Genomic DNA, 142,586 nt, shown 5'->3' with positions numbered 1-142,586 from the left:
TTTGAAGAGCTTCTGCTAGGTGAACATGAGAAGATTCAGGGTAAGTGGCTCACTCAGAGGGCAGGGAAGCTTCATACTTCTCCCATATCATGCCCTATGCACCTCTCCCATCTGGCTGTTCCTAAGTTATATATCCTTTTATAACAAACCGGTAATCAAGTAAATGAAATGTTTCCCCTGAGTTCTGTGAGTCACTCTAGCAGAACGATTGAACCCAAGGAAAGGATCATGGGAACTTCTGGTCTATAGCCGATAAGTCAGAAGCACAGGTGACAACCTGGATTGGGTTCTGAAGTGGGGGTGGAGGGTAGGAGCAGCAGGCTGAGCCTTTAACCTTTGGGATCTGATGCTATCTCCAGACAAGCAGCGTCAGACCTGAGGTAGATCTGTGGGACACCTGCAGTGCCCCTGGAGAACTGAGTTGTTTAGAGGCGTGGAAATCTATTGTAATGGTAAGCACTCTAGCAGTCGGTCTATGCAAGCTGCAGGGTGAGGGGAAGCTCAGCACCAGGCTAAGTGGACCAGGAGAACCAGATTAGCTCTACTTGTTTCATTTTGTTCTCAGCCTCTACCCACAGCCCTCCTAGCCATCCAGAAACTTGAGGCCAGAGATTCCAGAAAGTGCTACAGAGACAGCTGTGACTCCAGGTAAATAACTTACCCACTCAGAGCCTGTTTTGTCATCTTTAAAATAACATCCGTCTCACAGGGTTGAGGGAAGATTTGATGTGAGCACATATGCAGCATGTCTGGTATAGTGCCTGGCACCACATAAGACGGCAATCAATCGAAGGCACTCTTAGCTCACCTAAATTGTGTGAAGCAAGTGGTAAAGCCAGACGGAGGGAATCTAGTTGGAGTAGGTGATATAGGAAAGATGTTGGGGTCCAGACTCAACAGCCAAGAAAGAATTCTTGAGATGTCTTTGGTGCAAAAAGGTGGTTTTATTAAAGCACAGGGACAGGATCCATGGGCAGAAAGAGCTGTACCAGGGTCATGAGGAGTGGCCCATTACATACTTTAAAGTTGGAAAGGAGTGATCCCTAGGTAGCTCAGTGGTGGAGCATCTGCCTTCGGCTCAGGGCGTGATCCTGGAGTCCTGGGATCGAGTCCCACGTCGGGCTCCCTGCATGGAGCCTGCTTCTCCCTCTGCCTTTGTCTCTACCTCTCTCTCTCTCTCTCTCTCTCATGAATAAATAAATAAAATCTTTTAAAAAAATAAAATAATAGTTGGGAAGGAGGTGGGGATAGCGTGAGTCTCTAAGGAATTTTGGAAGCAATGTTTCTAGGACCTTGAGGGAGGTAACTATTGTTAGGAAAGGGTCATTTATTACTGTCTAATAAAACCTGAGTCACAAGACCCTTTAGATGTATATCAGTAGGTCATATCAGTAGGTCACATACATACCAACATGTATCTTGAGGGATAAAGGAAGTCTCCAAAGGAATTTTTATATGTTAAAGTAGACTTACAGGATCCTGGGGGTCGGGCTAAGATTCCCTTTTGCCCTTAGCAAATTATTAACATAGGGGCAGCTGAGTCCCTAGAGTAATGTCACTCTGCCTGTTTCAAGGACTTGTCAGTGGGCTGTGAATAGTAGGGAAATTTTTTTTTAAGATTTTGTTTATTTACTCATGAGAGACACACACAGAGAGAGAGGCAGAGACATAGTTAGAGGGAGAAGCAGGCTCCATGCAGAAAGCCCAATGTGGGATTCGATCCTAGGACTCCAGGATCATGCCCTGAGTCAAAGGCGTCTGCTCAACTGCTGAGCCACCCAGGTGTCCCTAGTAGTAAGGAAATTTAATTTCTTGCCTTTGTTTCCCACATCTTAGGTAGTTGAAAGAGCTCAGGGTTAAAGTGTAGCTCTGCCCTTCACTTGTATAAACCTGGCCAAGGGCCTACCCAGCACATGATGTAACTGTGAGGGACAGGTGGAGTAATGTGACATGCAGAGCAAAATGCTGCTTATTCGCATTACTGGACTTGCAGGATTTTGTTCATTAGTGTCACTACCATACCGATGGACCCCTTCTTGCCTGTGTCTTTTGAATTATTTCCTTGGGACAAATTCAAAATCCTGTCTCCAACCCTTTCTGCAGTTGTCAGATCCCAAAAAAGCAGGTAGCAGTAAATCCCGAGGCCCAGGACCAAGCCATGGCAGCTCTCCTGCTCAGAGCTGCCTGCATCGGGTCACCCACAGCTGCTCCTTCCCGCTGGTGCCCAAGAGCCAGGGATTACGTCATCAGGAAGGACAGGTTCTTGGCAGTGGGGGCGGGAGGGGTGGGGTAGCAGGACGTTTTTAGTCTCTTGGGACTGCTACCTCATCCTGAGTTGGAGGAAAACTGGTAGAAATGCAGAAGGCAGGCTTGACTAGTAGTCCTTTGAGAACAGTCCAGAAAATTCTCATGGGAATATAGGTATCACATCTCAGAGCGGAGTTAGAGGCAGCCAAGTGAGGCTGGGGCCTCAGCCTTGGAATCTGCTTCATGAGAAAAAGTGCATGAATGGGGTACCCTGGGTGGCTCAGTCATTGAGCATCCGACTCTTGGTTTCAGTTCAGGTCATGATCTAATGGGTCCCAAGATCAAGCTCCCAGCCTGGCTCCACACTCTGTACACCCCCACACACAACTGGTGCTCACAGGCCAGCTCTTTTCTCTCTCTCTCTCTCTCTTTCCAATAATTTTAAGTGAATGAGCACAAAGGAAAAAAATAAAGGCCAGAAAGTGGCAGGGTCCAGAGGGGGCTCTCCACTGGATGGGTTTCAGGGCATCCTGTATCTCCAGGATTGTATGCAATATTTTGTGTGCATGATCCAGGTGTATCCATCAAAGATGCCCAATCCTTTGAGATTGAATAAAGTCAATGCCTACCCTGTTCCACATGGACTCCTCCCAGCCCCTCCAGGGATACTGGGATGTTGCTTATGACTTTCCCAGTTAAGACTTCACCATCTTCCAAATTCATTCAGTTCGTGGGTCATCTCATCACCCTGCTGGTACTGTCCTTGTTCTACTCTGGACTGACCCAGAGGTAGAAATCAACCTCCTTCCGTGACTTCAATACACATAATCATTCATACACAGCGTGTTATATGGGTAAAGGTTCGAGGACCAGCAAGGTAGGGACACCTGAGTTGCTCAGTGGTTAAGTATCTGCCTTTGGCTCAGGGCGTGATCCTGGAGACCTGGGATCGAGGCCTGCATCAGGCTCCTTGCATGGATCCTGCTTCTCCTGCCTATGTCTCTGCCTCTGTGTCTGTGTCTCTCATGAATAAGCAAATAAAATCTTAAAAAAAAAAAAAAAAAGACCAGCAAGGTAGATTAGATACTTGTTTTGATGTTGCTATATTTGTGTATGTGTGTAAGTGTGTGTTTTATCTGCCCAGTGTCCCTCTGCCATCCAGTAAAAACAAAGAATTGCTGGGACACTTGGCTGCCTCAGTTGGTAGATCTCTTGATCTCAAGGTTGTGGGGTTTGAGCCCCACGTTGGGTATAGAGATTACTTTTAAAAATGAAATCTTAAAGGGATCCCTGGGTGGCGCAGCGGTTTGGCACCTGCTTTGGCCCAGGGCGCAATCCTGGAGACCCGGGATCGAATCTCACATCGGGCTCCTGGTGCATGGAGCCTGCTCCTCCCTCTGCCTGTGTCTCTGCCTCTTTCTCTCTCTCTCTCTCTGTGTGACTATCATAAATACAAAATAAAGAAAGAAAGAAAAAGAAATCTTAAAAAAACAAAAACAGAAAACTACTTTTCCCCAATTTTAAATTTCTGAAAGTGTTGCTAAATACAATATCCCAGCCCACCAGCCAGGGGTAAGCACCTGACCCAGGCCCGGCCCAATCCAATCAAAGTAACCCATCCCCAGATACTGAGGTGACTTAGTAGGCCTGGTATGCCTGGGGATATTAGGACCAACTTCCCAACTGTATGGAAGGGGTGTTTCTACAGGAAAAAGAATAAACCCAATACCAAGAGAAGCCACACCAAGAAAGACAGGGAGATGAGAAGAGATGTGTCCTGGATCCTCTTGAGCCAGTGTGAGAGCAGCCACATTAATGGTGTTCCCCTGAGTTTTGTAACTCAGTGGGACATTGGCTCCACTGGCGACTTCCCAGTTAAGTAAGCCAATATATTTCATTTTTCCTGAGTTTTTTTTTCCCCTAAGAAATTTGAGTCGATGTTTCATCACTTGCTACCAAAAGACAGTACAGAAAGGGTTTCCATCTACTCTACTTTGCTGGTCCTCAAACCTTTAGCCAAGTCTGTAACACATTTTTCAGTATTGAAGTCATGGGGAAGGGCTGATTCCATGTCTAGGCCAACCAGAGCAGAAAGAGGGAGGCACCTGCCGGATGGTGAGAGGCTTACGGACTGAGCCATTCTGACTGAGCCATTCTCTCATGCAGAGCAAATCAGTTGTCCCTTTGTTCTGCTCCCACCTCTCATATCCTGACCTGGGGCCCACAGCCCCATCAGGTAATCTCAGATGAAGGCATTTTCTTTCTCAAAGGGAATCTGGATGCTAACATAATTATATTTTCATAGCATGTATGTATTTTTTTCTATGTGTATTTTTCCAGAGGGAGCATTGGTAGCTTTCATTCAATTCTCAGAGTCTCATGACTCAGAAACCAAGATAGAAAAAAAGGTGATGGGAGTGGGGAGGGAGAGAGTCCATCACACACTGGTGCAGGAGGAGGGAGCACATGGCCAGGCCAAGAAAGCCGGGCTCGGGGCCCTAATGGGCACATCACATCCTGTTCCAACTAAAAGAGGCCTGAGAGGCATTCAAACATTTTCAGGCTGAGCACTCTTAATCTTTCTTAATCTTAAGAAAACCCAATCTGGAGTGCTGGATGGCTGAGTCAGTTAAGCTTCCAACTCTTGGTTTAGGCTCAGGTCATGATCTCTGGGTCATGAGATTGAGCCTGGTGTCAGGCTCTGCACTCAGCAGGGAGTCTGCTTGAGATTCTCTCTCCCTCCCCCTCTGCCTCCCCACTTCTCTCACATGTACTCTTTCTCTCTCTCTCTCTCTCTCAAATAAATAAATAAATAAAATATAGAAAGGAAAGAAAGAAGAGAAGAAAGAAAAGAAGAAAGAAAGAAAGAAAGAAAGAAAGAAAGAAAGAAAGAAAGAAAGAAAGAAAGAAAGAAAGAGAAGGATAGAAGGATGCCTGGGTGGCTCAGCGGCAGGGTGCCTGCCTTTGGCTCGGGTCGTGATCCCAGGATCTGGGATCGAGTTCTGCATCGGGCTCCCTGTGAGGACCCTGCTTCTCCCTCTGCCTGTGTCTCTGCTTCTCTCTCTGTGTCTCTCATGAGAAAATAAATAAATCTTTAAAAAAGAGAAAGGAAGGAAGGAAAGAAGGGAGGAAGGAAGGAAGGAAGGAAGGAAGGAAGGAAGGAAGGAAGAAAGAAAGAAAGAAAGAAAGAAAGAAAGAAAGAAAGAAAGAAAGAAAGAAAGAAAACCCAATCTTCAAAACAGACAAAAGTAGGCAGGGAAGCATCAAGGCATCACCTCGAAGACCCCAGAGACGTTTTGTGAAATCCTTAGGATTTCTCAATCTACACTTTGGAAAATCCTGATCTAGCCTAATCGGCTCATTTTACAGATGGGGAAACTGAGGCCCACAAAGATATGAGTTGTTCAAGTGGTCCAGTGAGTTGTGACATCACTGGTACTAGAATGTATGACTCCCAGGCTCCAGTGGCCAGGCCTGTGCTCTTTCGTCTCTCTGCCTAGGAAAATGTAAAAGCCACACTTGCTGCCCCTAAAACTCAGGGTGCTCAATCCCCCTACAGCCCACACATGGAAGCCTACCTCCAGTTCTGGCCCCCACTCCAGCCCCATGGCCACCCCTCCCCAGCCCCCAGCCTCTTTGGCCAGTTGGGGATCTCTTTCATCCAGGAGAGAGTTGTGGAGGAGGGGCCGGAAGGCACCTCCCTGCTCATCCGGCAATGGGAGGCCCGCTGCTGTCCTCAGGGGTCCGGGGGTCCAGGAGGAGCCAGGGTGAACCTGGGGCCCCGGGAGCAAGATCTGCTGGGGCAGAGTCCCAAGACATCTCACTTTACAAGGATGGAATTTCACGACCTGTGTATTTTAATTAAATTTTTATTTTTATGCAATTTTAGCTAAAGTTCCCCTACTCCTACAGCTCACTCATTGTTATTAAAAACCATGACAAGATGAGAAAAAAAAAAAAAAAACAAGAAAAGAAAAATGCTGTCCGAGCAACGAAAATGAGACTACTTTTTAGAAGAGGTCTGACGGCCTTGCACACTTGAAACCCACTCCCAGCCTTCGGATGCTGATTCTGCCCCCGTGACTTCACAGATCAGATTTTAAGTCTGTGGCTTATTGCTTTCTGAGCCTCCTGGGGCTTATAGGATTATTTGGGATTTAATCCTTTAATAATTTTTCCTCCCTCCTGTCTGAAGGCTGATTTTCCAGCTGAAATCAGCCTGGGTAAAACCGCTTGCTCCCAGCCCTTCTCAGACTGCTGTCCTCTATCACAATACGAAAATTAAGGAGGGTATCTGTGGAAAACCAACCACTTCGGGGACTTACAAAGAGAAAGCTTAGGGACCCTATTCTGAAGAAAGGGAAAGGCAACCATGCCAACACCTGTGCCTGAAGCCTGGTATACGTTATCCTCTTTATTCCTTACCACAGCCTTGGAAGTCGGGGCTGTTATCTCCATTTACAGAAGAAAGAGATTCAGGGACAAGTAACATGCTCCAGGTGACAGAGGTGGTAAGAAGCAGAACCAGGCTTTCAACCCTCTCCCACTGGACTCAGGATCCCTGCTCTCTGGCCACACCAGCTGCTGCACGCTAGCCACTTCCTCCCCCCCTCCCCCCACCTGTTATCTATTCCTTTCAGCTGAGCAGGTGGCTAGACAGTGACACCTATGGAATGGAGACCCCCTGATCAGCTACATGGCCCTGGCAGTGAAAGGGTGAATGATGCCCCAAGGTGATCCCCCTCACCAACATATTCTCCTCCAAGAGAAGCAGATATGGGCCGATTCAGAGTGCCCTGAGTGCCCACTCTAAACCAGAGGTAGAGGCATCAGAAAGACCTCCCACCTGGGGCAAGAACCAAACCCATCTGAACCAACACAACAGGCCACTATGTTGCTGCTGTGTGGGAGCCCAGGGGAGACAATGAGCCTCTGACCTGCATACAGGTGGTCAACTGGGCCTCGGCCTTGAGTGGATGGGTTGGGTGTCCACCAGCAAAGAAGAAACAAGGGGAGCACTGAGCAGGATGACAGCATGAGCAAAGGTGTGGTGGTCCAAAAGAAAGGGTGCATTAAAGGGGCGCCTGGGTGGCTCAGTCAGTTGGGCATCCACCTTCGGTTTAGGTCATGATCCTGGGGTCCTGGGATTGAGCCCCATATTGGGTTCCCTGCTTGGTCGGGAGATCTGCTTCTCCCTCTGATTCTTTTTTTTTTTTTTTTTTTGATTTTTTTTATTTATTTATGGTAGTCACAGAGAGAGAGAGAGAGAGGCAGAGACACAGGCAGAGGGAGAAGCAGGCTCCATGCACCGGGAGCCCGATGTGGGATTCGATCCCGGGTCTCCAGGATCGCGCCCTGGGCCAAAGGCAAGCGCCAAACCACTGCGCCACCCAGGGATCCCCTCTCCCTCTGATTCTTCCTCCTGCTTGTGCTCTCACTGGTGCTCTCTCTCTCTCTCTCTCTCAAATGAATAATTTTTTTTATCTTAAAGATAGATAGATGATAGATAGATAGATGATAGATAGATAGATAGTTGGATAAGTAAGTAAGTAAATAAATAAATAAATAAAAAGGGTGCATTCAAGAAACTGTGGAAAACACAGTTCTAAGTGCAGAAGGGAAAGGGCCAGTCCTCGTAGTTTGGGGCAAGGGTTGAGATCTCACCGGCTCTGTGACAGGAGTATAAAGCAACAGGAAAGGCAGCTGGGGGACACCTGGGTGGCTCAGTGGTTGAGTGTCTGCCTTTGGCTCAAGTCCTGGGATGGACTCCTGCATTGGGCTTCCTGCATGGAGCCTGCTTCTCCCTCTGCCTGTGTCTCTGCCTCTCTCTCTCTCTCTCTCTCTCTCTCATGAATAAATGAATAAAAATCTTTAAAATAAATAAATTTTTTTAAAAAAAGGAAAGGCGGCTAGGATTCTGATCTAGCTTAAGGGAAGGGACAGGGTCCCCAGCATCCTTTTGCCATCTGGCATTCCCAGAGGGAGAAAATGAAATGGAAATGCTGATTCCCCATCCCTCCTTCTGGCATCTCTGGCTGGCAGCTGAATCAGTGGCCCTCCTGTTTAGGGCTTTCTGGGAGAGGGGGTTGCACTCATTCACCTTGACTGGTGATTCCCCAATACCTGGCCCCCTTGAACCCAGCAGTGGCCCTCTGAAAGACAGCAGCCGAGTCCTTAAAAGGGAAGGCTCTGTCTGCTGCCCTCCTTCCCTCAGCTGAGCTCTGCCACTGGTATGTTGTTCTGTGTGCACAGTTCATTCAATCAACAAACCTCTAGTAGGCAATTTCACTCTGCCACAGGCTGTGCTAAGCATTGGAAGGTAGAGGTGAGAAAGACAGCCCTGGCCCTCCTAGTGGAAGGAAAAGACAAATAACAGCTCATGGCAACCCAGCAGAAGGCTTGTCAGTGGAGCTGGTTGCAGGGGCCTATAGCAGCATTGGTATCTCCAGAGATCTTGTTAGAAATGCAAATTTGCAGGTCCTCGCTCCACATCTATTGATTCAGAAACTGGGAGTGGGTTTAGCAATCTGGGGTTTAACAAACCCTCCAGGCAATTCTGATGCAGGCTACCATGTTGGAGAATCTGTGAGCTATATGGGAATACAGAAGAGAGTGGACTTAACCCTGAGTGGAGTGATTTGGAAGGCTTCCTGGAGGAAGAAATCCCTGCAGTGGAACCTTCCAGAACAAGGCAGCAAGTGCAGGGATAAAAAGCTGTCCTGGGTAGAAGAAGCTGTGCGTGCAAATGCATAGAAGGTGAGGAGGCTCTGGGTGTCTTCAAAGAATTATAGGAGTGGTGGGTGGGCAGCCAAGTGGCTGCAAATGAGACTGGAGAGATTGAGAACAGAGAATTTCTGATAGAAGGAAGGTGAGAAAGAGAATTCCAGTGGGCAGGTGGACCCCCTGCAGTAAACAGCCCAGCCTGAGCCTTGCAGAACACGTATCCCCAGGGGCCTGGAAGCCCCCCCAACCCCCGTCTCCCCAAAACTTAACCAAAATGGCATGACCTCATGTGTTATGGCTGCAAAGGCGTGGGGGAAGCCAAATCCGGTGTTTGTATTGAAATTAATTGGGGGCTCCATGGATGATGAAGGCTTTGAGGAATGCACGGCCCCCCTTGTGATCCCACAAACAATGGTGTCGCTTACGACCACCGAGGCCCCCAGAGGCCCACATCTGCACGTCCACAGCCCTTCTCAACGAAATAATAATCGTAGGCAGACATGAATATTTAAAATCCAAAGCAGATACCCACAGAACCTTGGGATGAAGAGGGCTTTGGGCAAGCACCCCAGAGTTATTTTTAGCCTAGGAAATGGAGCCCCCATTTTACCGGGGCAGCCGCTTGTCAATCAGGAAAATCCCTCTGCTCACCCCCAGCCCTGATTTATGGTGATTCAGAGGGGAGATGCTGCCAGGAACAGGGCTGAGGCCAGGAAAATTTCATCTGTCTGGAATCCGACAGGAAAAAAGAGGCCTGGAAATTTCAGAGGAAGCTGGGATCTGTGCCTGTTCCAGCGCCTCTGTTTGTGTTCGCTCAGCTGGCTCCTGTTAGCGAGTTAAGGGTCCGCTGAGGAAAAGCGTCAGGCCAGGTTTTTCCATCACTCCAGAACCTTGAGCTTGATCCCCAGGCAGCGGCTGCTCCTGCGACCTCCGACCCCAAACAACAGGAGCCTTCACCAGGTCCCCCCTGGCCCCCAGCCCTGGGCCATATCTTAAATCAACATCTTTGGGTGTTTTTTTTTTTTTTCCTTTCTCTTAAAAAAAAAAAAGGATAGCAAAGTGATTCTTTTTTGTTGTTTGTTTAATCAGATTTAGTACACTCAAGAAGTAAGGTTCAATATGAACACTAATTAATTCAATTTAGTTTTAATTTCCTCTCCTGGAATGGCCAGCTGTCCCAAAGCAGCCTCCTCATCTGTCCTCCCTGGTGCTGGGGCACCAGGAATCCCCCTAACTTCCAAATCTGATGCTATGAGCTCTAGAAGAAAGCCAGGGATTAGGGCTCTGCTCAAAATCCTGCTGTGTGGCAAATCCTAAAGGGGCGAACAGAATATGTCCTTTCCATGCATGCATTCCTTCATTCCCTAAGAGCCTATCTTGTGCCGGGCCCTGTACTAGGGGTTGCGGGGGGGCAGCGGGAAGAGGGGATACAAAATGGGCAGGACCTGCCCTTGAGGAGCTCACAATTTGGTGGGGGGCATAGCCCTGTAAATAAAGAACTGCACTGTCTTAACTCCCGTACAGAGGAGCAAATGGGGTCATCCTGGGTAAGCGGGAAAGTCACAAAGCACAGAGAAGCCCCTTGGGCTGGCTCGGAAAGTTGATGAAAGGGGACAAGATGAAGGGGACAAGTAGATCCAGGGGGAAGGAACCAAGTGTGCAAGGACAGAGAAGCAGGAAAGACGGGGGCAGACACACACCCACATCCCGAGGAGTCTGGTGTGCCTGATAGGATAGGATAGGACATAGATAGGATCTGAGAGTCGGCCTGGCTCAGGAAGGGGGTTTGTTGAGGCTGTTGGGACTTATGCCAATGGTGCTGGAGAGTTTAGCTGAGGAACATTGAGGCCAGATGGATGCTTTGTCCAGGTGACCCTTATGCTACTATGGAAGCTGGAGTATAAAGGGATGAGGCTGAAGGCAGAGGGACCAGAGGCTGATAAGTCAGGACCTCAGGGATGGAAAGAAGGGCAGGGTTTAAAGGACATTTAGAATCCCAATTAGAGGGAGGCCTGCGTGGCTCAGTCAGTTAAGCATCTGCCTTCAGCTTAGGTCATGATCTTGGGGTCCTGTAATCAAGCCCCACATCGAGCTCCCTGCTCAGCGGGTAGTCAGCTTCTCCCTCTGCCCACCCCTCCACGCATGCTCCCTACCACATGCTGTCTGTCTCTCGCATAAATAAATACAATCTTTAAAAAACAAAAAAGGAATCTAATTGGGATTAGAATACCCATGGTGGTTGGCAGATGGGAGTTCAGCAATCAAACATCAGTGGGCAAGGGGAGACCTAACTTCCTAGAGAATCCAAAGCAAAACCTCATGCCATAATGTCTGAAGGACAGAAAGCACCTAGACCCATGCCTGCTTCGTACAGGCAGCCAGGGACCCAGGGGAAGTGAACCTCAGTGGCCTGGCCCTGACCTGTCCTGGAATCCAGGGTTTCCAATGAGGTGTTTTCCTGGGGCACGGAGTTTAAGGAGATGCTCCAAACTAAGAAATCAAGATAGATCCTATTTTAATGAAGTACTTTTTAAACCAAACTTAATGCAAAAACTTACAATAGAAAAAAATATGAAATTTTTAAATAAAGATCCAACCTCACATCCAGTCTTTTGCCTCATCTACCTCACCCTAATCCCAACTCTGGTTCCAAACAAAATCTTTATTTTAAAAAACAGGCAGCCAGGGTGGCCTAGACGGCTCAGCTGATAGAGCTTCTGATGACACTTGATCTCGGGGTCATGAGTTTGAGCCCCACATTGGGTGTAGGGATTACTTTAAAAAAATCAGTAAAATGTTTTTAATAAAATAAATTTAAAAAAAAAAAAACAGGCAGCCGGACTGATTTTCTTTCTTTTTTTCTTTTTTTTTAAAGATTTTATTTATTTATTCATGAGAGACACAGAGAGAGAGGCAGAGACACAGGCAAAGGGAGAAGCAGGCTCCATGCAGGGAGCCCGACATGGGACTGGATCCGGGGTCTCCAGGATCACGCCCTGGGCTGAAGGCAACGCTAAACCGCTGAGCCACCCAGGCTGCCCTGATTTTCTTAAAATTTTCTGTTAAATTGTATTGCTCTTGATTACTGCGTTTTTTGGTGCCCTACTGCATTTTGAGCCTGTGACAAATGCCTCATTCCCCTCACCCTAGATCTGGGATTGCCAAAGAGAGCCCCTTCCTGGAATACAAGCCCCAGCAAGGAACCCCCAGCCTGCAGAGAATAAAATGCCCGCTTGAATTCTGTTTGAGATCTCTCTGAGCTCATGTGTCCTGAGGGCTCCACGCTGACCAGCAACTCAGAACCAAGAGGCCCTACAGGACATGGCACCCCATTGCTTGGAAAATCTGATGCTACCATGCACCTGGGAAGGGTTATGCAAACTTTCTTTCTTTCTTTTTTTTTAATATTTTATTTTATTTATTTGAGGGAGATAGAAAGTGAGAGAGAGGGGTACCTGGGTGGCTCAGTGGTTGCGCATCTGCCTTTGGCTCAGGTCGTGACCCTGGAGTCCTGGGATAGAGTCCTACATCAAGATCCCCACAGGAAGCCTGCTTCTCCCTCTGCCTATGTCTCTGTGTCTCTCATGAATAAATACATAAAATCTTAAAAAAAAAAGGGGGGGGATGCCTGGGTGGCTCAGCGTTTGAGCACCTGCCTTTGGCTCAGGGTGTGATCCTGGATACCTGGGATCAAGTCCCACGTTAGGCTCCCTGCATGGAGCCTGCTTCTCTCTGCCTATGTGTCTGCCTCTCTCTCTGTGTGTCTCTCATGAATAAATAAATAAAATCTTAAAAAAAAAAAAAAAGAAGAAGAAGAAGAAAGAGAGAGAGAGCGAGCATGAAGGGGGCAAGTGGGGAAAAGGCAGAGGGAGAAGCAGGCTCCCCACTGAGCAGAGAGCTTGATGTGGGGCTCAAGATCCCAGGACCCTGGGATCATGACCTGAACCACCCAGGCGCCCTGGTTGTGCAAACTTTCTAAGCTCAGTTGCCTCCTCTGTAATGGAGAGAGGAATGATTTTTGTTGCTTTTCACTTCAAAGGTATCTAAGTCAGCCCTAGGCCAGGACTCAAACCCAGGAATTTTTGTACAAGCAGTCCACCAACAACAAACCCATGCCATGTGTCAGGCACTGTCCTGGGGAGATGGTGATAAACAGCATGGTGAGAAATGTATTCCCAATCCTCTACCTGCCACTACAGTTTATATGCACAGATTTCGAAGAGCTAGGCCCAGAGACCAAAATCATTCATTCATTTGTTCATTCATTCATTCAATAACAGACATCTGCTGAATAGCTATCTATGCCAGTTGCTGCCAGGCATTGTTTGCATCAGATGCGATCCTTGGCCTTAAGACCCTTACAAACTAGCAGAGTTGGGCAGACATAGAAAAATAACTGTGATGCAGAATGAGGTGTGCTCTTTAGAGGCCAAGGAACAAGGGGATTTAGAGAGTAGGGGGAGGTGTTGCAGAGCAGGACCTTGAATTCCATTCACATAGAATTGTGCCGGACAAGGAACTTGTCTTAGTCCATGCAGACTGCTAGAAGGCAAAGACCATAGCCTGGGGGGCCAGAGATGCCCAGAGAGAAAGGAGCAACCACCAGACAGGGGCCAAACACTGCCAGCTTCTCCAAGGCTTTGTGTCCCTGCCATAAATTCCCCTTTCCTTGGCATGACTCAAGCAAGACGCTGGGCCTCGCAGATACATGAACCAGATCAGAATAGGTCCATCTCGCCCACTCCTGGGAGACCAGTTTCCTCCTTTCAGCATCTTTAAAGTGGTGAGATATTCCAGAGCTCTGAGCTGGAGCGAGAAATACACTTCCCATGTATAATTTGTCCTCCACTTCTGGTGGATTACAGATGAAGTAGCTTTGAGGCTCTAGTTGGGGAACCTAAGTGTTATGTGGGAAAATGAGTGTTGACTTTGAAACAACCAGTTTGATGAAGAGTTGGGGCCTGAGCATGGTGCGCTGTGCAGCCCAGTTGAGATCTCACGTCTCCCTCTGTTGCCTCTTTCCTCTTGATCCTAAAACCTTACATACACCACCTTCTCTCTCCTTCCCCAGAACTTCTTGAAGGAGAGACACTAGAGTAAGGTTTTAGACAGACTCACTTTCTCACTACCTCCGGGAAGACCCTGCCAGTCCCATAGACACCACCCTCTCTCTCCTTCCCCAGAGCTTCCTGAAGGAGCCAGCCACACTCACCACCTCCACTTCCTCAACTCCTGTGGACTTCTCAACCCTCTTCCCTCCATTCCATGCAAACAGATGCCAGTCCATGGGTTGAATGGAGATACAGCCTTTGGCTGATTTTGAGATTTCTCTGGCTAAAGTCACCAATGACCTCCTTGTCTTTAAACTATTGTTTGGTTCCTGTCTTCATGCCCTTACCACTCCAAGCCCTTCCAGCTGCGTGGAACCCTTTCTCCTTTAGTGCCTCCACTCTCCTGGTCCCATGGATATCACTCTTTTCCTGCCAGCCTCTGATGTCCCTCACCCCTTCCTCTGCCGGCCTCTCATTTTCAGCTCTCTTCTCCCTCTATACCCTCTCTCTGGTTCAGTTAGTCTGAGCCCAAATGCCCCTGGCTTGCACTGGAGCACCTCCAGCCTAAACTCTTCACTAAGACTTGAGCCTATCCTGTCTCATCTGGTCATTTCATCTGAATACCTTTCATTCGCTCAGAATCAATGAGTCCTAAACTGAGCCTATCCTCTGCTCCCCAGCCTGCCCCTCCTCTCATATTTCCCTGTTTGCTGTCTGTGACCACTACACACAATCGTCCAGTTTAGAACCCTGGAAATCAATTTCAACTCCTCCCTCTTCCTCATGTTCCATATCTCCTTAGTCATTGAGTTGTTTAGCCTCTTATCAGAAATCTCCCTAACCCCATGCTCGCTTCGGCAGCACATATACTAAAATTGGAATGATACAGAGAAGATTAGCATGGCCCCTGTGCAAGGATGACATGCAAATACGTGAAGAAATCTCCTAACCCCAATCCTTGCTCTCCATCCCTACCATGACTGTCTTGGTTCAGGCCTTTAGCATTTTCCCCTTGGATTATTGCAAAATATCCCAACTACTTTTCTACTTCCAGGTACTTCCAGCTTCCATCTTCCTCTCCATGGCCACCAGCATTCTTCTTTCTAAAAACAGATCAAAAGTGCCATATTCTGCCTAAGAGCTTCCAATAGCTCCCCATTGCCAATAGAATAAAATCCAAATTTTTATTTTAGCATACGGGGCCTTTCATGGGCAATGTTGAGCTGGTCTTATCACTCCCTCTGCCACCACTTGCTCTTTGCATGCTTTGACCAGATTCCATGCTTCTCCCAATCTCTAATCATGCTGCTTCTTTCACATCCTGCCATAGCACATGCAGATCTGCTATTTGTATCCCCCCAAAAAATCCTGTTAAAATTCTAATCCCTGGGAGACCTGGGTGGCTCAGCGGTTGAGTGTCTGCCTTTGGTGCAGGTCGTGATCCCAGGGTTCTGGGATCGAGTCCTAAATCAGGCTCCCCACAGGGAGCCTGCTTCTTCCTCTGCCTATGTCTCTGCCTCTCTCTCTGTGTCTCTCACGAATGAATAAATAAATAATTTTTTAAAAAAAGATAAGAAATAGAAAAAGAGGGCAGCCCGGTGGCTCAGAGGTTTAGTGCCGCCTTTCAGCCCAGGGTGTGATCCTGGAGACCTGGGATCGAGTCTCGCGTCGGGCTCCCTGCATGGAGCCTGCTTCTCCCTCTGCCTGGGTCTCTGCCTTTCTCTCTCTCTCTCTCTTTGTGTGTGTTTCTCATAAATAAATAAATAAATAAATAAATAAATAAATAAATAAATAAATCAAATCTTAAAAAAAAAGAAATAGAAAAAGATAACATCCTAATCCCCAGTTTGATAGTGTGTAGGGGTAGGGCCTTTGGGAGATGAGTAGGTTATGAGGTCAGAGCCCTCATGAATGAGATCGATGTCCTTATAAAATGAGATCCCAGAGAACTCCTTCACCCATTCTGCCATGTAAGAACATGGCAAAAAGACACAGATGGACATTTATGAACAAGGAAGTAGGCTCTTACCAGCAGTCAAAACTGCTGGCTCCTCAATCTTGAACCTCCCAGCCTCCAGAACTGTGAAATTAATTTTTGTTATTTATAAGCCACCCAGCCTATAGTATTTTTGTTCTAATAGCCTGAATGGACTAAGATGGGGTCCTTGTCCAAAACAGTATCCCTTGCTTCCACTACACACATCATGGCTCCCTCCACCCAGAGGTGAGAGGAGTTGCCCCTTTAATGCACCAGGGATCTGGGAATCCCTGCTCTCAGCCCTCTCCTGCCAGCTGACTTGGTGCTGCCCTTCTGGAGGCCCTTCCTTCCAACAAGGGTCAGGCCCTGGGAGACTTGGGGTGGAGGCCTGAGGGTGTGTCCTCGGCCTCTGGCAGGAGGCCCACCCAGCAGGGCACCCTGTCCCCAGCAGGAGGGAGAGGTCACTGAGGTTTCTCTCCATTCTCAGCCCCTCCTCCCTCTGCACCTCCCACCCCATCCAGCCCCTGACCACACACACAGCCTGCGGAGGCCTCTCCCTGAAGTCACTGGCTATCCCTTTAAAAGTAGAAAGAATCCCCAAAGCAAACTCCAAATGTTTTACCTCCCCATCGTCCCACAGCCCCACCAGCCTGTCCCTGTTTGGAGCAAAGACAGACCTAGCAAGCACAGAAAATGACATCATCGGATGTTGGTTAGAGACCTTCACACCAGAAGGGGAGCTGGTCTGTGGAGGGGGCCAAAGAGTAAGACCTTAGCTCACCCATCACCCTGCCTGCATTCCAGCTTCTTTCTCCCCAGCCCTTCGGGCCTCCAAAGCTTTAGCTGCACAGGAAGATCCTGTCTTCCTTCAAGCAGGCGGAATGTTCGCCTCTGCTATTAACAGAACATCCGGTAACATTTTAATTGAAAACTGAACTCTAATTATTCCACCTGCTGACCAGGAATGCAAGCAAAGCCAAGGCCAACTGGGATGCAGTAAACAGATCCACTTATGAAAAGATAGGAGAGAGAGGCAAAGGCTGAGGATCAAGGAACCAGGGAAGCCCAAGCATCGTGTCTCTGCCTCCCCGGAGACCCCACTCTGGTACCCTGAGAGCTCACCTCCTCCAAAAACCCCCCAAACACACATACATCCTCCCCCTTCCATGCTGTTCCCAGTCCTATACTGGCTCAACAATTCCTATTTCTTGCTCAAAGCAGACTTGCAGTCAGCAGATCTGAATAGTGTGAACCCAGAAGATGACCTGAGACTGTCCCCTCTGAGTGGCACTCCGCTTCCCACAGGCATGCGGCACAGTGTAGAAGAGCCTGGGAAGCCACAAGGCGCAAGCATGGTGATAGTCATTTACTGGAATATTTGGCAGGGAGAACCTTTGTTCTCACATCATATCAACGCAGATAGATTATGAGGAAGAAGGCAAGATTTGCATGAATTTTTTTAAAGATTTTATTTATTTTAAAAAATATATTTTATTTATTTATTCATGAGAGACACACAGAGAGAGGGGCAGAGACACAGGCAGAGGGAGAAGCAGGCTCCCCACAGGAAGCTGAATGTGGGACTCAATCCTGGGACTCCAGGATCGCACCCTGGGCCAAAGGTAGGCACTAAACCACTGAGCCACTCAGGGGTCCCATGAATTTTTTTTTTAAGATTTTATTTATTTATTCATGAGAGACACACAGAGAGAGGCAAAAACATAGGCAAAGGGAGAAGCAGAACTCTTCTGCAGGGAACCCGATGGAGGACTCGATCCCAGAACCCTGGGATCACGACCAGAGCCAAAGGCAGCCCCTCAACCACTGAGCCACCTCAGGTGCCTGATTTGCATGAGTTTTTAAAATACTGCCTTCAACATCACGTTGCCGGAAATATAACATGGTGCCCACAATTAGATCTTGGTACAGAGAAAGGACATGAATGGAAACACCAGAGGAAGACAAGTAAACACTGGAGTTTAATTGTTGGTAAGGCACCAGGGTTAACGTCTCAGTTTTGATGAAAGTAACATGGTTCTATAGGATGTTCACATGGGAACTCTGTGCTATTATTGCAACTTTCTTATTAATCTAAAATTATTCCAAAACAGAAAATTTAGTTAAAAAAATTTTTTAAACCTGTGATGGCTTCTGGCTTCCTTCCCCCGCCCCCGACCCCCCAAACTCCAGGCCTCACAAGTTCACTATTGGCTTCATCAGGGAGCCTTGGGTGGTAACCGCTAGGAGCCTCACAAGGATAAGCTAGGACCAGAGGCAGGATGTGTGGTCATGGGCAGATCTGAGCCAGCTTGAACACAAGGGAATCAGTCTGCAGAACCACAGTCAGACCAAAGCCCTGGAATTCCAGATCATTCCAGATCTACAGGTCATTTGTTCACTTAGTAAGTATTTATCATAGCACGCGCCAAGGGTCGTACTAGGCTGCTGTGAGAAGGCGAACGTAGGGGGAAGAGGGCCACGGGTACAAAGATGAGTAAGACCTAGAGAAGTACAGTCTCCTCCCCTGAGGAAGCTGTGAGGGAAACAGATGTGCTCCCCACACGGTGACAATACCTGGCAGTGACTGGCCTATGGGGATGTGCCTACTGGGGTGACCAAGGAAGGCTTCGCAGAGGAGGTGGTATAAGCTCTCACGACTACAGCTGGGTTGCTCCCTGTGACCCACAGCTAGCCACAGCCAACCCTCTGGCTCAAAGCCGCAGGAAGGAGCTGAGAAACAGGAGGGCCATGCTCTCTGCAAATAGCAAGTGCTGTCAGCACCATAAAGTCATCATCACCATCATCATCATCATCACCATCAGACTCTGAGGGCCCAGCAGGAGGCCCAGGCCCGCAAAGGGAGCCCCTGGTGGGGGACAACAGGCGTGGAGGAGCCCGCAGCCCTGGGCCCCAGCTGTTTCCCATACCCGCAGCTAGCGGGGCCACTCTGAGGTGGGCAGGGGCGTGTTGACACAGCTGGGAAGACAGGCCCCGTCTGCCTCATTAATCACTTCTGCACAGGAGCTCGAGGGAGGGGCACCCCAGGGGCTCAGGCTCACCCGGGGCTCCCCGAGGGCGGGGTGGGGGCAGTTGCTGGCCTCCGGCCCAGAGCCAGGGGAAGGCCTGAAGAGGCCAGGATGGCACTGATCGAAGCTGCCAGGCCCTAGGGACCCCCGCAGGCCAGGGGATTTCCCAGCCAGGATGTTTGTCCGAAGAGCCAGCGGCAGTCTTCCTGCCCGGAGGTTAAAAACCGCTTCCAGCCTGCGGCTGGTAACCCCCTAACAGACAGGTCCCAGGAGAAGCATATTTTTTTTTTCTTTCTCATTTGGCCAAGCCAGTGTCAGCTGCTTGCCAGGCGGTTCCTGACCCTCCCTAAACCCCATCCAGGGTGTGTGTGTGTGTGTGTGTGTGCACGCTCACATGTATCAGAGGATACTCTGAAACCATCAATGGTCACCAGGCTTTGCTGAGAATAGAGAGAAGATCCATTCGAACCATAGACTGTTTAACTCGACCAGGGAGAGGATGGGAGGCCGTGGAACTGCTTCTTCGTCCTCTGCTCATCATTCGTTCTGCGAACACTCACAGAGCATCTACCACAGGCCTGGCATGATTTGAGCTGCCTGGGAGACAGCAGAAAGCAGAGAGAAGGTTCTGTTCTCCTGCAACTCACCTTCTAGAGAGAGCGGCAGAGAATAGGAAAGCAGTATGTTCACTGGAGTGGTCAGGAAAGCCAAAGCCCTCGGCCCAGACCCAGTTCCCAGAACTACACACCCTGGGCACCCTCTTCCTCAGTCCCTCAGAGAGGCCCAGGGCTGGACTGGCAGCTGGGGGCACGAAGGCCTGTGTCATCTGGACTCCCCCAAGGCCTGCTCAGAAGGGGGAAGGAAGGACTAGCATCTCCCTCTAGTTTAACCCTAAATGGTCTGGACTAGCAGGTGGCCACGGAGCAGGGGTCTCTGCCCTCCTTCCCCGCCCTGGGAGCTAAAGGTCTGTGCCCTCTGCCTCCCTTCTCCACTCCACACTCCTTTCTCTCCTTTTTCTTGTTCCCTCCTATTCTTCCATTCTTTCTCTGCCTCTCTTCCTTCTCCTCCATCCCCGCTACTCTCTCACCTCCCCCCTCCCCTTCTTCCTGTCTCACATTTTCCTGCCCAGGAATCAGACCCCAGACAGTACCTAGGAAGTCTGCGGCCTTGCCTAATAGAACCGTAATAGTCCTCAGGGAGGCGCGATAATGACATCCTCCTTAAATAAAAGGACTTAATGGAGATTTCCCAAATTTGAAAACCACATTTCCACTAGCAACCAATTCGGCAAGTGACTGCTCTGGAAAGGAAGCTACAGTGAGGAGGGGGCAAGGTAGGAGGAGGGAAGGAGTCTGTGTAAAGAACGTTCTGCTCAGTGACTTGCCCTGGCAGCACAAAACCCCTGGCCCAAGGACACAGATCATAAGGGTGAGCCATCTCAGTCCTCCCTCACCCTACTGGGCCAGCCCAGAAAAAGCTGAAACTCAGAATCTGGAAATCCTGTGTGACCTGGGTGAGTTACCATTCATTCCTCTCTGAGCCTCAGCTTTCTCAGCTTGAGTTGCCTTGTACTCATCATCTCTCAATATCACCTGAAGAAGGTCAGGCCATTAGCATGGAGCAGAAGCCAGATGCACTGCAGGCCAAGCCTTCACACAGACAGACCAGAGTCCTTCTAATCCTGTAAAAGAGCAGGTAAACCAGAGCTAAGCCACCCATTCACCCCCGATTTAAGAAAATACCAAACTATTGCATGGAGAGAGGAGGGGAAAAAAATGGTTTTCTCATTGTTTCTCACTGGATAGGAATTAGCAGTAAGTGAGGTACAAAATATAGAATTAAGATCTCTGAGACTCTGGGTACCTCAGAATACAGGGATGCTAAGACTGAAAACAAGGGCTCTCAAGCCCACATAATTCCCTCCAACCCCAGTCCTGAGATGAGCAATATGATGGGAAAGCGCAGATGACAAATGGATGTTAACCAAATGAATCAAGTCTGAAGTTTTAGAACAGTGATGAACCCAGCTCTGCCACTGACTTGCTCTGTGCTCTTGAAGAAGGATCTTCACCTCTCCCAGCCTCCATTTACCGAGATGTAGACTCACAGGATTAGGTGATCTCGGAGAGCATTCCCATTCTAAAAATAATTTAAATTGGAGGTAAAATTCTTCTGATTTGGGGCTCTCTGCAGCGTGTGGGGTTGTGGTGTGTTTGCCAACACTGCCACCCAGTGGCAGGAACACACAATTCCCTCTTGAGGCCTCCATTCCTCAGCCTGGTCAAAGCCACCAAAGTTCACCGGGTCCCCTCAACCCATCTCCCCACCCACACCCCATAGCAAAGACTCATTCTTCTCAACAGTGGCTCTGTTTTAAGGTACCTGGCTCGCTCAGTCAGTAGAGCATGAGACTCTTGATCATGAGTTCAAGATCCACATTGGGCATAGAGCTCACAAAAAACAAAAACAACAACAACAACAACAAAAAACAGTAGCTCTGTTTTGAAAAATCTCTCTCCTAGAGTCTGTAACATAGGACACTCATTGTTGCAAATATGATTCTGTCTTGGAAAAGGAAGAGGACTACCATTTCCAAGCTCCTACTATGTGCCAGTTACAATGGTGAATATGGTATACACATATTCTCTCTTGATCCTGAAAACAATGCTGTGAGGAAGATATAATTGGCCTTTGTTGTACAGATGAGGAGATTAGGGGTCCAAGAGGTAAAGATTAGAACAAGATTACCCTGAAACTGGGGCACCTGGTGGCTCAGTGAGCTAAGTGGCTGCCTTTGGTTCAGGTCATGATCCCAGAGTCCTGGGATCAAGCCCCACATCTGGCTCTCTGCTCAGGGGGGAGTCTGCTTCTCCCTCTCCCTGCCCCCAGCTGTTGTTCTCTCTCTCTCTCTCTCTCTCTCTCAAATAAATAAATAAAATCTTAAAAAGATATATATATTACCCTGAAACTCAGAGAGGAAGATCACCAGACTCCACTGCCTCACCAGGAATAATAGCTTTTTTTTTTTTTTTCAGGTCTCTCAGAATCCATCTTCACAAGCCTCTTAAGCTGGGGAGTTGAGAGGATCCCCGGGTGGCTCAGCGGTTCAAGTGCCTGCCTTTGCCCTGGGATGTGATCCTGGAGACCCGGGATTGAGTCCCATGTTGGGCTCCCTGCGTGGAGCTTGCTTCTCCTTCTGCCTGTGTCTCTGCCCCTCTCTCTCTCTATGTCTATCATGAATAAATAAATAAATCTTTAAAAAACAAAAAAAAAGCTGGGGAGTTGAGAGGACAAAGGATCAAGGTCTCTGAACACCCTCACCCTGCTCCTGGGATGGGAATCAATGGAATCTCACCGAAGGCTCTCAGCTCACTAGGCTGACTTGGGGCACTTTTCCTAAGAATACGAGAACCATATGACTTTCTTTCTTCATTCTCCCCCATAGGTTGATCACAGCCTCTGGGAGGTGGTAGGAAGGTTGCCACCAGTGGCGACAGAATAAATTCACAAACATGCCACAGACACATGAATTGAATTTCTGGTTCCTCCAAGTCATAGGTTCATGCCTTCTTTATGATGTGGAGGTTTCTTCCTGGCATCTCAGGGAACATTCTGAAAGTGATTCTCTTCCTGACACATTTACTGCAAACAAGACAGGCCCAATTCCAAAGTTTGTATTTTCACAGTTCCTTATCAGTTACCTCCTCGAACCCATCAGAACATCTTGTACAATCGCCACCAGTGTAACCACCCCAACCCCCGTAACAGCCAACACCCCACAAACAACATGGGTGTCATGAGGAGAGATGGATGGAGAGCTGCAGTGATGACCTTTCCCCCCAGGCTGGAGATATTTGTTTGTAATTGTCTCATCCCGTAATCTTATCTTATTCTTCTGGGCTTTCACCCAAAGGCCCTGGAAATGTACCAAACGGACCAAGACGCTGCCAGTATCTCCTCTGGAGCCCACCGACACCAGGATGCCATAAACACGATGGCTCCAGGACTTTACCTCTTCCAAAATAAGCCTGTAGGACTCAAAGATTAAACAGTAGCAATAAGAATAATAACATAAAGGATGCGTGTAGTTCACTGGATGCAGAGCTAACCAGGAAAAGGCTCTGTCTGAAAACAAATGGAAAGGGAAGAGTACAGCCAAGGTCTCACTCCATGCAACCCTCTGCCCCTAAGCCTGTCCCTAGCTAGCTCACCCCAGTTCCACGTGCCCCCCCTTTAAACTTACTCTATCACTTTCACATTTATGCACACTACATGAGCACACCCAAATGTCCTTTATCTGAGACGTTGTCACTGTCTATTGAGTGTGATACAGGGGAATCCCTGGGTGGCTCAGTGGTTTAGAGCCTGCCTTCATGCACAGGGTGTGATCCTGGAGACCAGGGATCGAGTCCCACATGGAGCTCCCTGCATGGAGCCTGCTTCTCCCTCTGCCTGTGTCTCTGCCTCTCTCTCTGTCTCTCTCTCTCTCTGCGTCTTTCATGAATAAATAAATAAATAAATAAATCTTAAAAAAAAAAGTATGATACAATGGTGAAGCTCCTTAACAGCAGCTATCACTCCATGAGATGAGCCCAGGAGCCCACATACAACCCAGTGTATGCAGTTTGGTGCTAGCAGTGTGGACCATTATGGGTCACGGGTAGGCTGTGCAGCATCTCCGGAACCAGGACACCCCGTTCTGAGAGATTCCTCTCCTACCTGTGAGTTCCTACTTTTTTCTGGGTTCAACACAGGGTTTCAGTTTCACGCTGAAACTCTGCCAGCACACCACAATGTCCCTCCTCCCCTGCCCTACTTGATCACAGGAAGCTTGGAGAGCCATGGAAAACCGTGCACAAGCCAGGGGAAGGCTTTACCTCATCACTAAACACTTTCTTGGGGATAGCTTTCTTTTGCTTGTAAACTGGAGAGGCGCGAAGCCCTGCTAATTGGCGGGGTGGTGTCAGCCAGCCCAGCAAGCTCTGATTAACTGGTGAAGTGGTGATGGTGTCGGGGTGAAGTGCTGCCCCCTGACTCCCCATGTCCAGGTCGGAGCAGCTTTTATGATTCAGGGAGCAGAGACCCACCCCTCCAGCTCTTTCCCCTGGAAGGCCAGAGAGGTGTCATCTCTAAGGGCAGCATGCCAGACAGAGCCTCAGAGCAGCATCCTCCCCACCAACTGACACACAGGCCCCCAAAGAGCCAGCAGCACCAAGAGCTCAGCATAGCATGGACTTCTCAAAACTCGCCCTTTGGGGAGACCCAGGGCCAGGCCAACCTGCAGAAGCCCCCGGCTCTGCTGCTGCCTGAATTGGGGCAGAGGCGACTCCAGCCTCCAGAGGGTTAAAAAACCCACTCTCCTCCATGGCTCTGTTCCAAAAGGTCTCCGTTAACACCAGAGGTTTCCTGATATCTCACTCACTTTAATAGATTTTTCCCATTGACGGCTCACTTTATTGACTATCACTTCCTTTTCTGCAGGGGAGCTATCTTCTGGGTCACTGATCCAACCAACTTAAAAGGGGCTGCATTGATTAGGTTTTATTGGTGGTGACTTGCACAGAGATGAGCCAGCTTGCTCCTACCTGCTAACAGCTCCTTTGTTTCCCCTCCCAGCCCCCACTTGTTCTGTTGACTTAGGAGAGGGACAGAGGGACAAAGTTGGAGCACTAGGGTAGTGAGCTTTATGCAGTAACAGGGAATTTCTGGCTGTACTGCCTCAAGATCTCTGAGGCATTAAGATAAGGATCACACACACACGCGCACACACACACAGGAATTAGTGTTAGCAAGGGCTTGAATAAAGATAGAACCAAATCCAGAAAGTCATCAGTTCATTTACTGAGCATTTACTGAGTACCTGCTATGTGTGCTAATCATAAATAATGCCTTCATAACATTTACAGGTTGCAAAACTTTTTTGGATTTATTATCTCACTTGATGCTCACCAATCTGAGCCATAAGTAAGATGATTATTACCCCTACTTCAGGGATAAAGCACCAGAGGCCAAAGAAACCTGCCCTAAATCACACAATTGGCTAGTGGCAAACTCAGAACTAAGCCTTCGGTTGTCTGACTCCAGAGTCTCCATCCTTCTATGCAAAGAGCCCAAGAGGATACCCAAAGGTATAAGGCGAAGTTAATATTTAATGTAAGTATAAGATTATTTATGTATGTGCAGTGCATGTGTCACTAACAGACAAAGTAGGGGGTGGAGCACAAAGGAACAGGACTGAAAAAGCTCCAGCAGGCATCTGGTTCAAACCCCGCAACTGACAGGTAAAGAAGAACAAGTCCCAGGGATATAGGATCATGCCCAATCCACACAATAAAGTCTTTCATTCATTCATTTTCCATGTCAGGCACTAGTGTGTGTTCTCATGAGAGCTTATATGGTGAGCAAGTACCTGAGTGCAAAGGAAGAGCCACTCACCTGTGGTAATCCTCATTCATGTGGGGATCCAGGCAGATAAGAGATGCCTTCTCTCTTCTGGGTCACTGGCCTAACCTTTTCTCCCCCCCGCATAGGCCTTCCCACCCCAGCCTGTGGCCCCATTTGGAGCAGCCCCTCTCCAGCCAGAACCCCAAAGCACCAAATCCCCCAGTTTGATCTTGGTCCCAATCAAAATGCCCCTCCAGTGCCATCTCTCACTCTTAGCTTGTCCTGTCCTGGAATCAGACAGACCTTGTCTGGAAGGACAGCGGCTGCTACCCAGAGTCTTTCTGAAAGTAAAAGGCCAGGATGAGCAGAACAAGAATTGATCAATTAGATCCAACTGCAAAGCCACGAGTCAGGTGGGGGGGAGCACGTATTTGCATGGGTAACCATTTGAGTGACAGCCTCAGCACACAAGGGACCGTGAACGTGTTTGTGTGTCTGTGTTTGAGGCCCATGGAGTTATTCCTGTCCATTCCCCTACTTGTGTGCTCATTCTGTCATTCGGGAAGTTTCTATTCCCCCAGCATCTTCTCTGTGGCAAACATTGTCCTGGGATCCGGTGATTCAGAGATGAACAGGCACTGTCTCTACCCAGGAGACATCCATGGTGGAACGCGGGAGAAAAACACATGTGCTAAGAATTAGAGCCGCAGTGGTGAGCCTCACGGTCAAGATGTTTGCAAGGGAGAGGAGACAGGGAAGTGTCTGGTAAAACACAGCCTCTGAGCAGAGTTCTGGACAAATAAGCATTCACTGAGTGGGCCAAGGGTGAAGGAGGATGTTCCAGGCAGTAGAGAGAAACATGCAGGGGCATGGTTGGTGCTCTTGGAACCAGAACAGTCAGGTTCAAGGGAGGGAGAGAGGTGGGCAGGGTTGGATGGCAGAGGGCAGGGACTGCTACGGATGGCAGGTGGGGACCAGGGAAGCTCTGCCAGCAGGGGGAACAGAAGGGGCACATTGGGTGGAAGGACAAGAATGTTATTCCTCAAATCTGGCCAACAAGATCAGCTCTTTTTACAGAAAGATCCCAAAGACAGGCCGTTATGTCTGTGAAGCTCCTTCTGATGGAGAGAAGTTCTCCTCAGCTTTAGAATCACTGTGTTCAACCCTCTTCATCCCTCTCTCTCCTTCAGACCCCTATCTTGCAGAATCTGGGGTTTATTTTTTTTAATATTTTCAAATATTTTATATATTTATTCATGAGAGACACAGAGAGAGGGGCAGAGACCCAGGCAGAGGGAGAAGCAGGCTCCCTGCGGGGTGACCAACACGGGACTCAATCCTAGGACCCCGGGATCCTGTCCTGAGCCAAAGGCAGACACTCCACTACTGAGCCACCCAGGTGCCCCAGAATCTGTGTTTTACTCTCTGTGATGAAAAAATTAAGTCGTCTGAATTTAATAAATTAAACAGATTTCTGCTCCTAGGCAGGAAGCTTGGCACACTTCAGAAAGAATTCCAGCAAACCCTCCAGAAACAAATAGAGAGCTTGAGATCCACCCAAATGAGCAACAGCTAAAAGGGTCGGTCGGTTACCAGAACTCATTTTGGTCCGCATAAATCTGCAGCAATCAAGGGACGTGCCTTACAAAAACACATAAAGGCTGTTCCCCAGGGGGGCAGCAGTGGGCGCCTGCCAGGCACTCCCGCCGCAGAGATGAGTTCTAGCCCCTCCACGTATGGCACATGCCACACGCGTGTGTTCACACAGGCACCTGCTAAGTCCCAGAGCCACACTCCGAAGAGAGGACGGCTTCTGGGCCTTGTTTTAAGGTGGTGCTCACACACTCACACACACACTTCTCACACACTGACGCTCAAAAATCATGCTCACTCACACATACACACATCTCACATGTCTACCATACGCACATACCGGCAATCACAGCCATGCACAGGTACACACTCACACCACATCTCTTATGCACAATCACATCCAGGTACACACATTCACACACATCTCACACGTAACAACACATACTCAACATACACACTTGCTCATACACAATCACAAACACTTGTACATACACACATCTCACACCACACATGCATGCATTCCCATACACATGCATCTCACACACACGCACCTTCTGCGCATGCATTCACAAACCACGTGACCCCGTGCACATACACACACATCTCACACCACACAGATCCTCATACACACGCTGATAAGCACAATCACACCCACTCACACATATACACAGCCACACATGCCAACACATATACACGTGCGCACATACGCTCACGCATTGTCTGTGTTCCAGGGAAACAACACTAGCACCTCATACGTCAGAGGGAAAGGTGTGTACGAGCCGGTGAACTTCCAGTCTGCTCAGTAGTATCTGTCCTCTGGATAGGGCTTGGGTAATGGGAGCATTGCCTTCCTGCTCCCACAGCTAGACTCACCAAAGCTCGTTCTTTGTCCCAAGATGCCACTGGAGCTATTTTATGTGCAGTTTATTGGAGTAGAACAGCTACACAGAAATATGCACAGATCACAAGTGTAGGTTTGATGCCTTTGCCCTAAGACCAATCTTGGATCAAGAGGCAGAACATAAAAAAAAAAAAAAAAAAGAGAGAGAGAGAGAGGCAGAACATTTCCTGATCCCAGAGGCCCCCATATCCCTTCTTCCACTAGGATAACCGCTCTCTTGACTCCTAACAGCCTAGATTAGCTTTGCCTGGTTTTGAACTTTTTTTTTCCTGGTTTTGAACTTTATATAAATGAAATCAGAAGTTCACTTTGACACTCCATCATGACAACCACATCAAGAGATTCAGGGGGCCCGTGGCTGGCCCAGTTGGTAGAGCATCTGATTCTTAATCTCAGGGTTGTGAGTTCAAGTCTCACGTTGGGCGTTGAGCCTACTTTAAATACATACATACATATGCACATACATAAAAATGTATAAGTAAAGTTTAAATAAAAATTTAAAAATTAGAGATGCCTGGTGGCTCAGCAGTTTAGTGCCTGCCTTCGGCCCAGGGTGTGATCCTGGAGACCCGGGATCGAGCCCCACTTCAGGCTCCCTGCCTGGAGCCTGCTTCTCCCTCTGCCTGTGTCTCTGCCTCTCTCTCTCTCTGTGTGTGTGTCTCTCATGAATAAATAAATAAAATCTGTTTTTAAAAAATTTAAAAATTAAAAAAAAATCATAACATTGATACAATAGGACAAAAGAAGATTAGGAAACAGGTATACAGAGTAGCATTTGTCAAACCACTTAAAAAAGGAATTAGGAAAGGTTTTGAAAAGTAAAAATGCAATCCACTGATGCAAGGGGTTCTTTGACCGATCAGGCAAAACTAGCTGCTCAGAGTAAAGTCAGATCTGCTGTAAGACACGGGCCCTAGAAAAAAAGACACGAGGTACAACCAGATCTATCCCTCCTTGGACATTTTTCAAAATGGGTTGAAACCACTACACAGGAATGCAGACTCAGGAAATCTGGGCCAGAGTCCCAGCTCTGCCCCTAAGTCTCTGGTGACCCTGGGCAAGCCAGTTTGTCTCTCTACACGTCTGTTTTCTCCCCTGTGCAGGAAGGGGTAAGAATAATAATAATTACACTTTCATGAGCACTTGCTGGGTGCCAAGCACTGCCCCAACCTACTTAATCTTCTAGACAAGGGGTCAGCAAACTGTGGCCCGTGGGCCAAATCTGGCCCCTCGGCTAGTGGTATACAGCCAACAAGCTAAGAACTATTCTCACATTTTTAAATGGCTTGAAAAAAAATCAAAAGGATGATATTTAGTGACACTTGAAAACTATGATATTCAAATTTTAGTGTCCATAAATAAAGTGTTATTGACATACAGCCATGCACATTCACTTACATCTATGACTGTTTCCAGAGCAGCTGTAACAAAGACCTCATGACCCACGAAGCTGAAAATATTTACTATCTGTCTCTCTATACGCAAAGCTTGCTGACCCCTACTCCAAACCACCCTCACCTTGGGCACTCTTTTTGATCGTCCCCATGTAACTGATAAGGAACCTGAGATACAGAACAGTTAAGAAAACTACCAGGGGCCCAGCTGAGAGCAGGAGGTCCAAGCTAAGTGTAGGCACCTGGCTCCAATCTACCCACTCCAGGGAGTTACCTGCCATATGCCAGACCCTTGAAGGCAGTGGGCATGATGGCATTGCTTGGCCAACAGCAGAGGAGGGGAACGTGAGATGGCTGCCTCCCTAGCCTCCTGGCAGTCATCAGTGTCTGAATCTACACACATCTCTCAGATGAAAATGCCCCAACATGCTACACATACCACATCCAGCCTAAAGACCTTCTGATTTGCGTTAACCATTCTCTGTTCTTGGCCCATTATCATAATAAGTTTTTGCAGGGCCATGCTCTTGGCCTCATTCATTCATTCATTCATTCATTCTATTTTATCCCCATAGCTCAAGTCCATATGATAGTGTCTATCGTTCTGCTTGCTGCGTTCTTACAGAATGAGTCGTGTTTTTTTATGTGTCTGGTTTTTTTATTTATTTAAATGATATTATGTCATTTCTTCTTGTGTCTTCTTTTTCCCTTGGCAATACACTTTGCTCTCTACTCTCCTGCCCAGGTATAACATGCATAAGGTAAAATGTGTAATGGTCTTAAGTATAAAACTCGATTTTTTTTATCCATGAATATACCTGTATAATCACCATCTACACCAAAATAAGACATTTTTCCAGCTAGAAGTTTCCCTGGTTACCCTTTCCCCCATCTGCTGCCAGAGATAACCACTCTTCCAACCTCTGTCCCCACCCAGTAGTTCAGGTTGTTCTTGAACTTTATCTACATGGAATCCTTTGGTGGGTCTTCTTTCCTGTCCTTTCGCTCCACTTGTCTGGGAGATACCTACCTGTGGTGTGGGTAGCAGTGGTTTGCTCTTTTTAACTGCCGTGTGGCACTTAGTTTTTAAGATCTAGCCACGCAGCTCTGTGTGCGTCCTGTCTGTTGCTTCTCACTGCTGCTCCATGGCATATCCACTTTACCTTCCCATTCTGCCAGCAAGGGACAACACGGGATGCCCCCACGACCCTCCTCTTCCACCTCCCCTTATGGAGCTGTGTGTACGCTTCCCCCAGAGGAATACCCAGGAGCAGAATTACCCAGGCCCAGGATCTGGGCGGGCTGAAACGGACAGGTTCTACCGAAGCAGAAGCTAGGAGAAGGAAGAGTGGCTGTCCTGGTCTTCCCCTGACCCCAGGCTCCCTCCCCCTTCCCTTGTAGAAAACCTTTCAGCTCCTCCTCTGTGTCCTCTTGCAGGACCCAGTTAAGCGCCTTGCTTCCTGAATGTCGCTGCCTGCGTGGCAGCCCGCACCATCCTCCTGCATTATAACAAGACGATAATCAATGAACTGCTAACTCTATTGCAATAAAGGAGCGAGCCCAACCTTATATAATTCTTTTTAATTGTTTTCTCACATTACAAGGGTTTTTTTTTTTTTGCTAAACTTATTCCGCCATAAGTTATGTCGTTTAATTTCTCAAAGTGCTAATAATTTAATTGCTTCCTTCCTGCGCACAAAGTGCCTGTACTGTCTGTCCTCCCTCCCCAGCACTGAGATTATAAAACGGAGTTGGCAGGAATACCTAAGGGGGGAGTCTTTTTGGCGGTACGATTTGATGGGAAGCAGCTTTCTCAGAAGTCAGTGTGTGGGACTGGGAACCTGGCTTCGGACTTCAAAGGGGCATGGGGCCCAGCCAAGCCTGCCTGCTAGCTAGCTCCAGGGGGTTTGTGATAATCACAGGGGAGGGGAGAGGGGAAGAGCCGAGATTAGAGGGGCGGGATGAGGTAAAGGAGCACTGAATACAGAATGTTCCCAGTTCTGAGGGCTGTCAGGGAAGCTGGAATCCATCTCCAGCGAGAGGGATTTAGATCAGACCTGACACATTCCTGACAGTCAGGACCCCAAGAAGCTGACTGGACCAGGGCAGGGTGGGGAGGCGACATCTGCTAAAAAGAACCAGCATTTATTGAACGCTTACTGACAGCCTGACACTGGGTTCCCCTAGGTCATCAAATTTTGTCTTCACACCCAACTCTCTGAAGTTAGTACTATTACTAACCAGTCTTTAACAGATGAGGAAACTGAGGCAAAGAGGCATTCACTTGCTCAGGTCCTCATAGCCTGTTGGTGGCAGAGCAAGAAGAGTCGGCCTCCAAAGTCTACGCTTTCATCTGCCCCGTGGTAATGCCTCCACCGGCTGAGTGGAATGATGACATCATGGCTTATGTGGCAAGATGGGAGAGGTAGAGGCCTCTGAGGACAGGATTAGGGATGAGCTACTCTGGAAGGTTCCAACGCAGTGCTCTCCCTCTGCCCCTCTTGCCCAAGGTCTGATCCTCAGAATCGCTTTAATATCCCCCACATTTCCACACCCCCACTGCCCCGTGATGCCATGTTGTCTATAGGATATGAGGTCCTTGGGGCGCTGGGGTGGCTCAGTCAGTTAGGCATCTGCCTTCAGCTCAGGTCATGATCCCTGGGTCCTGGGATCGAGCCCCGAGTCAGGATCCTTGGTCTGCAGGGAGCTTGCTTCTCCCTCTCCCTCTCCTGCCCGCCACTCCCCCTGCTTGTGCTCTCTGTGTCAAATAAATAAATAAAATCTTTTAAAAAAAAAAGGATACAAGGTCCTTAACAAAGTTTCTGGAATGTTCACACTCCCCAGCCCCATCTTTAATGCCCCAAACTCCATTACCCTGGGACACAAACTTCTTTTCGGGCTTCTACTGCTTTGTCAATGCTGTTTCTTCGACCTTGAACCATTCTCCCTCCTTTCTGGATGCAATTTCACAAGGCCCAGCTCAAGGGCTGCCTCTCCATTCCCCCAGACCTCCTAGGACACTGGGGACACACTTCTCTGGGAAGAACGCCTGACCCTGCTGCTGTATTCTTGGCATGAGCTTACTCCTTTGTCTCCCCTTGCTACTTACTAGCTCTGTGACCTCAGAAACCTGATTTCTCTGAACCCCACATGTGTGATGGGCAACAAGTGAGCAGCACACATGAAATGTCTAGCCTGGCACAGGGTGAGCACCAAAAGAAAGATTGGCTGTATTTTTGGCTGTCATGATCCATGGATTCCCATCTCCTGGCACACTACCTGTCCTGCAGTAGTTGCTTAATAAATAAATAAAATGGGTAAAATATCTAATTAATTAATTACCCCCTTACTCTCTCCCCTCCGTCCAGCCCCAGAAATGCTGCTGTGCATCCAAGTTTGGGACCCCAACGGTGGATCTCTTCACTGTTTCCATTAGCCTGGTATTTCCTCTGGGAGGGGGCAGGGCCTTCAGGGTTCCACATAAATTAACATCAAGTCCCCACTCCTCCTCTACTCCATAAACCAGGCAGCAGAGGGCATCCTGAGCCAGGAGCCACAGGCATGGGCCACTGTCCAGGATGTCCTGCCTCCAGATTTGGAGAACCCAGAGCTTTGCCGCTTTGCCACCAGCCATCCTTTCCTGTTCACTTTCCTTTCTCTGGCTCTGGTTATGATCAGCACTCTGCTTCCTTGCCCTGCTCCTCAGGATGGAGGTGTCTGGTTCAGGCTGCATATTTCCTGTTCTCCGTCTGTTGAGTCCATTCACATAAGGGAAAAAGGGCTAGATAAAATCAGAGAGGTTCTGGCTCCAATTACCATTCCTGGCTGTGTGACATTGGGTAAGTCACTCACCCTCTCTGAATCCCCAGGTTGTGGTATGATACTGATGGGTGAGACTCAGCAATGTAAAGCCACACAGAGATTATTCTGATGGTTCCCCTTCCCTGTGACAGCTGCCTGCCCTGGGAGACTGGGTAGGGCGGGGCCAGAGCTAAATACCTTGGGGTCTCCGGGGTTTGAGATACTGAGGGGACCAGAGAAGAGGGGTGGGATACAGAGCCACCACCATTACCCTGGCCTTGGAGAGGTGGGTGACTTGGAGGGCATGGACAGACACTGTCCTACCAGGGGGACCTATGTGACAAGGCACCGTAAGTGTGGCTCTGGGCTGCCACACTTCCCTGTCCAATGCATTTGCCAGAATTGGGTTTGAACAAAAGGCACAACTTCCTTCTCCGGTACTGTCTGAACAACTCCTAGAGAAGGAACATGGGGGCCCCAACATCTCAAAGCCCCCTCCTTTCTCCCCAGGGAGGACAGACACACAGATCAGTGTGGCTCTAAAGTTACTCCCTCCTCAGCTGAGTGCAGCAAAGACCAAATGGGGCCTGACACCCCAAAATATGGGTGGAGGGTCCCAGTGTGGCCCCTGAAGGACCTCCAGGAAAGGCCACTATTGAGCAGAACAGGGGGCTCAGATCCTCTTCGGGCTAGAATTGGAGATGCCCCCTCTGAGAGTGGCTCCCCACCCTCATGTTGACATATAGTTGCCTGGATTGCCTTTCATGCCTCAAACTTGAGTTATGAAAAATGTTATTATTATAACATTATGCTGCCACTCCCCACCCACCTCCCCGACCAGACAGGAAGCCTCTGGCAGGTAGAGGCCTGTTTTACATCTCCACGGACAAACCCCTTCCCCCAGCACCCACTCACTTCTTCCTTCCTTCGCTCACAAATATTTATTGGCTTCTGAAATCAGACAAGCCTGGGTTAATAGGCCGGCTCTGCCCCTTCCCAGCTGGGCGACCTCAGGCAAGTTCCCTCTCCTCACAGAGCCTGTGTGTTCCCATCTGTAATAAGCGGATAATGACAGACCCTCCTCTTCCCCTACAGAGCTTTCCCGAGGATTAAATTATTCTATACAGCATAGAGTAATGTCTGGCACCTAGTAAGCTCTCACTAAATGTGAGCTGTTTCTATTTTACTTATAACATCCCTCCCCTTAGTGGAGATTGTCGATCTTCCCTGCCAGAGGGTAAACTCAACCCACAGAAGGAACTGCATGAATGTGTGTTGAATGAACATATGAACAAATGGGGAAGGACAGGCTGACAGTACAGGTGAGAGGGTTCCAGAGAGTTGCTGCCAGCACTGCTCAAGGTGATCTGCCGGGGCTGAGCCAAACAGTGACCACTGCGGGTCCCGAGGAAGTGTCACTCAGGCACAGGGTCTTCTGCTCATCTCTCTGACTCTTGGCCTGTTCTTTTATTTTTTAAAAAAGATTTTATTTATTTATTTGACAGAGAGAGCACAGTTGCACAAGCAGGAGGAGCAGGAGAGGGAGAGGGAGAAGCAGGCTCCCTGCTGAGCAGGAAGCTCTAGGCAGGACTGGATCCCAGGACCCTGGGATCAGAACCTGAGCTGAAGGCAGATACTTAACCAACTTTGCCCGTTGGCAGTTCTTGAAGGCCAGTGTTTCAAGTGTCTCCGGATGCCTGGCCTCCCCCATGTGGGTGCAGGAATGAGGAGGGGAGCACTGAGCACCCTGCTCGAACCCCTTCTTTGTAGGTGGCGGAGGGCAGGCCGGCCCTGACTCCAGTGACATGGTGGCTGAGTCCTACCCTGAGGGAAGCTGTCATTTCTCATCCTGTGGCCTCAGAATCCAGCTTCTGGTGATGGGCAGCGCTCTTCCCTGAGGATTCTCAAATTTGCTTCTTCATCTCATCTGCATGTCAGATTTTAGGAAAGTAAGAACATGGTGTTATTTGGAGCACTTTCTTCACCTTGTGCAGGTTCCCCATTCCTCCATACTCACGGGAGAGGGTGAGGGGCTCTGGGGAGAAGCTGAGAACTGGCCAAAGCTCCTGCGCCTGTCACCTAACTCTCCCCAGCCCCCACCCCTTGCTCAGCTCAGCTTTCCTGACCTAGGGAAGATACACCTGCAAGGGTCCTTCTCAATCCCCTGGGCAGGGTTCCTGTTGGGAAGATGGATCATGGGGTATTTTTGCCCCTGACTTGCGCAGAGATGCTTGGCCCCCTCCTTTGGGCTGCCCAACTGTCAATATGGACTCTTGCTCTCTGAATTAGTCCTCCATCTACACTTTATTTTTTTATTTATTTATTTTTTTCCCATCTACACTTTAGAGCAAGGCTCGGTGACTTTATTCTGTCAAGGAACAGAGAGTAGATATGGTAGGCTTTGAGTGTCATACATGCCATCTTCCCTACAATTATTCCACCCTTCTGTTGTAGCATGAAAGCAATCGGTCAATATGTAAACCAATAAGCAGGGCTCAATCTCACAACCCCGAGATCGTGACCTGAGCCAAAACCAAGAGTCGGATGCTTAACTGACTGTGCCCTAGATTTTTTTTTCTAAGATTTATCTTTTTTTAATATATTTATTTATTTATTCATGAAAGACACACAGAGAGAGAGAGAGAGAGAGAGGCAGAGACACAGGCAGAGGGAGAAGCAGGCTCCATGAAGGAAGCCCGATGTGGGACTCGATCCCAGGACTCCCGGGGCACCCGCTCAACCACTGAGCCACCCAGGCATCCCTAAGATTTATTTATCTATCTATTTATTTGAGAGAGAGAGCACGCACGTGTGTGAGTCGGGGGAGGATCAGAGAGAGAGGGAGAGAATCCTCAAGCGGACTCCCCACTGCATGGAGACCCTGAAATCATGACCTGAACAGAAATCAAGACTCCAATACTTAACCAACTGAGCCACCCAGGCACCCCGAGGCTGACAGATTGGATGGAAATTGAGCCAACTAGGTTGTGTTTTTCCTTCTATTTCCTCCAGAGCCCCAGACCCCAGGAAGGCATTTCCTAGGGAACAGGCCAACTGTCTTGGGCACAACCGAAAAGTCTCAAAGGAGTCTCCTCATTCTGGAAGAATTATTGCAGCCTTCCATCCAATGTCTTCTTCTTCTTTTTTTTTAAGATTTTATTTATTTATTAATGAGAGACATACACAGAGAGAGAGAGAGGCAGAGACACAGGCAGAAGGAGAAGCAGTCTCCATGCAGGGAGCCCGACGTCAGACTCGATCCCAGGTCTCCAGGATCAAACCCTAGGCTGAAGGCAGCGCTAAACTGCTGAGCCACCCGGGCTGCCCGCAGCCTTCCAATGTCTTGAAAATGAGAAGGGAAGCAGCAACTATTATAATCGCTGTGTGTGTACACACATGCACATACATGAGGATCCATAATCCTTCCTTCTCTGACAATCACCTCTCACCTCTTAACTGGGCCCTCCACTTCTCTGTCAAAAAAGGTAGAGTCCCTTAGATATCCCAATAGCCATAGCACACTGGGTTCTGGGGGCCTCAAAGCCAACTTTCCTAGAATCCAAATAAGCCTGGCCACCAACACCCAGTGAATGAGACAGGTCACTCCCTCAAAGCCAGCAAACCAGAACCATGGCTGAGCAGCTACTGGTGTATGCCCAAACAGCATGCAGAACTGGGAGGAATAGTCAGGATGGGCTGAAAAGAGACCTGCCAAGGCCAACGGGACTCCTTGAGAGGAGTTCTCAGGTGACTAGAACTCAGCCCCTCCCACCCTGGGTGCCTTGACCCCAAAGCTAGCCCACCACTGCCCACAGGTCATGCTGCCTCTCCAAAAATCAGCCCATACATACACTGGGAGCCTGAAGTGGAGGAGGCAGTGAAGTGAGGGTGTACAAGGAAAAGGGGACAGCCACATGCATATATATGCACAAACATACAAAGACTGGCTTGTTCCTGTTAACTTGGCATCACAACACATTATCTCTAATGCTCTCGCTCCTACATAAGGTCATTGACCTCAAGAGCCAAGGGAGATCTTATTATCCCCATTGTACAGATGAAGAAATTGATGTTCAAAGAGATTGTTTGACTCACCCAGATCACAAAGCCAATCAGAGGCACAACCAGGAGTTGGATCTGGGCCTATCTCAAAACCCATGGGCCTAAGCAGAGACACCAATTTTTTTTCTTTTAAATACTTAGGTATTGGGGTGCCAGGGTGGCTCAGTCAGTTGGGCTGCAGACTCTTGGTTTCAGCTGGGGTCATGATCCCAGGATCCTGGGATGGAGCTCCATATCAGGCACCTGGTTCAGCTGGGAGTCAGCTTGAAGTTCTTTCTCTCCCTCTCCCTTTGCCGCTCCTCCCACTCGTGCACCTGCGTATGTGCACGTGCATGCATGCTCTCTCATAAATAAAGAAATCTTTAAAAAATAATAAAAAAATACTATGGTAGTGGTAGTCAGGATAAAAAAAATCAACTCTGGACTTCCTCTAAGTTATTTTATGGTTTCTATTGTTTGTATTTTTAATTGTATGGCAGGTGGGACACCGGGCACAACCATCTTAACGATACACAGAACAATCTCCAGAAATTCTAGTCCAGCTGCACAAATTGCTTCTTGAACTACCTGTTCCCTGGTTGTGCCAGGCTCTGTCAGGGATGAAGTTTATTTGGCTCGTGATACATTCAGGCCTCCCGTGCTCACAGTCCCACACCATTTGTGTAAACAAAGGAGAGGAGATGAATGCACATGTGTGAGGTCTGTGTTTGTTGTATATAGATACGCATGGTCCACGCCACCCAGAGCACCCAAGAAACTAAACATCTTGGCTGCCTCTAGGAAGGCCAAATGGGTTGCCAGGGAAGCGATTATAAAATCTCACCAGATAATATTATATGACTTTGGAATTTTGTACCATGGAGATGTCTTACCTATTCAAATAAATAAATAAATAAGTGCTTTGCAATGTTTACAACCTCGTTTTAAGGAAAAACAACATAAAATGTGAATCCAGTAGCTTCTGTGTTCAACTCTCCCGACATACCTGGGACAAAACAAAAACAAAAATCTGGTAACTGTCTCGTAGCAATGCAGAGAGAAAAATACAGAGCACCCAATACAATTTAAGGCTCAGCAAATGAGATTTGTGCAGAATGAGGATCCAGAGGGGAAGCCAGGAAAGCGAGAGGGAGGGAACTGGGCAGAGAAGAGATCTGGTACCAAGTAGGGAGGCGGGGGAGGGGGCTCTGGAGGCCAAGCCCCTCCCAGTGTGAGTTGGCAGTGGGGGTGGGGGAGGGAAGGGGGGGAGACATTTAAAGAGAGAGGAGCCCAGCCGGTGATTCCTGCCCTTGAGATACACCAGGAAGTCGAAACAGGGGAAGAAGGTGGAGCCATGGAGAACCAGCCCCTCGCACATCACTGGAACTTCAGGGGACCCTTCGCCAATCTGAGACTTGGTTTCTTTGTCTATAAAATGAAGGGTTTGGCCCAGAAAGATCTCCAGGTGCCTCACAGCTCTAATATTCTCTGATTTGATGGCTGCAGCCTTCTGCAAACGTGCATAAAATAGATTAGTTTTAAGCAGTAGTAAAAACAAAACTGAAAATCAGATTTATCATTTTAATTAAATATACTTTACATTCTCAATTTCTAGGGAGCAAAATGCAACCCCCCTATCAGTTTTCCCTTCATGGGAGACATTCATGTCTGATGCACAATTTAAGAAAATGCTGAAACACCCCCTAAGAAGATCCACGATTAACAAGCCCCTAACAGGTATTTCTTATCAGGAAAGTGGGACTTGTAGGGAGAAAAAAAAGAACATAAAAAGGAAATGTCAGGGAGGGAGGGTCAAGTGGGTCAGGGTACGAAGGACTAGAAATCAGCGGCTAGGGACAACTTGGTTTTGTCTCCTCTCTCCCCTCAGAAGTAGTAGCTAGCCCTGGGAACTGAGTGGAGCTTGCATGGGGACTCCAGAGCCGGGAGTGTTTGGTCCTCAGCCCCAGTGACATTTGGCCAATCGCTCTCTGAATTTTAGAGTGCTCAACTATTACAGGGACCTAAAAACATCAACTTCAGGGCCAGCCCGGGTGGCTCAGCGGTTTAGCGCCGCCTTCGGCCTAGGGCCTGATCCTGGAGACCTGGGATAGAGTCCCTCGTCAGGCTCCCTGCGTGGAGCCTGCTTCTCCCTCTGCCTGTGTCTCTGCCTCTCTCCCTCTCTCTCTCTCTCTCTCTCTCTCTCTCTGTGTGTGTGTGTGTCTCATGAATAAATAAAATCTTAAAAAAAAATCAACTTCAGGGAGTGCTGGGCAAACGTAGGAGAATATATCCTAAAACACTTAGGAAAGTGATAAAGTGTAAAGCGTGTGTGCAAAAACTGTATTTTGGAAACTCAAATTGGGATCCAGAATGCCTGGTGCCCTCTGGTTAGATACCGCATCCTCTCGGCATGCTCTACCAGCCTTCCTCCCCGCCACGCACTTTCAGTGCGTGCACTTTCTCCACCCAGGCTCTTGATCCCCACAGAGAGAGAGAAGAAAGCTGAGCTTCACCCAGTGGGGGGGAGTGTCATTTCCTGGGCTCTGGGCTCCACAGTCTGGGGGACCATAAATTAACAAATATGGTTGTAAATTACCAGATAACTCTGGGCTGGGGTCACCAGCAGGATAGATGAGCATCAACAGAATTAAATCTTCAGCAAGGGCTCCCTGAGTCACAGGGAGCCCTTGGATGCCTGCGGGGGTGTGGGAGGGCAGTCAGGGGCTGGGGGTGACAGAGGAATTTGTTTTGAAAACCAAAAACACTCAGAAATAAAATCAGGAATCCCCACCGCCACCACTCTTCCCCCCCACCAAACAGTCCAGAGTGAGTCAAGTGCCCAGGCCTCTGCCAGCTGGGGCATTCCCTGCCGCAGCCGCAGCCAGTCGGGGCATCCCCCCCAGGTGCCCATTATTCGTGATGACAAGAGCAAATAGAGACACTTGCATCGAACTGAGGAGAGACTAAGGGAAATAAGGGGGTTTAGTCTTTAAAGAGAGAAATTGCCTTTCCTGGGTAGAACCCTGCCCAGTAGGAGCTGCGGCCCCTCATAATTCAAGTCTGCACTTAATTAAAAAGGGGAGCATCCTGGACTCTGCTCAACTGGCACCAGTTCCATTCTAATCCTTTAGGCTGCTGACATTTGTCTGTTTGTCTCTCTTTGACAGAAAGGCAGGGGGGAATCAAAAGAGAAAAACAGTCTTCTACCCTGCTGCTTTCAGACAGGGTCTGAACTTGAGCTGGGGCACTTGGTCTGTAACTAGAGGGTTGAAAGCTAAATTAATAGGGGAAGAGACAAAATAGGTCAAGGAAGGTTTTGCATTTTGGGGAAGCCCCAAGTGGCTGCAGGCAGCAAGTATGAAAAGCTGAAGGCACCAGCACCTTCTAAAAATAAAAACTACTCTCCTCAGAGCCCGGTGGGTCTCTCTTTGGCCTTCCAGATTCTTCCCAGCATCAGGCTCAACCTTTCTTCCTGGGACAGTATTCTAGATGAAAGGAAGACACATGTATTCAGCCTTGTTTAAAAATAATAAGATGAAAAAAATAATAATAATAAGATGAGGGCAGCCCTGGTGGCTGAGCGGTTTAGCGCCACCTTCAGCTCAGGGCATGATCCTGGAGACCCTGGATCGAGTCCCACGTCAGGCTCCCTGCATGGAGCCTGCTTTTCCCTCTGCCTGTGTCTCTCTTTCTGTGTCTCTAATAAATAAAATCTTAAAAAAAAAAAAAAAAAAGATGTTAGAGGCACTTGCCTGGCTCAGTCAGTAGAGCATGTGACTCTTGCTCTCAAGGTCATGAGTTTGAGCCCCATGGTGGGTGTAGAGCTTACTCTTAATTTTAATTTAAAAATTAAAAAATATATATATATAGAGAGAGAGAGAACTTACTTAAAAATACAGAGAGCTAAAAAATAAAAAATATATAGAGAGAGCTTACTTTAAAAATATATATTATATATATATATATAAATATATTATATAATATTAATTCTATATCATATATTAATAAAATAAAATATATTAATAAAATACTAAGCCATGGCCCCTCTCCTCAGCAAAGCACATACATGCATGCATACAGAGATTCAGGCAGCTGGCTTCAGAGGCAAACACAGTCATAAACCCTGGCTTCAGAACTCCTATGCTTTGAGGCAGCAATGTGAAAGTGGGCCTGGGAGTAAAGGACAAAAGAAAGCCCACAAGTGGCACTTTGTTGGTGGTGATCCTTATAATTATATATTATATATATCTAACCAACAAAAAAACCAAACCAAGCCAGGGTGGGGCACCAGGATGGTTCAGTTGGTACAGCATGCGGCTCTTGATCTCAGAGTCATGAGTTTGAGCCCCAAAGTGGGTGTAGAGATTACTTAAAAACACTTAAAAATAAAATTGAAATGCTCTTCACTGGATTTCTGACAACTTCTTATACAGCTCCCCAAAAGATGGCTCCCCAGGAGGAATCCTAAAATCAGCCCTTCCCAGGAATTGGCTTGGCCTCATGGAAGTCACTGTGTCCATCTCTCTACCCTTGAGAATATCACAGCTGCTACACTGAGATAAAATTCTCTCCTGGAAACTGGAATCTCCCACCTCAAATTCCTGACTGCCAGCTCCATCTCCCCCCTCCAACTCCCATGCCCCAACACTGGCAGTCAGGCTGGTGTGATCACCTTCTATTTTTCCCAGGGTTCTTGAGTATAACCCACTCTACAATACCCAAGAGAAAGAGAGGCCTGGTCTCCAAGTTCTCATTTAAAAAAAAAAAAAAAAAAAAGATATTTATTTATTTATTTATTTATTTATTTATTTATTTATTTATTTTATTTATTTTAGAGAGAAAGTGTGAGCAGTGGGAGAGACAGAGGGAGCAAGAATCCCAAGCAGACTCCTTACTGAGCACAGTGCTGGATGCGGAGCTTGATCTCACAACCCTGAGATCAGGACCTGAGCTGAAACTAAGAGCTGGAGGCTTAGCCAACTATACCACCCAAAAGACCCTTCTAAGACTTCATCTTTTGGAATTTCTCCTGAGACAGCTCTCTTCTACCAGGGTGCCCTCTGGAATTAAGACATCAGCTTTACCTGTACCTTTCCTCTTTAGCCCGACATGCTCCCAGCCAGATGATTAGAAGTAGGGCTCCCTCTTCTGTGGAGTCTCAAGAAAGGTCTCAGGCTAAGTGGAAGGTAGATATGAACAAGGGAAGCAATTGCACACACACCACCCCCCAAATATATCCTCCAAAAATCCTTCCAACCATTTTTAAGGTAATATATAGTGACAAGATGTTTTTTTTTTAAGACCTTATTTATTTATTCATGAGAGACACAGAGAGAGGCAGAGACATAGGCAGAGGGAGAAGCAGGCTCCCCGTGAGGAGCCTGATGCAGGACTTGATCCCAGGATCCCAGGATCATGACCTGAGCCAAAGGCAGACACTCAACCCACTGAGCCACCCAGGTGCCCTGGCAAGATATTTGTAGACACCATCTATGATGAAGGCAATTAGCACAATGGTTCTTTTTTTTTTTTTTAAGATTTCATTTATTTTATTTTATTTTTTTTATTTATTTATGATAGTCACACATACACAGAGAGAGAGAGAGAGAGAGAGAGAGAGAGAGAGGCAGAGACATAGGCAGAGGGAGAAGCAGGCTCCATGCACCAGGAGCCCGACGTGGGACTCGATCCCGGTTCTCCAGGATCGCGCCCTGGGCCAAAGGCAGGCGCTAAACCGCTGCGCCACCCAGGGATCCCGATTTCATTTATTTATTCATGAGAGACACAGAGAGAGAGAGGCAGAGGGAGAATCAGGCTCCATGCAGAGAGCCTGATGCGGAACTCGATCCTGGGACTCTTGGATCATGCCCTGAGCCAAAGGCAAACGCTTAACCACTGAGCCACCCAGGCATTCCAGCACAGTGGTTCTTGACTTAAAAGGTGGAGGAGGTGGGGAGATCACAGACCTGCTCTGGGATGACCCCCAAAAAGCCATGGCCCCTCTCCTCAGCAAAGCACATACATGCATGCACACAGAGATTCAGGCAGCTGGCTTCAGAGGCGAACACAGTCATAAACCCTGGCTTCAGAACTCCTATGCTTTGAGGCAGCAATGTGAAAGTGGGCCTGGGAGTAAAGGACAAAAGGAAGCCCACGAGTGGCACTTTGTTGGTGGTAATCTTGACCCACCAATCCCATGAGGATGACTCCATGACTTCCCACCCCTACTGCCTGACCCTGATCTGATTCAGTAACCCTGGTGACAGATCTAGTCTAAGAGACACTAAAGGGACAGAGGACACCACTTGACCTTGTTTATCTCATCCATCTGGCCTTATGGAGCTGTCTCCCTGAGTTACCTTCTAGGTTCTACCCTTTATGCCATTGGGACTCTAAGCTCTTCCAGACACTGAGGAAGCCAGACTTTTGAAGACATTTCTTTCCTCCCCTCACAGGTTGGACAGGTCACCCAGTGCCCCACCACTACACTCTGATTGTTCCTAGGCCTCCTTATCTGATCCTCTCCCTTCTCTTTGCAGCTTAGTGTAGCTCTCTGACCAAGCCCCAGGGTGCTTTTATATGAATATTTGCATATCTAAAACCCACATTGACATTTTATAACTTAGACTCCTGGGAAACAGGTCAGAGTCCAGCCCCAATATACTAGAAAGAAGCATTTACCTGGGCAACCCCTTCCCAAGGTGTGTTGGGGGAGCACCAGGAACTATGTTGTGCTTCGTCAACCACCTATGTGTCCAAGAGATGACTGTAAATATCCTTAATCTGGGTGTGTCCACGTGTCCTTGTCCTGGTTTAGAAGAGTCCTCAAACCAACCTGTTTTGTGTTCCCTCAATGTATAGTCTCTGTGACAAAGAGTCTGTTGGGGATGTCCTCAGTCTGTTGAGTGGACCCCTGGAGTAGATGTGTGTTTGCCCATGAGAGACTCCTAATTCTGGGAAACAAAGGGTTGCAGAAGGGGAGGTAGGTGGGGAGATGTGGTAACTGGGTGATGGGCACTAAGGAGGGCACTTGATGGGATGAGCACTGGGTGTTATATGTTGGCAAATTTAATTTAAATTTTAAAAAAATTTAAAAAGGAAAAAAAATTGAAAAAGGGACGCCTGGATGCCTCAGCGGTTTAGCACCTGCCTTCAGCCCAGGTCGTGATCCTGGGGTCCCAAGATCGAGTCCCACATCGGGTTCCCTGCATCGAGCCTGCTTCTCCCTCTGCCTGTGTCTCTGCCTCTCTCTCTCTCTCTGTGGCTCTCATGAATAAATAAAGTCATAAGAAAAAAAGACTTTAAAAATTATTTTTAAAAGATGTGTGCTTGCAAGTCTTCAATTTCCTCATTTGTAAAGTGGAGAAGACACCTCACAGGACCACTGTGAAAGTTAATTCCAAGTCAAGCACTGGACATGCTCAGGAAATGTTGCTTATCATGATGTGATTTCCAACAGAAACCTCTGGCCCCTCTATTCCTTCCTTTCCCTAACAATCTCAAGGCTTGGAAGAGGCTGGAATGTTCCCGCTGGAGATGTCGCTGCTCCTGGGTCCAGCCTGGGTGTTGAATCAGAGGCCAAGTGATAGCAGAGCCCACGGCAGCAAGTGGCATTTTCTCTCAGTCAGCTTGCTGAGCCAGAGGAAGACGAGGGGCAGGGCTTTCAGCTGGGGCCCCGGATGGGGAATAGAAACGGAACACTTACTCCTCAGAGAGCCAGAGGCCTTCCAGAGAAATGCTAAAGCTCAGAACCCGAGGACACCCCTAAGAGAGCCCCCACCTGGAGTGCCCGCTCTGGGACCCACAGGAATCTTCTTCATCGTCATGGAGACTGCAAAGGAGTGGCCTTCCTGAAGAATCTTCTGTCCTCCTCCCCCACTTCTTTGGGCCCTGAGACACAAGCTCCTCCCTAAACTGGTGCCATCCAGCCCAAAGCTGGGATTTGCTGGGGCTTGTCTCTCCTTTTCTGGGCAGGGTTCCTGCTAAGCTCGATTAGCTTGGTCTTTATTGCACCTATTCACTGAACTAGTATTTCACAGGACCCTCCTAAGCTTGAAACAGCTGGGTAAGATTTTAAGAGACAAATGAGACCCCCCTCAGGACCGGGAGAATTCTCCATACTTAGGGATGACTATACCTTGAGGCAGCATGAAAGACACCTACAACAGAGATACAGGCAAGAATGTTGTGTGGTTCTTAAGGAACTGACTCAGGTTATCTGGAAGGCTTCCTGGAGCAGAGGGATAATAGACATGAGCCTCAAAGAATAATTCCTCAGAGAAGTTTATTTTCATCAGCCCACGATGATCTGGAATGAGCACTAAATAAAATAAATAGCCCTAGGTGCTAGCTAGAGGTTTGGTGTTCTAGTCTCACTTCTAATCTTCAGCACCCAAAAGAGCTTACCAGTATAATATCCTTCTCTGAAACCCTGCTGCCTCATCTGTAAAGAGGAGGTATTAGATTGGACAAATTTTGTGCCTTGTTTTAAATAAACTCTCCAGCCAACATAGGGTCCAAAGTCACAACCTCAAGATCAAGAGCCCCACTCTACCAGACTGAGCTAGCCAGGCGCCCCAGATTAGATGATTTTTGAAAGCAACCCCAACTGGCCTGGGGTTCAGCTAGTGTCTAGTGTGCACCACAAGTAAGCAGGGGACAAATTCAGGCTCTCCTCAAAGGAGTGTATGCACTGTAGATCCAGAGAGCATCTCAGAAAGAAGGCCTGGGGGGTACTTCATGTCCTGTGTGCCCGCATGACTACAGCCTAAACAGCCCAGCTCTTATCAGGTGTCTGCCTTGGTCACAGCTGCCTCCTGGGGGTACCCAGCACTGTGTCTGGCACAATAAATGTTTATTGACCAAACTGGTGAATGACTGAGGGACCAGAGCCTATGACCAGCTCTTTTTTTTTTTTTTTTTTAAGGTTTTATTTATTTATTCATGAGAGACCCACAAGGAGAGAGGCAGAGACACAGGCAGAGAGAGAAACAGGCTCCTCGCAGGGAGCCCGATGTGGGACTCGATCCCCGGACCGGGATCATGCCCTGGGCCGGGATCACACGCCCTGAGCTGAAGGCAGACGCTCAACCGCTGAGCCACCCAGGAGTCCCTGTGACCAGCTCTTTAACTGAGTCCCACCCCCAGGTCATCAGATGCCTTGGGGCTTTTCTCCCTAAGATCTTATGTTTGCTCTGAAGATTAAGAGGAAAGATGGCTGAGCGGGAATTGCGCTTTCAGAGGTCCATGCGGGGCCCTCCGGTTTCTGCGGCAATCAACAGAAAGTGGGTCACAGAACAGCTCCGCAGAGCAGACCCTTGAGGAAAAGCCTGGATTCCGTGCTAACTTACATTTATTGAGGGCCTACTGTGTATCAGTTGTCACAAAGCCTTAATTCATTTAGCTGTGGCCTCAAAGAGCTGTACGGGGGGATGTGGGAGATTGGGGGCTGTAAACTCCAGCTGCGCTGAGTTACCGCAGCCAAGTCACCACCCTTCCCTGAGTTTTCCTTCTCAATCTCTGTAAAATGGAAACAATAGAATCACTTCGCCAGGTTATGGGAATGAAATGAGCACGTGGAAGCGGAGCGCTTCATAAATGCTAGTTATTATTGTTCCTCTGGGCACAAGTCCGCTCGCCTCCCCGCAGGGCGCACACACAGACATGTTCACACTCCCACGTACACGCAGATGCAGAGACGTGTGCAGACGCCAGCCGGGCCAGCCCGAGGAGCTCGCCGAGCTTCGCACAGGGACACGGCGGAGCCCCGCGAGGAAGCCGTCGGGTCCTCGGCTTCGCTCCTCTTCTCTCAGCTCTTTATGAATGAACTCAGGCCGCGGAGGAGTTTATTTTTTTATGAATGGGAGCCCGAGCCGTGAATGAAGCCGGGAGCCAGCCCCTGCGTTCTGATTGGCCCCCGCCTCTGGGAAACTCCGCCCCCCCACGGCCCGGTCGGGCGAGTCTCCGGATTGGCGGGCGTGCCCGGCCCTAGGGTTTCATTCACAAAAGTCAATGAAACAAAGGGAACGGGGTGGTGGGGGGGAGGTAAGGGAGCCGAGGGAGGCAAGGAAATGCACCAATCAGCGGCTCCCCCGGGCTCACAACTGTCGGCGGCGCCCGGAAAACAAGCCGGTGCGCGGGGGACCCGGGGCCGGGGCCGCCTCGCTCCGGCCTAGCCCCGCGGCCCTCGGTGAGGCCCCGGGGCCAGCTCGCGACCCCCCGCCGCTCCAGCTCAGACGCCCCGGCCTCAGGTGAGGCTGCGGGAGGGGGAGGGAGGGAGAGCGTCCGAGACTCCTCGCCTCGCCGCCGACACACGCTGCGCTCTCTAACCGCCGCCTCCGCAGATTCTAGGGCGGGCGGGGGGGGTGTGGGAGGCGCTGGGATTCGGGGTTGGAGGGGGCGCGGGAGTTGTGGGCGTGCGAATGGTGCGCGCCTTACCCGCTCCGCGCGCGAGCGCACACACACACACACACACACACACACACACACGTCTTATGTAACCGAGCCTGGGCAGAGCAGGGCTGCAGAAAGCAGCCGAATCGGCGAGCCCGGCGCCCAGGAGCAGGTGGGACCTCCTTTGGCGGGAGGGGAGTGGTGACGGCGCTCAGCTCGGCAGGCGGAAACCTCGCCAGCGCCTGAGTGAGTCGGAGAAGTTTTGCTGTCGGACCCGGAGCCCCGGACTGCCCCTCCCCGCTGCCCTTACCCGCCCCCACCCCGCTGCCTTCCCTGGACGGTGTGCGAACGCAGCCCCCCCTCCCCAGGTCTCTGCCCCCGCGCGGGGCCCGGGCGGTGCGGCCGGAGGGAGCGGCCGGATGGAGCGGAGGATGAAAGGCGGATACTTGGACCAGCAAGTGCCCTACACCTTCTGCAGCGTGAGCTCCGCGCCGGCCTCCACGCCCGCCCCCGCCCTGCACCCCGCCCCCCCAGCCCTGCCCTGCGGCCCCAACGGGGCCCAGCGCTGCCCGGCCTCTGTCACCCCGGGACCCCAGCCCCGCCCCCCAGGCCGGGGGGCCTCAGGGTGACCCGGGGGCATTCTTCCCCTTCCCCGCAGAAATCGCCCGGAAATGGGAGCTTGCGCGAAGCGCTGATGGTCCCGCAGGGGAAGCTCATGGACCCGGGCTCCCTGCCGCCCCCCGACTCCGAAGGTAAAGAGCCGGAGAGAAAACCGTGACCCTCCTCACTTCACACGCCCCGAGGGCCGATCCTGGAGCCACCGCCCTGTTCCCCAAAAGACTCCCCTCCAAGGGACTCTTGATTATTCTTGGGCCCCTACCCTCAAGGAGTGTGTGTGGGAGGGTCACCCGGCTCTCTAGGGCTCCCTCCCTCTCACCATCTCCTTCATCTCACCTCCAATTCCATTATTCACTCCTCAGATCTCTTCCAGGATCTCAGTCACTTCCAGGAGACGTGGCTTGCTGAAGGTGAGTAGTTTTGTGACCTTTTCTATTATTGGGGTGGGGGATGCTCTCTACCCCTGATGTTCCAACCTAACCCACTTCTCTGTCTCTGCCCAAAGGAGCTCTCCAAGGACCCCCCCCCAGCCCCCTTACTCCCCTCTTTCCCCAGCGCCCAATGTGGACACTTATATTGATATTTATTTTCTCTGCCCTGAGCCAGGCTTGTGTAACTAGGCCTGGGGATGAATCAGACCATTGTGTGGGGTATTTGCTTATTTGAATGGAACTTGGCCCCAGGCCCGTTTTCCTGGTTGAAATTTTCATTTGCAAAGTTTGTTTGGCTGCAGCCGCCAGGCCGAGGTGTGTGTTGGTGTGTTGGGGTGGGGAGGGGGGCGGATAAGGGACAGGAGGATGAGGAGAAAGAGCAATTAATTTGTAACCTATCTTCAGGAGCTGCCAAAACATTGATTTTCACCCCCTTGGTTTCTCTTCTTCTCAACCCCCAGGGCTAAACAATTTACTGTCTGAGCCAAAAGCACAACAAAAGTTTAAATAATTCTTTTTTGCAGCGCTTTGGCAGAGAGGGCCCTGGGCTCACCCCTCGCCCCCACCCCCACCCCCACATATCCTTGATTGTAATTCTGATGGCAAGTGATCCTCCCTCCTTCTCTCCCAAATACCTCTGCCCCAGGCAAATTCCCCCTACTTTGGCTTAGGGTATTTGCTGGGGGGTTAGCCATGAGCTGGCTGAGGTGGAGTCTGGAGTGGGGCCTCCTCTGGATAGGGAGCTGTGTTCTGAGGGTCTTCTGGTTGGATCCCTTGGTGCGTTTTGGTGGGGCCTCAGGGTGTCGCTGGTGGGGTGGCAGGTAGAAGGCTTATGTTTAGACAGTCTGCGAGGGAAGGGTTAATACCCCCATCTTAGGATCCCTTTATTTAAACACTATGAAAACCTAGAAACCACTATACTAGGAACCCCCTTCTAAGGGCTTTTTTTTAGGATTTCCGTAAAGGATATCCCTCCACCTGGGTATCATTGGTCATTTTTTAAAGCTCAAACCCAGCTCCTCTGGAACCATCTTTAAAATTTAAAAGCAGGAGGTAGAAGGCAAAGACCCCTGACTAGATCCTTAGAGTAAGACCATCTGTCTTGACTACCGTGGTAACCCCAAAATATGTATATAAGCAGAATGACTATTTAGCATAGAGCAAAAGCTCAAGACATGTTGTGAAATTCGTGACCAAATGGCTGGCTATATGGGTACCGGAGGGATCTGGGGATCCGGGGGGTATTGCACACACCTTCCCCGACTCTGCAAGCCCTGGGCGTCCAGCTCTGAGTTAGGTACAGAGTATATACCCAGTCTGCCCATCCTCCTCCCGAGGTTCCGGACCGGGCTGGAGCTGAAGAACGCAGAGGTGTCGATTTCCACGGTCTCTCAAAGACTTCCTTTCCCAATGCCTGATTTCTCTCCGGCTTGCCAGGCTTCTTGTCTGTCAGCGGAGGGTCCCTGTGCTTCCCACAGTGGGCAGCTCCCAGGGCTGTGATGTAGGGGTGGGCTGAGGTTGGCATGTTGGCAGCAGCTGGTCCATTTTTGCCTGGGTCTGGAATGGGAAGGGGGTGAAAAACGTTCTCTCCACCTTGGAAGCCCCACCCCTTGGCGGTGGGGGTCTGGAGATTGTACGTGTGTCTATCCGCATGTGTCAGTGTGAGGGGTGTGAGGGCAAGTGTGTGTGTGTGTGTGTGTGTGTGTGTGTGTTTCATGCTGCTGCCCTGGGAGTCCCTGTACATTTAAATCCAGTGGGTGGGGAGGTGGGGGTGGGGATCTCCTTGGTTCCCTCTCCTTCCTTCTGAGGGAGCAGCTCAGGTTCCCAGCTGGCGATGGATGGCCAGGCCTGAGAGGGGGATGCTGAGGCCACTCGCTCCTTCTCACTCTCTCTGCGGAGACAGATGCAGCTGCCGGGGCCCTGTCCCCCTGCACCATCCCAGCACCACCCCAGCCTCCTCTCCTGCCTCTTCCCACCAGGTCAGTGATCCCCACGGCCCAGAGGGAGCTTTGGGGTGGTGGGGAGGGGACTAGTTCTTTTGGAAACTTGCCAGTGGTGGGGTGCATCAGGAGGAATGGGGGCCGGAACCCAACCTCCCCACCGCAGGTTTGATTTTTATCTTTTTAAAAGCCCCAGTTTGGAGAGAAGCAGTGGATTCTTGTAGTGTGGGTGGGGCTGTGAAGAATTTGGGAAGTGCCAGTTTGGATCCACAAGGATGGGGTTGTAGGTTCAGTCTGGTGCCTAGACTTATTTAGGGGTGAGTGTCGGTGGGGCTTTGTAGACAGCTTAGACATCTTTGGGTTTGAGGTTTTTCTAGATAGTTGGGGGGGGTATAAATAAGGCTAAGAGGGTGTGTCTGTTTCGGGTGCCTGGGATCTGTTGAGTTGCTACAGAAAGGATCAGTCTGCTGTAGGGAGACCGGGGCTCAGGCTGGCTGAGCTCAAGCTGTGTCTGGTTAGAGTCAAAAATGTGCTGCTTCTTCTGGCTTGTTGGGAGCCCTTGGGAACCCTCAGGGACAATGACTTTGATCTATTTGGTAGTAAGGAACATTGAGTCTGGGCCATGTACGTCCTTTGTATGAGGCTGGGGTCTATAACGTAGAGTCTGGATTCACAAAAGCTCTGTGGGTAGGTTGCAGGGGTCCTTATGCCCGCCCTCCGATATTGTGTGGAAATTGTTAGGGGTGCACCATACACAAAGGAATGTGTTTTTTTTTGAGGAAGAGAAGATCCATAGGTTTTATGAGATTCTTAAAGGAGTGGGTCTGTGTTCCCCCTTTCAGAAGGTTTACTCCTCCCAAATCTTCCTCCAAGGTCTCCAGTCCCTTTGCCCTTTGGTCTCCCCCACTCCCACCCCCATCACATCTACAAGTCCAAAGAGAGAGCTGGTGTGTGAAGGGTGTTCACGGAGGATATGTTTTACCCGTGTGCTGCCATAGAGTAAAAAGCAAGTAGGGTGTGTGTGGATCCGTGTGTATGCACGCTGGTGCCTCAGCATGTCTGTGGGACGAGATGGGGTTAATCCCCTCCCCCAGTTTTTCCTAGCTACAATGCCTCCTTCTACATCTTTCTGTCTCCTCCCCTTCCAGAAGGCTCTTGGGGACAAATGTCCCTCCATAGATAGAGAACTGGTTCCTTCCAGTACAGAGGCTGCCAGGGTGGGGGCAGGGTAAGGGTGAGAGACAAGGCCAGTGGTGACACAATGGAGCAGAAGCTCTGGAGAATGCCTCCCCCGCCGCTTCCAGTGGACTCCTAAAGAGGCCCCTTCACCGTGTGATTGGACCCCAGGAAGGGGAGAAGGTGATGAGGCATATATGGTGTAGATAGATGGCCAGCCTAGGGTGGGCTGAGCTGCTTGGCTGTTTTAACCTCTCATTTTTTTTTGAAGCTCAGCTTGGGAGGCTCCCTAAAATGCTCTCTCTGAGCATTATGCTGGCGTGGCCCTTTCCCCATCTCCTAAATCATCTGCCATGTCCCCAGGCAGATAAGCTCCACCTCAGTGCCAGGATGGAGTCGGGGGCAGACCCTGGCACACTAGCTTGGCAGCCAGAACTTAGCCAAGTCAACAAATAAATAGAGTGGCATATTCTCAAGACCGAACATGGTAATTAGAAATTCTCCTGCTCTCCAGGAACTTGGGGCTTGGTGTTACTGTTCCCATCTCTATTCTTGTTGGCAGTCTCTGAGTGAGGCCCTATCCTGTCCCTTTGGTTTGAGAAGCCAGTGTGTTCTGGGGAGGGGCCAAGCAGTGATTGGAGTTCACACCACAGCCCATTTTTGTCTTGGCTGATTTCTCCTGGCCCTGGGAAGAGGATGGACCCTCTTACAGGGTATGATCTGTGTGCTGGGGATAGCCTCCTCTGGGACTGCTGGGGTGTGGGGGTTCTGGTCAGACCTTCAGGCCTGAGGTGGGAAGAAAGGGAAGCTGACCCCTAGGGCTCTGTAGCATCATGTGAACTGGCCTATGACTGGCCTGTGACGCCAGCAGGAGATGCCCCCAGCCCATTACCTCAATGGAAACTGGCGGTTAATGAAGCCCCAAAGGGGGCCCAGAATGCGTCAGCCTCCCCCATGTTCTACACCTCCCCTGCCCTCGGGACCCTCCTTGCCTAGGTAGCAGCAATGGAAATGTTGCTCATCCTGCTCCCATCACCCCCATCCTGCTAACTTAGGGGGTATCGCCTGTGGCTGGGTCAGAGGGCACATCAGGGATGAGTTTGGCCTTTGTGCCCCTGAGCAGATTTTGCTCCTTTGCTTTATCCAGTGTCTCCCAAACCTGCCTCTTCTTAAGAGCCACACGGGGTGCTTGTTAAAAGTATAGATACCTGGGCCCCAACCCAGGCTTATGGAATAAGACTTCCAGGGGTGGGGACTGGGAACGTGTGTGTTCTATTTGAGTAAATTCTATGCCCAGTGGGGGGCCCGAATTCATGACCCCAAGATCAAGAGTCATATGTTCCACCTACTGTCTGAGCCAGCCAGATGCCCCAGGAATGTGTCTTTTTAACAACATCCTAGGGATTCTTGATTTGGGTCAGTTTGGGAATGGTTGCCTTTGTGCTTTGGTCGTGCTCCGAACAGAGCTGCCTGTGTGTATTTGCCAAGGGACTTCGTGTCCTACTCATTTTTCAATCACTTTAGAATAGTTTTCTGCTGACTTTTCGTGAGTTCTTTAGCTGCTGGTGGCTTCTGATTCTTAAACCCCTAAGTCCAATCCCTCTGTCAAGAAGTCAGCTACCTATGAATGTGTATTTAAAGCACTTGATACCTCTGTTATTCAAAGCAAGTTGATGAAGAATCCTGCCAAGCAATTGATCACAGCCTAAAGTATCTCTCATGAGATGTGGTTTCTCTGGAGGGAGTAACTGCTCTATGGTGACCCTGTGTGTGGGAGGGGGAAAGCCCCCAGGGAGAGGGAAGAGCTGATTGGTTAGGATCTCTTTCACTCTTTTCCCAAGTCCACCAGAGAGGACTCCCAGGAGGTAGACCCTACTTCCTTGTGCTAGGGAATCCAGACAGATAAAGCCCCTGCCCTCAGGGAGCTTAACTTTCATGTAAAGAAGGTAGACAGCAAACACATAAATGAAAACATATTAATAAGATGCTTAAATAAAAAAAATAAGATGCTTAAATAAATAAGATGCATCCAAGGGTGCCTGGGTGGCTCAGTCAGTTAAGCATCTGCCTTTGGCTCACGTTGGGATCCCAGAGTCCTGGGACTGAGCCCCACATAAGGCTCTCTGCTCAATGAGGACTCTGCTTCTCCCTCCGCCTCTCTACCTTCCTCATTCTCTCACTCTCACTCTCTCTCAAATAAATAAATAAAATGTTTTTTTAAAAGATGCATCCAGGGCAGCCTCCGTGGCGCAGTGGTTTAGCGCTGCCTGCAGCCTGAGGTGTGATCCTGGAGACCCAGGATCGAGTCCCACGTTGGGCTCCCTGCATGGAGCCTGCTCCTCCCTCTACCTGTGTCTCTGCCTCTCTCTCTCTCTCTCTGTGTGTGTGTCTCTATGAATAACTAAATAAAATCTTAAAAAAAAAATGCATCCAGGTAAAGTACACATACTAGGGCAAAAATAAACATGGGTTGAGATAGGAGCCAGGAGGGACCACTTTGGTGTGGGTGGTCAGAGAAGACATCTGTGGAAGTGACAAAGTGGCCAGAAAAACAGGCAGGCAAAAGTGTGGGGAAGAGGAAGCAAGAGCTCTGGAGAGGAAAGGCATGGAGAGGCAGGCCAGACCATGTGGGGTCTTAGAGACCAGCCAAGAGGAAGAATTTGGGGTTCGTGCTTTAAGCAAGGAGAGAAGGGAGTGGACCTCTCTTACAGAAAGACCACTCTGACAGCTGTGTGCAGCACCTGCTGTAGGAGGTGAGCCTGGAAGGAGAGAGTTCCAACAGAGGCTCTGGCTGAAATCGCAGGAAGAAACTTTGGAGACTCTGGGGAACCTGTCAAGGCTAGGGTGTGTGTGTGCAGAGCTAGGAGTGGAGGTGTTCCCCAGCCATCTCCTTGTGTCCTTCATACTTACCAGCCTTTCTCAACTCTGGTTGTTTTATCCATCAGTTTCCCCATTGTCCACTCCGAGATCAGTCTCCTTGGCTTCAAGCCACTCTCTTCCTGGACTATCCCGAAGTTCTTGCTGTCTACCCTTCCCATTCCTGCTTTGATCTATTCTTGAGAGAGGGGCAATAGTGGCCAAAGTTCCTGGAGTCAGGGGAGATACTTAGCTATATGCCCACCTGAAGGAGTTAGAGAGGGCAGGGTAGGAACTAGAAATAAGGGGCTCCTGGGTGACTCAGTTGGTTAAGCGTCTGCTTTGTCTCAGGTCGTGATCTCAGGGTCCTGGGATCCAGCCAGAGCCCTACATTGTGTTGGGCTCCCTGCTCAGTGGGGTGTCTGCTTCTCCCTCACCCTCTGCATGTGCCCCTCTTCATGAAAAACACTAGAAATAAAGCCTGAATGTCCAGGTTGGAGGCCACGGATGAACTGATAATCCAGCCTAACCCCCAAACCCAGCCCCGCCCCCTCTGGCGCCCTGGGAGTGTTTCTCAGACCTCCAAGTTTGGGAATCTCTCTTCCCCCCTCTCCCCTCTCTCCTAGCTACATGCTGAAGACATGAGGCAGGGTGACCTGTCCCTGTCCCCAGCCACATCCTCTCCTACTGTCATCCTATTCACCTCCCTTGAGCCACCCTCTTTTCTCCATTCCATCTTCTTTCCCGTGTTCTGGATTTCACCCAGGAAGTTGTATAAAACACGGATTCCTGGGCCCAGCCTGCATTCAAAATCTCCTCCCTATGTTATTCTAGGTCCATAGGATGTCTCTGTCATTCCTGCCAATCCCAGATGTGACTGCTGGGAGCTCTCAGAGGGAGCTTTGTGAATTCTGAGGGGCAGGGCTGCCTTCACTTCCGAAAACAGAGGGAGTAAAGACAAAGCATCTAGGAAAAGATGCTGGAATCTGCTCAGACAGGTTCTGGGAACTTGGAGTGTTCCCTCGAGGGTCTTCAGAGCCCTGAGATGGAGGGCGCTAGGACCTGGGTGGGGTTGCTATCGGTCCTTGGAAGACTAGTTTTCCCTTTGGGCTGGTGCTAATCTGCAGGGCTGTAATACCGGTGTCTCCCGGGGGCTGCTGTCCAGGGCTCCCACCCAGACTCACCTCTGAACTCTCTCCACAGCCCAGGTACCCGACAGTGATGAGCCTTTTGTTCCTGATTTCCATTCAGAAAACTGTGAGTGGAGGGCCCTGGGTAGAGGGAATGGGGAGTGGGGGAGGGCAGGAAATGAGTCATAAGGATAGAGAATCACAAAAGATCAACTTGTTCTCTCCCAAAGAAAAGGGGGAAGAACCGGGGCTCCCGGTTCTTGGGTTTGGACTCCCAAGGCCAAGCCAGTAACCGGGAGCTGGAGACCTTGGTTCAAATCAGAGCCTGCCTCGTCCTCTCTGTGTGGACACACCTGCGAGTGGACGCTTCTTCTCCCTGGCCCTCCATTTCCTGATTTATTTTATTTTATTTTATTTTATTTTATTTTATTTTATTAACTTAATTCATTTCCTGATTTCTGAAATGAGGGGTTTGGACCAGTTCAGCAAGGTCCAGTTCTATCCTTCTAAGTTACTTTCATGAAACTAAAGGGCAGGGGACAATTTTGCCTCCCAGGAGACACGTGACAATGTCTGTAGACCTTTTTGGTTGTCACACTGAGAGGATGCTACAGGCATTTAGTGGGTAGAGGCCAGAGATGCTATAAACCCCCTATAATGCTCAGGACAGTCACCCCCGCCAACAACAACAAAAATGATCTGGCCCAAAGGTCCTCAGTGCACTGTTGAGAAACTCTGCTTTAAATGTTAGATCCTCTGTTCTCAACTGTCTTCACCATTGAAATGAAATAGGGCACAAATAATGGAAAACAGCAGATAACTGAACAGTTAGTCGTTGGTGTTGGACTCAATGCAGTAAGAGGGAATCTCACACTCGCTGGGAACTAGCTCTGCTGCTCCTTCTGGTCTGGTGACTGGGGTTTGTGGACCCAGCAGGGGCCACAGGAAAGACCCATGTTCTTCACAGATAATTAGGAGCATGTGCTTAATGTTAGTCCGCTGACGTGCAAGTGGGCTAATATCCAACCTGAACCAGAAAAAGAAAGATTCTTTAGAGTACCCAAGAAGAAAACATGTCTGTCCCTTGGAACTTTCCAGGAAATTCCTGGAAATACAGGAAATTCAGGAAAACCACAGACCCTAGGCTGGAGGTGCTCACTCTCCTACAAAGGTGTTGGGGGGGAGGTGTTGGGGTTGTAGTAAATGTGGAATTTTAGACAGTTTCTTTGGTTAATATTGGACATTGACACTAGCCCGACATAAAACTAGACGTGTGTTAATAGCCAAACTGTCCTTAAAAGCGTCTGCACCTGAGTCTCTGAGAACTGAGACCCAGGGAATCACCCAGCTGGTCCTCAAAGAGCAGAAGGTGGCAGGGAGCTCTCCTTGCCTCTTCCGTGACCCCCTCTGGCCTTGCTCTGCCTCCTCCCACCCTGCAGTAGCTTTCCACAGCCCCACCACCAGGATCAAGAAGGAGCCCCAGAGCCCCCGCACAGACCCGGCCCTGTCCTGCAGCAGGAAGCTGCCACTCCCCTACCACCATGGCGAGCAGTGCCTTTATGCCAGGTGAGCCCCAGCCCGGCCCTGGGGGAGGGGAGGGTGGAGGAGGAAGGACGGGCAAAAGCAGCAGTTTGACGCAAGTTAGACAGCGAAAAGTGTTTCTGAGCCCCTGTAAGGTTGCCGCACAGCTCAGGTTTCCCTCTGAGTGGTTGGGAGGGAGACCACAGCAGTGGGTTCAAGGGGTGTGTGTTGAAGGCCTGGGTAGAGCCTCCCACTGGGAGGAAGCCACTGGCCTGCTGGCCACAGAGCACAGCCCAGTTGCCCTGGGCTGGGGAGAGGCATTCTCAGGATTACACGACCATTCTCCAGATTGACAAGAAAGGAGAAGTTCCCTTGGGGCCCTGTCACTCCTACTGTTCCCTTCCCTGCACGCTCTGTTCTTCCTTCTCTGAGGATAAAAGGTTCAAAGATGCTCGCCCAGCTTCTCTGCCCCCTCACCCCCGTCTCCCCCTCAACTCCAGTGCCTATGACCCCCCTAGACAAATCGCCATCAAGTCCCCTGCCCCCGGTGCCCCTGGACAGTCGCCCCTGCAGCCCTTCCCCCGGGCAGAACAACGGAGTTTCCTGAGATCCTCTGGCACCTCCCAGCCCCACCCTGGCCATGGGTACCTTGGGGAGCAGAGGTAAGGACATCCACAGAACCTGTGGGCCCAGGTCTTCCCCAATCCCTGAGTGTTCTCCAGCTGTCCCTGAAGAGACCTGGTGTGAGGGGAGGTAGGGAAGAAGGGACGTTGACACCCCCACACACACACATGCACACGCACACACCAGAGCCCACTCTGCAAGCCTGGGAGTGGTAGGCACAGGGATGGCTTAAGTTAATCTTCTCTTCTTTCTCTGTCCAACCACATCCAGCTCCGTCTTCCAGCAACCCTTGGATATTTGTCACTCGTTCACATCCTCCCAGGGAGGGGGCCGGGAACCCCTCACAGCTCCCTACCCACACCAGCTGTCGGAGCCCTGCCCACCCTACCCCCAGCAGAGCTTCAAGCAGGAGTACCTTGATCCCCTGTACGAACAGGCCAGCCAGCCAGGAGTGGGCCAGGGTGGAGCCAATGGGCACAGGTACCCAGGGGCGGGGGTGGTGATCAAACAGGAACAGACGGACTTCGCCTACGACTCAGGTAAGAAATGCTCCTGGAGAACGGGTTGGAGGATCTTTGGTGGGATTGCTGGGGAGGCTGGCATGTGTTCACATGAACCATTCCATTAAATCGAGAATGAGTACCTACAAGGTTTTTACGTTCCTACCCATTTACCAGTTCATACATCCAACCCACCCAACTACTCGGCTTTTTTTCATAGATTCAAAAGAATTGTCATCTTTCTTTTAAAAAAAATATTTATTTATTAGAGAGAGAGACAGAGCACTAGACAGAGCAAGCACAAGTAGGGGGCAGAGGGAGAGGGAGAAACAGGCTCCTCACTGAGCAGGGAGCCCAATGTGGGCTCCATCCCAGGACCCTGAGATCATGACCTGAGCCAAAGGCAGGCACTTAACCAACTGAGCCACCCAAGTGCCCCAGAATTGTCATTTTTCAGTTAGCAAACTCAGCAGATAAGGAGAGGGGGTGTCCTCAGGCAGCTTGTGATTTAATAGGAAAGTTGAAGTATCTCTTCCTTTTCTCTTTAGCAAGTGTTTGAGGTTAGTGTTACCTACTGAGACCCAAGTGCTGGCCTAAGAGCATGAGTCTTGTGGAGTTGGAGGACACAAAGATGAATAGGATATGTCATTGATCCCAGTCCCCACAGAAGCTTTAAAAAATATCAGATTTGAATGAAGAGAAACACAAACTTGAAACAAGCCAGGCTCCTGGTTTCCAACTGGAATGCACGGTTCCACATTCTGTTCCAGCCTCCAGGCTGATTTGGAACTGGGTTTGGAAGTAAGACTGCTTTTTAAATTCTAGTTCCACCTTCCTGTTGACAGGAGTGAGGTGTGCTCAGCCATATTCTAGAACAGCTATAATTCAAAGCCTGAAGTGCAGAGGGTAGAGGGACCCAGAAAACCTTGGCTTCAGTTACATTGTTACCATCCTGAAATTTGAGTTTATCTGCAGGCTTGTGTGAGAAAAAATACTTAGATAAGACTAGGCGCAGAGCTGGCTAGAGCTTCCGGATTTCCCATTCCTGATGTCCAGTCTTTTGGGGGCAGCAGCGGTGAACAACCACCCCCCCCCCCACCTCCAAGTGAGAACCACAAGGGTGCGCCTCTCCAACCCGGGGCCTAAACTGAGCCAAGCCTGGCAGCGAGGTGGAGGAAAGAGGAGGGAAACGCTCTTGCTGCTGACCTTCAAAGGCTGTAGACCGGAGGAGATCTGGTTACATGCCCTTGAACTCCCCCTCCCCCCTCGGCTTCCTCTCAATGGAGTCAGGAATTCCATTCACAAAATGGAGGCATGAATGAGCCCACCCTCCCGCCTCCTCCCGGAGGTGTCGGGTTTCACCATCTCATTCATAGGTGGGAGTGGAGGGGGTAGGGCGGGAAGGGGCTGGAACTGGAACGCGCCGCGTCGCCGACCCGGGCCCTCCAGGTGGAGAGCGGCTATTTTAGTCCCTTGGAACCGAATGAAAAGGGAGCAAAGGCGCCCTGGTGTCAGATCTGAAAACTCACGGCCCAGTGCCCACTGCCTCTTCCCCAAATACAGATACATTCTGGTGTGCTCTTCCTCCAGCCCCCAACCTCCGTTTTCTCCCTCCCTACACACATACACACACGCACACACGTGCGTGCACCCGCAGCTAGGAGGCTAGGAACCTGACCTGCCCACCGGAGGTTAGCCCATTCCAAGGGAGTCTTAGGCGTGGACACTGAACTCTTTCCCCGGAGGTTCATCCTTCCCCCAACCCCTCCCTAAACTCACAGGAAACAGCTGTTGCCTGGAATCCTGGGCCTTGTGCAACAGCTTTGCCCAGCCAGCTGCTGCGGCCCGTGCCCTCTGGCCCAACAAGCTGCGCGGTTCCAGCCTCGCGCTCCCTCTGGGTGAACTTGCCTTGGGATTTGGTGGTTGGCAGGCAGCTGGGGAAAGAACCGGAATGCGGGTGGCAGGAAGATGTTCTTAAGTGTGGGCAGGACTGCCACCCCCATAGCAGCCACCTGCAACCCCATCTTTTCTTCTTCCCTCCGGTCCCAGATGTCCCCGGGTGTGCGTCGATGTACCTTCACACAGAGGGTTTCTCTGGGCACTCTCCAGGGGACAGGACCGTGGGTAAGGCCACCCCCTCCTCTCTACCGAGCCCTCCAGGTTGGAGGGGGGAAGTCCTGCTGTCAGGGAGGGTCTTTCGGCCACAAGTCCCTTTGGACTCTGGGGGCTCATAGCAGTGAGCTTCCCCGCCCCAGGTCTGAGTGGCCCCCAACCTCCTCCTCAAGGTTATGGCTACGAGAAACCTCTGAGACCATTCCCAGATGATGTCTGCGTCGTCCCGGAGAAATTCGAAGGTCAGAGAAGGGACTATTCATCAGAGGATCGGGGTCGTAGCTATGCCCTCTGTGTGGTCATGTCCCTCCACCTGCCCCCAGCCCTGGGATCCCGTTACCCCTGGGGAGAGAAGGGCTTGCTTAGGGGACCAGAAGGCACAAACCTGACACGTCCTGTTTTCTGCATTCCCCAGGAGACATTAAGCAGGAAGGGGTTGGGGCGTTCAGAGAGGGACCACCCTACCAGCGCCGGGGGGCTTTGCAGCTGTGGCAGTTCCTGGTGGCCCTGCTGGATGACCCAACCAACGCCCACTTCATTGCCTGGACTGGCCGGGGGATGGAGTTCAAACTAATCGAGCCTGAGGAGGTAGGCCTCTCAGATGTCCGTACCTCTCTTCCCCGCATCTCCGGGGCCTGGAGACACTAGCACCTGGGGTCGTGGCAGATGCCTTCCCATCGGAGTTCTTTCCCAGGACCTGACTCCTGTCAGACCTGGGTCTCTGGGCCGCTGCTTACTGCAGGACCAGCTCACCATTTTGTTCCAAGTAACTCAGGTGCTCTTTCTGACCTGTCCTCCCCTGCCCCTATCTTTTTTCCTGCTAAGCTAGCACCACTGTCCCAAAACTCTGTCCTGTCTCCAGGTCGCCAGGCTCTGGGGCATCCAGAAGAACCGGCCGGCCATGAATTACGACAAGCTGAGCCGCTCACTCCGATACTACTATGAGAAAGGCATCATGCAGAAGGTGGGGGCTGCGGGCCCAGGGATGGGGGCCTCAGGGGGGCAGGGGAGCATTTCCCAGCAAGTCTGTGGGAGCAGGTAATGAACCTGTCAGAGGGAACAAGAAGTAGTGGACAAGATTTCCTGCTCCCAAAAAAGTGCCACACGGTAACCAGAAAGGCCTGAGCGTGGAGGCAGTCAGATGGGAGCACGAGAACTGCGCCCCCGCCCCCCCCCCCCGCATCTGCCCCACCCTGGCCCGGTGCTGTGTCCCCCATCCCATGCTGACCCGCAGGGCGAGCTAGGCCCACCCAGCCCCTCTCTCCCCACAGGTGGCCGGCGAGCGCTACGTGTACAAGTTTGTGTGTGAGCCCGAGGCCCTCTTCTCTCTGGCTTTCCCGGACAATCAGCGTCCAGCCCTGAAGGCTGAGTTTGACCGGCCAGTCAGTGAGGAGGACACAGTCCCTTTGTCCCATTTGGACGAGAGCCCTGCCTACCTCCCAGAGCTAGCTGGCCCCACCCAGCCCTTTGGCCCCAAGGGTGGCTACTCTTACTAGGCCTGGCCGCTGCTCCCCTGCCACCGGTGGGTGCTATCTTGTGTACATATAGATGCGTTTGGTGTTGGGGAAACCCTCACTCTGAAACCCACAGATGTCTTTGGAGCAGATCCCCACTGGCCCACCTGCCGCCCCTGCCCAGACTCTGAGCTGCTCACCAGAGTCGTTGGGAAGGAAAAATGGAGACGCTGCAAGTGCAAAGGTGGGGTCCAGGAGCTCCTCTGGGGGTGTCGCCTCCAGCCTCTTCCCAGGCCCTGCTTAGAAGCCCAAGCTGCACTCCTCTCCCCCAACACAGAGGACGAGAGTTCACTCTGTTCTGGGTGACAGAGAAGGAGCGTTCCACTTTATCATGGTGGAAAGGGGTGCACTAAGCTTCCCAGAGTCTCCATGGTGGGCAGACAGAAGCCTGCATCCTGCACTCCGCTCCAAGCTGTGGCCCTGGAGGGTCCTGCTTGTCCATTCTTGGTGCTCCGTGTTCTGAGAGGCAGGAGGAGGCTGGAGTCAGGGGTTAGGGGTAGGAGAGGGGCTGCAGGGTGGAGGCCAGGTGGGCTGGGTTCCTGCTTCTAGGGCCCTTTGCCTTTTCTCTGCCTAGGATTCCACCTCCACCTCCACCACATCTGCCAGACCCCAATAAAGGCCCCTGCTTCTCCTCTTAGTTGTTCTGTGTCCTTTTTACTACCATGGGAGAAGGACCCGGAGGTTCAGAAAGAGCTTTGGCCTTGGGACAGATGACCAGGGTTGGGGTCTGGCCCTGACACTTCCCAGATGGATCTGGGAAGCCAGTTAACTTAACCTTGGACTTTTCCTCTGAAAAATGGGTTCAGTGATACCTGTTCTTTCCCCCTCTGGTGCTCCCAGGCCACTGGCTACTGAGCTTTGAGGCCCTCTGAGGCTCCCTCAGGCAGAGTTTGGCCTGTGGTTTCTGTGCTGCTGTTCCCACGACTGAGCTACCTAGGTCTACACCCCAACTGTGTGTCCTACCCTCCCCCTTTTAAGACTTTATTTATTCATTCATGAGAGACAGAGAGGAACAGACACAGGCAGAGGGAGAAGCAGGATCCTTGCAGGGAGCCCACGTGGGACTCGATCCCATGTCTCCAGGATCACACCCTGGGCTGAAGGCGGCCGCTAAACCGCTGAGCCACCTGGGCTGCCCTCCTGCCCCCCCTTCTGCTGGGACTCCAGGATTCTGTTTTTGCTGAAACTGGGAACAAGTGTTTATAATGGAGATGGTCTGGAGAATGGGGGGGAGAAGGCACCCGGGCAAGGGGGTGCAGGGAGAGGCTGGAGCAAGCCCTGTGTTCTGCCAATGAAGAAAGAGGACACTGGATCTTCAGGGAAAGGGGAGTAGAAAAACATGTGCTGCTTCCCCAGATTTAAATGCTGGGGCCCTTCTCTGTGGATGAGTGGGAAAGGCAAGGTTGAGAAAGCAGTTAACACCTAGGGAGACAATAGACCTGACAAGGGATTCAGGTGTGAGGGGCAGGATGGAAGGCTCCGGTGAAAATGCACTCCACTTAACAGAACCGCAGCCCTGCGGAGGCTGCGCTGGCCCAGCCCTCATGAAGACTTAACCAGCTTGGATCCCTAGCGACCTAGCCTTCAAAGGAAGGGATGCCTGTCAACCACTACCCACAAATAAAAGGCAACATTGTTTTCTTAGAAACTGAAAACATCAACCTACTTTTAAAATTCAGAGCAAGGAACAAGTACATTTTAAAATGCAAGTTTTCAAAAATATACATGTTTTTTAAAAATACATAAATTTTTTAAATACGTAATTTAATTCCACATTAAAGCCAGGCTATCTCAGTGGGAAGCTGGAGAAGTCAGTGGAAACCCTGAGGTCCTGAGTCTTGCATAAAGGGGTGACAGAGATTTGGATGAGAAGCAGTATCCACAGCTTGAGACATATGACCTCTACCCTCTCAAGTGTTTAACACGCCACTCCTCACAGCTTTGTTCAAATCCTTAACCTTGGAGGGCCACTACTGGGAGGAGGCAGTCAAGCTCCAGGCTGGATGAAGGTGAACCCTGGACCGAGAAGCCTGACGCAGCTGGAGAGTTTACACAAGCCCTGCTGGGATGGTTCCCCCACATACACAAGCACACTCAGCACATGTACAGGGGCAGGAAACTCCTGAGCGAGGCTCCTGCAGGGCTGTGGTGAGTGGCCTAGAAGATTCCAGCTCTCTGCAGGAGATCCACATCCTCTCCTAGGCTGTCACTCAATCTCGGGGAAATATTGTTTCAAGGAAGAGAAACAAGGGCCCCATTGTGTGGGAGCAGCAGGCAAGTCCTCCTTCCCAATCTAGGCCTTTTCTCCCTCTGAGCAGGCTCAATAATGCTGCCCACATGCTGTTTCCTGATGGACAGTCTCAAGGTCAGACCCTAGCCATACTGACAGCGCAGAGAAGTGACCCCAGCTCATGGGGTAGATGTTCAAGGAACACCCATAGAGCTAGTGTCCTTTTTTCTGCTCAATCCACCAAAGATGACTAGGCCTGCTCTCTCTCACTCTTCTCAACCTCAGCTCAAATCCCAAACCTCTCCACCCCACTGCCTTAACAACCTCCTACGGGCCGATGCCTCCAGGGCTGGTCACTCAGCTGGGGCAGGTGGCTGCCAAGCCTTGAGTTTGTCCCTGAAGTGGAGACTGGGGAGCTGTGTGCCCAGCCTCTGCTTTACTTTGGGTTTCCTTTGTAGGCCCCTGCCTCTCTCTCCTGATAAGGCCTTAAAAGGTAAACACACAAAGATCCCCTGCCCATAATTACTGGCCTGGCTTCCTGAGGAACACTTGAACAAATCAGCCCATGGAAGGGGCAGGGACCTCAGTCAGCAGATGTCCTGGCCTTTATTCCTCTGGGCTGGATCCTCTGAACTGTCTTTAGGGTGGTCAGTTTGCTGCCCAAAGACCGCCTACATTCTATTACATCCTAGAATGTCCTAGAATCTTTTAGCATCTGGTGTACCATTCCATAGTTCTAGTATTTATATCATTCCAGAACTTACTAGAGTTGGGATGAAAAAGGCAGTGGAGGCCATTATATCTGATGTGCCCAATCCCCCAGGGGCTTCTCTAGAAGCTCCACACCCAGACCCACTTTCCAGAGGCTTCACAACCTGGCCGGGCAGCATGTGTCTGGTGTTCTTTTGAGTTGAGCACTTCCTGAGGAACTGTGAGAGGGCCACTGGGAGGTGGCTATTCTCCAACCATATGCTATGAGAAACTCACTTGGCAATAGCAGCACCAACTGGCTGAGAGGGGTTCCATAGGTTTTCCGTTTGTGGTGGGGGACAAGAGGCTTTGACCATAAAAACCCTCTGGTGGCCCAGCAGTTTAGGGCCGCCTTAAGCTGAGGGCGTGATCCTGGAGACCCAGGATCCAGTCCCACGTCAGGCTCCATGCAGGGAGCCTGCTTCTCCCTCTGCCTGTGTTTGTGCCACTCTCTCAGTGTGTCTGTCATGAATAAATAAGTAAAATCTTAAAAAAAACAAAACAAAACCCTCTGTGGATGCCCATTGAAGACCTGGGGGCGGGGGTGGGAGGAATAAAAACAAAAGCTGTGATGACCCTTGCATGTTTCAAAAGGAAAAAGGGGCATGCTACACACTGTGTGGCATGCAGAGGAGGGAGCTAGGGAAAGCGTTCTGTATTCAATATGCTGCATCTGTTACCACTCAAGTGCCCAGACAGGGGCAGTGGATGTGGTTAATCATGGGGCCATGCGGCAGAGCTGGGCTCACGCGGGTGTCAACAGATAGGACTGCAGGCCTGGTCTATGCGTCACCCCCGAAACCAAAGAGCCCCAGAGCTCTGATTACAGGGGACTCTCTACCATGTGCACCAAAGCCACCAATTTCCCCACCCACCCTGAGCCCAGGCCAATATCCTAACCTTTCAGTTAGAAGAAACAGCCACAGAAAACCATTTATGTTTCCATAGGAAAATAAATATTTCTAGGAGGTTAAACAAAAGCACAGGGGCTGGACAGGGGCAGGAGGTGGGGCCAACTGTCAATGAGCTTCATGGTTCCCTTCTCCAGAGTCCCAGCTAGGGCATCAGGCCCTCACTACATCTGGGTTCAGATGCTCACGACTCTTCCCGTCCTAGGGCTACATGAGTTGTCCGTCTCGTGGAGACAATGCCCTGTACTCCCACACTAGCTGTGAGCCCCAGCTGGCCACAGTGTCTTGATGGGGTCAGAGCTGCGGGTTCTGGTCAAACCAGGCGTAAATCCCTGTTTCTATTTTACCACCAGGGAAGAAGTTAAGAGGCAAGTTTAGAAAATGGCCAGTGAAGATATTTAGTCACTGGACAGCTGTATCCCCAGGACCAGCTTTTCCTTGCTAAGAGTTGAGTCCAGGCCCTAGGCCACCACTGCAGGAGAGAGGCAGGCAGATAAGTCTCGCCTCTCAGCGCCGTCGGAAGGCCCGGGATATTCTCCAAGCGTTGGGCTCCTCGTACCGGTTGTACAAGGGTTCTAGACGCTGCTGCTTCTTCTGCTTGCTTAGCTTGGTCGGGTCGGAGACCTTGAAGAAGGCTGGAGCAAACTCCACAAGCCACCTGGGGTCAATAGTGGTGACCTCACGCATGTACTCCTTCGTCGTCAGCACCAGCTCATGGTACACTACCCTAGGTGGGGGACAGAGATAAGGCTCAAGCCACCTGTGCAGGCCTCACTTCACAGTCCCCATGGTCCCTGGCGGGCCGCAGGAACTTGCATTTTACCCCCTTACCTCCCCTGTGTGACCATTCAGGAGGCTGCAGTCTCTGTTCATGAGCCACACTCCCATACTGAGGAGTATGCACACCTCTAACTATAAGAAAGCTGTCAGGATGTATTCTAGTCCTTGCTCTAACTAGTCTTGGTTCTAACTAGTTAAGTAACATGAAGCCAGTAACACCTCTGGATCTGGGTTTCCTGCTCTGTGGACTGGGAGGGTGGTTTTTAAGGCTGTCTCCACAGAATTCTGGGGCTCTGAAAGAAGAGCTTTGGGGCCTGCCAAAGGCACTGGGGAAGGCCAACCAGCAAGGCTCTGCATCTCCAACCCCTCCTAGTATGACAACACTGTGTGGTTTTAGATCAGTTTGGTGTTACGGTGTGTAAGATTGCAATTTTTTTTTAAGTGCTACTTAAAAAAAACTCATTTAAACCATCTCACTAGACGATCTCTAAGATCTTCCTTGGCTCCCAACCCTAGGACTTTATTTCTATCAAATGGGCCTGATACTGTGCCTACTTCAGGCTTCTGTTGCTCTAGAAACGGAAGCAATGTTGGAGGAAAGTGCTGGGCTGGGCAAAGACCCAAATGCTAAGGCCCAGGAGAGTTACAGGTTCTTTCTGTACACGACTGCCCCCAGACCTCAATCGGCCCACCTACCATTCGGGCTGTCTGTTGAAAAGAGCACTGGAAGGGTGAATGTAGACCACCTGCTGGTCGATCAGTGTCCGGTAGCCCTCCTGTGGGTCTTTCTTGGCAGCGTTTCGGAAGAATCCACTGCAGATGGCCTTCTGCACTCGCACTGTGGACTTGCCACAGGAGACCACATCCAGCTTGTGTCTAACAGATTGAGAGAGGATAAATATATGAGACACCTCTGCATTCAGAGGTTCTATCTTCCAGAATGATGGTACCCCACACCCCCACTTCAGGTCCCCAGAGACTGACTGGGGTTCCCCTCTCCCAGCCCTAAATGTACCACAGGGGCAGCTCCATCGCAGGCAGGATGGATGCAGGAAGAGCCAGAGATTTTATTCAATTCAACCTGTAATGTTCCAGATGCTTATAAACAAAGCAGTTTTCTATTATTAATAAGTAAACTTCTTAGAAACTTTCTGAAGTGACTCTCAGCTCCACCCTTGCCTGGGGAGAGCTATAACAAAGACGGAAAAGGCTTATGTGAGAAGCCTATAACCTCTCAGGTACACCAAAAGAGGAACAGACAGGATAGTCAGGCAGACTCAACTCAAACATGGGGCCAGTCACCAGACATTACCTGTCCATTATGCCTAACATCTGCTTGCGAATATCCTGGGCCCGGCGCAGGGAGCGCGCCTGGATGAAGTTCTCATAGCACCATGGGTTGGAGAATTTGTTGTTCTTCCAGGAGTTGTACACGGCCAGCAGGGTGAGGTGGTCCCCTTCGGTCTGGTGGAATTTGGCTTTCTTCTGATCTGCGAGGGCTTGTTTATCCTGCCAAGAGGTGGGACAGGATCACTCTCTGTCCAGTGGCTCCTAAGTGACAGCCTAGCAGTTCCGGGGAGTCCCAACTGGCCCTGTCGAGTGGTTATGCAGTGGCAAGAGGCTGATTCTACCAACTTTGCCACGCCTGTACCTGAACAAGTCTGAACTCCTTACCTTGGGCCTATAGAAGACATTCTGCACTGACAGCATGGACACGATGGTCAGCATCTCCTCACTGCAGCCCAGGTGCACGGACATGATCAGCATCTTGCACAGCATTGGCTCCAGGGGAAATTCTGCCATCTAGAGGGAGAAGAGGAGACTACAGCTGCTGCCCTCAGAAGACCCATCTGTATGCCAGTGACAGACACTGAGCAGAGTGGGTAACACACTACAGGACGGTTCACCTGAGCGCAACAACGTGAGCGCCGGTCTCTATCACAAGAATGTTGTCTTTTATTTTCCCAAATCAACCTCAACAAAATGTATGTGACCAAGAACGTTAACTACTCCAGGAGTGGATGAGAATTTTGCAGACATCTTTTAAAATTAAGGCTAGACTCAATAATACATCCTGAAATAAAACTGACTATGGATAAAATCTGTTTTCCTAATAAAGTAGTAATAGTTTTAAGCGACAGTGGAAAACCCAGTTTAAAAACAGGCATCTAGGATCCCTGGGTGGCGCAGCGGTTTAGTACCTGCCTTTGGCCCAGGGCACGATCCTGGAGACCCGGGATCGAATCCCACGTCGGGCTCCCTGCATGGAGCCTGCTTCTCCCTCTGCCTATGTCTCTGCCTCTCTCTCTTTCACTCTCTCTCTGTGACTATCATGAATAAATAAATAAAATCTTTAAAAAAAATAAAATAAAATAAAAACAGGCATCTAAAAAAAAAAAACAGGCATCTAAAAATAAATAAATAAATAATAAATAAATAAATAAATAAATAAATAAATAAATATAAAACAGGCATCTAGAATTCTACTCAAAGTAGAGTAGGCCCCTACTGAGGGCCTCAGAGTTTAATTGTGCACAGAACAAAGAGAATGGAAGGCTAGCCAGGGACTAAAAAAACAGGAAATTCAGTCTGGCTCCTACCCTGCGGCCCAGACGAGTGAGCAGGCCCTCATCGTCCAAGGCCCCCAGCGTATAGAGCTGCTCCATGGCTGTGATCAAGGTTTCCATTGGTGGGGCATCCATGAAGTCAAAGGACAGCAGGTCATTGATGCCCATGGCCTAGAACAGAAGGAAAGAAAGCATGTGATTGGACAGTCAGCCCTGCTAGTGTTAACATGGAGGGAGTGTACCTGTCCATTTCTTTCCTGTTTCTTCTATTACAAGGAGGAAGTCATCAACAAGATTAGCAGTCATCTCCAGGGCTGAGTCACACAAAACTCAGACTGGTAGAAAGCATATACTCTCTCAGGAAACTTTAAAAATGTTGCCTTCAAAGTAAATACAGATACAATTCAACAACAAAAAGATGACAATTTAAAAATGGGCAAATGGGCACCTGGCTGGCTTAGTTGGAAGACCTCGCAACTTCTGACCTCAAGGTTGAGTTCTAGCCCCACGTTGGGTATAGAGATTACTTAAATAAATAAATCAGGGATCCCTGGGTGGCGCAGCGGTTTGGCGCCTGCCTTTGGCCCGGGGCGCAATCCTGGAGACCCGGGATCGAATCCCACATCGGGCTCCCGGTGCATGGAGCCTGCTTCTCCCTCTGCCTGTGTCTTTGCCTCTCTGTCTCTCTCTGTGTGACTATCATGAATAAATAAATAAAATCTTTAAAAAAAATCAAATCAAATCAATCAATCAATCAATAAATCATTAAAAAAATACACAACGGGGATCCCTGGGTGGCTCAGTGGTTTGGCGCCTGCCTTTAGCCCATGGCGCGATCCTGGAGTCCCGGGATGGAGTCCCGCGGAGGGCTCCTGGCATGGAGCCTGCTTCTCCCTCTGCCTGTGTCTCTGCCTCTCTCTCTCTCTCTCTCTCTCTCTCTCTCTCATGAATAAACAAATAAATCTTTAAAAAAAAAACAACATAAATACAAGTAAACAAAAATGGGCAAAGGACATTAAGAGGCATTTCTCCCAATAAGTTATAAAAATGGCCAAAAAGCACATGAAAATATACTCAACGGAACTGGTAATCAGGGAAATGCAAGTCAAAAGCACAAGATTATAGCCTACCCACTAGGATGGCTATAATAGGGAAAGGAACAGAACAAGGGTTGGCCAGGATGTGGAGAAACAGGGACCTTTATGCAATGTCAGTGGCAATGTTAAATGGTGACTTCTTGTTAAGTTAAACATACATCACCATATGACCCAACAATTCCAACTTCTAGATATGCCCAAGAGAACTGAAAAGAAGGACACAGATACTTGTACGCTAATTTTCATAGCAGCATTATTCACAAAAGCCAAAAAACAGAAACCACCCAAATATCCATCAACAGATGAAGGGATAGACAAAATGCAGTATATGCACACCAGGAGTATTATTCACCCTTAAAAAGGAATGAAATTCTAACACATGCTATATAACACAATGAACTATGAAAACACGATGCTGGGCAAAATAGGCCAGACACAAAAGGACAAACACTGCATGATTCCATTGGTATGGAAATCAAGCTCAGAGAGACCAGAAAGTGGAATAATGGTCATGGGGGCTGGGGTGGTGGTGGTGGAGAGAAAGGATGGTGCCATGTAATGAGTTTCTCTATGGAATGATGACAAAGTTCCAGAAATAGATGGTGGTGATGGCTGCACAATATTGGGAAAATACTTATTGCTGCTGAACTGTACATCTTAAAAAGGTTACAAGAATAATAGGTTGTGTCTTTTACCATATTTTTTAAAAAGGACAACATACCAGCTTGTCCTATCTCTTGCACACATAATTTCTACCTTGCATTGAGGAAGTGCCTCATATTGCATCATGTGGCAGGGATAGGAAGATGACTAAGACATAGCCTGGCTCCCAGAGAGTTCACAATGGTGAGATACACAAAACACCAGTAACACCGTGCAGGCTGTATGCCGGGCAAAGAGTTGGCATTCGATATTCGATAGCCAATGTGTTGGCTAATTTGATGAATTGAAGAAACAAATGAGTGATGCACTATCCAAGCATGTTTAAGGGGGATGTGGTAGGACTTAAGCCTTCTGTTTCTTTTCCCTAAAGTGATTGTGACTATAAACACAGCAGGTGTCCAATAAATGCTTATTGTGTGAATAATAACTACAAGGAATTATGTTAGCAATCAGCGAGCACTGTGCCAAGGGCCTTTACCTGTATTATCTCATTTATTTTCAAAATAGATACTATTAATAGCCCACTTCTAGAAAGGAGAATATAGAAAAGCCGGTTGAGCAGATAAATTTGCCAAGGACATAGAGCTCAGAGCAAAACTTTGAGCCACAGATGCCTCTCTGTTCTCACTCCAGAGACTAAAGCAGGATTTTTTTTCTGAAGCTCTGTGTTAGCCTCTCTTACAGAGAATGAATAATAAATTACAACAGAGCACTCTGCACCAGCAGAGTGAGAGTGCCAGGGCCCCAGGGCAGCATCAGTGTCAGGGGGTGGGGATGCCATCAGCTGGGAAATTATTCATGCAGCTCCCCCTGCCAAAAGAGAATGAGGGTCCTCACTGGGGACCTAGAGAGGAAGAGCAATGATTCAGAATGAAAACCCAGCCCCCTGAGGGTCAGTCTGAAACCTGTACTGATAGTTCCCTTGCAACGTTTTTTGGATTGGGGGTTTCGCTTCCATTCTAAAAGAGAATTGGATCAGGGTTGAAGGAAGTGTGACTGCCTGTCCACGGTTTGGCATGAATTAGATTTTTCTAATATCCTTTTAGAAAATGCCCCTAACCAAAATCTTTTATAACCAAATATCCTGCTGGTTATTATGGTCAGAAAAAAAACGTGTGCTCACAGTAGACATGCCAACTTAGCCCTAGCCCCGCAGCAGAGAGGCTGTTATCACAGCCATTTGCATTCCATTCAAAGGGACTAGTTCCACGAGGTTACTAAAATATTTAACAAGGTTCATAAAACCGATACTCCTTTACTATGGACATACGATTAAACTGTTCCACCAGCCCATCCTAACAAGACAGTGATCTCTACCTTGAGCGAGAGCACCGTGCTCGCCAGGTTGGTCCTCTGGATTTCCGGCACATTGGTGGTCAGCATTTCATCTCGGTAGGCACGTTCAGTGTACAGCCTGTAACACTTCCCTGGGCCCGTCCGCCCAGCTCTGCCAGCTCGTTGCTTTGCCTGAGCCTGGAGGGGAGGGCATATAAAAGTAACATATCTGTTGAACATTGCATAACAGCTTTACCAGATTTAGGAAATCTGCTAAAAGGGGGGCGCTTAGCAGCTGGCAGAACCCGAAATGGGGTTTATTTCACTTCCTTTAGGACCATTTCCAAGACTATCAAGGCTCTTATCATCCCCTCTCTAAAAGTCGGCATTTCAGGAAAGTTTGTTCAAGTGAGGCAGATACAAGCAATGTGAATGGAAGAAACACTGAAAGATCGCAGAAATACACATTTAAAAATAGTGTGGCACAATATACGAGAAAAAGCGTAACACAATATGAGAAATGGGCAGCCCAGGTGGCTCAGCGGTTTAGCGCCACCTTCAGCCAGGGCCTGACCCTAGAGACCTGGGATCCAGTCCCATGTCGGGCTCCCTGCAGGGAGCCTGCTTCTCCCTCTGCCTGTGTCTCTGCCTCTCTCTCTCTCTCATGAATAAATAAATAAAATCTTAAAAAAGAAGAAAAAAATGAGAAACACCATCCCCACAGTTGGGATAAAAAATGTAAGTGAACCCAAGAAATGTAGTGTTGATCCTACCAGTGATGACTCTGCAGCTCTTTTGTGTGTTTTTAAGGAGGCTCCACTTACTCCAGGGCCCAGCATGGAGACTAAAGTGGAACATGAACTCAAGACCCTGAGATCAAGACCTAATCCGAGGCCAGAGTCGGACTGAGCCATCCAGGCGCCCCTCCCAAATCAGCTTCGGAACTCTCAATAACAGAAGAAAATGTTCATGTACATAGGTGAAAAAGCAAGATACAGAACAATACTAATTTTGTAAACAAAACAAAAAAACTACCAGAAGGAAAAACTGGGAACAAAAAGCGCTAAAACTGTGACTAACTCTCATGGTAGGCTTGTGGATCAGTTCTATTTACTTTTATCAAATATCTGGTGTTGAACATGTATTATACCTTAATAATCAAGAAAATTAAATGTTTAAACAAAAAAAATGCACAAAACTGCACACTTAGCAAGACTACTAGACTTGCTAACAAGAAAGAAACAAACAAAAGATGGGCAAGAAAAGCATCAAAATGAGAAAGTGGTGGCAATAGAATTATGAGCAATTTAAATTTTTTTCTTCTTTATCCCCAAAATAATATACTTCTCTACACTACGTAGGGGAGAGGGACGCTAATTTTTCAAGTGTTTCTTTCTTTCTTTTTTTTTAAAGATTTTATTTATTTATTCATGAGAGAGACAGAGAGAAGAGAGGCAGAGGGAGAAGCAGGCTCCCCGATGTGGGACTCGATCCCAGGTCTCCAGGATCACGCCCTGGGCCGAAGGCGGCGCTAAACCGCTGAGCCACCCAGGGATGAATAAATTTCTTTCTTAAATTATTTATTTAAGTAATCTCTACACCCAAGGTGGAGCTCAAACTCATGACCCTGAGATCATGAGTCGTACCCTCTTCCAACAAACCAGGAAGCGCTCTGAATTAGTTAAATACAACTAACTTTTAAATTAAAAAAAAAAAAAAATACATGTAGTTTAGCCATAGATTGCTAGGAAACCATGAATGGCAATCTGAAGACGGCCATTTGCTGACAAAACCATCTGTCTTACAAATCAGGATTTTACAAATTCCTCTTCCAGTCCCAAACCAAAGGAGAGAGTATCAAAGGTCACTAACCACATTAAGGCAGGCAGCAATCACATATAGCATTCTACAGACATCTCTCTCCAAATCAGGGAGAACAAATGTAGCTTATTTCTCAATCACTGAAAGTGGCAAGCACCACCCCAAGAAATGGTACAGAGCACACAGGCAGGGGCCAGACTGCCCAGCTTCAAATCCTGGCTCCACCAGCTGTGTAGCCTTAGGCAGGTCTCTTAACCTCTCTGTGCCTCATTCTCATCTGTGAAAACAGCAACATCTACTACCACTAAGAATGAATGAGAGAATGCAAATGAGTTCATGTATGTGCAAGTACCTAGGACTGGCATTTAGTAAGCACTCTGCAAATGGTAGCTGGTATCTCTTAAGGCCCAAAATGACAACAGCCTTATGATTTTTATGGATTATGAAAATCACACATCCCTCTTATAAAATATTAAGATAATATGTAAAAGCCAAAGAAAATAATGCACTTCGCCCCTCAGCATAATAACCAGCAGCTCCACCGACAAGTAACCCCAACTACCATGCCGACTACACTTTCTGTCTCAGGCATGCACACATATGCTGTACACAAGCATGCACCATTTATTTTTAAACAAAAGTTGGACTCTACTATTCATACTATGCTTCGGTTTACTTTTTTCAAATAATATATCACAATTATATGCTTATGTCATTAAATATAGATGCCCACCACCATGTTAATGCCACACAACATTCTATGGCGTGCATATACCGTATTTTATTAAACGACTTCCCTTTTGGAGTTCATTTAGAATTTTCCCAGGTTTCCTTTCATATAAATAATACTTTGGCGAACATCCTTTTCCCTTACCTTCAGATGTATGCTTGCTAAACTTTCAGATGTATTCCTGGAAGTGGAACTGTTATCTTCAAAAAATGAACTTTTAAATGTTGGATGCCTTGTAGCCAAAATGCCCTCAAAAAGGCTGATCAAGTTATTCATTTTTAAATATAATTTGGGCAGGAAATTATTACACAATTACAAAAGAAATCCATTAACATCTCATGAATTATTACTATCTCAGATGTCTGTGGATAAGTACAATATTTTTTAAAATATTTCCTTATAAGTTTTATAATCTAGGGTGCTAGAATTGAAACTTTTTTAAGTTCCAGTTTTAGCAAGCTTTTTAATGCTGAAACACTATCCAAAAGATTGAACACAAACTACACACAAAATGTCCTTTATCTCACAAAAGCACCCAGTTATCTTAAAGGATCCTCTTTGAAAACAATAAAGTTCAGGGGTGCCTTGGTGGTTCAGTTGGTTAAGCGTCTGTCTTTGGCTCAGGTTATGATCTTGGGGTCCTGAGATCGAGCCCCACATCAGGTTCTCTGCTCAGCAGGGAGTGTTGCTTCTGCTTCTACCTCTGCTCTTCCCCCTGCCTGTATACTCACTCTCTCTCAAATAAATAATATTTAAAAAGAGTATCTCTTAAAAAAATAAAAGAAACAATGAAGTTCAAAATACCAAACCATAAAAAATTTAGACACCCTAACGAGGATTTTCAGGACAGCTGTGGGTAGAAGCCACCATACCTGAGAAATCGGAGTGACCACAAGCTGGTCAATGCCAGTCTTGGAATTGTAAACTTTCTGTTTCACAAACCCAGGGTCCACCACATAGTAGATGCCGTCAATAGTCAGCGAGGTCTCTGCGATGTTGGTGGCAATCACGACCTGCAGACAAAAGGGACACTGCTGGATTAAGCTGCCCAGGCTCAGCCCTGAGGTGTGAATCAGGACATCTGACTTCAGACATCTTCTCGAAGGAGTGTGCCATTCTCTCCCTCTCTAGATTAGATAGCACTTAATCTGGCCTCAAATGGGTGGAAGGGGAAGTGCCTTCATCTTAAAGGTCAAATTGGGGACAAGGTAGCGGTACCTGAGAGGAGAAGGAGAACAGGAAAAAGCAAAGGCCAATCAAAGCCAATTTCATTTGGTGCTAATGGCCACATATCTCATTTTCTAGATCCAACGTTGATTACTACAATTTTAATTTTCTTGCACCCTGGGAAAGCAGAGATTTCCTGGCATCACATGTGCCAGTGCAAAATGAGATTTTTCTTCCCCCATGGGGACATCTGGACTACAAAATGGGCTGTTAGTGTATGTGGAACAAGAGAGAGATGTTTTTGTTGTGTGTTTTTTTTTTTTTTTCTGATCATAAAATGAACGAGGCGGCAGAGGAATTTCACAGTTTGTGTGTATGTAGCAGTATGTGTGATCTAGAAGATTATTGGTCTCGGCTTGGCACTACCACTGTTCTTCCACCCAGAGGTTCAGCTAATAAAACACAATTGCTTGGAAAAATCATTGCGAGGAAGCACCAGAACATCTCGCATCATGCCAGCATCTCACTGGCCCTGAAAGGCTTCCACCTGCCACAGAGCTGCAGAGCCCTCTTAAAAAGAAGTCCAATCATCAGGAACAAAACAGAGGAGGAATTGCCATCTCTCCCTCCAGCCCCCCGAAAACCTGCTCCTCCTCCATGTTTCTGTTCTCAGCACTATCTTCCATCCAGCTGTCCATGCCAGAAAGCAGGGAGTCACTCTGATTTCTCCCTGCCCTTCTTTCCTACCCCTCCAACCACCCACTATGTCTTGTCCATTCTAACTCTTCAGTGTTATTCAAATCCAAGTCTTCCATTCCTAGGTATATATACTCAAGAGAAATGAAGACATGTCCGCATAGAAACTTGTAAACAAATGCCCATAGCAGCATTGTTCATAATAGCTAAAACATGGAAACAACCTGAATATCCAACAACTGGGGAAAAGATAAACAAAATGTGGTACATCCACATTCTGGATATAGAATATCATTCTATGATAGAATATTATGCGGCAATTAAAAAAAAAAAGTAGCACTAAAACTGCTACAACATGATGAAACCTGAGAATGTGCTAAGTGAAAGAAACCAGTCACCTAGGATCACATTAGGATTCCATTTATATGAACTGTCAGGAATAAGCAAATACAGAAATACAGAAAGTAGTTTAGCGGCTTCCAGGGACTGAGCACAGGGCTGAATGGGGGGGGCGGGGGGGAGGTCACTGTTAAAGGGTACGGGGTTTCATTTAGAGGTCATGAAATTATTCTAAAATTAACCATAGTGATTAATGGTTAATGATTAATTCCCATGAAAAATGGCAATTAATGGTCAAACAATCCAGTAAATATACTAAAAGCCGCTGAATTGTGTATTTTATTTTACTTTTTAAAGATTTTATTTATTTATTCATGAGACACACAGAGAGAGAGAGAGGCAGAGACACAAGCAGAGGGAGAAAGAGGCTCCATGCAGGGAGCCTGACATGGGACTCGATCCCACAACTCCAGGATCATGCCCTGGGTTGAAGGTGGCACTAAATCACTGAGCCACTCAGGCTGCCCCCTGAATTGTATGTTTTAAAGGGATGAATTGGGATCCCTGGGTGGCGCAGCGGTTTAGCGCCTGTCTTTGGCCCAGGGCGTGATCCTGGAGACCCAGGATCGAATCCCACGTCAGGCTCCCGGTGCATGGAGCCTGCTTCTCCCTCTGCCTGTGTCTCTGCCTCTCTTTCTCTCTCTCTCTGTGTGACTATCATAAATAAATAAAAATTTTTAAAAAAATGAATTGTATGGTATGTAAATTGTATCTTGGTAAGGCCGTTATTTAAAAAAAAATTCATCTGTCTCCTCTCCCACTGTCTTACATGCATACCCATGCAGTTAGCTCCAGCTATAGAAGTAGGCAGCTCCCTGAAATGGCCACACTCTCTTGTCCCTAGGTTATCACATGCTGTCCTCTCAGAATGCTTGTCCTCCAGCCCTTCTTAACCAGAGGAACAGCCACATGCTCTTTAGGACAAGCTTAGATCCTTACTTCCTCTGAGAATTCTGGGCATGGGGCTCCCCTCCTGGGTATCCACAGTCCCAGCAGCTCTTTCATACCATATGTTCACGGCCTATTTACTGGTGGATGCCCCACAGCAGAGAGAGGCCTGGCCTCACACTGCAGCTTTGTGTACCCCAAAGCCTGGGAGATGCTGAAAAAATATCTGTCGAATACAGGAGAGGAAGAGGAGCAGGGGCTACATACAAGATCCTTATTCCTTAACAAACTGATTGGACTATTTTCTAAGACATAAGAAAACACAGTGTGTGTGTGCACCTTAGGCAATCCCTGTTAGGGCCAGGTACATACATCGTGTGGTTCCAGAGCACACGGGAGCTTCATCCCTGCCCACTGTTACCTTTCTGCTGCCAGGTGGAGCTGGGTCAAAGATTCGGGTCTGCATCTCACTGGGAAGAGCAGAGTACACTGGCAGGATGATCAGCTCTGGAACATCCGGTCCCAGGGATTTCATTCTTTCATATAGGATCTCACAAGCAGTATCAATCTCCTCCTGACCAGTGAGGAAGACCAGGATATCACCTAAGAAGAGAACATTTACTTCCTGTGTGCGCATTCTATACAAAGGCCACAAAGACCTGAAAAGAATGCCAGATGATGGAAAACATACTCTATTCCAATCCTTAATAAATCAAGAGGTTTTCATCTGTCCATGTTTATTCTGGCTTTTCATTTTTAGAGTGTTATTTTTAATATTTTTTTATTTTTTAAAAGTTTGTGTCCATTCTTATTTGCATGTGTGTCTCCATGCTTAAATAGAGTACAATTAAACCCTGTACACCATTATTTATATCTCTACTGCTGCTTCAAACATACAAGACTTAGGCTTACAGAGAGACTGATCCTTAATAGGCATTTTTTAAAAGATGAGAGAAAAGCTACCCCCATCAGGACTTTCAGCCTAAGAGGGGAAAATGCTCCTTCTTCCTACCTGGTGGTTCTGTTAGGTGGATCTGCATGACAGTGATCAAGCTGGCGTCCAGATAATCTGTCTCAGGTTCCTTCGTGTATAGTATTTCCACTGGGTATGTTCGACCTGGAATGGTGAAGATGGGGGCTTCATAGAAGTACTGAGAAAACTTCACTGCATCCAATGTGGCTGAGGTGACAATTAGCTTCATGTCTTGCCGTTTCTGAACCGTCTAAAGGGAAATGCAATGTGGTTCACTAAGGACTAAGCAAAAAGGCACAGGAACCTCAAATCTGATTCCCAGGATTCAGTCCCCGACAGGTGGAAGGGCAACCAAAGAGAACATAGTTACCTTCTTCAACAATCCAAACAGCACATCAGTGTGAATGGTTCTCTCATGAGCCTCATCTAACATGATGATCGCATACTGTGTGAGGTCGGGGTCAATCAGGCACTCGCGGAGCAACATCCCATCTGTCATGTACTTGATCACGGTCTCTGGGCTGGTACAGTCCTCAAATCGAATGGTGTAGCCCACCTAAAGCAGAGGTGAAGCTGAAAACCTTAGACACAAACCTCTCCTTCTGCAATCACCAGGCAAGACTTCAGCCTGGTCAGACTGTTACCTGTAATCTTAAGAGGTAAGAATTTGACCAAGATTCGTAGTGATTTCCTCACAGTGAATCTGCCTTGGGCTTGATCCTGAGTGGATCACTGATGACGAGAACCCTCTGCCCCTCAAGAGAAACCTGAAGAAAGACAAGCCTATTCCCACTGTACAGAGATCTGAGCCTTTACACTCTCTGCAGGTATTTCGAGAACAGCTTCACTACTCACTTACCTCTTGGCCCAGGCAACATCCAAACTCCTCCGACACTCTTTTGGCCACTGACATGGCTGCTACTCTTCTGGGCTGGGTACATCCAATCTTGCCCCGGGAAGTATAGCCTGCCTCTGCCAGGTACTGGGTGATCTGCGTTGTCTTCCCAGATCCTGTCTCTCCAATAACAATCAGGATTTGATTGTCATGGACAGCCTGAAAGCAACAGAATGTAAATACAGTCATTAAAACTTCCCACACATTACTCAAAAGGAAAATAATGTTTACGTTCTAATGCTAAAGAAGAAAGAGGGCTGGGACACCTTGGCGGCTCAGCGGTTGAGCATCTGCCTTCGGCTTAGGGTGTGATCCCAGTTCCAGGATCGAGTCCCACATCGGGCTCCCTGAATGAAGCATGCTTTTCCCTCTGCCTGTGTCTCTGCCTCTCTCTCTCATGAATAAATAAAATAAAAACTTAAAAAAATAAAGAAGAAAGAAGGGATATAATAATGTACACATGCTAAATTACAACCAGGTTATTTTTAATCATGCAAAGAAAAAATATTAATGATTTTTTTTTTTAATTTGTGCAACTTTTTCCTTTTTTTTTTTAAGATTTTATCTATTTATTCATGAGAGACACAGAGAGAGAGGCAGAGACATAGGCAGAGGCAGAAGCAGGCTCCCTGCAGGGAACCCAACATAGAACTCAATCCCGAGACCCCGGTATCACACCCTGAGCCGAAGGCAGATGCTCAACCACTGAGCCACCCAGGCGTCCCTACTGGTGATTTTCTATGGGCAATGCTCTTCCTTATTTGAACTGCAAGTATAACTTAAAAACTTGAGGGGTGCCTGGGTGGCTCAATGGTTGAGCATCTGCCTTTGGCTCAGGTTGTGATCCCAGGGTCCTGGAATCAAGTCCTGCAACAGGCTCCCCACAGGGAGTCTGCTTCTCCTTCTGCCTATGTCCCTGCCTTTCTCTCTCTCATGAATAAATAAAATCTTAAAAAAAAAAAGAAACAAAAAACAAAAACTTGAAATTTTACAGGTATTCTTTTTTTAACTGACTCAATTTAATTTTTTAAAATGTTATTGGTTTTCTCACATTCATAAAAACATAAAGGTAATGCTACAAGCATAAACCACCACCCAAGGGCGCCTCGGTGGCTCAGTCAGTTAAACAGACGCCTTCGACTCAGGTCATGATCCCAGGGTCCTGGGATCAAGATGGGCATCAGGCTCCCTGCTCAGTGGGGAGTCTGCTTCTCCCTCTCTCTCTGCCCCTCCCCCTGTTTGTGTGCGTGCATTCTCTCAAATAAATAAATCTTTAAAAATAAATAAACTACCACCCAGCTATCACTGATTTTATGTATATATATATTTTAAGTACTATATGCATGTGGTTAAAGAATTCAACAGTAAATAAAAAGGGTACATAAAGTGTTCCCTTGGGACACCTGGGTGGCTCAGCAGTTGAGCACCTGCCTTTGGCTCAGGACATGATCCCAGATTCCCGGGATTGAGTCCCACATCAGGCTCCTTGCATGGAGCCTGCTTCTCCTCCCTCTGCCTATGTCTTTGCCTCTCTTTCTGTGTCTCTCATGAATAAATAAAATCTTTAAAAATAAAATAAATCCCTTCCACTGCCAAATCTCTAGTACTTTACCCAAAAGTCATCTTATTTCTACACCATTTATAATAGCAAAGGATTGACATAATCTATATGTCTATTAATACGGGACTAGTTAAGTAAGCCAGAAAACATCCACATAATGAAGCACCATCAAAAAAAAGAGAAGATTTTCTGAGCTAAATCATTAAGGGGAAAAGCAAGATGCAGAACATATGCATCATATGCTGCCATCTAGAAATATACAGTATACCTAAGACATGACATTTATGTATGTGTGTACATATGTATTTGTACTTGCTTATGTATGGTTGAGATCGCACAGAAAAGATTCACTAGGCACTAGTAAACTCGGTTGCCTAGGGAAAGTTTGCTGGTCTTCAAATCCGATCTCTAAAAAATGGAAATAAGTACCCAGAGCAAAATCTTGCCCATATGGGATCCCTGGCCAAGCATGCCCATTTCTCTTACTGGCAGGAGATGCTGCTCTGTGCAACATAACACCCCTGCCCACTCAGAACCACTCCAGGAGCTCCTCATTCAGATTTATTTCCTCACTGGAAAAAAAAAAAAATGTAGAGGTGCCTGGCTGGCTCAGTCACTCAGTGGAACATGGGACTCTTGATCTCAAGGCCATGAGTTCAAGCCCCACACTGGTATAGAGATTACTCAGATAAATTTTTAAAATGTATATACTAACATATATATATGTGCATATGTATATGTGTACATATATATATTTATTTAAAGTACTTGCACATGTTGTTTTTTCCTATCCTCTTTGGAAAAGCCACTTCAAACGTACACATACCCGTCCAGCTAATTTTAATTCAAACATATCATCTTTCTTTTATTTTTTTAAAGATATTTTATTTATTTATTCATGAGAGACACAGAGTGAGAGAGGCAGAGACACAGGCAGAGGGAGAAGCAGGCTCCATGCAGGGAGCCTGACGTGGGACTCGATCCTGGATCTCCAGGATCACGCCCTGGGCTGAAGGCAGCACTAAACCACTGGGCCACCTGGGCTGCCCATCATCTTTCTTTTAGAAAACACCACTATTGCCATACCAGTACATCATAAAGAGGCTTCTCACCTGGACCAGCTGCTCCTTCAGTTTGTAGATGGGCAGGCTCTCTCTCTGCTCAATGATTGACATCTGGGTCTTTTTCCCATAAGAAGCTTTGTTGCCCCCAAAGGCATGCTTCTTCCACTCGGGAATGTCATTGGGCATCATCCCAATACCTCTCATATTGGCAGCAATCTGCCTGCCTTCCGCTGCAAAGGGAAACAGGGGACAGTATTACCCTCCAGCTACCTCAGTGCCCCCACCCCCAACATTCAACAAACCCCATCTCCCCAACTGATCCCTCCTGTCTGCTATCTCTGTGTTCAAGTCACCATCCTCTCTCCTATATCAGAAAAGCCTCCAAGGTCAGCTCGTGTCTACACTCATCCCATCTAATCCATTCTGCAGGGCATGCTCAACAATCCTTTGGAAATGCAACTCTGATCGTGCCCCTCCCATTTAGCACCTGGCAACACCTCTGAGTGAACTCTAGAATGGAGTTCCAATTCCTAAGACCTGGGTGCCCCACACCTCATGCCCACCACTCGGCCCACCACTCCATTCCAGCTATACAGACTTGCTTTCCACCTCACATCCCTACTCCAGGCTACTCCTCAGTCTGGGACAACCTGTCAGACTCCCCATCCCCTCTGACAAAGTCCTATTTATGCTTCAGGTTTCAACTTCTCAGAGAAGTGACACACATTACCTGTACTTCTTCACACTGCACTGGTAGTGATGTGGTTAGTTAGCTGGTAACTATTTCATTAATCTTCATTTTCCCTACTAAATTACAAGCCTCATAAGAGAAGGGATCACATCTACTTAATTCACAGCATGCCTCAAGCTCCCCAGCTGCCTCACCCAAATTACTAAGTACTCGTTATGACTGTATCTAGCACTGACTTAGCATTTACTGCACAAAGAATTATGTGAAAAAAGAAGCTTCAAAGTTGTATTATCTTTAGCATAGAAAATTCTTGGGGCAACTGGCTGGCTCAGTCAGAAGAGTGTGCGATTCGATCTCAGGGTTGTGAGTTCAAGTCCCATGTTGGGTGTGGAGCTTGCTTAAAAATAAAATATTTAAAATTACAAAAATAATAATTCTTTTTTTCTTTTATGTAAGCTCTATGCCCAATGTGGGGCTGAGATCAAGAGTCGGACACTTAACACACCACTGAAAGCTCAGATTGTTTTGAAAAGTCCACACACCCCACCCAAGGTCTTACCATCAGGCAGAGGATCAACCCAGTGTTTGTTGAGCCCCATGGGAATAGAATCCATCTCAGCTTCCCGCTGGGCCTGCTTGAGTTCCCGCCTTTCTTTGGCTAAGGCACTCTGCATCATTGCTGCTTGGGAGAGGGAACCATCCGGGTTCTAGTGCAACAGAAGACATGCAACATCAGAATGAGATCTCACCATGTGTTAAATGTCCAGAAAATAAAATGCAGAGGTTAAACCTCTTGAATCTAAGAAATGAGACCCACCTAAAAGGATGTTCATCTCCATGTACCAGACTATAAAAGAATTGGAGGGGTTTGGCTTGGAGATGAGAACCCCAAGAGAGATGGGACACACAAGAAAAGGGTAAGACTTCCTCTAGATGATCCCAAGAACTAAAATTAAGACTAACATGGCTGCCTCAGTAAGAGAGATTTTAGCTCCAACTACAGAAGAGCTTATGATCAGATCCCCGTGAAGATGGAATGGGTCTCCTTAAGGGCTGGTGAATTACTGTTACCAACAAGGTCAAACAAACAGAAAACCACAGGGAAAGAGTGCTGCAGAAGGACACATGAGTGAATTATAAGCGATGATGGGTGGCTGGGCTGGGAGACCTTTAAAATACCCTTTTCCAAACCTAATAATTTATCCTAATTTTCCATGAATTTTTCTCTTCACAGCTCTGGCCTCCAGAGCACCCAGTGCTACAGCTTTCTAGTGAAGGTCAGTCCCAACTGATGAAGTGAACCCTTCAAAACTGCCTTTGAATCTGCAAGGTAATGAATGATTCAAGCCTAAGACAAGAGCAAAGGCAGTGGTAATATATCAAGCACTCCATTTCCGTCTTTTGTCCCGAAATACAGCAGAATGAGAACAAAAGAATTAAAAATTAACAAAGCCAAGTCAATCACCCTTTAAAACAAAAATATTCTAGACCCTGACCAACAGTCAATACACCTTCTAGCCTGAGCTCTGCTTCCACAGATGTAATAACCTACTCAGAGAAACTAGCTGAACTAGTTACTTTAAGGAAAAAAATTCACTTGACACATCCAGGTTAGAGCCCCAGCATTTCTCACCTTAACAATTTTAATAGGGCTCATGTCCATGCTTTGCTTGGTGTGCCCTCTTAGGAATGGAGGCTCTTCTTCAACCAGTTCGATCTCAAGATCTTCATCTAAAAGTCCCCCCAAAAGAAGAATTAGCAAAAATACAGGAGAGAAATAAGCAATCATTTTCACCAAAACAACTGATTTCCATGGGCACCAGCGATCCTTATCAAAGACAGCTTCCAGGGATCCCTGGGTGGTGCAGCGGTTTGGCGCCTGCCTTGGGCCCAGGGCGCGATCCTGGAGACCCGGGATCGAATCCCACAGCAGGCTCCCGGTGCATGGAGCCTGCTTCTCCCTCTGCCTGTGTCTCTGCCTCTCTCTCTCTCTCTGTGACTATCATAAATAAATAAAAATTAAAAAAAATTAAAAAAAAAAAAAAAAAACAGCTTCCAGGGCAGCCCGGTGGCTCAGTGGTTTAGCACCGCCTTCAGTCCAGGGCATGATCCTGGAAACCCGGGATCAAGTCCCACATCAGGCACCCTGCATGGAGCCTGCTTCTCCCTCTGCCTGTGTCTCTACCTCTCTCTCTCTCTCGGTCTCTCTCATGAATAAACAGTATTAAAAAAAAAAAAAAAAACACAAAGACACCTTCCAAAGTCAAAAAAAGACAGCAATTCAAATGAAACTCCAATGAAGAGGACTGTTTCCCCTGCCCTCTAGATGCTTCTGGGCATTTATGGTCCAGCTCAATAACTGATCAGAGGAGCTATTTCCTCTTTCCTTTTTTTTTTTTTTTTTTAAACATTTTATTTATTTGACAGAGAGAGAGCACAAGCAGGGGGAGCAGCAGGCAGAGAGGGAGAAGCAGGCTCCCCACTGAGCTAGGAGCCTGATATGGGGCTCGATCCCAGGACCCTGGGATCATGACTTGAGCCAAAGGCAGACGCTTAACCAACTGAGTCACCCAGGCATCCCGGGGGAGCTACTTTCAAAAGAAGTTAAGCCTGTGGAAAAATGTAGTCTAACATTCTAAATGGTACTAAGGTATTTGCCATCAGCTTCATTATAGTGTAACTTAACCCACAACAGACTGGCAAAAAAATTAAATTGGACAACTAGATAGTACCAAATATCAGCAAGGATGTGGATCAACAGGAGCTCACACTCATGACAGAAATATAAATTAGGGGCGCCTGGTTGGCTCAGTTGGTAAAGCATGAGACTCTTAATCTGGGGGTTGTGAGTTTAAGCCCCATGCTGGGTATAAAGATTACTTAAAAATAAAATCTTAAAGTGTAAATTGGTATAAAAATGTTATAAGGCAATTTGGACTGCCTGCTAAGTTTGAAAATACACATTTCCTACTATCCATTCTTTTCTTATACATACAGGGAAAAGAGAAGGTCTTGCACGTGTGCATTAGGAGACAGGTATAGGAATTTCCTAATAATATTGTCCATAAAGGTAAACAAAAAGCAAGAAACAGGGGCACCTACGTGGCTCAGTCAGTTAAGCAGCTGACTCTTGATTTAGTTTCAGATCATGATCTCAGGGTCATGAGATTGAGTCCTGTTGTCAGGCTCTGTGCTCAGTATGGCGTCTGCTTAATATTCTCCTCCTCCCTCTATCCCTCCCGGCACTCACGTTCTAAGTAAATAAAATCTTAAAATAAAAGGGGGGTGCCTGGATGGCTCAGTTAGTTAAGCCTCTGCCTTAGGCTTAGGTCATGATCTCAGGGTCCTGGGATTAAGCCCTTGCTCAGCAGGGAGTCTGGGCTCCCTCTGTCCCTGCCCCTGCTCATGCTCTCTCTCTCAAATAAATAAAAATCTTAAAAATAAAAAATAAAGAAAAAAGGGACGCCTGGGTGGGTCAGCAGTTGAGCATCTGCCTTTGGCTTGGAATGTGATCCCAGGTCCAGGGATTAAGTCCCACATCAGGTTCCCAGCAAGGAGCCTGCTTCTCCCTCTGCCTATGTCTCTGCCTCTCTGTGTCTCTCATGAATAAATAAAATCTTTAAAAATAAAAAATAAATAGGGCAGCCCGGGTAGCTCAGCGGTTTTTTTTTTTTTTTTTTTTTAATTTTTATTTTATTTTATTTATGATAGTCATACAGAGAGAGAGAGAGAGAGGCAGAGACACAGGCAGAGGGAGAAGCAGGCTCCATGCACCGGGAGCCCGACGTGGGATTCGATCCCGGGTCTCCAGGATCGCGCCCTGGGCCAAAGGCAGGCGCCAAACCGCTGCGCCACCCAGGGATCCCAGCTCAGCGGTTTAGCGCTGCCTTCAGCCCAGGGCATGATCCTGGGGACCCAGGATCGAGTCCCACATCATGCTCCCTGCATAGAGCCTGCTTCTCCCTCTGCCTGTGTCTCTGCCTCTCTCTATCTCTCTCTCTGTGTGTTTCTCATGAATGAATAAATAAATATAATCTTTAAAAAATAAATAAACAAATTTTTAAAATAAAGAAAAAGACATCTGCAAAATAGAAATATCTTATATGCCTATCAAAAGTGAGATGGATAAATAACAGGAAGTTTATATACAGAAAACACTACAGCAGTGAAAACAAAAATCAATAAAAATCATCATAGACAAATATCAAAACAATGATTTACAAAAAGGAATTAAGGGACACCTGGGTGGCTCAGCAGTTGAGTGCCTACATTCAGCTCAGAGCGTGATCCTGGGGTCCCAGGATGAAGTCCCATATCGGGCTCCCTGTGAGGAGCCTGCTTCTCCCTCTATGTCCCTGCCTCTCTCTCTGTCTCTCATGAATAAATAAATAAAACTTTAAAAAAACAAACAAAGGGGATCTCTGGGTGGCTCAGTGGTTTCGCGCCTGCCTTTGGCCCAGGGCGTAATCCTGGAGTCCCGGGATCGAGTCCTGCGTCGGGCTCCCGGCATGGAGCCTACTTCTCCCTCTGCCTGTGTCTCTGCCTCTCTCTCTCTCTATGTCTATCATAAATAAATAAAAATAAATCTTAAAAAAAAAAAGAAAAACAAACAAAAAACAATGTACAGATAAAATTATATGTAACCCAGGTAGTAGGTACATGAGCATTCATTTATTACTGTTACATAATTAAGTCTCATTGTTGAATTTATTTTAGAAATTGTTAATAGGTCAAGTTAAAAATGGTTTCCTTGGCAACTCAGAGGCAATCTAATTGTATCCCAGGTTTTCAGAACAATTACTAAGAACATGAGATGAAACTTACTACCCAAAATACAATTACAGCTTCTTATAACCTGAAAACGTATCACAGAGGTGCCTGGGTAGCTCAGTTTGTTAAGTATCCAACTCTTGGTTTCAGCTCTGGTCATGATCTAAGGCTCCTGGGATTGAGCCCTGCATCAGGCTCCATGCTCAGGGGGAATCTGCTTGAGATTCTCTCTCCCCATCTCCCTCTCCCCGTACTTGTGTGTGCATGCTTTCTCTCTCTCCCAAATAAATAAAATCTTTTTTTTTTTTTAAGTATCATAACCAAAAAGCATTACAATATACAAATGTCTATGAAATGAAAATGCATTTTCTGCTTCCATCCCAGAAGAACCCTGGTTCTCAGAGATAATGAGTGGTAAGCCCTAAGGAACAAATGAGCTAAATCTAACCACTCAGATTTAGATGTAGGTTAAAGTACATCTAAACCACCCTATCCGGGATGCCTGGGTGGCTCAGTGGTTGAGCATCTGCCTTTGGCTCAGGGTATGATCCCAGGGTTCGGGAATCGAGTCCCATCTCATATCAGGTTCCCTGCATGGAGCCTGCTTCTCCTTCTGCCTGTGTCTCTGCCTCTCTCTGGGTCTCGTGAATAAATAAATAAAATGTTTAAGAAATTAAAAAATAAACCACCCTATCCAACTGCTCAACTTGTCCACTGTCCTAATCCATGATCCTGCCTGATCCAAGTGGTAAGTTACCTTCTTCATCATCCACTTTAGGGAGAATGCCAGTCTCTTCATCAAAGTCTGGAAACTCTTCTTTGGAAAGGACATTGGCAGCAATCATCTAGTGAAAAGAGAGAAGGCAGCATTTGTAACCTGCTAGGGTAGAAACCCTTGTTTTACAGGAGTTAATACAGAGGTTCCACATAGGAAACCAAGGTTTTGTTGTCTTCTAACCTGGGACTGCAGGGCCTCAAACATCACACATCTCATTCTTAGGGGGCACAACATGGTGCCTACAAGCAGGACTCAGGGCAAGGGTTTCACCCCAGGAAGTGCTACCAGGACACCAGAGAATTTCCCAGCATGGTGCATATTCCAGATTACATAATATCCAACTTTGACAATTAGGTATCTATCCCTCTCCTTCACTGGACTCTCAGTTCCTCAGGAGTAAGGCACCCTGATATATTTGCCTCAGTAGCCTAGCATCTACTCAGTGCCTAGCACACCATGGCAAATGGCCCCAACCTGTTTGATCTCCCACTTCTCTGGGTCAGAAATGCGGGTAAGGCGCTTGCGCTCCAGTGAATCATCTTCTACTTCAGGGGCACTGACGAGGGAGAGGTGAGTGGGTCTATCAGGATTCCTCATTGAAGTCTCCTCATTGGTCTCCCCAACAAGATTTCGTCGTCGGTTGGGATTTAGATCTTCTCCAGTTTCTTGATCCACATCCTAAGGCACATATATAAACAAGGGAACTAACTCACTTGCTGCCCTCTTTTGTTTCTTTGGACAACAGATGTAGAAACAGACTGCATATCTCACCTACCTTCATGCTCAGACTGGTCTTGGTCCCAGTGAAAGACAGTACTTTGACCTTCACCCTCTGGCCTTTGCTTACCACATCAGCGACATTGGCCACACGACCTTCTCGTCGGAGCTCAGAGATGTGCACCAGGCCTTCCCACCGCTTCCTAAGGGAGAGTCACACACATCTAGAGCATGCCTAAAATACCTTTTCCCCAATGGATTTTCACCCTTGTTGGAACTCAACAAAAGGAAATGGTGTTAAACTCAAAAATTTGAGAGGAAAGTACCCAAAGCTGGTCAAAAAATAAAACAGCAGGGTGACCTGGGTGGCTTAGTCAGTTAAGCATCTGACTCATTTTGGCTTAGGTTCTTAACTCAGGGTTGTGAGATCAAGCCCTGTGTTGGGCTCCACACTGAGCATGGAGTCTGCTTATCCCTCTCCCTCTGCTCATCCCCTCATCCTCATCCTCCTCCCACCCTGTACACATACTCTTTCTCTCTAAAATAAATAAAAATAAATTAAATCTTATTTTTAAAAAAAAGGTCAAATTCTAACAACCTGATATGGTTGATTTGATTAAAGCAATATTAATCATAACATTTTAGAATGCGAAAATCCAGAGGCAGGGTGGCTCAGTCGGTTAAGCATCTGCCTTCAGCTCAGGTCATGATGGCAGGGTCCTTGGATTGAGCCCCATGTTGGGCTCCCTGTTCAGCAGGGAGTCTGCTTCTCCCTTTCCCTCTGCCTCCCTTTGCTTGTGCATGTGCACTCTCTCTCTCACTCTCTCAAATAAATAAAATCTTAAAAAATAATAATAATAATGTGAAAATCCACAGTGATCAGAGCAATTCTGCCCATCACAGGTGTGAAAGAGCACCAGCCATTACCTTAATCCCTCCAGCTGCACAAAGCATCCAAACTGCATTATGCTGGTAACTTTGCCATTGTAAATGTCCCCGATGGCAGGCTCTTCTGGGGGAGGACGGTCCACATGCTTATCCCGCCATCTGTCCAGGTTCCTCTCCCCATACTTGTCCCGGTCCTTCCTGTCTTTGGGGGGACTCTGACTTCTGCTCCTGGACCGATACCTCGACTTCCCTTTATTCCTTTCCCGGGTCCTGGAACGCGACCGAGAGCGGGACCGGTGTCTCCTCTTGTGTTCTCTATCACGGTCTCGCTCCCGCTCTCGGTCACGGTCGCGGCTTCGGCTCCGCTTCTTCTTCTTTGCCTTGTCCCTAACAAATCAACAAACAACTATTTGAAAAAGAAACCAGTGCAGTTTCATTTCTGCATCCCCAAGCACCTAGCACAGTGCCACACACATCAGGTACCTACTAAGTGTGGAACTGAATGAGTTTCCCTAACTACAACAACCCCCACAGGCCAGTAAAAGATGAGGTCACAAACATATTCAGCCTCTTTCAAGCCAGATTTCTATCTTATGAATGACTTGGCATCTCCTGCCTAAGTACTCTTTGCAGGGAACAATGAAATACATCTAACTATGTGGTACATGGCCAGCCTAGATTCTGTAAACTTGCCCAAAATTTTGCTTAGCTGGTCCACAAAATTCAACTATTACAGTACCCTAAACCTCCAAAGGATAAGACACTAAGGACAAACCGGTGCTCAGCATCTCTTTGCTTCTCCTGGCCCGCTGCACTGGGCATTAAGGCCTCCAGTTCTTTCAGGACATCCACAGCAACTTTCACATCATCTTCATCCAGCATGGTCTACAACAGCAGAGGCCAGCAAAGTTAGAAGGAGAGAAGATGATCATGTGAGAATCTGCACTCTAGGTCCATCTACAAACCTGACAGCCCCTATATCACTAACCACGTATGGGAAGGAAGCAGAAGCAGGTGGAAATTTCCAACACAATTTGAGAGAGAGGCGGAAGGAATGCGCAAAGGCTCTTAGAAGTCACTGCTACATTTAGCAAATTTCCCTTTGCCTTCATACAAGCTCACAGAGGGCAATTAGCTATCACCTCTCCTGTTAAAGCATTGTGTGATGATTATAAATTGAAAATAAATGTTAAGGGGTGCCTGGGTGGTTCAGTCAGTTAAAGCATCTGCCTTCAGCTCAGGTCAGAACTCAGGGTCCCAGGAGCAAGCCCAACATTGGGCTCCCTGCTCAGCAGGGAGTCTGTTTCTCCCTCTTCCTCTGCTCTTCCCCTGGCTAGTGCACTAGCTCTCTCTCAAATTAATAAAATCTTAAAAAATAATATGTGAAAATCCCCAGTGATAAAAGAAATTCTGCTCATCACAGGTATGAAAGAAGAACACTAGCCAAATAAATAAATAAATAATTTTGCTAAATAAAAATCAAAACACTTAAAAAATTAGACCCTTTAACATGTAATAGAGAAAAAAAATCTAATTTCACATATCAGGTATCTGTTCTAGTACCTTAAGCTGTCTCATACTTATTCCATATCCCTAATTATGGCTTCCCACAATTCTCAACACCACTTCCCTGAAACATCATTCTCTGAACATAGTACATGCTCAGAGAACAGCCCAACACTTTTAGTTTGAAAAATATAATGAACATAAACTTAAAACTAGGAACTAATGAGACAAAGCAAAGGGACACGGAGGAGAAATACCCAGTGATAGCAGAGATTCTCAAAATGGGATCAGTACCCGGACAGAAGGGTTGTCTGGTTGGCAAAGGACCGGGAAGAGTTCCTTTAGCTTTTCTTTTCCGGTTTTGGGTTTAACAACTGGATCTTGTTTTCATCAAAGATAAAGAAGTTAAAAAAAAAAAAAAAAGATTTAATATTTTAAACAAAGAACCTCAATATCAGATTTGCATCCAACTAAAAACTGAACATGACATTTTTCTACATATTATTCATACACATTACTATAAACATAATTTAATTTCCTAAAAATAACACTGATGACAAAACCCTCAACAAACTATCTGCACATGTGGTGGGGGGTGTGGAGGGGATACATCAGAATTCATGAGTTTAATTTTAAATCATTTGGAAAATTGTACTAGATTGTATACTTGGCCCAGCAGCTGCTAGGGAAAGAACACAATCTACAGGGACACCTAGGTGGCTCAGCAGTTGAGTGTCTGCCTTCGGCTCAGGGTGTGATCCTGGGGTCGATCAAGTCCTGCATCAGGCTCCTTGTGGGGGGCCTGCTTCTCCCTCTGCTTCTGTCTCTGCCCTCTCTCTGTGACTCTCATGAATAAATAAATAATCTTAAAAAAAAAAAAAAAAAAGGAACACAGTCTACAGGATGCTCACATTCTAAACCATTCTGGAGGCTAGGCACAGCCAGATGTTCTACTCACCTTTGCTAGTAGAAGGCTTTGCTGGAGGCCGCATGGTTTGTATGAGGCGCAGCAAGTTACTAATAAGAGAATCCTTTGAAAAGAAACAGAACAAAAATTATCAACCCTTAAATCAGTGCTTAAAAACACTTTAAAAAGGGGCACCTGGGTGGTACCTGACTCTTGATTCCACTCAGGTCATGATCTCAAGGTTGAGAGACTGAGCCCCATGCTGGGCTCCATGCTCAACACAGGGTTAAGACTCTCTCTCTCTCTAACCCTGGGGGCCCTCTCCTGCCCACCCCACCCCCAACACACACACAGCTCAAGTGCTCTCTAAAATAAATACATCTTTAAAAAAAAAAAAAAAACCAACTAAGAAAAGGTGATTGTTACCTGAATGGAGGCAACTGAAACAATGAAACACAGAGTTTCAACTTGATAGGCATGAACCTAGCAAAGTAGCTTCAGAGAAAGCTAATATTTAGGACTCTTTGGGGGAGGGGAAAGTAATTTAGTTCCAGTCAACCGTTTTTATTTTCCACCATTTAGAACTACCTCCAAAACCTAGACTCTTTTGTTTTTGACTTCATAGAACAAGAATATAAACACTCATAAAAGGCTTAACGATGGAAATCCTGCCCCATTTTCCTAGAAAAGTGTCACAGGAAATCTGGTTATATTACCACTGCTCAGTGGCATGAAACATTACACACTTAATGGTTTCTTTGATTGGTATGTACAAATTATCTCCCTTTTCCATCAAAATCCTATGTGAAATCCTATCAAAATTTAAATTCAATAGTGACATTAAAACGAAACCGGGGTCTCCAAGAACACATACCGTGAATTCAGCACCATTTTTGACCAGAGAAGCCTTAAAAGTATCAAAGGTGGTATTTTTCTCAGCCAGACTGATCACGAATTCAGCTGCAGAGGAGAAAAGGAATTAAAACTGGAGTGAAGACAAGCAAAAAATTACTTTCAAGTACATTAAAAGCAAAACCAATTAGCCTATCTACCAGTCATAAAAACCAAAGAGTCCCATCAAGTGAGAGTCAAATAAGAGAATTTAGAGTACCAAGATTATCTATGTATGTTCCAGTTAATTTTTCGAAATGCAAAGATATTAATACAGAAAGGCTCAGTGGGCCCTTCAGTGCATCTAAGGGAGAAATATCTCCCTGTCCCAGATCATCGTACTCTTCTCATGAGACTACTACCTGTGTGCATTGCCATACAGACTCCAGAGGTATCAATGCCCAAAAGCAAGAGCCCTCTCCCTCCCACTGCCATGGATGCACACAGTAGGATGCTTTCTACAGTTTCAGGTAGGTCTGACCCAATCCATCTACGAAAGCCAGGCAGCTGCTGGATGGTACAATCTCCAAGTGGATCAAAGACTCACTTGCCCCCCAGATTTTTCTCTACAAACCTGCCCAGTGTCTGAAATTTCTAATATTTGAGCTATTTATTAAGAGACTTTTGGGAGAGAAGTGCATTTTATGAGGGCTGAGATAAGCCTCACATGGTGAACCCCACAAGAAAATGGTTACTGATTTCATCTGGATTTTATTTTTTTTTAAGATTTTATTTATTTATTCATGAGAGATACAGAGAGACAGGCAGAGATATAGGCAGAGGGAGAAGCAGGCTCCTTGCGGAGAGCCTGATGTAGGACTCGATCCCAGGACCCCGGGATCACACCCTGTGCCAAAAGCAGACACTCAACCACTGAGCCACCCAGGTGCCCCTCAAGAGACTATTCCAAAGCAATCAGCAGCACATTCATACTGCAGCTGTCATTAATCAGGGTTTTTTTAAATTTTCAGAATTATAAGGGGACATCATTAAATTAACTGAACTATCAAAGATGAATTAGTGAGTCAGATTTTTTTTAAGCGAGCTCTACACCGAACGTGGGGCTAGAAATCATGACCTGGACATCAAGAGTCACACAGCTCTACCAACTGAGCTAGCCAGGTGCCCCAAAGATCAATTAGTGATTAAAAACAAGTTCAATGCTGAAAAGCAGGGACAATAATGACACCGATGTAAATGATAATACATCAGGGTGCCTCGGTGACTCATTCGGGTTAACCATCTGACTCCTGATTTTGGCTCAGGTCATGATCTCAGGGTGGTGAGATCAAGCCCTGTCAGGCTCCACGTGGGGGTGTGGAGCCTGCTTCTTTAGTCTCTTCTCCCTCCCCTCTGCCTCTTATTTCCCTTAAAAAAAAATTTAATTTTAAAAAGATAACATATTAAGACCAAAATCAAAAGAATGAAGTCAATAAATAAAATATAAAAGTAGCAAATATAGGGACGCCTGGGTGGCTCAGTGGTTGAGCACCTCCCTTCAGCCCAGGGCATGATCCTGGAGTACTAGGATCAAGTCCCACATCAGGCTCCCTGCATGGAGCCTACTTCTCCCTCTGCCTATGTCTCTGCCTCTCTGTGTCTTTCATGAATAAATAAATAAAATCTTAAAAAAAAAAGTAGCAAATATATACCTTTTTGTTATTAAATCCACTTTGGCAATTTCGTTTCAACAGAACAATACTATCACATTTTTCCAACTTTAGTAATTTTAACATTACTGATTTTATAATTCTATGTTCAACACTGTGATATTGTGATTTATTGTAAGAAGAAATATGTGTTTGGTCTTCATCCCCTTTCCAGGCACAGCACTCCTAAAACTTGGAATTTCTGCAGTGCAGAGAGTGAAAAAGGTCTTTTGTTACATTAAGGAGATGACTTTAGGAAAGCCCCTATATAAGGGTGAGGCTGGAGGCTGGCTGCCAGGGAAACCAACTAGCAGATTACAGACTGGAACTTTCAGCCCTACCCCTGACCTCTGGAGAGGGGGAAGGGGCTGGAGATGGAGTTCGCTGACCAATGGCCAAGGATTTAATCAACTATGCCAGTTTTTTTTCAATTATCCCTATTATAACAAAGCCTCCACAAACACCCAAAAGGACTGGGTTTGGTCAGCTTCTAGGTAGGTGAACATATGGAGATTTGAGGATAGTGGGGCATTCAGAGAGCATGGAAGCTCCTCAATCTTTCCCACATACTTTGCCCTACGTCTCTCTTCCATTTGGTTGTCCCTGAGTTATATCCTTTTATAATAAGCCGGTAATCTAGGAAGTAAAATGTTAGCTGCTCTAGCAAATTAATCAAACCCAAGGAGGGGGGAGGGTCATTGGAACCTCTGATCTACAGTGACTTGAGTCAGCACAAGTTGACAACCTGATCTTGCAAATAGCAACTGAAGTTTGGGGTGGGGCAGTATTACATGTCTGAGTCTTTAACCTGGGGCATCTGATGCTATTTTCAGGAAGACAGTATCAAACCACAGTTCAATGTAGTACCAGTTAGTGTCATAGCACTGCTTAGCAATACTGGAAAAAACACATCATAACTGGTGTCAGGGGTGCCTGGCTGGCTCAGTCGGAAGAGCATGAGACTCCTGATCTCAGGTTCGTGAGTTCAAGATCCACATTGGGCATAGAGATTACTTAAATACAGGGATCCCTGGGTGGCGCAGCGGTTTGGCGCCTGCCTTTGGCCCGGGGCGCGATCCTGGAGACCCGGGATCGAATCCCACGTCGGGCTCCCAGCATGGAGCCTGCTTCTCCCTCTGCCTGTGTCTCTGCCTCTCTGTCTCTCTCTGTGTGACTATCATGAATAAATAAATAAAATCTTAAAAAAAAAAAAAAGAAAAGAGATTACTTAAATACATATTTTTAATAAATAAATAAATTGTGTCAGAACTACAAACAGAAAAAAGCATTATTTGTGGTTTACTTCCAAATTAAATGGAGTCTTTATACACAAGCTAGAAAATTTTGGAGTTTATACCTCACTTTATTTTTGTATATAATGAGATTAACATCAAAACAATTTAACACTGGCTTGGTAAGTGTTTGCTGAATGAAGGAACAGACAACCTAGGTAGCAAACGACAAGAGTGTCACTTATCACCATTTAAAAGAGAAGGAGAAGAGCAGCCCAGGTGGCTCAGCAGTTTAGCACTGCCTTGGGCCCAGAGCATGATCCTGAAGACCTAGGATCGAGTCCCGCATGGAGCCCGCTTCTGCCTCTGCCTGTGTCTCTGCTTCTCCGTATGTCTCTCATGAATAAATAAATTTTAAAAATCTTTAAAATAAAAAGAGAAGGAGAATAAGGAAAAATGATACAAGACAAACGTATCTTGACTGGGAAGCAAGAAAAGAATGAACTAAAACATACCGGCAGCAGGGCATCTTTCTGTATGCTACATGGTAACCCCAAGAAAAAAAATCATCATTTCCATTCCACAGATGAGAAAAACAGCTTCAGAGAAATTACTCAAGGTCACACATCTAACCTCCCTGACCCCTTTCATCACAAGCCCTTTCCTTCCATCCCTCCAGCTGATGATTTCATCTTCATTTAGAAAATAGAACAATTAAATGGAAGTCTCTCCCTCACCTTTTCTACCACCAATTCCTAAACCTATCTGCATCTACAACCACATTCTCTGTCCTCCTTCCTATTAAAATGGATCAAGCATCCCTTTACCTATCAAAGGTCAATCCCTCCACTCATACCCTTGATTCCATCTATCCCTTTGCTTTCACAAGGACTCCACCTGCCTGTGGCCTTAGCTCTGGGCCCCTAGCCTTTCTCAGTTCCTCGTTGTGGGTTCTCCACATGAACTTTCTGTCCCCAGACTCCTAAAAAGTGGTTGAGAACAGTTAAAGGCTGACTTCAAAAGACTTGGATTCCAGATCAGGCTCACATTTGAGATGTAATTTTGAGAGGGATTAATCAGTCTTGTTTTCTTCACCGAAAAAAAAAAAAAAAAGATAATAACCATCTCATAGGGTCGCGTGATGACCAAGTAAGATAATATAAGTAAAGCATTGTGCAGAATATCTGCCCTGTCAACAAATGTCGGCCATTATTATCATCATTACGATGCGGCGGCGGCGGCGGCTGCTGTTGTTAGCGCTGTTTAACTAGGTTGGGACGGGGACAGGGGAAAGCGCAAGAGCGATAGCCGCTCGGTTTCACCGAGAGCTCTGGGCAATGGTTTCTAACAGTTCAGCCCGGAGAGTCCTCATGTGGGGCCACGGCCGCGGGTTCCCTGGGCCCGTGTGTCTGCGACAGAGAGAGAAAGAGACTCACAGGGACACACGTACTCAGCCCATCAACCCCATTTCTGCTTCCGCTTTCCTCCACTCGCAGGGGCCTCTCCGGGCTTACCCAGATCCTTGTCGTTGATCCCCAGGTGATTGTCCAGCTCGGTGCAAACTTTCGACACTAAAGACAGATACTCAAGTTTGGCGAGTTCTTCCGCGGGACCCAGCTCTGTGCCGGTTACGGCTCCCGCCACGGCCACCGCCACCGCCATGGCTACAGCCGCCGCCACCCTACTTGACTGCCGGCCTTCGGAGCTATTCCGGGCCTGCTCCGGTTTCCACTTCCGGGTCGGCGCAGGGCCCCCTTCTGTTTACAGTACATTATAAACTATAGGAACTTCCCGTGACGCAACCGAAGAACCATAGAGATCACACAGGAAGTGCTTAAGGAAGGGACGGCCAAGGGGGTTTACGCTGCACGCCGGCAGCGTCCTCTACTGGCCGGCAAGCTTCTCTGTCGATTCTCAGACCCTGGAACGTTCCGTCTTCGCGCTCTCCCGCCCGACGTCGGCAGAGGGCGACCGTGGCCTGCGCAAGGGGCGCCGGGGAGGCCACGCCCCCACCCCCACCCCTGGCGCGCCTGCGCCTGCGCCTGCGCCTTGAAGAAGGACTCTCCATTCAATCCTGGGAAACGCAGAACTGGCTTTACAGCGGTTCACTCTGTTCCCCGGGTTTTTTTGCTTCTTCGTGGCTCGTGACCATCTCGAGCGATTCTGTGACAAACCAGCAGGCGATAGTCTAGTTCTGTTAGTAGTTCATTGTATAGGTGAGGAAACTGACATTTCGGCTATCTAGCTAAGTGACATTGGGCAAATTAATTTGGGGGGGACTTAGTTTTTTTAATCTATAAATTGGGATAATGTAACTGGGTTTAGGTGATGACTAAATAAGATAACTGTGCAAGGAATCTGGGGCACCTGGGTGGCTCAGTGGTGAGCATCTGCCTTCAGCTCAGGTCGTGGTTCTGGGGTCCTGAGATCGAGTCCCACATGGGGCTCCCCTGCAGGGAGCCTGCTTCTCCCTCTGCCTGCGTCTCTGCCTCTCTGTGTGCCTCTCATGAATAAGTAAATAAAATCTTTTTTTTTTAATTGTGCAAGAAACCTTGGGATAGTAAACATGCTATAAATGTCAGTTACTATCATCCTAAGGGTGAGACAATGATCACTGTAAAATTCGTCTGTCGGGTACAGATCCCCTCAGTCTGAGATCCCAGGGAGCTACGTGGCTCATCTCTTGTGAAGACGGCTTCTCAACTCCGGATTTTCCCGTGCCAGTACCCTCAGAACTTGTGCCCGCCAAGTAGCCCCGGTGCTGTGAACCTAGGGCCCTAGGCTCCGGTCTCCCAACTTCCGCTTCTGATCTCCTTTCTCCTTTGCGACAACCCTAAGGTGAGGTGAGGAATTTTCCCACGCTGCACTGCTGTGTGATGAATAAGGAATCGAAGGCACCCCAGAGTGAGTGGCCCTCCAATCTAGCAAAAGAGAGGAAATCAGACCCTTTAGCTTTTACCTTCAGGCTACGCTGCTGCACCTTTGGACTCTGTCCCTCCCTCATCTCCCCATGGACTGCAAAAAATGACAGAGAAACCCCTTGAGCAGTTGTTCCCACTGACTCCAAGAGCTCCATGTTTCCAGGTTCCTAAGGAATCAGTACTGCACTGATTCTTCTTCCTCCTGAATGGAAAGGAAAATCCTGCTCTTGACTCAATGTGCTCAACTGGCGAGTGTGGAGTTAGGATATTAGGGATGTATCCCATTTCACTTCCTTTCTCTGTGCTTTTTTGCCTTTAAAATTTTTGCAAAAAAAATAAAAAATAAAATAAAATAAAATAAAATTTTTGCATTTATATTCTGCTTTTCTCCAGTATTTAACTGGAAGGGAAGGGAAACATGGAGTTTGTTTTGTCTTAAAAGTGCTATGAAAAAAAAAAAAAGCTATCGGGGAAAAGGCTCTAGAACTACAACTGGTGGTGGTAGTAGTAGTAGCAGTAAGTACCGTAAGAACTCTTAGGATCCGGGTGGTTGGGTTGCTCAGTCTGTTGAGTGCCTACCTTTGACTCGGGTCTTGATCCTGGGGTCCTGGGATATCAGGCTCCCTATTGGGTATGGGCTCTGTTTCTCCCTCTCCCTCTGTCTCCACCCCACTTGTGCTTTCTATCTCTCTAAAAAAATAAATAAAATATTTTTTAAAAAAGTTCTCCCTCTCTTTCTGTACCCCCACCCCCAAGCGTGCTTTCTCTCTCAAAAAAATTAAATTAAAAATAAAGTTTAACTTTTAACACTCTTAGTATTATTTGGGGAAATATTGAACATACAACTTAATAGTAAATACTAACAGCAAAACTTATTAAATTTTATTTACACATAAATGTTTTCAGGAGTCCAAGTTTGTTACATAATACACATATTTCCTATAACACCAAGGAATGTTTTGAAGCCAAGGGAAAAGAAATAAAAGCATAGATAATGGATAATTTGACAGCCCAAACATGGATGCACATGGAATCCTCTTCTCCCCTTAAGAGACACTGAATTAAATGCAGGCTCCGGTGAATGCAAGAGTGAATAACCAAGAGTGAACCAAGAGTGAATGCATTCTAATTGTCTTTTAGTTATAATATATATATATTTTAATATTATATGAGATACAATTAATTGCCTGTAATTATTTTATTGCTTTCCTTGGATAGCTTCCATGTGGCCCCTGTAACACAGCCATTGACAGTTCCCAGTAAATAATTTACCTTCACCAGAAAATATATTAAAACACATAGTCTATGCTTAGTGACCACCCACACCACCCATTGTGGTAAGAAACGATTTTCCACCACCTTCTTTGTTGTAACAAGGACTTTGCTTTGATGCCTATTCCTAGACTGATGTATGTGTCCGGCCCTAACCGCAGTCCCCACATTATTTTTGCTCTGTCCCCAAACTGGTCACAGCTGCTGGCATTTGGATAAGAAGTGGGGGAAGGTAGGAAGCAGAGAAGAAAGTACTGAACCCTTAGCAACCCCAGATTGGATGGAGGAGGGCAGAAATCACCTGAGTGTGTGAAGCAGAAAGGTGGCATCCTCTGGGAAGTTGGGAAGAGAAAATCACAGGACTTCCTGTCACACACACACACACACACACAAAAATGGTATTGCTGCAATCAAGACAGTCCTAGCTGTTTCTACTGGGGTAAAACTCCGATCTTAGGGGAAGCACCTCTGCTCTGGAAGGCAAAATATATATATATATTTTTAATTTTATTTGTTTGTTCATGAGAGACACACAGAGGCATAGACATAGGCAGGGGTAGAAACAGGCTTCCTTGTGGGAAGCCTGATACAGTACTTCATTCCAGGATCCCGGGATCATGGCCTGAACCAAAGGTAGACTCTCAACCGCTGACCCACCCAGGTGTCCCTGCTTCTAAGCATATTAACTGCTTAACAATTAACATATTAACTCAGCTATTATTGTTATTTTTTTTTATGATAGTCACACAGAGAGAGAGAGAGAGGCAGAGACATAGGCAGAGGGAGAAGCAGGCTCCATGCACCAGGAGCCCGACGTGGGATTCGATCCCGGGTCTCCAGGATCGCTCCCTGGGCCAAAGGCAGGCGCTAAACCGCTGCGCCACCCAGGGATCCCGCTATTATTGTTATTAATGCAGGGGGACTTTAGGGAAAAAAATGGCACCTTCTTCACTGCTCCACTGGAGCCCTGACCTAGTCTAAAGACATTGATGAAAATGGCCTAATAAACCCTTTCATCTGAGGTCCTCTCAGATAGGGACAGGACCCCAGAAAAAGCGAGGTAGTGAAACACCTCTTTGATTTTGCCCACAAATTCTTCTCCAAATTTGAATCAATTCATCAAATGCATATGGAACATCTACTTTGGGTCTCAACACTTTAGTAGTTTCTGGAAAGGACCCTCAGGGATCTGGAAGGTGGTAGAAACCTATCAGGAAAGAACTAGAATACTCAAAATGCTGCACTCGTAGCTGGTGGCAGAGCTGTGTTTATAACTCTGCTCTCTGCTGCCTAAACATGAGGGCAGGTGATTGGAAGACAAAAACAAAGCAGGTCTGCTCCCTGTCATCTGGGGGCTGCTGGGGGAGGGGAGGTGGCTGTCCAGGGCCAGAGCCATCTCACAGGGCAGTTTCTCCTGCTGCAATCTATTATTTGTCAGCCTTATCTTTTTATGCCCAGGCAAAGCCTCAATTTTGCCCTAAATGCCCCTGACCTGAAATTCCATCTCTTGTTAGGCCATCAACCTACCATCAGTAATAATGCATGCTTTGGCTACAAATTCTCCAAAGCTTTATAGTATTAGGCAAAAAATATTTCTTCTCAACAGGCTTCTCCCCCTCCCAAAAAAAAAAAAAAAAAATCAGGTTTCCTCCTTCCTCACTTTCAGGGCTATCTTTAAAATATCAGGAAAAAAGAAAAAAAAAACCAGACACCCAAACACCCTTATAATGTGAGCTTAGTTAAAAAAAAAATTCTCCCATCTCCACATCCTTATCTTCTGTGAGAATGGTAAGGAATTTTCACATATTTATTTATGAGTTAATCATCCTTTAAGTGACCCTGCTTCTTAAACTTAATTTAGGTTGGTTTTCTTTATTTTTTTTAAGTTTGTTTATTTTTCAGCAATCTCTACACCCAATTTGGGGTTCGAACTCATGACCCCAAGATTAACAGTCACATGCTTTTCAGACTGAGCCAGCCAGGCACTCCTAGGTCAGTTTTCTTTTCTTTTCTTTTAAGATTTTATTTATTTGACAGAGAAAGAGAGAACACAAGCAAGTGGAGCGGCATGCAGAAGGAGAGGAAGAAGGAGACGTCCTGCCAAGCAGGGAGCCCAACGCAGGGCTCGATTCCAGGACCCCAGAACCATGACCTGAGCCAGAGGCAGATGCTTAATCATCTGAGCCACCCAGGCGCCCCTAAAAAGAATTTTTTTTTATTTTTTATTTTTTTAAGGTTTTATTTATTTATTCATGAGAGAAACAGAGAGAGAGAGAGGCAGAGACACAGGCAGAGGGAGAAGCAGGCTCCATGCAGGGAGCCCAACGTGGGACTTGACGCAAGGACCGACCCCAGCATCATGACCCTAGTCAAAGGCAGACGCTCAACCACTGAGCCAGTCAGGCACCCCAAAAGAAATTTTTATAAGTGAATATTACAAATATGGGCAACAAAGTGACAAGTTACATTAAGAGTTCTTTTTTCTCGGGCAGCCCGGGTGGCGCAGTGGTTTAGCGCCGCTTTCAGCTCAGGGCGGATCCTGGAGACCCGGGACCGAGTCCCACGTCAGGTTCCCTGCACGGAGCCTGCTTCTCCCTCTGCCTGTGTCTCTGCCTCTCTCTCTCTGTCTCTATGAATAAATAAATAATCTTTAAAAAAAAAAAGACTTATTTTTTCTCTGGTGATTTTTATAGCCTCTGGTTTCTGTTTGAGGTAATTCTTTAGGAACTTTAAAGGCTTTCCTCAGAAGAGATGGAAAAAACAAGCACAGCCAAGAAGTGTATTGATGAGAAGAGACCAGAATAAAAGGGTTGACATTCCGTTTGCAAGCCAAGCATGTAAACAGCTGTCCAGTTAGTCCAGAACCAAAACTCTGGGTTAATCTGCATGTTCTTGCCACTAACTCAAAGGAACTGCTCCTCTGGAAACTCCACTTCTTCCCCCAAAATAAGGAGGATGAGTTTCTAGCATGGCTTCCATCCAAAACCTGGAGTGCTTGGCAGAGCAAGCCGTACAAGACTCCTTCCCTGACTCCCCAGAAGCTGAGCCTCTGGTAAAAGAGCTTTGATGAGAGCAGTAGCTGCTGCCCTGGTGTCAGAAGAGCTGCCTCTCCATTTGGGGTTTATAGCAATTATGGTGATTTATGCCTCTGGAGTGAAAATTAGCAATCTGGTGAGGTAACTAAAAATGAATGCATCTCTTCCTAGAGTTCACTCCACCCAGCTGAGCCACCAAATAAAACGAGCATATGGGGCAATTAAAGAGCCGAGCTCCTGCTCTCAGAGCTCAGCAGAACGGGACAGAGTTCAGGGGTCCAGGTTCCCCTGCCTGGTTCAATAATGATCACAAGTCCTAACAGGCATCCCCTTTGCCCCTCTATAGCGCCCCTAGTCCTGTTGTAAACACAAGCCTGTGGTTCCACCTTTCAAAGTCATTTGTTCCAGGACAGCTGTTTTACCCTCTTTTCTTGCAAATCGCTGAGAGAGAGGAAGGGGGAAGTAAGGATAAACCTCTATCACATGGGTATGTGTGGGGCAAAGATATTTTTTCTTCTTAGTCATATATTTGCCTTTACATGACCCAGAAAGACTGATCTTCCTTAACTTCCACAGCCCACACTCCAATATTGGTGTGAGGGGGACACCTGGGTGGCTCAGTGGGTTGTGCGTCTGACTTGTGATCATAGTTCAGGTCTTGATCTCAGGGTTGTGATTTCAAACCCCGAGTTGGGCTCCATGCTGGGTGTGAAGCCTAGTTTAAAAAAAAAAATAAGTCAAATATTGGTGTGAGTAGAATTTATATGAAGCTTCTTTTTTTTTAAGATTTTATTTATTTATTCATGAGAGAGAGAGAGAGAGGCAGAGACACAGGCAGAGGGAGAAGCAGGCTCCATGCAGGGAGCCCAACGTGGGACTTGATCCCAAGTCTCCAGGATCACACCCCGGGCTGCAGGCGGTGCTAAACCGCTGCGCCACCGGGGCTGCCCTGTATGAACCTTTTTGAAAGACATAGAGATCTGATATTGATTGGTCATCCTCACCACTGAGCACATGCAGAAATCCCCATTCTGTTTTATCCCCATGTACTTGGACCTAATGGGACAAAGAGCAGTTGGAGTCACCCGGTCAGCTAGTCAGAAATTTGGATTTAAATGCAGTATTCAATCATTTGTATTACTCATGAAATTTTAGAGTTGGAAGGGATTTAAGAAATAATGTAATCAAACTCACTCTGAGATACTGAGTTAATTGGTCTGAGTGTGAAAAGTTCCCAGATGCATCTACTAAATAGCAAAGTTTGGGAACCACTGCCTTAATCTCCTAATGCAAGGTTTTTCTACTTCAGCACTATTGATATTTGGGGCCAGGACCATTCTTTGTTGCTGGGTTTTTCAACACATTGTAGGATGGTTAGCAGAATCCCTGGCCTCTACCTAGTAGATGCCAATAGCATCCCCGGCCCCTCGTTCACAAAAATCAAAAATGTCTCCAGAGATTGCCAAATATCTAGGGAGCAAAATCAGTCTGGTTAAGAGCCACCCCCCTAATGTCTTCAGCTCCTACCCTCCTTGACCGGTGGGTAGCATTGTAAAAACCCTCCCTAAGAAGACTCTCCTTAATTTGGCTTTCTCAATGTTGCCCTCTGACTCAGTATAAGGACATATTTGTATTCAAAACATGTTTACAGAGTGGACATAGAAGTTGCTCACATGTCTTTTGCTCACCTCTCTTAACCAATTATCTGCAAGGGAGATAAGAAATGTGACCTTCATTGTGGCAGCCATGTCTAGCTAAAGACTGGTCCTATAGTACTATAATACTGGATCATGTCTTTTTCCACTTTCTCCCCTTTCCACTGGCTGGATATGCAGATGTGGCAGTGTTGAGTCCTCTTGGATCATATGAACAAGGTCATGACTCCAGGGTTGCTGATGCAAAAAGATGGAAGAGGACTAACTCTCTGACCTCCCAGAGCCATCATACCAGCTCTAGACTGCTTACTCCTAAATTGTTATGTGACAGAGAAATACACTTCTAAAGAGACTAGCTGGCTACTCTCGAGCATGCAACTCTTGATCTTGAGGTTGTAAGGTTGAGTCCCACTTTGAGCATAGAAATTACTGGAAAATAAAATCTTAAAAAAATGAAATACGCTTCTGTCTGGCTTAAGCTACCATTATTTGGATGTCACTATTACATCAGCTGAACCTGCAACCTAATCAAAACAGATTCAATCAAGTTCAACTATCACTCCCAGCAACTCTCAGATCTGTCTCCAGCCACTGCAACTCTGCCAAGGTCTGAGTCCACATTTCAGTTATCTATAGGGAGTAGCAGCTGGATACCCAACTAGGATCTTTAACTTTATATATCTAAACCTCTCACTAACTTGTCCTGCTATTTTCGCTAGTGCTGCTTAAAAGGCATCCCATTCTTCAAGTTACTGAGGCTCCAAATCTTTTTTTTTTTTTTTTTTAAGATTTTACTTATTTATTCATGAGAGACACACAGAGAGAGGCAGAGACATAGGCAGAGGATGAAGCGGGCTCCATACAAGGAGCCCGACGCATGACTGGATCCCAGACCCCGGGATCACCCCTGGAGCTGAAGGCAGAGGCTCAACGGCTGAGCCACTCAGGCGTCCCTTGGGCTCCAAATCTTAAAGGCACATCTGAGTCATCCCACAGAAGTCCAACCCAAAGACATGCATGTGGTAGGCACAAAAAAGTTTCTCAAGTTGAAGGGATCAAGTGGCTTGCCCAAAGCCACACATTTAGTTAGAAATGTTTTGCTGTATGATAGAAACTGCACATTCAGATGATAGACAACTTCCTGGGTTTTTATGGGGCTGAAAATGTCATGAGGACACAGGCTTTCTTAGGAAAAGGTAGTGATTTGAGAAATTCTAAACTACAATTTAAATAAATGTTCTGCCAATTTCAGCCTTTGGCATACCATGCACTATAATTATATTCGTGTGTCTGTGTAATACAAGATACAATATAAGCATTTCATGTATTTTCATGGAGTAGATGTGACTCTTCACCCAAACATGCTCAAGCCTGCCTAATTCTTTGTAGGCCAGGGAGTATTTAGAATACTGAGATATTTTTGAAATTAAGAATCATTATGGGGGGCACGTGGGTGGCTCAGTGGTTAAGTGTCTGCCTTTGGCTCAGATCACGATCCTAGGGTCCTGGGGTCAAGTCTCAAATCAGGCTCCCTGTAGGTATCCTGCTTCTCCCTCTGCCTATGTCTCTGCCTCTCTGTGTGTGTATCTCTCATGAATAAATAAATAAAATCTTTTTAAAAAAAGAATCATTGTGGGATCCTCTAGGCCAATTTTAAGCAAATCAGAAGATACCAAAATCAATATTTGAGCCATATGGCTGCTTTTACAATTGAATGCTGTAGCCAACCTTGTTTATGTATCCAAGATTTTTTTTTTTAAAGATTTTTGAGCTATAGAAAAAGAAAGAGAATTGGTATTCATTGAGTATCTACTTAGGCATGTGGTTAAATGCTCCAGTGGTTATCATCAGAGCCCTGGGAGATAAGTAGGGACTGCAAGATATGAGAAAGTGGGGAGGCAGGCAGCAGGGCCATTTGGCCAGGCTTCAAATGATGGAGCCTCCAATTTTCGCTGCTTTTTAGAAGCAGATTTAAGCATGGCTGGTTTAAGCCTTGAACTATATTTTCCAACTCTTTCTAAAAGCCATTTGCCCCAATTGCCTTGGTCTGGACTAGTCATTCAGAGCTACACGTAAATTCCAGCTGAGTTTGCGATCAAGAAACTATCCCTTTGGCCACTTAGGAGACGGAGCTCATGTTATTATCACTCCAGCTCACAAGGAGACCTTTCTTCCTCCAGAGAACAAGGGAAGATGCTCTTTGGGTATCACTAGCTATTTATATGAATATGAAAGAAAGACTGATTAATGGCACATATTCTTATAGATTACAAATTGCATATATGAATTAAATTGCATATATAAAATTAAATTTCTGATTCACTAAAAAACTATTCCCTATAGTTTTCTCTTTTTTTAAAGATTTTATTTATTTATTCGTGAGAGAGGCAGAAACACAGGCAGATGGAGGAGAAGCAGGCCTCTGTGCAGGAGCCCATGTGGGACTCAATCCTGGAACTCTGGAGACAAAAGCAGACACTCAACCACTGAGCTACCCAGGCGTCCCTTCCCTATAATTTTCTACATTTTACCTTAACATTTACTCGTGTTTGTTTGGTTTTTTTAAAGATTTTATTTATTTATTCATGAGAGACACACACACACACACACAGAGGCAGAGACACAGGCAGAGGGAGAAGCAGGCTCCATGCAGGGACTCGATCCCGGGTGTCCAGGATCACACCCTGAGCTGAAGGCAGCCCTAAACCACTGAGCCACCCGCCCACCTTTACTCGTTTTAAATCTGGTTAACATAAAACAGAAAGATTTCACTTTCAGTCAGTTATGTTCTTTTACACCTACACCAGTGCTTTTTGTCTTTTTGTCCATTCTGTAATAATACACTTCAGATTAGTTTGCATTTATTAATAGTTACAGAATTTCATCCACCATTTTTAAAGGTATTGTGTTTTTGTTTTTTTTTAAAGATTTTATTCATCCACTCATGATGGACACACGGGGAGAGAGAGGCAGAGACACAGGCAGAGAGAGAAACAGGCTCCATGCCGGGAGCCCAATGCGGGACTCGACTCCGGGACTCCAGGATCACGCCCTGGGCCAAAGGCAGGCACCAAACCCCTGAGCCACCCAGGGATCCCCTATTTTTAAAAGGTATTGTTTAATTAGACACTGAATCACTGAATTCTAGAATTTAGGTCTTGCCCAGGAAATAATTTGTTTAAAAGTAACTGCTTTGAGGGGCACCTGGGTGGCTCAGTCAGTTAAGCATCTGCCTTCAGCTCAAGTCATGATCCCAGGAATCCCAGCGTCTTGGGATTTGGCCCCTCCTTGGGCTCTCTGCTCAGTGGAGAGTCTGTTTCTCCCTCTCCCTCTATGCTCTCTCTCATTAATAAATAAAATCTTTTTATTTATTTTTTTTAATCTTTTTTTTTAAAGTAACTGCTTTGCATACTTTTGGATTGTGAAAGTAAATATTGCATGTCATCAGATTTCTTTATATTAATACATTTTCTGGTTTGTCTCATTATTTTACTGCTCCCAGTCCTAGCTAGATCTAAGGGCAGGATGGAAGCATCAAAATGTCAATGTGGTGTTGGATGGTATGACAGGTCTCATTTTACATCATGAGCAAACTGAGCCTCAGAGGTGAAGTAACTGCATCATTGAGTTATCAGCCAGGCTCATGGTGAATCTCCCAGATCTCTGGAAATGGTTTTGTCTCTGCTGCTTGACACCCTCCATCCCCAACCTTGCCACATTTGATTGGTCTAGCACCAGACACCTGACCCATGCCAGGACAATCAGACTTCTTTTCTAGGATATTTGGTATTGGAATAGGGAAAAGAGACCAGGCCTGCTCTAATGGTAAAGTTATGATCCATGAGACACAAGAGCTACTAGAATAAAGCCAAACACATTAGAGAGGGTGAAAAGAAAGAAGAAGAAGAAGAAGAAGAAGAAGAAGAAGAAGAAGAAGAAGAAGAAGAAGAAAGAAATCCATGGGAGAGAGTGTCCTAGAGCCATTTAAGTCCTTGGTTCCAGTTATCCCCTTCTAGATGCTTGGGGATCTTTCCACTAAATTCCTCCTTTTTGCCTAAGCTGAGTCAAGTCATCTTTATGCAACTGGTAACTAGTGAGTAACAAAGAGATTGACTCCTGAGCCCATGCTCTGTTTGCTATAGTAGATCAAGTACATTCGATTGTTCAGATCTTGTCCCTAAACAATGTGAGAATCAACAGCACAAAGGCACCAAACCCAGACCTTCAGCTTTGCATGATTCGTACACATATTCAACTTCAGTTTCCCACAGTGTGGGGGAAGCCCACACTGATTCCCGCTGATGTTGTACCTTTAAAAATGACAGGTTCACCTAAGGGCATGGCTCACAAGGAAATATTATACTCCTAGCTATGTGTCTACACTGGACTTGGGTGGCTTGGTGAATAATCAGCCCTCTGGAGCCACACCCAGACAAACTCATATAGGCTTGAAAGAATGGGAAGGGAAAATAAAGGAAGCAGAAAAGGTGGGTACCTGGGTAGCTCAAGTCATGATCCCAGAGTCTTGGGATCGAGTACCGCATGGGATTTCCTGCTCCAGGAGGAGTCTCCTCCTCCCTCTTCCCTCTACCTCTCCCCCTTGCTCATATTCTCTCATTCTCTCTCTCAAATAAATAAATAAAATATATTTTTAAAGTAGAAAATGTGAGCTAAAGGCAAAGATAACAGGCCTCTCCATGGTTATATGCTTTACTGCTCCCAAAGTCCCTTCCCACGCATCATCTTGTGTTGGGTCCCATGGCAACCCAAGAGGGATAGAGAGCAGGCGCATATTAACCTACACTTGACAGAGAAGAAGACTATGAAAAGATATGTACTCCTGTGCCAGGAGCATAGTAGGTGTTCATTAAACTCATTCCTTCACTTCATGTGCTACTGATGTTCAGATGTTCAGTGACCATTTGATGAATGAAAGATGTAGCACAAAGGCGTGAAGTCATTTGTCCAATGTGCCACAGCTAATAAAGGGCAGAGGAGACACTGAAACCTGGGTTGCCTTGCTCTGCATCTGACTACAAGATGCAGTGAGCATTTCTACACCCTTCATGAATTCATGTAATGCGAGTTCAGAGACTTTAATTATCCACTAGCATGAGAGAGGCAGTGCCGTTTGTTACTTCTCAGGCTGGCCAGCCCTACAGAAAGTAGACATTATTAGACCTCCTAGCATTGAAAGGTCTTGCTTCCCAAGCAAACTGTTTCAGAAACCTCAGACTGCAGCACAAAAATGCTCAAGAAAAAAAGAGCGATTACTGTAGGAGCTAGTGAGTGATTTATGGATCAGCATGCAGTCCCAATTCCCTTTCTGCTACTCTCAGTGGCATGCGAAGCTAATTCGAGGAGGCAGAAGGACATTCCATTGCCCAAGTTGTGTTAAAAGGGAGGCGAAAACCTTGCCCTTCTATGGTAGGCAATCCCAGAAGCAGAAAACGTGATTTCTCCTGCTGAGCACGTGAAGATGATTGAGGCCTGTCATTGCTTTATTCCCTTGTCACCAGAAGAATATCAGTTCAGAAATCACATGCAAAAATTAGATCAAAATTTAAATGCAGATGAAGGCGTTGCTGTCACTTGGGGAGTCTCCCCCAGCTGAAGTTGCAGAATCTCTTCCTGCACCCCCTGGGAGCCATCTGTCACTGACTCCCCCGGCGCCAACAGATGCTTCTGTTCCCTGGGCAGCCAGGATCAGCTGGGTGTGAGTCTCCAACTCAAATCTGTCTTGGACAATCAGAGTACCTGGCTAGATTCCAACTAGACCCGATCCCGAGGAAATAAATAGAATAAATCCCAGAGGAAGATGATTTGTTTCTTAAGGCAGCCTCTTTGGAGGTCAGTCAGCCACAATCAACTTGGTATTCCCTTGGGCTCTGGAGAAAATGAGCACTCAGACTTATCACAGGTCCCAGGGTAGTTCCAGGCGCTGCATAATTCAAGCCAGCAATGCAGCAAAGCAACTGAGTGCTGCAGGATAAATGCTTTAGCAGTGCAGCTACCCTGTGGTTGACCCCCTCAAACCTCAAGTGAAGGAAGGAGATTGTAAATGGCATTGGTCCATCTACGTTGGTGAACAGCATCCAGAGAATTTATTAATACTCACCAAAATCAGGATGCCTGGGTGTCCCTGTTGCTTAAGCATCTACCTTCAGCTCAAGTCATGATCCCAGCATCCTGGGATGGAGCCCCACATCAGGCTCACTGCTCAGCAAGGAGCCTGCCCCTTCTTCTCCCTCTCCCTCTGCTCCTCTTCTTACCCACTCCTACTCTCTCTCTCTCTCTCTCAAATAAATGAATAAAATCTTAAAAAAAAAAATACTCACTGAAGTCACCAAGAGACTGACTTAATGAGGCCAGAGTTGACCCTCTACAATGAGCACGAACCTTCCCAGTGCTAGGAGTACTCCAGTCTGAAATTATGCAGGTGCCTGGACCACATGGTACCTCTATCAGTTGGATGGTCCTGACCTACTGGGTGAGGATCTCTTAGGTTTATAGAGTCCTGAGGTCCTGAGGAATGCTTCTCAAAAGGTCAGCGGTTCTCTTAAAAACTTTATTGTTTCAGTATTTGGCAATATCCAAATAATTTTTAAATCGTGTTTCTACAAATATATCCTATAGACATGTGCACAGAAGCATGCAAGGCTACATTTCCAAAAGCAAAAGATATTCATGGCCCCACTGCTTAGAATAGTGAAAGGCTACCAATAACCCTAATGCCCATCACCAGGGAAATGGTTAAATGAGTTGCAGTACAACCATATGGTGAGTAGCCATGAATTGGCAGAGGGGTATGATACCATCATTTTTTTTTCTTTCTTAAAGAATAGATGATACAGATGGATATAAACACACTTAGAAACATATGTTTTTATACATATCTAATCTAGAAAGAAGCACAGGAAACAGGAGAGAGAATTAAGAAAGGACAACTAATTTTTTTGATATCCTTGTATTCAGTTTAAACTAGAGCATTATTTTTAATTTTTTTAAAGATTTTATTTATTTATCTGACAGAGAGGGAGGGAGAGAGCACAAGCAGGGGGAGCAGCAGGGAGAAGGAGAGGGAGAAGCAGGCTCCCGTAGAGCAGGGAACCCGATGTGGAACTTGATCCCAGGATCCTGAGATCATGACCTGAAAGTAGGTGTTTAACTGACTGAGCCACCCAGGCACCCCCAATTTTTTAAATTTGAATCCAATTTGCTGGGATACCTGAGGGGCTCAGTGGTTGAGCGCCTGCCTTTGACTCAGGGCATAATGTCAGGGTCGTGGGATCAAGTCCCACATCGGGCTCCCTACAGGGAGCCTGTTTCTCCTCCTTCCTGTGTCTCTGCCTCTCTCTGTGTGATTCTCATGAATATATAAGTAAAATCTTTTTTTTTTTTTTTTAAGATTTTATTTATTTACTCATGAGAGACACAGAGAGACAAAGAGGCAGAGGGAGAAGCAGGCTCCATGCAGGGAGCCTGACATGGGACTTGATCCTAGGTATCCAGGATCACGCCCTGGACTGAAGGCGGTGCTAAACCGCTGAGCCACCCAGGCTGCCCTAAATAAAATCTTTAAAAAAAAATAAATTCAATTTGCCAACATATAGTACATCATTAGTTTCAGATACAGAGTTCAGTTACTCCGTTGCATATAATACCCAGTGCTCATCACATCACATGTCCTCCTTTCTTTTTTTTTAAAAGATTTAATTTATTTATTCATTGAGAGACACAGAGAGAGAGGCAGAGACACAGGCAAAGGGAGAAGCAGAGACACAGGCAAAGGAGAAGCAGGCTCCCCATGGGGTGCGTTATGCAGGACTTGATCCCAGGACCCCAGGATCACGACCTGAGTCAAAGGCAGATACCTAACCACTGAGCCACTCAGGTGCTCTATCTTGTGCCCTCCTTAATGCCCATCACCCAGTTACCCCATCCTCCCATTATCTTTAAATTTTTTAACTGTTTTTTTTTTTTTTAATATATTCTATTCCTCGGTCTTTTTTTCAGAATGATGTCAGCCCAGCATCTGTCCCACCTGACCATTGTCTGGACCATTAATTTCCCAGTGAGCTTGCCATTGAACTTGATAGGCTTCTGTGAATTGTGACTCCAAGGTCACAATTCCCTGGCCACATCTATAAGGGGAAAATGTTCAATCATTTGACCCCATTATAGGTGGGTGATTCATGTGGTTGTACAATCATTTCTTCCTAGAAACAGGGATAAACAAGAGACCTGAACCAATTAAGGGGGACAAATCCACATTGTTAATACTCCTTCTGACCATCTTAAAACATACTGTCAAAAGAAAGGGTGGGGGTAGGATGGGGAGCTATTGTTTAACAGGTAGAGTGTTTCAGTTTTGCAAGGTGAAAAGAGTTCTGTGGATGGTGGTGCTGGTTGCACAATGAACATATTTACTGCCGCTGATCCTTACACTTCAAAATGGTTAAGATGGTTGATTCTAGGTGCATTTAACCACAAGTTACTAAATTATGCTTCACGCAGCCATCAGATCATGGTTTATTTTTTATTTTTATTTATTTATTAAAAAGATTTTATTTATTTATTCATGAGAGACACACAGAGAGAGAGGCAGAGATGTAGGCAGAGGGAGAAACAGTGGGACTCCATCCCGGTACTCCAGGATCATGACCTGGGCTGAAGGCAGGTGCTCAACCGCTGAGCCACCCAGGCTTCCCACAGTTTATTTTTTAAATGGTAACAAGAACATAAAACAAAAACAAATGCCCACTTTGGAAGGCATTCAATCTGAAAGCAGAATCAATAACAGCCATTGGAATTTTGGTAAATTAGACCCTCTCCCTCCTCAAAACAAAACAAAAAGTCCTTCATCTATTACTCAGCTCTAAAGAGCTGTTTTCTCCATGACAGGGTACTATTTTAAAAAGGAAAGATTTTTGCAGGACACCAGGAAGGGAGGCATTTGTAACCCTCTTGTAAAGCATCAGGACAGTTGAAAATTAATCGGGAGCCCTTGAGGGTGACAGATGAACAATGGACCAAGATGCCTAAAATGAGACAGTAGCCCTCCCAGAAGGATGTAAGCAGAAACATCCCAGCAGCAACTCCTGCAGGTAATCCCTATGCTCCTCAGTCACTTGGTAGCATCCAATTGCCTCACCTTGTCACATAGAGATGCCTGACTCTGGCTAACTCAGGAAAACCAGGGACATGTGGCAGGTTCTGCATATAAGACAGGTTTACTAACTGCAGGCTAGTAAGATGCTGGGTGAGTGAAAGGGGAAGGCTGGCTCCTCAGTCCTTGTCCTGATTTCCAGTTCAAATCTGGGTAGACTACAGGTCTGGAAAAAATGCTTTTGTTCTCAGAGATTCTAGAAAAATTATAAGGAGAAAACATTTTGAAAAATCTTTTGAGGGTAGCCCAGGTGGCTCAGCGGTTTAATGCCTGCCTTCAGCCCAGGGCCTGATTCTGGAGTTCCAGGATCGAGTCCCACATTGGGCAACCTGCATGGAGCCTGCTTCTCCCTCTGCATGTGTCTCTGACTCTCTCTCTCTCTCTCTCTCTCTCTCTCATAAATAAATAAAATATTTTTAAAAAATTTAAAAAGAAAAAAGAAAAATATTTTGAGCCAAGAAAAGGTATAGGTCTACATCCCCGTTCCCTCCCAAAGGCCGGCTACTTCCTTTGCTGCTGCAAGTGTTCTCCTAACACCTTTGAGCCTCAACTTTGTCATCTGTGAAGTGAGATAATAATAGTGCCTGTGGACGACACACAAGCAAACAGATAAATAAGTAAACAGGAAGATGTTTGATAGAAATAAGGGCTATGGGAAATATAAAGCAGGGGGATCAATTCATCTAGTGTTCAATTCAGACAAGACATAGGAGCACGTGGGATGGGTCAGGCACTGCTAGGTGCTGGAGATATGTCAATGAGCAAAACCTGACAGAGATCCCTACCCAACGGACATTAAGTTCCAGCTCCTGAGGATAAAGAGTGTGGGAATAAAAGGAGAGATCCTTTGTTAGAAGCAATGGTCAGGGGAAAGACTCTTTAAGGGACTTTTGATTTGAAAAGGAAGTCTCTCCAAGAACCTTGCAGGAGAACGGCAGATGTAAAGGCCCTGAGGCAGATAGGCAGCTTTCAGAAAGAGAAAGGAGGTCAGTGAAGCTGAAGCAAAGCAGGAGGGAACTGACACTTTCTGGAAAAGTCCACAGGTTTCCAAACTTCAGAACTACAGGTGGGCGGGAGAGCCCTGAGACACCGGCTATGGGAACGGGTTTGGAGGATGGGAAGGTTTTCACTTCTTTCTTCCGTTTGCCCATTTCCCTCTGCCTGGAACACAACCCTGAAAGGGACTCATCCAGCCTTCTAATCTGAACTCCCAAGGAAGTAAGAGTTCCGGTGAGGAAACACTGCTGGGCCACCACCCACCAGGCAGGACCCAATCACCCTCTCCAAACTTGGGAGACTCCCTCTGCCAGATGCACACCTCCCTTGCTGGAGGGAATGGAGGCACCAGGACAAGTGCTATAATGGTTAGACTAGATTTTTCCAGCATCCAAGTGCCAGTCACCTCTTACTTCTCTGTTTTGTTAGAGTGCAGAATCTATTTTCTGCCCCCAGGTGCTGAACGTGAGATGAAGCGGCACTTTGGTCGGCTCCGGGGTTTGCTTTCTCCGGGGAAATCCCCCCGCCCCCACCCCAAGCGGCCTGGACAAACCCACTTTCATTCTCGTGGATTTCCCACCTCAGGGTGTGAGGCTGTCAGGCCCAACAACTGGCAAAGAAAAGCATCCCTACAAGGACAGCCTCAGAGGTGTAACATGGTGCTTTGGGGGGTAATTTGCACTGGAAGTAGATGTGGGAAATCGTTCTTAATTTGCAGTTCACTGGCACTTCACACGGTAACAAAAGTCGCTGATTCTCATGGTAAGGGGCCAGAGCAGTAATGCCTTTTGCATCTCTCTCTCTCTCTCTCTCTCTCTCTCTCTCACACACACACACACACACACACACACGCACTGTGATTTGCCACCTTTTACTTCAGAGGAAAAAAAACGAGTTCAGAGACACAAACCAAGAGCTGGCAGGCAGAGAGGGGAGGGTCAGGACTTCACTCCTCCTGGGGTAAGAATGAACTACCCTCCCTTGCCCCAGGGCTCAGCACTTCCTCAGTCACTTCTGGGAAGACTCTCCTAACCTCAGAGTGCTGACAAACTGGCTTCTTGGCCCTGCAAGAGCTGCCGCCAGGAACTGAGAGGTGTCAAGGTAGGAACTTCGAAGAAGCTCCATCTGAGATGAGGTTGGACAGTTGCCTTTCTGGAAGTGGCAAGTTGCTAGAGTATGGCAGAGTCAGTGTCGTTTATCCTGATGAACAAACTTGAGTCGGTCTTCTACATAGAGAAACAGGGAACCCAGAGGAACAGGCACCCCAGATCCCAGTCCTAGGAGGAGACAGTGGGGACCCCAAAGGGCAGCTTAGGGAGGCTTCACCCATTCCCTGTTAGCGATTTGCTCTGCTCCCTGGTCTTGATGGGGATGTTGACATTGACTGTTTTTCTAGTCTTTTCTAAAGGGCAAGCCCCTACTCCCACTGTCCATGTGGTTGCCCTTTAATCCCTCTTGGAGAGAAATTTTGAAGCCATGCTGGTTAAAATAATAATAATAGTAATAATAATAATAATAATAACTCAAAAACCACTCTGACCCTTTGCCATCCACACTGCCAACCTCAAAATATTTTATATTTACAAAGTGCATCATCATTTTCACTCCCCTTCCCCCATAAACTACTGATTTGAATTTCATGACAAACCCATCAGGTAATAGGTAGGGATTATTGGCTCCTTTTTTACTTCAGAGGAAACTGATTCTCAGATGGGTTTAGTAACTTGGCCAAGGTCACCCAGCTAATTCAGGAAGTGGTGAAATAGAGCCACAGATCCAAGCATCCAGATTCCTAGTTCCAAAATCTTAACACCTTGTCCTCTCTGCTCCAATTAACTTCAGATTCACCCAGATCTTGGAGGATGGCAGACAGAGACCACATGTGCTTGGGTTGGCCACAGAAGATATGGACCTGGCTTTGAGAAATGGCAATGCATCCTCAGTGACAGCCTTGTTACAATGATTAAATCGTCCTGTGTTGGTGACAGATTGGAAGATTGGGAGGCAGGTGGACTGTGAACCCAAGAGTGCCTCAGGGACAGACCAACCAATGAGAGTCATCCATCACTAGTTGCTGGCAGGGCCCGATGGACTCCTCCAATGTCTCTGGGGACCCGACAGCCCGGGGACCCTGATGAGCCAGATGTTATCTACCGCCATTTACATTTAAAATTCCTCATTTCTTGGCATGGATTGATGGAGGAAGCATAAAGGGGTGATGTAACGAGGTTGGTACTTTCAGCTCCTTTCTGACCTCCATTTAGGGCAACCTCAAGGGGGAAGTTCTCCTAAGGTTAAATGGCTTTAGGTGATGAGCAGGAGTACAATGAGACAACTCAGCCGAGAAGTCTCAGAGGTCTGTGGAGGGCAATTTGGCAGAATCTACCAGACTTTTAAAGGAATTGAATTTGTCCTGCAAATATATTCTCTCCTGGGCCAAAGGAAACATTCACAAAGACAGTCATCATCGCATTTGTATTGCTACAAATATCTATTAATGAACAAATATCTGTTAAGCACTGAGGATATGGTAGGAACCAGGCCAAAATAGCTGCCCTCATGAGCTTTCATCCTAGAGAGGAAAACATTAATTCATCCTGCCAATGAATCTTTACTGACCCCTCCTCTGTGCCAGGCATTGTTCTAGGAGAGAATTGCCAGATAAACTACAGGCTGCCTAGTTGATTATTTTTTTAAGTTTTAATTTGTTTATTCATTTAAGCAATCTCTACACCCAAAGAAGGACTCAAACTCATGACCCCAAGATGTAGAATCGTATGCTTTTCCTCCTGAGCCAATCAGGTGCCCCTGCCCAGTTAAATTTGAACATCAGATAAGCACAATATTTTTTTAGTATAACTATGTCCCAGTGTCCTATCTTCTTAGGGCATAAATATAGGAGATACTTACATTTTTTTTTAATTTTTTATTTATTTATGATAGTCACACAGAGAGAGAGAGAGAGAGGCAGAGACACAGGCAGAGGGAGAAGCAGGCTCCATGCAGGGAGCCCAACGTGGGATTCAATCCCGGGTCTCCAGGATCGCGCCCTGGGCCAAAGGCAGGCGCTAAACTGCTGCGCCACCCAGGGATCCCCGAGATACTTACATTTTTAAAAAATTCATTGTTGGGTGTCTGGGTGGCTCAGTCAGTTGAGTGTTAAAACTTTTGATTTTGACTCAGGTCGTGATCTCAGGGTCATGGGATCAAGGCCGGTTGGGCTCCTCACTTATCTGGGAGTCTGCTTCTCTCCCTCTTCGTTTGTGCCCTCCCTCGGCCCGTGCTTGCTCTTATGCACGTGCTCTCTCTCTCTTGCTCTCTCTCTCTCTCTCTCTAAAATAAAACAAACAAATAAATTTTTAATAATATATATTCATTGTTTATCTAAAGTTCAAATTTAACTGGGAAGGCTGTATTTTAATTTGCTCTCTGACAAAATTCAAAGAACATTGTTTGTAAGAGAAAAAGTTCAGAAACAACCTAAGTGCCCATCAACAGGGGACTTAAATAAATTATGGTAAACCCAAGCCATAGGAAATTATTACCAAAAAAATAATAAGGTAGGTCTATATTATGATTTGGAATTACTTCCAAGATGCGTAGTTAGGTGAAAAGAGGAAGGCTTGAAATAGTGTACAAATGATCCCACCTTCTGGTAAAGAAAGAGATATAGAGATATGTACATATATGTCCATGGAAGGTGCTTGTTTCTACAGAAGGAGTATAAGAAAATTGGGGATTACAAGGGTGCCACAATGTATACCCTTCTGCACCTTCTGCATTTTGAAATCTACCCATACATTACTTACTCTTTTCTTAAGATTTTATTTATTTATTCATGAGAGACACAGAGAAAGAGGCAGAGACATAGGCAGAAGGAGAAGCAGGCTCCCCACAGGGAGCCCAATGCGGGATTCAATTCCAGGACCCTGGGATTACACCCTGAGCCAAAGGCAAACGCTCAACCACTGCATGACCCAGGTGCCCCCATACATTACTTATTTTTAAACAAATTGTGTGTGTGTGTGTGTGTGTGTGTGTGTGTGTTAAAAAAACCTTGTCTCCTGGGGCTGTAAGATTCTTGGACAGAGTCTCCATAGCCTCCCTGAGCGTCTTCCACAATCATGATTTCAGGATGTTCCCAGAGGCAGGAGATGGGGGTCACTTGAGTTCAACATCAAGAACCATGGCATAGGGGCACCTGGGTGACTTAGTTAAGCATCTGCCTTCGGCTCAGGTCATGATGGTGGGATCCTGGGATAGAGCCCTGCAATGATCACCCTGCTCAGCGGGGAGTCAGGCCTCTCCCTCTGCACCACCCCCCTCAATTCACGCTGTCTCTCTCTCTCTCTCAAATGAATACATTTTAAAATCTTAAAAATAAAAAAATAAAAAAACAGGAACTCCTGGGTGGCTCAGCAGCTGAGAGTCTGCCTTGGGCTCAGGGCATGATTCTGGAGTTCTAGGATGGAGTCCCACATCAGGCTTCCTGCATGGAGCCTGCTTCTCCCTCTGCCTATGTCTCTGCCTCTCTCTCTCTCTCTCTCTCTCTCTCTGTCTCTCATGAACAAATAAATAAAATCTTTTAAATAAACAAACAAACAAACAAACAAACAGGGAAGCCTGAGTGGCTCAGAGGTTGAGCGGCTGCCTTCAGTTCAGACGATGATCCCAGGGTCCTTGGATTGAGTCCTGCATTGGGCTCCCACATGGAGCCTACTTCTCCCTCTGCCTATGTCTCTGCCTCTCTTTCTGTGAATAAGTAAATAAAATATTAAAAAAAAAAAAACATGGTACACAAGTAGGACCAGATACATGATTCTCAGGACCCAGTATAAAATGTTGACTCTTTATTCATAAAATATTAAGAATTTCAAAGGAGTAGCTGTGGAACATTAAATCAAGCATGGAAGAAGGGGATGGTTTTGCCACAAGACAGCCAGCCAGCCCTGCAAAGCAGACAAACCCCATGGCTGTTAGTAGGTTTCCTCAAACAAGGACACCTGGGAATATACATCCTCACAGAGTCATTTTCCATGCTCACTGCTGCCATGGTCATGAGCTCAGAAGAGAAACCAAAGCAATAAAATAAACATAAATCAAAACCAACCATGTTAATAAAATGGATCCAGAGGGTCAGTGTGGCAGACCGAACATTAGGATTCAGACAGCTTTAGTATCTTCCTGGAAAAATTACACAAATTGCTGTCAGAGGTATTTCAAAGTTCACACAAAATATGTCTCCTGGCTCATTTAACTCCCATTTCCCCAGCAGTAAATTATTAACAGAACAAGCTTGAGCTGGTACAGCTGTTGTTCCAACATCGGCCTGACGTCCACATGGAAAACTGCTCAACGATTTGTACTGGACCGGACCCAGGGCTAAATCCATGTCTCCTTGAGTGCCAGCCCCTGGCTACAGGGACAAAAGTGTCCAGCCTCCTTTTGCAGTGGGGGTGCAGGGTCCCCATCAAGGGGTCAAAGGCGCCCCTGCAGCCTCAGAGCAGCAGTCCAGTGATTGGCGACCTCATGAGGCCAAGGACACCAGCGCGTGGCCCACAGAGGCTGTCAGTGGGGAAGAAGGAGAAGGGGGTAGAGGTAGGCAAAGGAGGGAGGGGAGAGGATCGACCAAGAGAAGATATAGAAGCTTTGGGACAAAATATGTGGTTTCAAGATGCAGCTTTCACATTTCACCAATCCCATCCCCGTTTCTGGAAGTCCTTCCTGTCCTTGAGGCTGCTGAGGGAAGGATTTCCTCCAGGAAGACTTCACTGATTGCTACAGAACCGTGTTGCTACAAGAAGAAATAACAGCGGGGTGCCTGGGTGGCTCAGTGGTTAAGCATCTCTTAATTTTGGATCAGGTGAGGACCTCAGGGTGGTGAGATCAAGCCCTGAGTCGGACTCTGTGCTGGGTATGGAGCCTGCTTAGGATTCTCTCTCCCTCTCTTTCCCTCTCTCTTTCTTTCCCTCTCTAAAAAAATAAAAAAGAAGAAAAGAAAGAATAGCTAACATTGGTGGAGAATTTCCCACATGCCACCTGCATCATCTCGTTTAGTGCCTCCAGCCCTTCCAGGTGGGCGTTATTACTTGCCCTAGTTTTGCAAAGGAGGAAACCGAGGTACAGAAAGTTTAGTAACCTGCCCAAGGTCACACAGGGGACAAGTGTGCAGTTGGGACCAGCCTGAATCTGGAGCCCTCGCTTTGAGCCATTAGGCACTCCCATTTCTTTTTTCTGCTTCACTTTGTGCTCTCAGGTGGCTCAGACATTTGTACCTGTGGTATGGCTGGTGGTGTCCCAGCATCACCTCTCCGCCCCCACACCTGAGAAAGGTCCCTTGAGCCCAGGACTTACTCATACCTCCATTTCTCCAGCAACCCAGTACAAAGTCTAGTAAGTGGTAGGTGCTCAATAAATATTAACACCATTCCTTTCTTCACTCAGACATATGTACAAAGAAGATTGTGTCTCAGCTACAGATCGGGGAAAATTATTTACAAGTCACATACCCAACACAGGATTTGTATCCAGAATATATAAAGAGTTCTCATAACTGAACAAACAGGGCAACTCAATTTAAAAATTAGCAAAAGAGGGATCCCTGGGTGGCGCAGCGGTTTGGCGCCTGCCTTTGGCCCAGGACGCGATCCTGGAGACCCAGGATCGAATCCCACATCAGGCTCCTGGTGCATGGAGCCTGCTTCTCCCTCTGCCTATGTCTCTGCCTCTCTCTCTCTCTGTGACTATCATAAATAAGTAAAAAATTTAAAAAAATAAATAAAAATTAGCAAAAGAGGAGTGCCTGGGTGGCTCAACTGGTTAAGTGTCTGTCTTCAGCTCAGGTCATGATCTCAGGGTCCTAGGATTGAGTCCCTCATCAGGCTCCCTGCTCAGTGGGGAACCTGCTTCTCCCTCTCTCTGCTTATGCTCTTTCTCAAAATAAATAAATAAAATCTTTTTTTTTTAATTAAGCAAAAGAAAAAAATAAATAAATAAAATAAAATTTAGCAAAAGATAAGGGTGCATGGGTGGCTCCATTGGTTAAGTGGCAGACTCTTGATTTCCACTCAGGTCATGATCTCAGGGTGGTAGGATCAAGCCCCTCATTGGGCTCCATGCTTAGCAAAGAGTCAGCTTGAGGATTCTTTCTCTCTCTCCCTCTCCCTCTGCCCCTCTCCCCCACTCACACACTCTCTCTCTCTCTCTAAAATATAAATAAATCGGGCAGCCTCGGTGGCTCCGCGGTTTAGCGCCGCCTTCAGTCCAGGGTCTGATCCTGGAGACCCGGGATCGAGTCCCATCCCTACGTGGAGGCTGCTTCTCCCTCTGCCTCTGTCTCTGCCACTCTGTCTCTCATGAATAAATAAATAAAATCTTAAAAATATATACATATAAATAAATCTGTTTTTTAACAAGCAAAAGACATGAATCCTTTACCAAAGAGGATATTATAAAGATGGGAAACAAGCACATGAAAATATTTTCAATATCATTAGTCACTAGGGAAATGCAAATTAAAACCATGACAACTATTAGAATGACTAAAATAAAAACTACAGATAAAACCAAGTCTGGCAATGATATGGAGCTCTCTCCTCCATTGCTGGTGAGAATGCAAAATGGAATATAGTTTCGCAGTTCCTATAAAGTTAAGCATACATACATTTACCCTGCAACCCAATATTCCCAATCTTGGGCATTTACACTGAAGAAATGAATATTTATGTCCACACAAAAACCTGTAAACATATATTTATAGCATCTTTATGTATAATTGCCAAAAACTGACAACAAGACTCAAATGTCTTTTAGTGGTTGAATGGATTTTAAAACCCTGTAGAACATCCAAACAATAGAATACTACTCAGCAATAGAAAGGAACAAACTTTTGGTACACACAACTTGGATGAATCTCAAAGGCATTTATGCTGAGGAAAAGAGGCAAGCCTCAAAAAGTTACATGCTGTATGATGCCATTTGCATGTCATTCTCAAATAGTGAAACTAGAGGGCTGGAGAAAAGATCAGGAGATGCCAAGGGATAGAGGTAGGGGAGGAGCAGCAATAAAGGGATAACACAAGGGAGTTTGGGGGGACAATGAAACAATCCTGTATCCTGATTTTGGTAGTGGTTATATAAATCTATATATGTGTCAAAATTTATAGAACTACCCACTAGGGGGGTGCCTGGCTGGCTCAGTTGGAAGAGCATTCAACTCTTGATCTTGGGGTTGTAAGTTCAAACCCCATGTTGGGGAGCTTACTTAAAGAAATAAAACTTAAAAAAAAAGAAGACGAAGAAGAAAAGAAAGAAAGAAACTTCCTGGAGCACCTGGGTGGCTCAGTTAGTTAGGCATCTGCCTTCCTCTCAGGGCATGATCCCAGGGTCCTGGGATCCAGCCCCACCTCTGATTCCCTGCTCAGTGGAGAGCCTGCTTCTCCCTCTCTCTCTGTCGCTCCCCCTACTTGCACACCCTCTCTATCAAATGAATAAATAAAATCCTTCAAATAAAAAAAAGAAAGAACTACCCATTAGGATGGCTATAAGCAAAAAGAAAGAGAATTACAAGTGTTGACAAGGATGTACAGAAATTGGAACCCTGATACATGGAGGGAGGGAGGGAATGTAAAATGATGCAGCCACTTTGGAAAATAATGTGGCAGTTCCCCAAAAAGTTAAATATGGAGTTAACATATGACCCCATCATTCCACTCTTCGATATATGCCCAAGAAAATTAAAATATGTTCACACAAAAACTTGCTTACAAATGTTCATAGCAGCATTATTTATAATAGTCAAAAAGTGGAAACAACCCAAGTGTCCATTAACCGATGAATGGATAAACAAAATGTGGTATGCCCATACAATGAAATATTGTTTGACAATAAAAAGGAATGAAGTGCTGATACATGCTATAACATGGATGAGTCTTGAAAACATGCTAAGTGAAATAAACCCAACGCAGAAGATCACATGTGGTGCAATTCCATTTATATGAAATGTCCAGAACAGGCAAATCCATAGAGACAGAGAATAGACTCATATTTGCCAGGGATTGTGGGGAGGGATAAATGGGGAGTAAATACTAAAGGGTACAAAGTTTCTTTTGGGAATGATGAAAATGTTCTGGAATTAGCGGCAGTGATTACACAACTTTGCAAACATATTAAAAGTCATTGAATTATGTACTTTACAAGGGTGAATTGGACTTCCTGGCTGGCTCAGTCAGTGGCATACATGACTCTCAATCTTGAGGTTGTGAATTTGAGCCCTACTTTGAGTGGAGAGATTACTTAAAAATAATAATCTTTTTTTTAAAAGGGTAAGGGGCACCTGGGTGACCCAGTCAGCTAAGCATCTGACTCTTGATTTCAGCTCAGGTTGTGATCTCAGGGTTGTGAGATCGAGACCCACATCAGGCTCACGTGCTGGGTATGGAGCCTGTTTGAGATTATCTCTCTTTCTCTCTCTCCGCCTCTTCCCCATAAAAGAGTGAATTTCATAGTATGTGAATTATATGGACAAAAATATTCATAGAACTGTATGTACACCAACAGAAAACACTGTTTTAAGATTTTATTTATTCAAGAGAGACACAGAAAAAAATTTTTTTTTAATTTAAAAAATTAAAAAAAAAAGAGAGACACACAGAGAAAAGCAGAGACAGGCAGAGGGAGAAGCAGGCTCCTTGTGGGGAGCCCGATGCAGGACCCAATCCCAGGACCCCAGGATCACGACCTGAGCCAAAGGCAAATGCTCAACCACTGAGCCACCCAGGTGCCCAACAGAAAACATTTTTAATTAAATTTAATAAAAGTAGCATTTGTGTTTGCAGGGAGGGAACCAAGCTCTCGCCTGTTTTGTTTCTCACACACTAAATGCTTAGGAGAGTGTTGCCCAAGTAGCTACACATTGGAACCACTTGAAGGTCTTTATAAACTTCTGATGTCTGGCAACCATCTCCAGACATTGTGATTTAATTGATCTGGGGTGCAAGGTGGGTACTGAGAGTTTTGAAAGATTCCAGGGTGATCTAACATGTAGCAAAATTTGAGAACCAGGAAGCCCGGGTGGCTCAGCGGTCTAGCGCTGCCTTCAGCCCAGGGCGTGATCCTGGAGACCGGGTATCGAGTCCCGCTTCGGGCTCCCTGCATGGAGCCTGCTTCTCCTTCTGCCTGTGTCTCTGCCTCTCTCTGTGTGTCTCTCATGAATGAATTAATAAAATCTTTTTAAAAATTTTGAGAACCACTGGCTTAGCAAATATTTGATGAACAATCATTCCAGGGAGCCAAAAGTCAGTCCTCTCCCTCAATTCACTTCAGAGAAGTCAGATCGGATTTGTCCTTGGCCAAAAGAACAAATGCAATCATTCCTGCTAGGGGGGTGCCTGGCTGGCTCAGTTGGAAGACCATTCTGTTCACAAGCTGGACAGAAACAAATTAGAACATTCCTTCCAGTTCCTTAAGGGCCACTGCTCTCTCCACAAACATGTGGTTGATAAGACCATCAACAATTCAAGGAGAATATGTTCTGCAGTGCCATGCCTCCTCCATCCTGCTCAGGCTCTCTCACTGCCCCCAATGGTAGTTGGGGACGAGAATGTGGAGGAGGGGAGGAACCACTTAATAAACCCATTCTCAGTAGGATGTAGCAAGCTTTGTTCATCATCCTTCCGAGGGACAGTCACATTTTCAAAGAAGACCAGATGTCAAACAAAAACATGAATGGCTAAGGATAGAATTTCAGATGCTAATAAGGGTGGTTTGGGAGAAGAGGGTCTCTTTCCCTTGACTTTTCAGGCATGTGTCTGTACAGGTCCTGATCATTTGGATCCTGTTTTCCAGGATCAGAACAGAGAATGAGATCGTAGCTAGCAGCCTTCCAATCGCTTAATGACTGATTTGAACTGAAATTTCAGTTATGATTAGCTATTGTCTGTGGTATTTATGGACTTTATTGGGGAAGTAATCCCACACTTAATTGAAGGCACTTTTGTATTATCCACTGTTATTTGATGCAGGTGAGTCTTCTCTCCCTGTTTTAGTTATTAAGACTTTTGGTTGCAGATTGCAAAAACCAACTCAAGGATTAAGCAACGAGGGAGTTTACAATAAGATTGCAGATGGGACTAGGAAAAGGTAAACCTTGAGGAGAGCAGAATCCGGGAATATAAGATCAGGGAGTAGAAACTGGGGCTCCACCCTAGTGGATGGGGAAGTTAGAACTCAGAGAATAATAATCACCTAATGCTAATTGGATATTTGCCATGTGCCAGCCACTGTTCTAAATCCTGCATGTTAATCCAATGAGTTTATTATTTCATCATCATCATCATCATCATTATTAATATGAGGTACATTACTATTACTGTTGCCATTTCACAAATGAAGAAACTAAGATACACAGAAGATGTCCAAAGTCTTCCAACCTTTGAAACTTCCTGCATTTAAACTCAGGCAGTAAAAAAATAAAAAATAATAAACTCAGGCAGTTTGGTTTCAGAATCCACATATTTAACCACCATGTGAATGATGCTCCCCTCCCCTTTAAAGATTATTTATTTATTCATGAGACACACAGAGAAAGAGAGGCAAAGGCACAGGCAGAGGGAGAAGCAGGCTCCATGCAGGGAGCCAGACGTGGGACTCCATCCCGGGTCTCCAGGATCAGGCCCTGGACTGAAGGCGGCGCTAAACCGCTAAGCCCTGAGAGCTGCCCATGAATGAAGCTTTTAAAGAATTGTGCAGGGATCCCTGGGTGGCGCAGCGGTTTGGCGCCTGCCTTTGGCCCAGGGCGCGATCCTGGAGACCCGGGATCGAATCCCACGTCGGGCTCCCGGTGCATGGAGCCTGCTTCTCCCTCTGCCTGTGTCTCTCTCTCTCTCTCTCTCTCTCTCTCTCTCTCTCTCTCTCTCTCTCTCTCGAATAAATAAATAAAATATTAAAAAAAAAAAGAATTGTGCAGTGGGCAACCTGTATATCCATATATAGTAGGCCTGCCTGTGGAATAGGACTAAACCAATGTTTCTCAACAGGGGCACTATGGGGATTGAGGGTCAGATAATTTATTGTACTGGGCTTCCTCAACTCTATTTGCTAAATGCCAGTATTAATCATTCCAATCATTGTGACAATCAAAATGCTCCCAGAAGAGAGTACCAACCTCAGTAGAGAACCACTGGAATAGACACCCCCAAAAGGTGTCTACCTCTCTATTTTGTGAGCCCCTTGAGACCTAAAATCCATGTGTCTTCCTTTCCTCCTCCCCTAGCAACTGGCCCAAGGATCTGTGTATGTACTAACTCCACAGCGTAGAGCATGCATTGTGCCTAGAGCCTGAAGGTGCCTACCGTCCTCACCTCCAGGATATGGCTGAGCATTGAATGAATGAAGGTGTCCAGTCTTATCAACCTAAAGTAACAGGGATGAAAATATAAGTCATACATGGTAGATTCACCTCCAACAGCCCTTCTCAAACATACAACAGCTTTCACAATTCATAAATTAGTCATTTCTATTATGAAAAAAGTAAGTAAAAAAATTATTTTTTTTAATTTTGGGAAAGCGAAAAATATTCGTAATCCTACTCCCTGAATAACTACTCAGTTTGGGGACGCCTGGGTGGCTCAGAGGTTGAGTGTCTGCCTTCAATTCAGGGCGTGATCCCGGGGTCCCAGGATCGACTTCCGCATCAGGCTCCCTGCATGGAGCCTGTTTCTCCTGTCTCTGCCTCTCTCTCTCCCTCTCTCTCTCATGAATGAATAGATAAAATCTTTAAAAAAAATACTCTGTTTTGCATGTTACATCCATTCGCTATCCACACTCCCTCTCACAGTGTACAGGTTATAGTCAAAGAGCAACCATCTGGGCTTCTGTTGTTTTCAGCTGAAATTTATAAATGGTTTCCATGTTGCTACATGGTCTTCTGCATAGTGTTCCATCACACTGATCTACTTTGATCATGATGATTTTGGTCCTTAGCAACATCTTTTTTCAGCATTTTTAAAGGATCTACTTTAATTTTAAGCAAACTTCCAAGTGCTAAATGTTTAGCTAATTTCCAGGTTTATTGGGTTTTGGTGTTTTGCTTTATCAGCAATGTGCAATACACATTTTTATGCACATAACTCTGTTTCTGCTTTAATTACTCAGATAATTTCCAGAAATGGGATTATTGAGGAAGTGTGTGTGGACATCTTTATGGCTTTTAGAACAAAATTCCCTATCACTTTCCAAAAAATAAGCACCAATTTACATTGTTTCCTGACTGTCTATGAGTGCACTAATTTCACAACTTTACCAGTATTAAGGACTCTTCTTTTTGTCCCCCAAGATTTATTTATTTATTTGAGAGACAGAGAGAGACTATGAGCAGGGGAGAGAGAGAGAATCTCAAGCAGACTCCATGCTGAGAGCGGAGTCCCTGTGGGGCTCGATCCCACAACCCTGAGATCATGACCTGAGCTAATATTAAGAGTCAGCCACTTAACCAACTGAGCCCCTGGGATGCCCCAAGGACTCTTCATTTAAAAAAATAATTGTCGAGGTACATGGGTGGCTCAGTTGGTTAAGCATCTGCTTTCGGCTCAGGTCATGATCCCAGGGTCCTGGGATGGAGCCCCACATCAGGCTCCCAGGTCAGTGGGGTGCCTATTTCTCCCTCTCCTTCTGCCTACCACTCCTACCACTCGCCCTGCTGTGCCCTCTCTCTGTCAAATAAGTAAAATCTTAAAAAAAAAAAATTGTCCACATATGTGAAGTGGTGGTATCTTAAGTTGGCTTAAATTTCTGTAATTTCATGCATTTTCTGGCTGCTGCTTATTATTGCATTCCTCCTTATATTAATAATTGTGCACAGTGTGTAGAATGGTAAATATTGGACGCCTGGGTGGCATCCAGTGGTGTGAGTCTGCCTTAGGCTCAGGTCGTGATCTCAGGGTCCTGGGATCAAGTCCCCCATTGGGATCCCCACAGGGAGCCTGCTTCTGTCTCTGCCTATATCTCTGCCTCTCTCTATGTGTCTCTCATGAATCAATAAATAAAATCTTTTTAAAAATAGAATGGTAATTATTATCTTCATTTTAAACGTGAAAACTCCACTAGAGAGGTGAGCTAAAGTTGCCCAAGTTCATGGCGTTGATCAAACTTAGAAGGAAAGTTTTCTACCTGTTTAGTTCAGTGCTCTTTTCAGCCCACCCCATAGCCTCCCCCTGCTCAGATATGCTCAGTGCTAAAACCAGCTTGTAGAACGTAGTTCCCACCCAAGAATACATAAGGCGCTGGTGCAGAGGGCCTCTGAGGCTCTGGAGTTATCAACTATCTCACTCCGAGTAATCAGCTCAGGTCAAAGAGGTAGGGTAGGCAAAGAGCCACCACAGGGGATCCGAGCACCTCAGGCTCCTCTCCTGCCTTTTGGCTCCAAATACTATAGAATGATGGAGCTGCTCCAGTATTTCACTTCTGATATATTCCTTAGGATTGTGATTCCCAGACCTGGCTGCTTCCCAAAATCCCTTGGGAGAAAACTTCCCACTTTCCAAACACAGATTCCTGGTCTATGGAATCAGAATCTTCAAGGGTTAGGGCCTGAGGAGCTAGGGTTTTTAACCCCTCCAGGTAATTATGAGGCTCACCTAAATTTAGAACCCATTGCTTTAGGGCGCCTGGATGCTCAGTTGGTTAAGCATCTGTCTTTGGCTCAGGTCAAGATCCCAGAGTCCTGGGATTGGGCCCCACATGAGGTTCCCTGCTCAGTGGAGTCTGCTTCTCCCTCTGCCCCTCCCCCTGCCTACCTGGGGCTTGGTGTAGGACCACGGGATGTGCATCCCTACAGGCATGCAGTCCACAGAGCACACAAAGGTGGCCTTTGGGGACTGGGAAAAGGCCTCACAACCACCACTTTTGCAACTGAATAAAAATGTAGACAAACCTCCATTGGAAACGGCTCTTCCTTCTCCCCAGACAAACCGGCTAGACTTCCTGTAAATCCAGTTTTCTCCAAGATCTCCAAATCATTAGCATATAAGCACTGGAAAGTGGAGGAAAAGGAGCAGAGCTTTTCTGCCCAGAAGAAAACTCTCTCTCCCAAGGAGAAGGGGGGCTGTGGGGGCCAGCATGGCAGGTGGTGTTTATCTGCAATCATAGGCTATTCACCAAACTCCCAAACCGCCTCTTAGATGCAAATTGTTCATCAGCATCATCACGTAGCCATTCAGCCTGGGGATAGAAGGGCAGCAATTTAAGTCTTTTGCTCCTGTCTTTGCCAAATCAAACTCCCAAATCGCCAGCCGAGCCTGGAAGCCACACAAAGGCACCATTTCCTGTGTGAAAGGACAGGACATCTACCCTGGGGGTGGATCACCAGGTCCTGGACTTAAAATTGGGAATCGGGTTTGTTTGTTTAGGCAAAATCACAAAGATGTTTTTATGTAAGTTCCAAAATATTTCCTCCCTTTATTGGAGGAGGAGTAAGAGGATATTTAACTTCAGACTTCTAGCAATCTTCCTACCTTACTCTCCACCAAATACCTCACTCTCAATTTGTGAGCAGGAATCTGAGGACTCACAACCCAGATCAAGTCATTTGTTTATCTAACTGTCCACACTGCAGGTTTACAGTGTGTCAGAAGCAACAGCCTGGGAGACAAAGGACTGGTAAACCACAGTGTATCTCTACACCATGACCTGCAAACATTGGTTTTGAGGTGGAAACAAACCATTAAGTGGAGACACGATGGAATTACAGTTGCAGTTAAAAAAAAAAAAAAAAAAAAGTCTTTTAAAAAAAATCTATCAAACTGACCAAAATTAAGAGGAATTCTAACACCCAGGGTTGGCAAGAATGCAAGAAGTAGGCAGCCCACTCTTCTGCTGTACTTCTTGGAGGGCAACTGGACAGGTTGTGTCACAAGCTCTAAAAATTAGGCAAATCCCAATGCCACAGCAATCACACGTCTAGGAATTTATCCCGAGGCAGGGGTGGGGAATCAAAGGCGCACAGATACTACTTGCAGTGATATTTGTAATATTTTATTTTATTTAAGATTATATTTATGTATTCATGAGAGACACACAAAGAGAGGCAGAGACATAGGCAGAGGGAGAAGCAGGCTCCATGCAGGGAGCCCGATGTGAGACTCCCAGGACCCCAGAACCCCAGGATCATGATCATGAGCGGAAAGCAAATGCACAACCACTGAGCCACCCAGGCATCCCTATTTGCAGAATTTTATTTTATATTTTAAAGATTTTATTTATTTTTTCATGAGAGACACACAGAGAGAGAGGCAGAGACACAGGCAGAGGGAGAAGCAGGCTCCATGCAGGGAGCCGGACGTGGGACTTGACCCCAGGACCCTAGGATCACACCCTGAGCCCAAGGCAGATGCTTAACCGCTGAGCCACCCAGGCATCCCTATTTGTAGTATTTTAAAATGTCCAAGGACAAGAGAATAAAAATTGTGGAGTAGACATGTAAAGAGATCTTAGTAAGCTCTTAAAATATAGTGTCATAGAACAGGAGTTGGCATACCACACCCACAGGCCAAATGGACTTGCCCCTGCTTTTGTAAATAAAGTTTTATAGGAACACAGCCATGCTCATTCATTTGTGTGTCTATGAGTGTTCTGTCTATGAGTGCTACGTTGCATGTAAGTAGTAGCTGCAATAGACTTTATGTCCTGCAAAGTCTAAAATATTTACTATCTGGACCTTTATCAAAAAAATTCAGCGAGGGGCAGCCCGGGGGGCTCCTGGGTGGCTTAGTCAGTAAAGCATCTGGCTCTTGATTTTGGCTCAGGTCATAATCTCATGGGTTCAGGGATACAGAATCTGAGAAGGCTCTGCATTCGGTGGAGAGTCTGCTTGAGATTCTCTCTCTCCCTCTGCCCCTTCACTTACACTGAGGCACAAGCACACATTAAATAAATAAATAAATAAATAAATAAATAAATAAATAAATAAATAAATAAATAAAATCTTTAAAAATGTTTGCCAACTTCTGTTCTAGAAGAATATTTACTGACAAACAAATGTGTGGCTTTTAAAAAAGATTTTATTTATTTGACAGAAAGAGAGCGAGCTCAAGCAAGGGCAGCTACAGAGGGAGAGAGAGAAACAGGCTTCCCGCAGAGTAGGAAGCCCAATGCAGGATTCGATCCCAGAACCCTGAGATCATGACCTAAGCTAAAGGCAGATGCTTAACCCTGTAACCAACTGAACCACCAAGGCACCCCAGGAATTTGATTTTTAAAGTTCCCCCAGGGGCATCCTGGGTGGCTCAGTGGTTTAGTGTCGCCTTCAGCCCAGGGCCTGATCCTGGAGACCCGGGATTGAGTCCCATGTCGGGCTCCCAGCATGTAGCCTGCTTCTCCCTCTGCCTGTGTCGCTGACTCTGTGTGTGTGTGTGTGTGTGTGTGTGTGTCATGAATAAATAAATAAAATCTTTAAATAAATAAATAAATAAATAAATAAATAAATAAATAAAATAAAGTTCCCCCAGATAGCTCTCCCTTATGCAAGGCAATAGTCCATGTGATTTCAAGAGGTGGTTCTGGAACTTGGCTGCATGTTAGAATCACCTGGAGAGTGTAAAGATCTCAGTCTCCAGTCTGGCACCCAGAAGAATTAAATCAGAATGTCTGTGGGTAGACCCAAGCATTGATTTTTTTTTTTTCTTTAAAGATTTTATTTGTTAGAGAGAGAGAGCACAAGCAGGGGGAGCGGCAGGCACAGGGAGAGGAGAAACAGACTCTCTGCTGAGCAGGGAGCCTGATGCAGGGCTCAATCCCAGGACTGTGGGATCATGACCCAAGCCGAAGGCAGATGCTTAACCAACTGAGCCACCCAGGTGCCCCACATTGAAGGTTCTATAGCTCCCTGGGTGACCCCAACGTGCAGCCAAGGCTGAGAATCACTGAACTGATGGAATTCAAAGGTGATAAGAGGATAAGCCGGAGTGGCCCAAGAATGTTTCTGCAGGAGATGGGATCTGAGCCATGGCTTCAAGAATGAGCAGAAAAGAGGAAAGGAATTTGAGGGTGGAGAACGCCATAAGGACACATTTGGCTTAAGCAAAAGATTCGTCATGAGAAATAAGGCTGGGAGCATCGGGTGGGGCCAGATCTCCAGGGGCCCAGAATGCCAAACGAGGGGTTTAACTTAAACCTCAGAGATAGTCATAGAAGATCTTGAGCAAGGAGGTGACTGATTTAAGATTTGGAGGAAGATAAATCTGAGAGTAGACAGCAAGTTTATAGAGGAGCCAGGGGACCAAATAAGAGATTATTAAACATTTTCTAAAGTATGGAGAGAGTGCAGAGAGACACACATTCTCAGACTGCTGGTGGGTGTATAAATAAACACAGCCTTTCCAGAAGGCAAAGCAACCCTAGCCCTTAGGGTGCCTTTGTGAGAATTGGAGCAAGATGCCCTATCTCCAAGTAGACCGACCCCCATGCCACAGAGGATAGCTTGGCAAGCAGAGTTGAAGCTGGATTTTCAACCCTGTCTTGCTCTCCCTGACACCAACAACCAATCCTAACAAGTGTCTGCAGCACCCTACTATATATGGCAAGTCCACAAAGTTGTAGGAACACCCATAATCAACCTCAGCTATCGGTCACTAAGCATGGAGCAAATAGGAACTGTTCCAGCATAGGAACAGTTTCATAGCAGAGCTATGTGTATTTTGGAAGCACCCAAGAAAGCAGGGAAGGTCCCGGAAGACCTGGGACCAGGACACAACACATCAGTGGTGAGCATCATTGATCACTTTTCCAGCAGATACTCCCTCTTCTGCCTTGATTTAGAACGCTGCTTTTTCCACATAGCAGTGCGTCCAGCACCAAGGATGACTTGGAACTGGTCTCAGTCATTCCTGCTACTTGCTGTCCCCTTGCCAGCAATCGGTCCAAGAGAGCATATACATGGTCATAGCTATCAACAATAAATGGATTTGCCTTGCCCATAAGAGAGAAGTATGTGAGGCAGAAGCCATTTTCCTGCCACCAAGACTTGACCATCCTCATCGTTGTGTCCTGTTTGGAGGCTGTTGTGTGAGGATGTGTTGGAGCTGCGACAGCTACCTTAAAACCATGAAGAATTTCAGATCCTCAGAGATCTTGAGCCAAGAGAATCTCAGAGATTCTGACTCAGTGCCCTGACCTTGCTGAGAGGCTTAACTAATCCTGGAACCGCTTACCTCCAGACCTCATGTTTTGTGAAATAAATAAATGCCTTTAAAATTTGAGTTACTGAGGGCACCTGGGTGGCTCAGCTGGTTAAGCGTGTGTCTTCAGCTCAGGTCATGATCCTGGGATCAAGCCCCATGTTGGGCTCCCTGCTTAGCTGGGAGCCTGCTTCTCTGTCTCCCTTTGTTCCTCTCACCCTGCTCACATGCTCTCTCTTTCTTTCTTATAAATAAATAAATACAATTCTTTAAAAAAAACAATTTGAGTGACTGTTCTTTAGGTAATGTATCACTTATAGCTGAACATTCTAAATATTTGCAAATTAATTTGTTCAACAAAAACTTAATGAGCTCCTACTTGATACCAGGGATTTTTTTAAAAATTTTATTCATTTATTCATGAGAGACACAGGGCAAGAGAGAGAGAGAGAGGCAGAGACACAGGCAGAGGGAGAAGCAGGCTCCATGCAGGGAGCCCGATGTGGGACTTGATCCCGGGTCTCCAGGATCACGCCCTGGGCCGAATGCAGGAGCCAAACTGCTGAGCCACCCGGAGATCCCCGATACCAGGGATTTAAAGATGAATGAGTTATCAGCCCTCTGGGAGCATAAATTTTAGATGGAAAGACAGACAGGCAAAACAAACAGAAAAAAAAAAATAGACCCACAGAAGAAGTGCTCTAGCAGAAGTAAGAATAAAGTACTGCAAGATGACAGAAGGCAAAGTCTTGGTCTGAGAATAAAAGGATATATAGATGGCATTTTGTTTTAGACATTAGCTTCAAGGAATATCCAGGTGAGGATGTCTGTGATGCTGTGGGCAAGAGGTCTGAATTAAACATACAAACTTGGGAGGTATCAGTGGAAAGCCAGTAGTTGACATCATGGGAGATGTTAGCATTTCTCAGTATATAAGTCAAGGATAATTTGGCAGCTTGAAAACGAGACTAGCAGGGCCAGGTCAGGACTGGGGCATTCATTGCCTTAACTAGATCACAGCTCCAGGGCAGCATGGCTGTGATTGATACTGTGGGTCTTCTCCACAGTTCAAAAGATAGATGCTGCAGCTTCAGGCACTATACCCTCGTATCTTTCTTTTTTTAGATTTTTTTTAAAGTAATAGTATACCCAGCATGGGGCTCAAACTCAGTCTTGAGATCAAGAGCTGCATGCTCCACCGAATGAGCCAACCAGGTGCCCCTTTCTTCATCTCTTGATTAAAAGCAGGAAGGGCTGCTTCTCCTTGCACGTTGGTCTCCTGAAATCCCTCCCATCCAAACTCCTACTCATGAGCCATTGTCCAGGGCTATGTCATGTGTCACCCTTAAACACATCACGTGCAAAGATAAATTTTTCATTGTGATTTTTTTTGGGCCAATCATGATTCATCCTCTGGCAGAGAGGAGGGGTCTTCCTCCCTGAACAAGAAGAAAAGATAATGTGGAATGGGCCTCCAACAGTATCTGCCTCTCCCTGAAGGAGCCAAGAGAATAGACAAAGGCCAAAGACAGAGAACTGGGAACTTGTCAACATTTTCAGGATGGGGGTGGAAAGGTAGAGATGGAGGAGAAAAGATCAGAGAAGCAGGAGGCAGGAGTTCCAGGGGCCAAGAAAAGAGAGTTCCCAGGAGGAAGTGGCCAACAGCTTCAAACATTATAGAGAGGTCAAATAGTTAAGGACAATCCTGGAGGCCATTAGTCTTGGTGAGTAGGAGGTCACTCTTGACCTTGGTAAGAGTGTTGCCAAGAACATAAAAACATATTGAAAGGGGTGAGTGGGAGGTAAAGAAGTGAAGTGTGCAGGCAAATGGAAGAAACAAAATATGTAGCCAGAGGGAAAAACCTTGGAGGGAAAAGCTATATTGAGCACAGAGTCGCTAAAATCCTGAGTGATATAGCCAGACCTGACTGGAGCTAAGCAGGAAGACTTGACCAGCTTCCTCTCCTGCATATTCATTAGGGACCTTCTTGCCAGCTTGAGAGAGAGAGTGAGATAGTAGAGCTCCTTCCACCCTGGCTCCATGATTAATTTCCATTTCCCTTGGGACTTGGCATAAAAGAAAGACTAAATCATGCTCTCCTACCATCTGGGCAATTATGGTCTCCCATCAGCTGGTACAAAATGAAGGGTTTGTGACACTTAGTGGCAACCCTGCCCCCATCACATCTGGGCCTTAATCTCTTGAATTAGCCAAATCAAGGGAAATTTGGAGATGTATTGTGATTCAAGTGATGAAATAAATAATCCCTTGGCCAGGCTGCACTCCAAATCTCCCAGCCTCCGCAATGCTTAATTGCAGAAGGCAAAGATGTGACTGGCTCTGCTCTCTGACATCTTGGGGGAAATACAGGTGTCTGAGCAGGAGGGTTATAGCAGGAATGTGCCCAGCTTGGGTTCCTATTGTGGGGCCTTCCTAGAGCTTCCTCATCTGCTGTTCACTCTGGACCCATGATCTAGAGCAAAGGGATATCTTGGGTTGTCTAGGGCAGACAGTGCTGACCAGACCCCCACCCGTAATTTGAGAAGGACTGATACGAAGATTCTGTGATCCTAGAGCCCCAATGTGTCCTTCTACCCTGGCACCAATCACACAGCATTGGAATCCTCTGAGATTCTCTGTCTCATAGACTGTTTGCTGCCTGAGGGTAAGGAGCACATTTGCCTTTTTTCATACTACTCTGCCCAGTGCGCAGGATGGGGACTAACATAGAGTTATACTTAAGGTGTGTTGGCCATGTGAACAAACAAACAAGTGAATTAAAGAATGAGAAGGTGTAGAGAATATATTCTGACCACAAAACACTCCACCAAGGGCATTTCTTCAGGAACCACCATGTGTCCTTGGGTCAAGGGGAGGTGTGGATGGTGTGCCACTGGGATCATGCCTTCTGATAGAAAGGTAACTGGTTGCCCTCCCCGCCCCCATCCCCTTTGGATTACAAAGTCGCTTCACACCTGGTATCACATGCAATATTCCGAATCACCTTGATAGGTCAGGAAACAAGAGGAAATAAACCAAATGAAATCCTAAACAGATTCAGTAAGGAACTTCCTCCCTTTGTCAGGGATGTAATCAAGACAGAGAATCCCCTTCCCATTTGTGATGAATTAATCCTGCAACAGGGATTACTTTTCCCATTTTACAGATTTAAAAAACAAAAACTCAAACAAACTAGCTCAAAGGAACAAAATGCCTACTTATGTTTGCACAACAAGTAAATAAAAATCTATGACTGGACCCTGAGCCAAGCCCAACCCTCCCTCCACTTTACTCCCTTGCCTCTCTGAATATCCTCTGCTTCCCTTAACACACTACTTCCATTTAGCAAAGCCATCTTCTCCTCTAAAAACACTACACATCCCAAAGAGAAGCAAAGCTGCTGGGTATAGAGTTTGAACCTATCCTCGGGCCAACCAAATGCTTTGCCTAGGTTTCTTTATTCCCAGCCCCAATTGACCAGACATTCAGAATAGAGCCTATATCTGGCCTCAAGCTTCCTGATGTCATGTTGGCACATCCTCCCTGGAGACACTCCCACTTGGGGCAGTAGAGTCAACCTAAGCACCACTGAGATGGTGGAGCAATAGATTCTTAAGACCCAAGCCTCTCAGGGCAGAAATAGCTGTAGGTCTCCGCACTTGTTGCTGGGTCCACTTTCTTTTTAATTTTATTTATCCACTTCAATTTTTTTCAGATTTTTTTTCTTATAAACCTCAACCATTTGAATAAGCAGAGAAAATAATTAACAACAATAAAAGGCAGCAATCACCCATAACCTACCCCTCAGAGAACATCCCTATTAACATTTTAGCATATTTCCTTCCAGTCTTTTTTTATGTGTTTGTTACATGGTTAACAGTATGTTATCGTGTACAATTTTGTATCCTTCCTCTTTTGCTGAGTGGAATGGCTTTGTTGACTTTTAGTATAATAAAAGTAGTTCTCCCTAAGCCTACATATACCTAGAAAAATCTAGGAAGGTCAGATGATGTAGAAACAATCAGATACTTATGTGCACGTACTACATTTTATTTTTTTATTTTATTTTATTTTTTTTTAATTTTTATTTATTTATGATAGTCACAGAGAGAGAGAGAGAGGCAGAGACACAGGCAGAGGGAGAAGCAGGCTCCATGCACCGGGAGCCTGATGTGGGATTCGATCCCGGGTCTCCAGGATCGCGCCCTGGGCCAAAGGCAGGCGCCAAACCGCTGCGCCACCCAGGGATCCCGTACATTTTAGATGCTTAGGGTACAAAGTTGAGCCAAACTTTTCCTTCCAGTCAGGGAAGAAAGACAGCAAGTTAGATAAACAAATCAATGAACAAGATCATTTCAGATTATGGTAAAGGCTTTCAAAAAACAGGTACTATCACAGAGAATAATGAAGAAGGCCTCTCAGAGGAAGGGGCATTTGACCTGAAACAGTGTGGGATGTTGCTCCAAGACCCAAAGAAGACCTGCTCAGAAGCAGAGGCACTGTCTCCACAGAGAGCCTGATACCACCCACAATGCTCCAGGCTGGAGACAGGGGCTCCTCCAACATTCAGCAAGTATCTATTGAACACCTGCTATGGGCTGGGTACTGGAGGCACAGTAAAGCTCAAAAGAGAAGTGGTTTCTTTCCTCGTGGCACTTATTGCCTAAGTGGGGAGACAGTGGATTATCAGAAAAGGAAAAGACCTCCCGAAGGGAATGACTTTTTTTTAAGATTTTATTTATTTATTTGAGACAGAGCATGAGTGGGGAGAGGCCTAGGGAGAGGGAGAAGCAGTCTCCCCACTGAGCATAGAGCAGGACATGGGCCTCGATCCTGGGACTTCAGGATCATGGCCTGAGATGAAGGCAGACCCTTAACTGACTGAGCCACCCAGGCACCCTGGGAGTGACATTTAACAAAGAGTTGAAGGATGAAAAGGATGTCATGTTGGCCCATCCTGTCAGCAAGGAGTCAGCAAGAAGACTCAGCAAAGAGAAGAGTAGCAGAGAGGAGCCTTCAAGTAGAGGGGAGCATAGTCTCAGAGCAGGAGAGCACTCGGAAGTGTTCATAGAACAGAAGAGTCCTGTTCAGCCTCTGATTCAGAGGGAGAGTGGTCCCAAGGGAGATGGACAAGGTAGGCAGTTGCTAGGAGAGCCTGATAAGCTAGAGTACATAGATTGAAGTTCATATTCAAAGTATGGGAAGCCAATGGAGAGTTTTAAGCAGGGCAATAACAGGATCTGGTTTATATATAGACTTTGGCTTTGGCTGCTGTGTGAAAAGTAGATTATAGGATGGGAAGAGTGAAAGCTGTAAGAAACAACCGGGGCTGGGCTCAGGGAGAGAAATGGATGCAGCAAAAAGAAAGTTAAGACATGAAGTTCACAGAATTCAGTGTCAAATTAGAAGTTTCTGGCTCAGGCACCTAAATAGATGGAAGTGCCACTTAGAGATGAAGAGCTCCAACTTCCCTGGGAGCTGGAGTTGGCGGGGCAGGGGTGGGTGTGCTGAAAATACTGAACCCCCTCCAGTCCCCTGAATAGCATGATGTCACCTTGTTAGTTAATAATAGCTACTAGGATGCCTCAAAGTTCTGCTTTGATCTCAATATAGGACCAAAATTGCTATTCTGCTTCAGCTACATTCTTGGCCTTTGGAAGACTGAACTGTGAAATGTCTCCTTCAATGGCATTTTTGAACTTGTATGTGATTGGACATCATGTGGCCACATATTTTGCCATCATATCTTCCCAGTACAACACCATCAGTAATACAAGCAGGGCATGTCATTCCAATTTATTGATACGTGTGAAAATTCCATTTCTATGCAGTCAAGTATTCCCAGTGTAACTTGGAGTGAAAATCTCTTTCTGTGTTCTATGTGTTGGAATTATTTTTTTTAAGTTTTGTTTTGTTTTACGTAGGCTCCACACCCAATGTGGAGTCCAATACAGGAGTTGAACTCACAATCCTGAGATTAAGACCTGAGCTAAGATCAAGAGTCGGTCACTTGGGACGCCTGAGTGGCTCAGTGGTTGAGCGTCTGCCTTTGGCTCAGGTTGTGATCCTGGGGTCCTGGGATCAAGTCTCGTGTCGGGTTCCCCACAGGGAGCCTGCTTCTCCCTCTGCCTGTGTCTCTGCCTCTCTCTGTGTGTCTCTCATGAATAAATAAATATAACATTAAAAAAAAAAGAGTCGGTCACTTGACTAAACCACCTAGGTTCCCCCAAAGATTTTTTTTTAAGATTTTATTTATTTATTCATGAGAGACACAGAAAGAAAGAGGCAGAGACACAGGCAGAGGGAGAAGCAGGCTCCATGCAGGGAGCCTGAGTTGGGACTCGTTCCCCGCTGAGTAGGGGGGGCCTCAATCCCAGGAACCCCAACCGCGACCCAAGCCAAAGTCAGAGGCTTAACCAACTCAGCCACCCAAGCACCCCCCACCAGATTTTAAGTAATTTCTACCCCAGTTGGAGCTCAAACTCAAGACCCTAAGATCAAGAGTTGCACACTCTTCCAACGGAGCCAGCCAGGTACCCCTATGTGTTGAAATTACTGTCTCAAGGTAAAAATGCTTTAACAATTCTTTAACAACGTGAAAACTGGCAGTTTTATATACAAAAACTGTAGAACAAAAAGAAAAAAAAAACTGTAGAACTTCATAATGGTGGTCTAAAGAAATAGACAACTATGTAAATATAAGGACAGTGTATTAGCTAGGTCAGTGCTTTTTTTTTTTTTAGGATTTTATTTATTTATTAGAAACAGAGAGAGAGAGGCAGAGACATAGGCAGAGGGAGAAGCAGACTCCATGCAGGGAGCCTGAGGTGGGACTCGATCCCGAGCCTCCAGCATGACACCCTGGGCCGAAGGCGGCACTAAACCACTAAACCATCCCGGCCGCCCCACTGCTTTTTTTTTTTTTTTTTTTTTTTTAAGATGTTATTTTTGAGTAATCTCTACACCCAACATGAGGCTCAAACTCACAACCCCAAGATCTAGAGTCACATGCTCTACCAACTGAATCAGCCAGGCGCCCCTAGATCAGTGTTTCTTAAACTTAGAGACAATCAGAATTACCTAGAGAGCTAATTAAAATACAGATTCCAGGAGGCTTATCTTCGAACATTCTTATTTGCTAGGTCTCTGGACTGGCCCAAGAATTGGCCTAACAAGCTCCAAGTTGATAACGATCCTGTCGGTCTGAGGGACCCACACTGAGTAATGTTGAGCTAGAAAAGTTGACAGAAAACAGGATAGCCTTTCTGAGCCATGAAACATTTATGAACATTTAAATGATAATATAAGGCAAAAGAATAGTTATTTTATCATCAATCTAGTCTTTGTAGAATTGTTTGGTGAACTAGCATTTAAAACTGTAAACAGGAACACCTGGGTGGCTCAGAGGTTGAGCATCTGCCTTTGGCTCAGGGCGTGATCCCGGGTTTGGGGATCGAGTCCCACATCGGGCTCCCTGTGAGGAGCCCACTTCTCCTTCTATCTATATCTCTGCCTCCCTCTCTCTGTGTCTCATGAATAAATAAATAAAATATTTTTTAAAAATTAAAAATTAAAATAAAACTGTATACAAATAAACCTTGAAAACTGTCATCCTAGGACTCCTGACTGGCTCAGTTGGTAGAGCACGCAACTCTTGGTTTCAGGGTTGTAGGTTTGAGCCTCAAACTGCAGGAAGAGGTTACTTAAAAAATAAAATCTTAAACAAAAAAAATTTAAAAAAAGAAAGAAGAGACAAGAAAAACTGTAATCCTATTTAATGCGATTCAGTCCATGAGCCTTTCCAGCACTCTATCTGAGAAATTTCTTACATATTAAGGCTCACCCAACCTGTGATACAGCCTGGACCCAGCTGAGATCTTGATTGGATTAAGAGGATCAGCCACACGTCTTTCGGAAGG

At 46.7% G+C, this 142,586-nt stretch overlaps 2 protein-coding genes, 1 long non-coding RNA gene and 1 other non-coding gene across 11 annotated transcripts; 2 read left to right on the top strand and 2 right to left on the bottom strand.

The window, feature by feature from the left end:
• Nucleotides 1-14,866: 14,866 nt before the first annotated feature.
• On the top strand, nt 14,867-14,973 carry LOC144287276 (U6 spliceosomal RNA). The gene has a single exon (XR_013355120.1). It is a non-coding gene; the product is annotated as a U6 spliceosomal RNA (small nuclear RNA).
• A 19,581-nt stretch (nt 14,974-34,554) lies between these two features.
• On the bottom strand, nt 34,555-48,689 carry LOC144286674 (uncharacterized). Its single transcript, XR_013354626.1, has 3 exons — nt 48,486-48,689; nt 38,033-38,145; nt 34,555-35,025 (listed from the first exon to the last, which is right to left on the bottom strand). It is a non-coding gene; the product is annotated as an uncharacterized LOC144286674 (long non-coding RNA).
• On the top strand, nt 47,234-62,590 carry ETV4 (ETS variant transcription factor 4). Of its 7 annotated transcripts, none has more exons than XM_077853410.1 (13): nt 47,234-47,389; nt 47,900-48,010; nt 48,190-48,283; nt 48,512-48,559; nt 55,756-55,809; nt 57,122-57,248; nt 57,704-57,865; nt 58,098-58,366; nt 60,377-60,451; nt 60,613-60,681; nt 60,855-61,027; nt 61,302-61,403; nt 61,711-62,590. In XM_077853410.1, the coding sequence occupies exons 2-13, from the start codon at nt 47,951-47,953 to the stop codon at nt 61,933-61,935; spliced, it is 1,458 nt and encodes a 485-aa protein (XP_077709536.1). In that variant the 5' UTR covers nt 47,234-47,389; nt 47,900-47,950; the 3' UTR covers nt 61,936-62,590. The 7 variants fall into 7 exon arrangements, with proteins under 7 accessions (XP_077709536.1, XP_077709539.1, XP_077709538.1 ...); XM_077853412.1 differs by having other exon boundaries at nt 47,235-47,389; nt 57,722-57,865; XM_077853411.1 differs by lacking the exon at nt 47,234-47,389 and adding an exon at nt 47,593-47,777.
• Nucleotides 62,591-65,866: 3,276 nt separating this feature from the next.
• DHX8 (DEAH-box helicase 8) lies at nt 65,867-98,191 on the bottom strand. Of its 2 annotated transcripts, XM_077853407.1 has the most exons (24): nt 97,964-98,191; nt 93,552-93,637; nt 92,729-92,801; nt 92,065-92,150; nt 91,040-91,149; nt 90,304-90,651; nt 89,435-89,579; nt 89,134-89,337; nt 88,639-88,726; nt 84,745-84,842; nt 83,671-83,818; nt 82,469-82,650; nt 79,760-79,954; nt 79,271-79,456; nt 78,940-79,150; nt 78,349-78,530; nt 75,650-75,790; nt 72,269-72,424; nt 69,225-69,362; nt 68,826-68,951; nt 68,299-68,427; nt 67,937-68,133; nt 67,321-67,500; nt 65,867-66,571 (listed from the first exon to the last, which is right to left on the bottom strand). In XM_077853407.1, exons 1-24 carry the CDS (start codon nt 98,109-98,111, stop codon nt 66,352-66,354), a joined length of 3,777 nt encoding a protein of 1,258 aa, XP_077709533.1. In that variant the 5' UTR covers nt 98,112-98,191; the 3' UTR covers nt 65,867-66,351. The 2 variants fall into 2 exon arrangements, with proteins under 2 accessions (XP_077709533.1, XP_077709535.1); XM_077853409.1 differs by lacking the exon at nt 68,826-68,951 and having other exon boundaries at nt 97,964-98,190.
• Nucleotides 98,192-142,586: the final 44,395 nt, after the last annotated feature.

Source organism: Canis aureus, chromosome 16 (assembly GCF_053574225.1).
Source record: "Canis aureus isolate CA01 chromosome 16, VMU_Caureus_v.1.0, whole genome shotgun sequence".
In the NCBI taxonomy this organism is placed as follows: domain Eukaryota; kingdom Metazoa; phylum Chordata; class Mammalia; order Carnivora; family Canidae; genus Canis; species Canis aureus.
Note: the sequence above shows the minus strand (reverse complement) of the source record. Positions and strands in the feature narration are given on the sequence as shown.

Excerpts from the sequence above, each read along its gene's own strand:
- ETV4 (XM_077853410.1), top strand. The coding sequence starts at position 47,951 with ATGGAGCGGAGGATGAAAGGCGGATACTTGGACCAGCAAGTGCCCTAC. Across the intron at positions 48,284-48,511 it reads GCCGCCCCCCGACTCCGAAG|ATCTCTTCCAGGATCTCAGT; the intron begins GTAAAGAGCCGG and ends TTCACTCCTCAG. Across the intron at positions 61,028-61,301 it reads AACTAATCGAGCCTGAGGAG|GTCGCCAGGCTCTGGGGCAT; the intron begins GTAGGCCTCTCA and ends TCCTGTCTCCAG.
- DHX8 (XM_077853407.1), bottom strand. The coding sequence starts at position 98,111 with ATGGCGGTGGCGGTGGCCGTGGCGGGAGCCGTAACCGGCACAGAGCTG. Across the intron at positions 93,638-97,963 it reads GATCAACGACAAGGATCTGG|CTGAATTCGTGATCAGTCTG; the intron begins GTAAGCCCGGAG and ends TCTCCTCTGCAG. Across the intron at positions 92,802-93,551 it reads AAAATGGTGCTGAATTCACG|GATTCTCTTATTAGTAACTT; the intron begins GTATGTGTTCTT and ends TTCTTTTCAAAG.